The 144,179-nt window shown below is 37.6% G+C and overlaps 1 protein-coding gene and 1 long non-coding RNA gene across 3 annotated transcripts; one reads left to right on the top strand and one right to left on the bottom strand.

Annotated features, from left to right (window-relative positions):
- Nucleotides 1–24,936: 24,936 nt before the first annotated feature.
- Nucleotides 24,937–98,692, bottom strand: LOC120234394. 2 transcript variants are annotated; one of them, XR_005529072.1, is made up of 3 exons: nucleotides 98,643–98,692; nucleotides 94,546–94,697; nucleotides 24,937–25,118 (listed from the first exon to the last, which is right to left on the bottom strand). It is a non-coding gene; the product is annotated as an uncharacterized LOC120234394 (long non-coding RNA). The 2 variants fall into 2 exon arrangements; XR_005529073.1 differs by lacking the exon at nucleotides 24,937–25,118 and adding an exon at nucleotides 68,698–68,802.
- Nucleotides 98,693–129,339: 30,647 nt separating this feature from the next.
- On the top strand, nucleotides 129,340–138,760 carry BET1 (Bet1 golgi vesicular membrane trafficking protein). The gene is made up of 4 exons (XM_039236225.1): nucleotides 129,340–129,522; nucleotides 133,309–133,433; nucleotides 136,080–136,136; nucleotides 137,614–138,760. The coding sequence occupies exons 1-4, from the start codon at nucleotides 129,504–129,506 to the stop codon at nucleotides 137,767–137,769; spliced, it is 357 nt and encodes a 118-aa protein (XP_039092156.1). The 5' UTR covers nucleotides 129,340–129,503; the 3' UTR covers nucleotides 137,770–138,760.
- The last annotated feature ends 5,419 nt before the right edge of the window (nucleotides 138,761–144,179 follow it).

The following is a 144,179-nucleotide window of genomic DNA, read 5'->3' on the forward strand; positions in this document are numbered from 1 at the left end:
TATACCACTGTTGTTCTGTACTTTCTGAAACGGCACCACATTTAGATAGTGTTTTCCTCACTTTTTGGTGCAACCTCTAGTTCTGCCACCACTTAGGACTGATTTAGTGATGACAAAAAAGTAACAGTACAGAAGACAGACAGAACATGAAGCTTCCCTGAAGAGTGGATATGTGCTGGCAAGCAGTAGCTGAGGATCTATCTGAATACATACGCATGGGCAGAGCTCTATAAAACGTGAGCCGTACAGCCACAGGATAAGCTCTACAAAACAGAGATTTTTGGTGGGTTGATTTCTAGCTCCTAGCACATAGTAGGTGTTTGATAAATATTTGTTGAAGGAATAAATAAGTGATAACAGTATTCAATTTGAACTTAAGAAGTTGACTTGTTTTCGTACTTTGCTCTGATAATATAACACTATGTGAAAATAACATCGCAACATAACATCAAAGTAGAAATTAATCAGTTTAGTTAGCTTCACTTTTAAAGTTTATTTTGTACAAAGAACACTGGGAATAATAATGTATTATAACCCTGTTTTTCTGCATTATCCATGCCTCAAGTGAGCATAGTCATTGAGGCTATGCTACCCGAAACAGACATTAATATTCATGTGGTAGCAGCTACCACAAGAGCAGACACGGTGCCCCAGGGAAATAATTCACTTCCTTCGAATCAGCCTTGCATCCCGGATCCTCATCAGTGAAGAAATGTCCCAGAATAGCTCATTTGTTAATCGCCACTCAAAACCCCTCACACTTTTCCTCTCCCTCTTATTTCCAAGTTTTCTCTTATTTTTGCCAGGGTTGCCATCACTCCAACCTTTAAGTAAGGTAGGTGCTAATGAATGTATTATTACGTTTTTATTCAGCTGAAAATGCTGTCACAAAGTGTGCCTGTAACTTCCTTTTTATAGTAGGTGTTTTTAGAAAGTGGGCTATAATGACAGGTTATTAAGTATATGTTGGCTGGATAATAATCTATGTTGTAAGTGTGTTAGAGGGGGGCTGCTTTGTAGAAGACATCCCCATAGTGAGTTTTGGTAAATTGTTAAATCCACATTTAGAACAGAGAGAATGATCACCACATGCTTTTAAAAGTCTGGACTTCTATGCTTTGGAATTCCCTAAAGCAGGGATAGGTCTATAAAATAAACATACTGTTTTGTGTTTGTTTGTTTCTTTTTAAAGAATAGCATTCCTATGTGTGTCATTTAAACAAGTGTTTAATCTTGTTAAACAATATTCTCAAAAGAAACCCAGATGAATCCTGCATTCCTAATCTGGTTCAGGTGGTTTCTAGGACAAGATCCTCTATTCAGATGCTTCTAGGAGTCAGATGGATAAAATAAATGAATAGAGCAGACCACTTATAATATGATTTGGAGTATTTCAGACTGTGGCAAACCAAACACTGTATGCTCTAGCTCAAGATTTCTTGTCAACTCTTGCCTTATGAAAAAGTTGGTGGCTACTGCCAGATCTTGCTTTTCAAGAAAAACAAAAACCAGAATTTAATGTGAATTTACCTACCGGTAAAGCATTAAACAAAATCACAACATGGCAAAGATACGACCAGGCCATTCACAGAGGAAGAGACCCATGAGGTCAATCAACTTTTGAAAAGATAAATTAAAAAAAAAAAAATTAAAACAACAAGATGCCATTTGGTCCCATCGAATTTAAGGATTGCCAATGAGTCCAGCAAAGGGACTTCTCTTTCACTGCTATTAGCAGTATAAATTGACACAATCAGTTTGAAGAAGATTTGGTGATTCAATAAGATGAAAAACACACATACTATATGACCATCAATTCCACCTCTGGATTAATATGTTAGAGAAAACCACACACATTAGTATATTAAAGACAGTATATGAGGGGCGCCTGGGTGGCTTAGTTAGTTAATCCTCTGACTTTGGCTCAGGTCACGATCTTACAGTTTATGGGTTCCAACCCTGCATTGGGCTCTCTGCTGACTGCTCAGAGCTTGGGGCCTGCTTCAGATTCTGTGTCTTCCTCTCTCTCTGCTCCTCCCTCTCTCATGCTCTCTCAAAATAAATAAACATTAAAAAAATTTTTTAAGAAGACAGTACATGAATATTTGCAGCAACATTGTTAAAAATAGCAAAAACTGCAAATAGCTATAAATGCCTTGCATAAAATGTATAGAAGAATAGGCTACAATACATTCTTACAATGGAATGTGGTACAATATTTTAAAAAATGACCTAAAACTATATGTAACAATATATTTTTTAATTTTTTTATGTTTTTATTTATTTCTGAGAGAGAGAGAGAGACAGCATGAACAGGGGAGGGCCAGAGAGAGAAGGAGACACAGAATCTGAAGCAGGCTCCAGGCTCCGAGCTAACCGTCAGCACCGAGCCCGATGTGGGCTCAGACCCACGAACTGAGAGATCATGACCTGAGCTGAAGTCAGACACCTAACCGACTGAGCCACCCAAGCGCCCCACATGTAACAATATTTTTAAAATATGCTACTGAGCAAACACAAATCAAGAGATGGAGAATGCAATGTATAGGTTGTGCCTAAAAGCTTAAAAATATAAATATAAATATTTATATGTAAATAATATAGATATATAAATAATAAGTAATATATATAGTATGTAGTGAAGGGAAGGAAAAATTCTGCCTCTACCCTCAAGGTCTTCCACCTGGACTAAGATTTAAATTTACGTGAGATACATTAACAGGAGGGAAAAAATCAAAGTTTTGTTATGTGCTCACAGAGCTTCAATAATAAAACTAAGATTTAAAGAGGTGACCAAGGCAGGGAGTTTTTATACTCTATACAAAGAGGCAAGAAATCTGTGAGAAATTGACAGGACAGAGGAAACTTAACATTGGAAGCTTCAGTTAGTAAGGAATGCTAAACAGAATCTGGGCCGAGGGAGTAAATTAGTAAAAAGTAACCAGGTTCATGGGGCACCTGGGTGTCTCAGTCCGTTAAGTGTCTGACTTCGGCTCAGGTCATGATCTTGAGGTTCATGAGTTTGAGCCCCACGTCGGGCTCCCTGCTGACAGCTCAGAGCCTGGAGCTTGCTTCGGATTCTGTGTCTCCCTCTTTCTCTGCCCATCTTCTGCTCATGCTCTTGCTCTCTCTGTCTCAAAAATAAATAAAACATTTTTAAAAAAACCAAAAAGCAAAAAGGTTTATATGAATTTTCACTGTGTATTCTATTTTAAATAAATCTAATGAAATATGGTATTAAAAATGCTTATACAGTGAGCCACCCTGCTCAAATACAGAAGAGCATATCTCAGCTCCTACAATTACCCTGATTATACCTTTTTAGTAACTTTTGCTTATTCTTCTTCAACTCTTGGATCTGTCAGCATTTCTATTCTCCAGAGCTTTGCCCGGAGATATTATCCTCTCTTTGTCTATAGTGGTTTTCTATATACTTCCATTTCTTCTGCAGAACTTAAAAGCCATTCTATATACTGATGACTCTTAGATTTGTATTTCTGGCCAGAACTTCTCCCCCTAAACTCCAGACTCAATTGTTCAACTGTATACTTACTGTATCTACTTGTATGTATGTGAGACATCTCAAATATAACACATCCATTGCCCAACTCCTGGCTCTACAGCCTTCTTTTTGTAGCCTTTCCCATCTTAGTAAAAAGCAACTCCATCCTACCGGTTGCTCAGGTCCCAAACTATGGAGTCCACTTAGAATTCTCTTTCTCTCATACCTCATATCCAATTAGTCAGCAAGTTATACATATGATTCAGCCTTCAAAATACATTCAGAATCTGGTCATTCCCACTGTTACAGTCTGGTCCAAGCCAATATCAACTTTTGACAAGCAGCTCCAATAGCAGCTCTGATTACTTCGATTATTGGACCTCTTCAATCTATTCTCAACACAACAACCTTTTAACAAATTTAAAATCTAGGGATGCTTGGGGAGCTTAGTCAGTTAAGCATCTGACTCTTGATTTCAGCTCAGGTCATGATCTCATGGTTCATGAGGTTGAGTCCTCATCGGTCTCTGTGCTGACCGTGCAAAATTTGCTTGTGATTCTCTCTCTCCCTCTCTCTCTGGCCCTCCCTGCTCATGCTTGCACTCTCTCTCTTCCAAAATAAATAAATAAACTTAAAAAATTAAAATCTATTAAAATGTAGGTTAAGTATGTTACAATTTAGATGTTGGTGAGGATGCGGAAAAAGAGGATCTCTTTTGCACTGCTGGTGGGAATGCAAACTAGTGCAGCCACTCTGGAAAACAGTATGGAGGTTCCTCAAAAAATTAAAAATAGAACTACCCTACAACCCAGCAATCAGACTACTAGATATTTAGCCAAGGGATAAACAGGTGTGCTGTTTTGAAGGGGAACATGCACCCTAGTGTTTATAGCAGTGCTATCGACAATAGCCAAAGTATGGAAAGATACCAAATGTCCACTGATGGATGAATGGATGAAGAAGATGTGAGTCCACATCTCTCTCTCTCTCTCTCTCTATATATATATATATATATATATATACACAATGAAATATTACTCAGCAATCAAAAAGAATGAAATCTTGCCATTTGCAACTACATGGATGGAACTAGAGGGTATTATGCTAAGTGAAGTTAGTCAGTCAGAGAAAGACAAATATCATATAACTTCACTCACATGAGGAATTTAAGATACAAAACAGATGAACATAAGGGAAGGGAATCAAAAGTAACATAAAAACAGAGAGGGGGACAAAACATAAGAGACTCTTAAATATAGAGAACAGATGGATGCTGCAGGAGATGGGATGGGCTAAATGGATAAGGGGCATTAAGTAATCTACTTCTGAAATCATTGCTGCACTATATGCTAACTAACTTGAATGTAAATTAAAAAATACATATTTTTTTAAAAAAGTATGTTACAACTTGACTTAAATTCCCCCAATGGCTTCTCACCTTAAGGAGAGGAAAAGCTGAAGCCTTTCCATGGTCCACAAGGCCCTATGGAGGGAAGAGCTCCTCTCTATATCTTTGCATTCATTTTCTACTTCTTCCTTTCTCTCTGCTATGGTCACTGACCTCACTGCCATTCCTCCCCAAACACAAGGATGGTGCCAGGACCTAGAAGCTTCTACATTCCCTATGCCTTCTATTTTACTTTATATGTCTCCACATTTCACATTGCCATCTGAGGTACTATCTACTTTTCTGTCTTCTTTTTATTGCATGTCTCCTACCCTCTAATTTAAGTTCCACGAAGACAGGAAACTTTGTCTTTTGTTTATTGCTATATCCTCAACACCTACAATACTGTATAGTGCACAGTAAGCACTGAATATTTACTGAATAATTTAATAAGTGGTGATAAAATAGTCATAGGAATAGTGAATGATTGATAGAAATAAAAATTTAAAAAATAATCTAGATAGTGGGGCATTTGGGTGGCTCAGTTGGTTAAGCATCCTACTTCAGCTGAGGTCATGATCTTGTAGTTTGTGGGTTTGAACCCCACATCAGGCTCTGTGCTGACAGACTGGAGCCTGGAGCCTGCTTCAGATTCTGTGTCTCCCTGTTTCTCTCTCTCCCTCTCTCCTGCTTGTGCTCTCTCTCTCTCAAAAATAAATAAATAAATATTTGAAAATAATCTAGATACACTGGAATTATGCAGATTAAATTTTCATGGATATTGTAAAGACCTGGATAAAAAAGATTGATTGTATAGGATAGAGAGGTATTTGTTCCCATATAAAGCAAACCTGCATAATTTAATTGGTCAGATATTCAATATCTGTTAACTTGGATGACATACATTTAGAGTAGGGTATAAGACAAAGTTAATTTATGACACCTATACACAGGTCATATTTTTATTTTGGGTGGAGAATAATAATTTCATACTTGAATATCTTCTAATCTCACCATGGATCTAATTTATACTGAAATAAAGTACCAATTTAATTGTCTTTGTAAAAATAACTGTCCTTAATTTCCTAAGAGCATTTTTTGGTAACTATCTCCCATGTCTCTCCTTTTGAAGTTTTAGCAGTATACTTCCATTTTACTGATATATTGATTGATATACATTATTGACACATTGATATATATATTGATATATTGATTTTAATTGCAAATATAATAGATCTAGAGAAAAGTGCATAAATACAGAGTTAACAAGTGACTAAAAATTAGCCCTGGTGTGTATCCCTAATATCCTTTTCCTTTCCTGTGTCTACTCCTAGTCTTCCAGGCCAATAAGTCTTTTTTTCATTTATATTAGTGTGTGTTACCTTTCTTCATCAGGATTTCCTCAAAATTGATCCCTGCTAGGGAAAGAGATACATGCACTTCTAAGGAGGGATCAAAGTTTCTCTTTCTTTCCCTCAAAGCCTCTCTCCAAGGCCTTGAACACTGAAAGAGATCAATAAATGTGTTTTGAATGCAGGGACGAATGGAGTTATATTAATAGATAGTAAGGACACAGGGATGCATGACCCCCTCTACATCCTCAAAATAATGAAGTGGAATCATTGCAAGTGTTCAAATAGATATGACAGATTGTATGATGATCAACCTTCCCTTCCCATTTTTTAATGCTTAATTTAAGAATGGAGCATTTGATAATATTTTATGAAGATGTAATCATTAAAATGAACAAGTTAATGAGGCAGAGAAAGTATGAGACAAGAACAAGACTTCCACAGAACATCTTTGCATCAACAGCCAGGCCATGATGGGAAATGTTCCTGCACCTCAAGAGACCAGGAATGCAATCAAGTGCCAAACCTTAAATGGCTGCAGTCTAATGTGATAATTAAGAGAACAACATAGGCTACTTCTTTTTTCTTCTTCCTTTTCCGAGTTGCCCATTCTGATTTGTAATATCACTCATCTCTGTAGAAAGGGGAAACAAGCAGCCAGTCCCCAGCCATGCCACAAGAACGATATCCTCATCTCTACCAAGTATAACAGCTTTCTAAGCTAATGTTGTATTACTGCTGTAGATGCAGAGAAGGAGCAAGCAGTCCAAAAGTGCTCATTGTCTTGCTGCATAAAGTTAATATTGGAATTTGGTGGATTTTATCCCAAAGGAGAAGGAATACCAAAAAAAATTGGGGTATATGTCCAGTTCTAAATTCCTGACATCTGTAAAGTATTCTCTTTTGAGGACTTCATGCTCAAGAAAGCAACGTCTATGCACATTTTTTGAATGAATACTGTTGGCAATCATAAAAAAAAAAATAGTTCCTTGGTTGAAGATCTCAGATTATTAGAAGATGGGAGAAAATATAGTTATATCTTGATTTCCACTAAGCAGAGAGACCTAGTCACCAAATGAAAAAGATTTATAGTTACTTTTAATGCCTGGGATTCTGAATGAAGCTTTAAGGAAAGTTAAAAGATACTATAATGTATAAAACGTAGGACAGGCCACAACTATTTGAAATCAAGTCAATAAAAATACAAGAATTTGTTGTTATGCAACAAAACCCCTAACAACCGACTTGTGACTCAGAATTTCATCATGAAATTCAGAAGACCAGACAAACCTTCCATTCTCATTTGATTTTGAATTATTTGTCCTTCTCTTCACATGGCTCCTTTTACTTTCTAAAGGCCTCTAGCCCCCCCCAAAAAAATACTAAATGAATTTAGAAAATTATTAATCTCTTAAATTTATTATTCATTTCTAAGTGACAATGAAACAGAAACCAAGAGGACACCAAATTGAGAATATAAAAGAGACATAGTTCAAAAAGGAGGATGTTGATTAAAAGAAAAATAAATTTAGATCTGATTGTAAATTATAGAGCAATCCAAATTTTCACTGATGTGAGTTCCAAGATATCATTTATTATTTATCTTATGAGAAGCACTGGGTATCAGATATTGTGCTATGAGCTGAAGATACCAGCTCATCTTTAAGCACATCAGATTGTGTGTCAGAGCTCAGAACTTGGGATAAGCGTTAGTGGTTGTATGTTAGATACTGACATGTAACAAATTACCCTGGAACTTAGTGGCTTAAAACAATTATCACTCCCTCCTTCCATAAGAGTTATCAGGATGGCTGGGTGGTTCTGCTAATTAGTGGTACTCAATTATGTCAGCTTTAAGTTAGCAAAGTGAGTTTGCTGATTTGGGGTAGACCCTCTATGGAACCTTGGATGGGACAACTTGAGTTCAGTTGACTATGCTCCATGTGGTCTCTCTCATCTTGCAGTAGACTAGTCTGTTCTTGTTCTTATCATGAAGGCAGGGGAGCAACAGAAAAGGCCAAAGTGTCTATGACCTCTTGGGACTAGGCTCAGAGCTGGCATTCTACACATTTACTTCTTCCACATTTTATTGGCAGTCAGTTCAAGTCAGAGGGTAGAGAACTAAACTCCACATTTGAAGGGAGGAACTGTAAAACCACATTGAAAAGAATGTGCCCAGAAGAAAGTGGAAAACTGGAGCCACACAATGGTTTTGTTTGGGGACAGGAAGAAATACAAAGGAAGTAGAATTTGGCTTCAAACCAAATCAACCAAGACAATACAGTTTGCCAAGTGAGAAAGGTACAGGATACAGAACACATAGACATTTTGGCCACTATTCAGGGAACAGTGTCTTCAGTATCATGAACAGAAGCCTTAACTCAGATATCACCAGCCTAGATAATCAGCAGCCAATGGTAAGGTACTTTAGAAGGTAGGTAAGTAGTGTTAAATCCTAGTGTTAAGCTCTACTTTTAGAGTTACCTATGACCAGCATGGAACTGGGCTTACTGATAGAGAGTGGAGGTGGCAGTTCTCAATAAACTGTGGTGGTGGTGGTTGTTGTTGTTTTTCACTTAAGTTTTGGCTTACTTGGAGGATCATGGATACCTAGAGTTGATCTCTTCTAGAAAACTCAGTAATTGCAAAACCATATTTTTACTGAACTCCAATCTTTTTCCCTTCTGACAAAATCCCTCTGGTTTCCTCCACTACATATACGATACAATGATTTGTTGTTGTATTCTCAGCATAGGTGCATCTGGCTGAGAGCAAATATTCAATAGAAAAAACAAATGAGAGCCAGACTTAGCCATTCTCCTCTGATTACATTATGACTCAGGAGGACACCCACCAGTAGTTTTATTCATTATTGGATATTAAAATCAAAGGCCTTTAATATGTAGCAACAGAGTTGTCCAAATTGAAGCCCATCTGTGCATCCTTGTAGAAGTTTTCATAGCATAATACACAGCCAATTTTAATAAACCTATTACTTTTTTCTTTCCCCAAAGGACTGACTAAACTTCAGCATTATCTTGATGCCTCATGGAGCATCACCAGCTCTTTTCTCAATTTAGATCTTTTCAAACCAGGTTGGGCTGACCATGGAGGATGTAGTCATCAATTGTAAGAGCCATCTGTTGCTCTACTGCAGCCCAGAGTGTCTGTCCCCACAACACAGTTCCTTTTTCTCCCTCTTGCTTGCCTCAACTGTAAGCTCCATCAGCCTTCATATTTTTCTGATCAAAACCTCAGTAAAATCCTAGTAACTGTGGTCTCAGAGATGCTGCCTTTTGAATTAATCTCTCCTCTTATAATAAATATTAGTGAAAGGAAGTTCAGAAATGGGAAACATAATCTGAGTGGACTCCCCGTGTGTGGTTCAGATTCTTAAAGGAAATTTCGGGGCAGCAAAATTCTATTGCTATACCTGCACTTTGGTTTCCTTGTAATTGTAAGATTTAGAGAGCTGTTAAATTCCTTCGTCTACCCACTTACCAATTTTCTTTCAGTATCATGACCCATATCAAACATGAGAATATTCTCTCTGACATTCTTTCAAGTTTGAAGGGAGGAAGCAAGAGGTCATATTAGAAAATGGGTTCCAGAAGAGTCAGGTGGGAGACTGAGAAATTATTAAAACCTGTCTCAGCCTTGTTTTCTTTGTACTCAAATAAAGTTTAAAATTGTATCTTTTTAAAAAATATTATGATTTTTAAAAAATTTTTGATGTTTATTCATTTTTGAGAGACAGAGAGTGAGTAGGGGAAGGACAGAGAGAGAAAGAAAGAGAGAGAGAGAGTGAGTGAGAGAGACAGAATCTGAAGTAGGCTCCAGGATCTGAGCTGTCAGCACAGAGCATGAAGCAAGGCTTGAACTCATGGACCACAAGATCATGACCAGAGTTGAAGTCAGATGCTTAACCAACTAAACCACCCAGATACCCCAAACTGTATCGGTTTCATATAATTGTTAATGAGAATTAAATGAGATGAGACATATCACATTTTCACATTAAGCATTCACTATAGCTGAGGAATTATTATTAATACTAGTAGGATAGAGAAACAACTCAATCTTCAACTGTCTTGAAAACAAACAGAATGTGACACTAGCTAGAAGCAACACTTACTATAGCTTTTACCTTAGTCAAATACAAGTACTTTTTGGGTCCTGGGAGCTGAGAGTTAAAAAGACCCTGAGGTTTGGTCTTCTCCACCCCCTTGCAAGATACTCATTAATATTTCTCAGGCAGCTAAGCACTTGTCTATGAAAAAGAATCCCAGCATTCTGGAGAAGAGCACTTTTTTCTGGAAACTTCTGAAATGCTAGTGTTCATAGCTGCCAGCCTCCTGCTTGGTAGCAAGTCCCAGTACTGCTGAGAGCTCCATTTGCCACAGTCAGTAGGCTCCCAGGACCAAGGCTCGGATACCTCTGCAAGTAGATGGCTAAGAATCAACAGGGAAGCCAAAGAGAACTCAGAGGAAAGAGAGTACTGAACAGCCTTTTTTCCATCACTATAATACTTTTCATTTGACAATTTTTAGAAATGTTTTAAAAGTATACTTTGTAGGCAAGCAAAATGCTGTCCTTAGAGAAGATTGAGAACACTGTAGGGAAGCTGCAAAAGGTGCATTAGTTTAATAAAGGGTTTAACATGAAAAGAAATACTTTGTTATTTACTATCCCAATGGCTCTACACAAAATAAAACTTATGATGTAAAATTAATGTAATATATAAAGTTATATCTTTCTTAGTTTATATTTTTCACTACAATACATAACATGTATAAAGTGCAATATAATCCTTATCACTTAGGTTAGCACTCTGGTATTTAAAGCCTGTCTGGGCTATCCTGCTTAGCAGTCAGAGGAATCTGGGTTCAAATCCAACTTCCACCTTTTATTAGGTATGTGACACTGCAGAGGCAATTTAGCTTTCTCTTAATTCCAGCTTTTATATATATACAAAATATATAAAATATATATATATATTGTATATATATAATGTGTGTGTATATATATATATCTGTAAAAATAAGGACATCGATAGTTCTACTTCTTAGAGTTATTTTGAGGATTAACTCAGAAATGACATACAATAATCTAACACCAAGCAGTTACTCAATTAATGAATATTACTATATTGACTGATATTTAGATTCTGGTCATTCATTAGAATATAAATCCCATGAGGATAGAGACTTTGTTTCATTTGCTGATACAGCAGCATTTAGAACACATTAGAAGTTCAAAAAATAGGGGCGCCTGGGTGGCTTAGTCGGTTAAGCATCTTCGCTTAGGTCATGATCTCGCGGTTCGTGGGTTCGGGCCCCGCATCGGGCTCTGTGCTGACTGCCAGCTCAGAGCCTGGAGCCTGTTTCAGTCTGTGACCCCCCTCTGACCCTCCCCTGCTCACGCTGTCTCTATCTCTCCTAAAAAAAAAAAAAAAAAAAGAAGAAGTTCAAAAAATAATGAGAAAAAGTTATGGGAAAGAGAGAGCACAATCCCAGTGGCAAGAACTCCATATGTGAACAAGTCCTGAAACAGAAAGGAAGAGTGAGAAAATGGAAAGAAAACTGAAGGAGAGTTTTGACTTGAATAGGATAGGCATGGAGTTGGGGTCTCTCAAGGGTTTCTCGTCAAGGAAATGGTATGTTAAAATTCAGGCCTTGTAATAACTTAAGAAAAACTGAGCTTTACAGCAGGTTTGTAGTGAGGACTGGATCCTATTCTGTATCAGCTGAAGAGATGCAAAGCCTCCATGTACAGTTATATATTAGTGTCAACTCAGAGCTAGTTTCCAGTTCACATCATATGTTATTTGTATCTTTTATCTCTTTTTCCTTTTCTCCCTCACTCTTTCTCCCTGGTTTTCCTTTGCCTTTCTTATCGATCCAGTGCATATAAATTATCAGCCCTTATCCTCCTGTGGGGATGGTGATCCATTTTGTCTAGTTGACTCCCTTTAGCAAATGGTAATGTCAGAAACCTCGGGATTTGAGGGAAACTGGTACACTCTCTTGCTATGTGGAAATTTTAATGTAATGAGTCAGTAGGAAAAGAAAACTTGCTATAATGTAATTCTTCTTTCTTCCTCCTAAGATCTTTGGAAGATCTTCAAACAGAAGACAGTTTGAAATAGAATATGGACATCCCAACAATGCAAAACTCATTCTCTAAGAGGAATTGCATACATTCTCCAATAATTTTTAAAAGATATTTGTACACATCCATCTCAACTCATTCTTGCGATGCTAAATTGGCACCATTTATTTTTAATCAGAGAAAGACAGAGAGAGAAATTAGCATTAATGTAGAATTTTTATGAACACAAAAGCTTAAATTCTGTGGGCTTGCAGCCATATATTATTCAAAGTTAGCAATAATTCTACAAGAAAATCACACATCTGTCCCATTTAGAGAGGGTTTGGATGGACTGAACCTAAATCCAAGCCTATTCAATGGAAGTGAGCTGAATCTTCAAGTTAACTGGGCTTTCCTGGCTCCATGAAAATCTCTTAAAGCCAGTTCTTCAGGATACCATCACATCCTTATTCAGATTCATTCATATGAATATTCACACTCATTCTTCACTCTAGTCTGGAACCTGAGGGGAAAGAGAGCCAAGAAAACCTGGGCCTTTCCCTCTGATTATAACACAAGTGTAACATACATTCAGTGATTAGAAAGGATATACATGAGAATTACCAGACTCAAAAGGGTGAAACAGTCATACAGAGAGCTTTATAGGCCAAGCAGTAGGAGGTGTGTCAGGGCTTGATGGCAGCTATGAGGGAGGAGACAAAGAGAAAGCGGCAGCACAACCACAGTAGCAAGAATTCAAAGAGGAAACAAGCCACGACAAACAGGAAGGGAGTACAGTGGACACTAACACTTGAGTAGAACAGGTATGAGGTTGGGATCTCTTCTGGGTTTTTCATCAAGGCAATAATATGTTAAAAAGCATTCTTTATTCAACAAATAGGAATTGAGCACCACTCTGGACAAGTTATTTTGCCTGGTGCTATGAGGGAAAGATGAGTTAGTTAAACTCTTCGATCTAGAAAAGCTTAGAATATATCAGAGCCTGTTTAAAAAGTCTTTTTTTTTTTTTTTTTTTTTACAAACAAGTATTTGAATGGATATGTATTTTAAATTACCACTTCAGCAAGGTTTGGGAGAAAGTTTTATTATTTATTACTAAATTAAATGTAAAGCCTCTTAAAGCCTTCATTAAAAAGTCTTCACTTTTGGTTCAAATCCACTTAAAAGTCAATTGCAGCATTGATTGGCACAAATATATCTGTGGTTCAGAAAAATGTCTCCAAAGACTGGCATTTAATTCTGTCTGTTCTTAGAGTTCGTGATATGAATTCTGTGGGTATACATAATTTCTGGATTTAGATCCTCTTAACCTGATAGCTTTTTTTTTTTTTTTTTTTAAGGGAGTTCAAGATGCTCATTCGCATTCTGGCTATGACCTGCCAGGATCTCTTACCCAAAGCAGATACTAACATCTGTTGTTTTCACTTGGGATGTCTCACATTGCACGAGTCATATCACTTGTCAAGACTGGACAAGTGACTCACTGTGTTTATGTTTCTCCTAGCTTCCGAAGTTATGTTGCTGATACTGAAATGTCAGTTCCTTGACCTTTGGATTCACAGAGGAGCCTCCGAGGATATCCTCAGCATTTGAAAGCAAGTCGTGAGAATTTGGTACTGGAAAGAAATATTACTTGCAGTTTAACAGTCTTTGGGGTTAGTGCAGTACTGTTTTAAAGCAGCACTCTGGGTTCTTGGAGGTTCTTGAGAAAATTTAGAGTGCAACGTAGGTTAATATAATTATTCTTTAGAATTCCTGGATTTTCAGGGATGAGAGGTTTGAAAATAAGTTATTTTCTTTGGAATTACATATTTTTGGACTCTTCGTACACATACTTGGGAAAGTGCCCTCAGAAGTATTCTTTAATGTTATGAAGAAGACCGTTTTCTCAGAAATACCTAGGACTCTGGACAGCATTATTCTAGTAACATCTTGATGAATAGGAAAACATTTTTACATCCCACAAACTTGAACTAATTAAAATGAACACGGGTAAAAGGCAAATGCAATTTTAAATAGTGATTAGCAAAATTTATTTTCCAGGGTGAAAAATGAATATGGTCAAGGAAATGAGGCTTATCAGGTCTTTCCACTTGCCTCACAATCTTCTATGAATTAATAATCACTGACATTTTTATGAAACAATGTCATTCTCAGTGCAAGTCTCTGCTTTCTGCATTATGTCTACCTTTATAAAGGCTTACCTCAAAGTGAGAGGAATTTAAAAAGAGCCTTCACAGTACTCTTCATACAATTACTAGGGATGCAGCAAAGGAAAATGAAGGCCCAACTTATTTTGCCCAATTCTGGCAATTGACATAAGAGTAATATGAGTACATTGAGGAGAGAATATAAATGCCACATAATTACAGAGAATCCAAACTAGATGAATTATCAGGGGACGGTCTGAATTGGATAAACAGGCTCTGTGACAGTCATTACCTTAAAAAAAAAAAATCTTATTAGATTAAGGTATCACAATAGGGCCATAAACTAAGGCCCAATTAAAAAAAAAAAACATGAAAATACAACAGTGTAAAACTTATTTGTTCATTAGTATAAAAGCAATTTGAATCAAAAGTATATCTATGCTATATTTCTTTTTCTAAGAAGTGAGAAACTTGCATTTGAAGTTTGAAACTTTGGACAATCAAGAGGAACATTTCTTTGGTTAAAAATTCTTTATTACAATGAATGATATATTCAACATCACCTTCCGACTCTTTCTAAATTAGTTTAATCTACATAGAGAGCCTTTTAGGACCTAAGTGATAAAGCAAACTCCTGAGATTAAAACATAGACATTTCCAGGCAGAGAGGGACAAATATCATATGTTTGCGCGTATAGGAGGATTGGGGGGAACTTAACTGAGGAACGAGGGGGGAGAAGAAGGGGGGAAATGGTGGGGGAAAGGGAGAGAGGCAAACCATGAGAGACTCTTGAATGCTGACAAAAACTGAGGACTGATGGATGTGGGGGGGGAGGGGCATGGAGGAGGACACTTGTGGGGATGAGCACTGGATGTTATGTGGAAACTAATTTGACAATAAACTATGTGTAAAAAACAAAAAAATTTGAAACATAAAAAAAAAAAAACCATAGACATTTCCTCCAATGACTTCACTGCTCCATATATACATAAGAGAAGTTCCATCTAGTACCCTTGTTTCCAAACAGAGAAACTTAAATGGTGATCCATTTAAATATATCAAAGCAATTAAAGCAACTGTCTGTCAATATATTAGGGGTAGTAGTGATATACATAATATAATGTTTTAATTAAAAACAACTATGCAATTAAGAGTAAATGCAATTTCTATCAAAATACCAGTGGCTTTTTTTTACGGAAATGGAAAAAATAATCCAAACATTCGTATGGAACCACAAAGCAATCTTGAGGAAAAAGAAGAAAGCTGGAGGCATTGCACTTCCTGATTTCAAAATATACTACAAAGCTATAGTAATCAAAATTGTATGGTACCAGCCTAAAAACAAACATATAAACCAGTGGAAAAGAACAGAGTGGCCAGAAATAAATCCAGGCATCTGCACTCAACTGATCTTTGACAAAACTGCCAAGAACACACAATAGGGAAAGGATAGTTTCCTTAATAAATGATGTTGGAAAACTGGATAGTCATATACAGGAGAATGACATTGGACTTTTATTTCACACCACACACAAAAATAAATTCAACATGTATTAAAGACATATGTAAGACTTGAAGCCATTAAACTCTGAAAAGAAAACATAAGGAAAAGCATCTTGTTATTGGTCTTGGCAATGATCTTTAAGATGTGGCACCAAAAGCATGGGCAACTAAACCAAAACAGACAAGTGGGACTGTATCAAACTAAAAAGCTTTTGCATAGCAATGGAAACAATCAACTAGTGAAAAGGCAACCCAGAGAATGATAATAGCTACTGGCAAACCATATATCTGATAAGAGGTTAATATCCAAAATATATAACTCAAACATCTCAATAGCAAAAAACAAAACAACAAAACAAAACAAAAAACCCAACTTGATTAAAAAAATGGGCTGAGGACATGAATAGACATTTCTCAAATAAAGACATACAAATGGCCAATAGGTATATGAAAAGGTGTTCAACATCACTAATCACCAAGGAAATTCATATCAAAACCATAATAGATATTACCTCATACCTGTTACAATCACAATTATCAAAAAGACAAAAGATGATAAATGTTAATAAGGATGTGGAGAAAAGGAAACCTCTGTACACTACTGCTGGGAATTCAAATTAGTACAGCCTTACAGAAAACAGTGTGGAGCTTTCTCAAAAAGTTAAAAGAGGACTACCATACAATCTAGCAATCCCACTTCTGAGTACATATCTAAAATAAATGAAATCAGAATCTTGAAGAGATATCTTATGCCCATATTCATTGCAGCATTGCTGACAATAGCCTAGATGTGGAAAAAACCCAAGTGTTCATTGACAGATGAATGGATAAAGAAAATGTGATACACACACACACACACACACACACACACACACACAGAAATATTATTCAGCCTTAAAAAAATTAAATCTTGTCATATGCAACAACATCGATGAATATTGAGAACATTATGCTAAGTGAAAAAATAGACACAGAAAGACAAATACTGCATGATCTCAGTTATATGTGGAATCTAAAAAAGTCAAACTTGTATAAACTTTCACTATTTTCAGATTTCATGATACTGTGTATAGAAAACCTTAAAGACTCCACCAAAAAAACTACCAGAATGATAAATAAATTCAGTAAGGTCATAGGATACAATATCAATATACAGAAATATGTTGCATTTTTATACACTAATAATGAAGCAGCAGAATATTATAAAGACAATTCCATTTACAATTTCACCAAAAATAATAAAACAACTAGAAATAAACTTAACCAAGGAGATGAAAGATCTGTAGTTGGAAAACTATAAAACACTGATGGAAGAAATTGAAGACTATACAAACAAATGGAAAGATATTCCTTGCTCATGGACTGGAAGAACAAATATTGTTAAAATGTCCATACTACCCAAAGCAATCCATAGATTTAATGCAATCCCTATTAAACTACTAATAGCCTTGGGACACCTGGGTGATTCAGTTGGTGAAGCGTCCAATTCTTGACTTTGGCTCAAGTCATGATCTTATAGTTCATGAGTTCAAGCCCCACCTCAGGCTCCAAGCTTACACTGCAGAGCCTGTTTGGAATTCTTCTCTCTCACTCTTTCTCTCTCTCTCTGCCCCTCCACTACTCCCTCCTTCTCTCTCTCTCTCTCTCTCAAAATAAATTTAGAAACTTAAGAAAAAAGTATTCTCAGTAAGTGGTAATTCTAATGAAAGGGATCTACAATTTTATATTTGTTGTAAGTAGTTTGAAATATTTGAACAACTTTTAGAATAGCTATAACATCCTGAGCAAATATCCAAACAAAACCTATACTTATTTTCCTAATCATTTTAATGAGAAGAAAAACGATCTTTAAAATTTTCGACAGCTGTAGTAATTATGAAGGTTTAACATCGTCACTTTGAAGGATAGGTTGAGTACAATAAAGAACTAGTCATTTGAGGGAAAAAAAAACTAGTCATTTTGTAGGAGGAGATGAAGAAACAAAGGACTGAAGGTTTCTATTAAATTCCCAGGGAAAACCCTGGAACTCTAGATCAATCACCAGATGGACCTGATCCTCAGGTTCTACCTCCTTCTCTTCCTAGTAATCTTTGAAAAAACATGACTTAAGGGAAGAATATTGTAGCCAGCTCCAGGATCATTCTGGAACATAACCAATATTAATTCCATATCTGAATGGCAACTAGGAGGGAATATAGGTAACTGCATTAGAACTTTAGAGGGGTATAAAGTGGAGCAAACTGTCTTCTCTTCCCTTTTGATCTCTTATTTCTTCAGAAAAGATGTTAAATGCAGTCACTGAACTTTGAATTTTCTAACTTTGGTTACAAACTATTTCTTTATTTGTTCATTGTGATTATAATTGAAAGAGTAATGTAGGGTCGTATGTCAGATCAAAAACCAACTTCTCTGTCCCCTGTGGAGATTCATTGTCATGAGAGAGAGATATGGGGGAAAAACAGAAAATAAGCTCTTAGCCGCCTAAGGGTAGAAAGCCTTTGCCCTTAATTCAGTTATCAAAGCCCTGGCAGCATGTTAAGGTAATTGGCCCAATCTAAAGCATATAATCTATTTTTCTTTATCTCCCAACTGTTTCCCACTACTATTTGGTTCTCATGGTAAGGTTTTCTGAGAAATAAAGCAATTATATTAATGTTGTCAATCACTGCTGTCAGGCTGATCAATAAAATACAATGTTAACCTTACTAATTAATTGCTAGCAATCACCTAACGAACTTGAAGAAACTATTAGTTGCACAAAACTGAATAAGGAAATGCTCTAAGTGATGTTTATAATGTCTATCTGAAAACAAAAGCTTTCAGTTCCTCTCTAAAATAGAATCTTTCAGCGCTAAGTGGAAAACAGTAGCCTCTTCTATTTGGTTTCAGACAGGAATATATGTTTTTATTGCAATCATCATTCAAGGCTGCTGACAGTAAATTAAGCTGGAATGTTCACTACAGATGTGCTGTTTGTGTAGAAGTTATTTGAATCATTTTAACCTGACAGAGTTGAGCAAGGGCACCCCCTTCTTAGACCTTCATCATGAATGCATAGTCATTTGGGTCATAATGAGTTTCTAGTTCAACAACAGCTGAATGGGCTTCTTTGCTTGAGATTTTGGGAGACAAAGGAATCAATTAAATATTCCTCAAAAATTTTGGTGAATTATATTGAGATTAGAAATTTAATTTTGTTCTATGTGCAGGTTTAAAATGTCATGAGGGGCGCCTGGGTGGCTTAGTCGGTTAAGCGTCCGACTTTCGCTTAGGTCATGATCTCGCGGTTCGTGGGCTCGAGCCCCGCGTCGGGCTCTGTGCTGACTGCCAGCTCAGAGCCTGGAGCCTGTTTCAGTCTGTGTCTCCCTCTCTCTCTGACCCTCCCCTGCTCACGCTGTCTCTCTCTCTCTCCTAGAAATAAATAAAACATTAAAATTTTTTTTTTAAATGTCATGAGCTTTTTACTCAGGTGAGGCACTACTCAGGAAGGCAACTTTGGTTTCTTGACTGAAATAGTCAGTCAGTAAAGCTATTTATGTTAGGAGCTCATTTTTCTGGAACTGTGGGAAATTTGAAATTTACACGGTATCTCTAACATTGTGGTTTTTTTTCAATTACAAAAATAATCATGGGAGGAGGGAGTTTAAGATGCAGATTCCCAGGCTGACCCCTAGAGAGTCTAGTCCAGTAGGTCAGGTGTTAGGAATAAAAATCTGCATTTGACTGTGCTCCATGCTCTGAGAATCATGACGATAAACTTGAATCCAGAGCCCAGGCCCTTCCAGACACTGAGCTGTCTGAACCTTATTAAATCCTAAACTCCAAGGTCTGAGCTCCTCTGAACACCGGGCTCCAAGAGGCTGAGGATTGAGGATGACACAGGAGTTAGCACTCTTTCCAGAGTTTTGGGGCTCATTAGGGAAACGGTAGTGGTGGTAGGAGTTACAACCATATAAACATGGAGGACTCCCAAGTTAGTGCTAAGGTGATGACGGCCTGAACAGCAGGCCTCCGGCATTGGTAGATTTAACATTCATAGTTTCAGCAATTTGCAAATGATTTCGCAGGTACCTCACGTATTCATCCGTAACTCTGTGAAGACAGGAAATGGAATCTGTATTCTAGAAACCAGTCTCTTAGATAGGAGGTGGGTAAACCCTCCAACCAACATCTACATCTCCACACTTTTGTGCTGTTTTCTATTCTCACAAAGTAAGTGTTCTAAAGTTAAGGGGCACCTGGGTGGCTCAGTCGGTTAAGTGTCTGACTTTGCCTCAGGTCATGATCTCGCGGTTTGTGGGATCAAGCCCAGGTCGGGCTCTGTGCTGACAGCCAGCTCAGAGCCTGGAGCCTGTTTCGGATTCTGTGTCTCCCTCTCTCTCTGGCCCTCCCCTGTTCATGCTGTCTCTCTCTCTCAGAAATAAATTTTAAAAAATAAAGTTAAAAAAACTGTCTTTCAGTATCTACAATAGGGTGGGAGGGGCTTATTTTATTTTCTTGTATTTTCACTTAATAGTTCTGAAAATAAAACCAAGTCTTTGTACAACGATGCTGTATAATAATCTGGGACTTTATGAAAGTCTCAGGATCTGGTCCTTGGGCACTGCAAGTATTCTTAAGCTGTATTTACTATTTCTGTTTTTATCTCAAAGTAATGTCACAAAAGTGACAAAGTGCTGCTGAGTTTTAATCCTCCTGAGAGGGAATTGAAATTAAAATGTAATGTTAAATCAGGGAAAAGATAAATTTCTCAAATACCTTTTAAAAATGCTCAGTGTGATGACAGTAGATATTATTAACTGTCAGTGGTAGAAGAACAAAGTTTGAATAATTTTATTTTATTTTTTTCTCCACAAATTAAAACCAAAGTATCCCACTGGTTCTTTTCTCAAATTAAAAATTATGAGACTTTGAGTAGGCATTAGGGAGTAGGCAGAAGACAGTAATGCTGGCAAGTAAACTGCATTTATATGCCAACGATGAAGGATGCCTCTGGCTTTTTCATCCTTACACCAAAGAAAATTGTGTGGCCTAGTCTAGTTTTAGCTCAGGATTCATTTAATAAATATTTTTGATTGCCTACTATGTGCAAGACACTGAATGAACTACCAAACTGAAACATTTATTTCCTCAAGGAGTTTATGGTAGGAAAGAGAAGCAAAGATATAATGTATTATAACCCAGGGCAGAAGGCCGGGGTGGAATTAAAAATGCAAAAACGAAGCAAAACAAAAACCAGCAGGACACAGCCAAGAGTCGATCCGAACAGACATCCTCCCAGTCGCACAGAGGCCAGCAGTTAACAAGGGCTCTACCTACTCGTGTTTGCCAGCTGAACGTTTGTGCCAATAGAAGGTGACAGAGGCCATAGGAGAGGGGCACACTGTGAATTCAAAAAAGAAAAGTCCCTCTGATGAGGGGATCAGGAAGAAATATTGGGGGCCCTGAAGAATGGATGCGATTTGAATGAAAATTAAATGCATGAATTCAGAACAGTTCAGCAAATGTTCCAGGACCAGATGAGTGTTTCAGTTCAGTTTCCTGAATCAGGGGACACTGCCGCTATGCTGTGAGGTAGAAAGCTCAGTGAAGGACAGGGAGAAATCCTGGGAAGCTGAAGACAAAGCCAGCCCCTGGGGACAGGGGGAGTTGTTTGGACCAGAGGAAGGGTGCAGAGCATGACAGTCTGCACCCGGTCTTGTCTCTGTAAGCTTTTGGGTGACCAGAGAGAGAGAAAACCTAGAAGGAAGATTGAACTATAGGGTTTCTGAGCCTCTAGGTATGAACAGACCAAAAAATCACCATATTAAAAAAAGGAAAAAAAAATCCGAAATGACTTTACCTAAATGAGGCAAGCTGGAGCTCAGATCAGAGATCTGACAATTATAGCAATAAAGAAAATCAGATATTCCGCACACTGAATTGTGATGCCAAACTTCATACCTATCATGCATCTAAAGAATTTATCTCTTAGTAAAAAGTAGCAATTATTAGTAGCTAGCAAACCTGTAAAATCTTCAAGATATCTAAATTAAACCTTCTGATTGCCAGTTAAATTCTTTTTTCTTTATCTGTTTCCACTACAAATAGAAAACAGATCCTGTTCTATCCCCTGTGTCTTTGCTTATTTTTCTTATTCAGGGCAATTCTTCTCTTCCTCCTCCAGTTGCTTATTTGTCAAAACTTAATCCATTTCAGCTTTTCTACACTGGATGATCTTCAAACTTAACTCTATAAGAAAAGCTAAACATATGCCAAGGCAACGTTGAGGAAAAAATGAAGATGGCATTTCAGAGGATATTAGCTGTACTCTCCCAAACATAATGATTCCACTCCCATTTACTAAAAAAGAAAAACAAATTTCAGACATCATGGCTGACTCTCAGTTTTTACACCTCCGAGTCAATCCTGACCCACTTTGTATTTATTAAGTTTCCATATGATCTTTTTATGGCTTCTATGATGTAATATTTTATGTCTTCTAGTCTGAATTGGTACTTACTTGAAACACCAGCCTAAATGTCTGCTTCCACTTTGAATGGGTCACTGTGCATTCCAGGCCTCTGAGTCCTTGGTAAATGAGTAGGTGTTACTTCTGCAAGTCTTGCAATTTGGGAAAGTTGTGTGAAAATGCGACTCAAATATTCCCATCATAAGGAATGACTTTATTTTTAGTTTCTTCTGACAGATATGAAGCAAGTTAATCACCCTCATGTGGTTTCTAGCTAGTAGTTTCCAACTAAGAGCGAGGAGAGACCTCCTTCCTTTAGTTTGGGAATAGGGAGTATCTGTCAGATTGGATCAGTTGGTACTTTGATGTGAGATCACTTTTGAAGCAAACTTCCTAAGAAGGGAACAGGCCATGTTCTCAGTCTTGGAAGCATTTGGAATATAGTGTTGATGCAGCAAACTACGAGACTAAATTCTTTCCCTTTTGGATACTCTGAGGAACCCAGGGACGTACACATTTGGCCTTGGAAACACTGAATGCAAGGAAAAGAATAGGCAGCATTGCAATTCACTTCTTTGTGAGCACCTTAATGATCCAACTGCGGTTTTGAGCCTTACAGTCCTATCTGATGACATCACAGTAGATGACTGCTGTTACTTATCATTTCAGCAAGAAAAACACTCTCTGTTTGTGGTCTCTCATACTTTGTGGCTCATTTTTCTATTTTGAAGATAAAAGGATTGGTTCCTGCAAACGAAAATGTCCCCTGATCCCTGCTAATCAGAAATTCTGCAGGTGGTTACATGGCTGAATGTACTATTAACTGTTGTTGGGGATACTTTGTTAATAAAAAAAAAGAAACTTGGGGGAAAGATAAGAAAACAGGAGGTGACCAACATTTAATAGGTTATGGTCATCACCTTCATAGCTTTTATTTATTTCTTTAAATTCCCCTGTTAATTTCCGGTGCGAGCTTATTCTTCATTTTGCTATCTATTATTAAAAACACCACAACACACGCCTGGTGCTTAAGAAGTGCCCTGGATACTGTGGGCAGTGAATTAGAATATGAATCCATCCAGAGGCCTGGTGTGAGAACTAGAATAAATATCCTTTTGAAAAAGGTACTTGACTATGCTTTGCAAAAGCATAGCTTTTGTTGCCTTTTCAATTTTCTTCAGTTCTTTGAGGATGTAAAATTTACTTCTAATTTGGCCACTTCCTTTCAAATCCTCTGTATCCAGGTAGCATATGTACCTGGAAAATTTCCAAAATATGGCTGGATGTATATCTAGACTGTCCATTCTTAAGGATTTCTTAGAGGAACTCAAACATAGATTTTTAAAAAGAGAATGATTTTGAAGTATTTAAATTATCAGGTTCAACAATGTTTAACTTATTTATTCATCCAGTACGATTTTATAAATAATATGTATTCTTTATTTTGTCTTATAAGGGTAGCAAATAATTGCTTAAGAGAATTTGGAAAAGAAACAAGAAATTATTTTGTATATGGTCTCATATTCAGAGATAAACACTGTAAATATTGTAGTATATTTTTTTCTCAATTTGGGAATATACTTATATCTTGCTTTTTCACATGCCAATATATTTGGAGTGTTTCTTCCATGTTACTATTTTTAAAGATATTTTTTCATGACTCAGTACCATTCCATCAAACAAAAGTGTCTAATTCCTTTAAACTTTGTTCTTGTTCATTTAGCTAGTTTTCATTTTTTGCTATTATAATCATATTATGACTAATTTTTATGCATAAATGTTTTTGTTTATATGTAATTATTTCTTTAGAAATCAGAATTAGAAAATTCTTGAGGGCTAAATTATTGAGTTAAAAAATATTGACGTTTTAAAACAACGTAAATCGGGGCGCCTGGGTGGCTTAGTCGGTTAAGCGTCCGACTTTCGCTTAGGTCATGATCTCGCGGTTCGTGGGTTCGAGCCCCGCGTCGGGCTCTGTGCTGACTGCCAGCTCAGAGCCTGGAGCCTGTTTCAGTCTGTCACTCCCTCTCTCTCTGACCCTCCCCTGCTCACGCTGTCTCTCTCTCTCTCTCCTAGAAATGAATAAAACATTTAAAAAATAAATAAATAAATAAAACAATGTAAATCGTCAAATTACCCTTCATAATTTTCCCTGCCAATTTACAGTCTAGTAAACAGTGACTAAAAGTACACTTTGTTTTTAAACCAAAATATGTTTCTAATTGAGGAAGGTTTTGCTGTAAAGAAAAGGTGTTAATAATTTTAGATGCGATGCTAGGTGAATCTGAGATGATAAAATAGAGAGCCATGCAGGGTCTATTTCCAGTCCCTGCCCCTCGATATTTCTCCTCATGTAGGCTGAACAGCAGATTATTGTTCCCTGCAACACCAGCAAAGGTTTTGTTTTGCTCTGTTTTTGTTGTGGTGGTGGTTGGTTAGTTGTTATTTTATATGCCAGCGGGAGAATAATTCCTAATACTCTTGGAAGATTTCTCTTATTATCAGTGTCTCAGAACAAAAAAGTGTCGTAGAACCTCTGACAGCTATGATTTCTGAAGGACAGTGGAACAGCATACAAGTGTTCGAGACTTCTCTTCCAAAGGGCTCATTTTTATCAGGCTCCACTTAATTGTTTCCAGGTGCTTTCAAAGACCTCCAAACCTATGAAAAGATCAAAACAAAAGTCCCAATGGCAGATTACAAGAAACTCTGCCTTATGCTTTCATCTATTGTTACACCCTGTCAAGCTTTCATTAAGTTTCTGCCAGAAGAAGCCTCACACAATTTTCACACATCTACCTCCTGTTCCGGCCTTGACCATGACACGTTCCTCGCTAGAACGTCCTTTCTCAAACCAAAACTTCTGTAACTCCAGAACTCTGCTTAAAACTTTTTTTCTTTATGAATATTCCAAATGTGCTATGCTCATTTTAGTCTCTCCTTTAGGGTCTTTTGTTACAAAATTCTTTATGTTTAAAAATCACAGGGGGCACAAAATCGATTGGATTAAATTCTCACAAAATTGACTGCAAAACCCCTATTTTTGTTTTATTTTGCTGTTTTTTTTCTTCTGCCTTAATTCCCCATAGTCAATTCTATTCCTTGCTTTCTCTTTGGTACACAGTCTTATTTATTTAACACATGTCCTTTAACAGATATATGTGTACCTTTAAAATATACAGTGTTGGGGTACTTGGGTGGCTCAGTCAGTTAGGCGTCCAACTCTTGATCTCAGCTCAGGTCACGATCTCGCAGTTTATGAGTTTGAGCCCCACTCTGGGCTCTGTGCTGATGGAGCGATGCCTGCCTGGGATTCACTCTCTCTCTCTCTCTCTCTCTCTCTGTCCCTCTCCCACTCTTTCTCCCAAAATAAATAAATAAAGTTTTAAAATAAAATATATAGTGTTATTATGTGGATGGAGGTTACATAACTGATATTATACCACTTTCATACTATTTATTGCTTTTTAAAGTCAACATTAAGGTACTGAGATCGGTCCACGCTGCTATATTTAAATCTAATTAATTACTTCTGACTGTTGTATTATATTCCTTTGAAGGTGCATGACATATTTTACTTATTCACTCCTTCTTCAGTGAGGGTTTCCTAAGACGCTCACCTTTACTATCTTAAACAGTGTTGCAAAGTTTTTTGTTTTTTTATACTTATTTCCTTGTAGACATGTGGAGGGAGTTTCTCTGAAATATACATCAAGAAACAGGGCAGCTAAGTCATAAGGCACTGTGGTAAATGGAATTTTTGGCCCATAGGCCCGAATTCTTTTCTCCTCCCTGTATCCACACTCACTTTCTTACAACTTAACAGTTCCTCCCACCTAAAGTGGAATGCACCTAGTACTATATGCTTGCCTTGGTCAGGAGACTGTGGGCAGAAGTGACAATGTGCTAGTTCTAGTTCAAACCTAGGCATGAAGACTCCTTAAAAGCTTCCACTTGCCCTTTTGTGCCTCTACTATGGCCATGATGAAAACAAGCCCCAGCTAGCCTGATGGTCCAAGAAAGATGAAAGAAATTTGGGGAAGAACTCAGCTCAACCCATATTGAGAACCGAGACTAGAGAATCCTCAGCTTCAGACAGCCCGCCCGGTAATTTGACTCACTAGCAGACTCACAAGAACCCAGTGGAGATCAGCAGAGCCGCTCCAGCAGACACTCCATCACATAAAGAATAAATGTCTGTTGTTGAAGGTCCCCAGGTTTTGAAGTGGATTACAATGTAGCAATGGTTGATTGATGGAGATTAGTATATCTGGATTGCTTTCCAGAATGTTTGTGCCAGTTTATTCTTCCAACCTCAGGTAAGGATCCTTGCTTCCCCATATATCCTTGTCTAAAGCATTGGCTGTATTTTCAAACTCTCCAGGTTTGATGGTCATGGAAGAGTAAGTCATGACATTTTAAATTTCTATTAAGAGCTAGGAAATTTCTTCATACACACACACACACACACACACATTTATATATACACACACATATATACACACACACATACACACACTTTAACTACCTGCATTTTCCCTTCTTTAATGTACCTATTTATGTCTTTTATCTCTTTATCTCTATTGGATTGACTGTCTTTTACTAGAAGATTTGCAGAAATCTCTCACATATTTTAAAAATGAAATCTTGTAAGTTTTAGACATTGAGAATATCTTCTGTTAGCCTGTCACTTCACTTGTCTGCTAACTTTAACCAGGATGTCCCTATAACATTTAATTAACATTAATGTAATACAACTTATCAATTCTCAACCTCCATATGCTTCTGGGTGTTTTTTTTTCAAATCTTCTTCCAAAGCACTGACTCTCTAAGCCAAGACCTCAAAGGCTTTATTCTACTAGCTGTTACCTACATTTTCTTCTTTTAGCTTTCACTTTTCACACTTAATGTATATAGTTTACTTTTAAATATATTGTCTAGCTTTTTCTTGGTACCTATACAGTTTCTCGAAAAGTCATGACATTAAGACAATATGATTGATTTTTTTTTCTTAAATAGTTTATTGTCAAGTTGGTTTCCATATAACACCCAGTGCTCATCCCAACAAGTGCCCTCCCTTATGCCCATAACCCCCTTCCCCTCTCTCCCACAATATGATTGATTTTTTAAACCAATATACTAGATGTAAACCAAAAATCCAAAATATTCATCCTCAAGACTATCACCTTTGGGATGCCCTGGTGTCTATAAACGCTCAGAACACCTTGGGGGCTGTTCCTTTGGAATATCCTTTACTGGTTATGGGACATCTTTCAGATTAGGCATAATGGTGGTAAATGTTTTTCAAACATCTGTAAATCATTCAAGATGAAGTGGCTGATCAAGATCAAGAATACCATTTTTAATTAGAAAAATAAGGCAACTGATTTGCCCATAGAGTTAATAGGGTTTTCTTGTTTGTTTGTTTGTTTTTTACTTCCTCTCAATTTCTTGCTATAGAAGCAGTGTATCACTGTTGAAAAACAGGGAGTTGCAAGTCAGAATGACTATTTCAAATACTAGCTCCAAGAGCCTGGATTAACTCTATAGATCTCAATTTCTGCATTGGTTAAATTGAGATGATAAAAAAAAAAACAATGGTGAATACTAACTTACAAACAGAGTTATTTTTGACATGATATGAGTTAATAGGGCCTGGAATAAGCATTTAATAAGGGGCTGCTGGCATTATCGTGATCCTCATTACTTATATCATCCCATATAACCAAAGAGTCTCAAGTCTGTGTAAGAAGGCCACTGCCTGAGTCCCACTTGTTTAATTATTTTGTTTTTTAAGACTGTTACTACCGGTCAGACCCACCTTTCCTTACAACACAATGTAGTGTGCCTGCAGAAATGGCATTTTCTACATACTTTTCTTCTGTTCCACCTTGTATTTTAATTCTTTCATCATATACCCATCAATCAGAAAACAAAATTACTTGGAGACAGTATAATAAGTCCACACATTTTTATTCCATATACTTTTGAGGCAAACACGTAATTACTTCTCTGTCTCTCAGACTTAAGGGTTTATCCTCAGCTCACTGCCCACAGCAATCCCACAAGCAGGTGAACACAGTAAATATTTCTGTGACACTCAATAACCACTGGGTTCGATTAGTATGTAATTAAAATGTGCAACAGATGCAGAAGAATCCTATTTAAAAAATTTTTTTCAGACCATAAAGGAATAAATTATAGCTTATATCTAATATATAGTTCACACACCCTGGAATGCCACTAGGTAGCATTTTTTAACCTTTAACAAAAAGAAGACATTTCCTCAATTTGAGAATATTGTGTCAGAATTAATGACTTGAATAGACATTTTATATTACCAAATTATAGGCAATAATAATTACTCTGTAAGTTTCTCGCTATCAGAGATAGAATCCTTTTGCAAATTTTCTGCAACTGATCAACTTTTGAAACTTATCAATTGCCTGCACTTTAATTATCGGCAGGGACAATTCAGAGCTAAGAGAATTATGAATATTAAGTCTGGGAAAACAACCTGATGCTACAGGGAGAGGAGATCTCAAAAGATACTTTTTTTCCCCTATGGAAAATTTCTCTAACTTTTATAGATTAAAAATAGAAGAGAGGAGAAGACAGGAGAGCAGAGAGAAAACAGCTTGACAAAACTAAGATTTCCTAACACATTTGGTTGGAAGTGGCATTATAATCTGAGGTAGCACTGTCTAAGTCACTCGTTCCAATGTTAAACTATTGAACTATGACTGCTGGCCTTCTTATTCCCTTCAGTTCTGTGCTGTGGTAGCCCTCTTGTAGACAAAGGTGATCAAGACAGACCTAGACTCTGGTTAGATTTCTGGAGGGGGTGGTAGAACAGTCTGAGGTGAGGGAGAGGTTGGAAGGAAGTTAACAACTTAGAAAGTAAAGGTACACTTGGAGCATTTTTAGGTCCCCAGGTAGGGGAACAGGGCTGAAGGGCAGCAAAGATATATGGATGATAAGAAGGTCGGAGCAGAAGATAAGGGCCTCCGGCTTATTACAATCATCATTCTACATAGTAAACATTAAAGATAACCATTTACCAACAGAGAAGAAAACTAATATTAAAGTTACAGACACTGAGTTCATTTTTATTGGATGCTAGAAATAAGGCAGCAGGTTCAGAACGTAGTAACTTGTCAACAGGATCTGGTCCCAGCAGTTTTGGGGAGTACTGGCAGTGATAAATGATTCAGGAGTAATGCCATCAAAGTAAATAGCTTCCATTTCCATCACTGACTTTATACATACTCAGGTGGCTCTGTTAAAGAGAATTAAATGCCCAGCACCATATGGGAAGAATTATCATGAGTTCTCTTTGTGACAGATAGTAAGATAATGCATTTTAACGTGCAGTTTACGTTCAAAACAGTAAAGGTTGGGGTCATGAAAATTTTCTTTTAGATATCTGCACTGATGTCCTGATTTTAGAGTATGATGTCATATCATCAAGTAAATTAAAAATAGCCACTACCAAACAATACCTCACACTACCTCCTTCCTAATGCACACATTGGCTTTATCTCTTCCTGTTGATTACATCTGTCCCAGAAATAAGCACTAACATTTATGATGCTGTTTATTTGTTGCAAATCACTCAGCTCCTTAATAAAACTCATCCATATTCAAGTCAGCCTATGAGTCACACTGCATTGCCAGCCAGAATATTAATATTTCAAGATATAATCCAATATAGATCAGAAGGCGCTATGAGGACAATTCACCAATTTACACTGTTTCCTATTAATTCCATACAGGTTCGTCCTACTAAGCAAATGATGCCTTATGATGCTTTCTTCATGGATGAGAAACTGCTAAAACCAATTGATCATAAGCATTCGAGTCTCATGAGCTGTATGTAAAAATCTTGGTAATTCTTTAATATGAACCAAAACACCAGTTTTTTAGGCATATGGTTAGTATACTTAACATTTAAGGTAGAACTATAAGTCCTGAGACTTTTCAAGGACATTTATCTTAGTAGAAAAAAGCAGGAAAGAAAGAAGGAAAAGAAGAGTGAAGAAGGAAAGAAGGCAGCAGGGCAAGATGGAAGGGAGGACAGAGTTGAGCCATCTTCTCCCTTCTTTTCTCACCAGCCAGAGGTGGGGTTCACATTAACATCCAGGGTCAAAAGGAGCCTGGGGTATGGATACGATTGCTATGACACAGTTAAATGTGACAACTTACCCCTCCCCTCCTTTCGGCCTGCCTACAAAATTCACAGCACAGGACTCAGAGTGATGTCTGCAGTGTGCTATTCCTAAGATTGGTCTTCTCTGCTCATCTATATAAGCTTATGACCTGAAGTTCAGCTTCAGTATCTGCAATATGATTACTCTTTCATTGTTTTCTTATAGTCACAGTTACATATGGGCACCTGTGCTGCATTTCCCTCCCCCTTGGTCCCTTCGTGTCTTCCCTGTTTCCTCAAATATTAATTGAATTATCTATTGTACTTCAGGAAAATCTCTGTCCTCTGAGAACATACAGTCTATGAGGGACAGAAATGTGGGAACAAATAATTACAGGATGATGCAGTAGTAAAGTGAGCTATAATGACTGATAGGCTGAATGCATTTTTGGTCTCCACAAACTTTAGACTATTTACGAGGCTGCTGTAAGGTCACAGTTCAAACATTTTAGGAACAGCTATTAGTGATGAGATACTGATCCATACAGAATTAAAATAATGAAATTATGTTGCTACCACAACTCTTTCCTATATTCACAATCTTCAATTGTGACTACAACTAGTTCATAGTAAGATAAATCAGGGTAAAACTACCTTGAAAAACATACATCTTTCTCACTAATGTACCTTGAAAACTAAAGATGAAATTGTCTTGGAAGTGAAATTAGAATCTTTGAGGGCTAGAACTGTTTATCAATATTTTAGTGCCTGTTATAACATTCATGGTATTAGTGAATCAGATATATGCCAAATCTCTCTGATTTATCAGGGAAAAAAAGATCATTAGGAACTGCAACTTTGAAGCTTCCAAGGCCTGTGTCCAAATCTAAACAGGAAAAAAGAAAATGAGAGAACAGTGTTTCAGAACAGTTTGTAATGGGAAATCTGTACAAAAGTATTTACATAACCAAGAGAAGCCTCTAGAGAAAGGAAGAATTTGCAGGTAAATTAATGCAATGGATTCACAGAAAAAAGGCAGAATTCTGGAAGGCCCAGAGGTGCACTTTACAATGAATAATTCCATCAGAATTATGTGTGCAAATTAGATCAATTAAAGTGGAAGATGCTCAGTCACATACTGGTCTAAGAGTTAAATGTTATGGGAATACAACTAAAACCAATTCCAACCGAAATTGTGCGGCACATCCCAGGTGGAAAACAAAACAATCCCAGAAGGAAAGAGAGTAAGTCAACGGATTATTTATTTTCTTTTTGTTTTTTAAAGGTTGACACTTTTTTTTAAGATCTCACGCATATTTGGCCTGATTATTTGTACAATATATACTCCCCTTGAACAACAATAACAAAAACACACAAGCAAAAGGCACAAACCTTTTCTCGTGAACTCAAAAAGGCCAACCAAAAGTTAGTCCAAAGCGATGATGCTAGTTTTATCAAAATTTAGAGAATATCATTTAATCTACTTTGTTAGAATTTTAAGTACTCACTTAAATATTTGCTGTTAATAAAAGAATTACAAGAGATAAATGGGGAAGCTAAACATGTTTTTTCAAGAGAAAGCAAATGTGTGAAATCCAGTGCACAGAATAGACAAAATGAGTTAATCTGTTATCACTGCACAGCTAACTGTTTAGTACTGCTGCAGCACCTATGGCAGCAAGGTGATTCTTCTAGTCTCAAGCGAGACTCACTAATTAGTCTTTGGTCAGTCAGCTGCAGGTTCGGTGCCCAGCTCTGCTCACCTATGTGGGGCTCTTTTGCAAAATCAAGCATCAGTTGGCTAGAAACTGAAGTGCCTCAGCTCTTCTCCACATGGTCCCTCACGGTAGGCCAGCCCGGGCTTGTTCTGAATGGTGGAAGCCAGGTTTTGAGAACGTGGAAACACGTGAGATCTCTAGAAAATGTAGGTTTGGAGTTGGTAAACTGTTACTTCCCCTACATTCTATTGTCCAATCAAGTCAGCCAGTCATCTCATATTCAAGGGGTAGTGAAACAGACTCTACCTCTTAGGGAGAGGAGTTTCAAATTTACATCATAAAGCGTATGGATGTAGGGAGACCAGTATTTGGACCATCAGTGCAATCAATCTCTCTTGTAAGAGATAACTAAGTAGCCTTCGGGAAACAAGACGTTATTGTAGACCAATTACTTCAAACTAGCAACATCATCACCCTTGCCCTATAAAATAGTAGAAGCTGGGGAAAAAAGAAGAGGAAAGTTTGCACTGAATCACAGAACAACCTGCTATTCACGACTCTGTCCTTAATACTAGTGATAATCACCAGTTTTGGGGTGTTTCTGGCTTTATATCATATGCCTAGCACTCTAAGAAGTAACACTACATAACAATCATTGTTACATACTGAGTACTAATCTTACTTAACCTTTAAAATGACCCTATGACGTACAACTTATTTAGGGGAAAGAAAAGAAGAATTTGTCCAAAAGAAACATCATTAGTAAGTGACAAGATTTAAATATAAAGCTCAAACATGTGCTTTTTTTCCCTTTTTTAAAAATAAGCTTTAATTACATAGGTACATAGCGTACTTCCTTTTTACTTGCTTCTCTGGAAGATAGTATTAGCTTTTATACCTACATTAACCATTTATATTTTCTCTTCTATAAATTGTTCTTTTCTTTTGCTAGTTTGTATTGCACTGCATGTCTTTTTCTTGATTTGTAGAAATCATTTGTACATGCTTGATGAAAACCCTTCATCATTACATTGCAAATATTTTCTCATTAATGTCCTCATCTTTCTATTCTATTAGTGATGCATTTCATCAATGAAAGCCCTAACATTTTATACAGCTAATCTTACCAATTTTTGGTATATTGACACAAGATCTTCCCTGTTTTGAGGATATAAACATGATCATTTATACATTCTTCTATTATTTTCATTGTGTTGGCCTTTATTTTTAGTTATTTAATTCATCCATAGTTTAGTATTTCAACTGCCATAAGAACATAATTATTTGTTTAAATGATTACACAAATGCCTGAAAAGTACATATTGAATAATCTGTCTTTTCTCCATTGACACAAAACGCTGCATCTACCATGGCCTAATTTCCTGTCTATGCATGGACTATCTCTGTTTAATTTCTACTTAATCTATTTAAATTCACTGATGTATTTGTCTTTCTTTAGACAGTTCCACAGTTTTAATTACTGTACTTTATAATATATATTAATATCACATAGGGAAAATCCATCTTTTAGTTTTAAATATTGTCTTGGCTACCAATATGCATTAACTCTTGCACATGAATTTTAGAATTAAATTTTCATCCACTGTGAAAAACTGTACTGGGATTTTATTTGGGATTAACTGAATTTATAAATTAGTATGGTAAGAATCTATGGTCAGAAATATTAAGCTAATGCATCTATAAATATATATTTCCATACACTACAGCATTTTTTAGGTCCTTCAGTATCATTTCATATTTTCCCATGGATTTAAAAAAACTTAACTGGTTATGTTCCTCGCTATTTTGTTGTTTTTGTGCCTGTGAAGAATGGCATCTTTTTTTCTTGTTACACTTTATAATGGGTTATGCAAGTCTCTACAGAAGCTATCAATTTTTGTACATAAATGTCTTATAATTTGCTATAATTTGCTAACATTAGTCATATGTGATTCTAGTGTTTTACATGAATCATAAAATATATTTAGTAGCTTTTCATCTTTTCTTATTCTCTGAAACAGTTTGTATAAATTCCACATACCTTAAAAGTGGTAGATATTACCCCTAAAGGAATTAGGACTTAGTACCTTTTGAGGGTCAGGGCTCAATCTTATCACTCAGAGATCAAAAGTTGCATGCTTTACCAACTGAACCAGGCAGGAACCCCTAATTTCTATTTTAATATATTCAATGAATGAGGTATTCTAATCAAGTATTCTACTTATATTGTGCCAGTTTTATAATTTAAATTTTCTTAGTAAATTATGCATTTCATTGCATGCTTGTTGGTATAATATTACACATATAACTTTTACCTTTTAAACTACTTTTGTGTAGTTATATCTAAAAATATTACTATTATTCTAGTAGTTATTCTTAACTATTAAATTTAAAGAATTTAATTGGTGCTTTTTAATAATCAACATTGACGTTTCACCAGCCCTCATGCTGTTTTTCTGAAAAGGAGACTAAACATGCTTTTTAAAAAATTTTTTATTAAAAAATTTTTTTGTTTATTTATTTTTGAGGGGGGGAAAAAGAGAGCACATACAAGCCAGGGAGAGGCTGAGAGAGATGTATACACAGAATCTGAAGCAGGCTCCATGCTCTGAGCTGTCAGCACAGAGCCCAATGAAGGGCTTGAACTCACAAGCCATGAGATCCAGACCTGAGCCAAAGTCGGACACTCAACCAACGGAGCCACCCAGCACCCATTAACATGCTTTTATTTCCTTCTTATTTCCCTCATCTCTCCCTCCTACATCACATACTGATAGTCTTTGGATTTTTTTCCCAAATAGTAACTGAATTTATATTTAGACTTCATGTATAATATACATCTCAGCTATTTAAAATTACCCATGGAATAAGAAAAAAATGGTTACAAGTATTAAAGGTAGTCATCTCAGGGACTGGCAAGAGTACTGATTAACTCTCCTTTTTATATTTTTATACCATAAAAAACAAACATCAATATTCAATTGTTCTTCATAAATTATAGTGGCTCATATCTTTTCTCTATCCACATGAGAGAACCAAATTACATTGGATGGGACAGAGAATTCACTTATTAAATATACTGTTAGATACACTGATTAAGACCCTACACTTATTTAAAATTAAAAGTAAGTTCTATTAGTCTTTACATACCATTGCTTACTACATCTACTTCTCCTGGAGGAGTAGTATATTCTCTAGTAAATCTTTTAGAAAGAGACTTTCTTAACTTTGCATTTCTTGGTATGTATAATAAACTCTGTGACTTTCATCACTCTGTCAACTGAATAATCCTTTAGCTGGATGAAGTTCTAGGTTCCAAGTGACTTTCCATCAGCACTCTGAAAACAACTCACAGATGCTCAAAAAGGAAAGTACACTAATTCATGTATACACCTGATCTGAGATGACATAATAATTATTACTTTTATTATGATAACTTGAATTTATAAAGCAGTTACTTGGAGACATTATAATAAATACATTATTTGGATTTTACTCTTTATGATTACATGAAGTAGGATCTATTAGTCACCCTATTTTACAGGTGAAAAAAACTAAAACTTAGAGAAGTAAGGAAATATCAAAACTCACATAGAGATTAAATAGTAGAGTTGAGAAACACAGAAAGGTAGTTGGACTAGTTGACTTCAAAACTTCTACTCCACGGATGCCTGGCTGGTTCAGTCGGTTAAGGGTCCAACTCTTGATTTTGGCTCAGGTCATAATCTCAATGGTTTGTGGGATCAAGCCCCACACTGGGTTCTGCACTGAAACCACAGAACCTGCTTGGGATTCTCTCTCTCCCTCTCTTTCTGCCCCTCCCCTGCTCACTCCCTCTCTCTCAAAATAAATAAATAAACCTAAGAATTATTTTAAAAACACCTCTAGGGGCACCTGTAGGGGTGGCTCAGTCAGTTAAGTGTCCAACTTTAGCTCAGGTCATGGTTTCACAGTTCGTGAGTTCGAGTTCCACATTGGGCTCAGTGCTGACAGCTAAGAGCCTGGAGCCTGCTTTGGATTCTGTGTCTCCCTCTCTCTCTATTCCTCTCCCTCTCACACTCTGTTTCTTTCTCTCTCTCTCCCTCTCTCTCTCTCAAAAAATAAACATTAAGCATTTAAAAAATAAATAAAAAATAAGAAACACCTCTACTCCTAGTCATTAAAAGAAACTATCTATCTGTAGTTCAATGTCATACATTCCAAACAAGGCTATATCTTATGGTAGAATTGAGTAACATTATAGGTGTATGCATGCTGTATCCACAGTATGTGCCTGCTGTCTTTTTAAGATTTTATCTAATATGAAATGGTGGCTGAAGTACTGGCACTGACCCTCTCGCTGAACATGAAATTATAGATGGAAATCAGACAAATCTTGTTGGTCAATCTCCATTATCCTTTCAGTTGACTATTTGTATAAAGGTAATAAGGCATTCTCAAAGATAGTTTAAATTCCTCTAAGTAAGGGTAGATTTACTCTCTGGAATGGCAGACCATATGATTCAAAGTATCTGTACAGAATTTTAATTTCCCACAGGGAGGGCACAACTTGAAAGGCCTGGTAAGTAATACATTCCTTTATGCCCTCAACAAAACCAACTCTAAGACACTGGAAAGAATTCCTAGTCTAAGATCTCATATCAGGCATTTCTTAATGTTGTGAACTTCTTAAGCTAATTCCTCTAGGATTACTTTAGGATTACCTTAGGATTTCTGTTGACACTAAATGACCTTAGAATTTCTGTAATCACCAATACCTCAAAACATCCTTGTTAATGTCAAACAATTTGGCTATCAACTTCCTGAGAAATCCCTGTAATCTTTACCCATCACATGCCATTTTTGGAACAACTATTTTCTTCTGTTGTGGCCACCTATGAGCATTACTGCATTAACTTTCATATTTGATATGTCTGCCCCTGGGCCTGGACCTGACTATGTTACAGCCTTTATGTTTCACATTTGTAATAAAGTTTATATTATGTGAAATGATATGAAATTAACATAATGGTTCTTTGGTTTCATTCAAAAATATTTTAAATACATTGTCTTTCTTGGTAACCTTTCTTCTTTCAAAGGTTAAACTCACATCCTTGAATCTGTAAGTGGAACACCAACATCATTCGTATTGGTTATATATTGTTATGTAACAAATTTCCCCAATACTTAGTGGCTTAAAACAACAAACAGTAACATGACACTGATGAAGGAACTTGATGACACAAATAAATGGAAAGATGTACCATGAGCATAGATCAGAAGAATTAATATTGTTTGTTAAAATATTCATACTACTCAAGACAATCTACAGACTCAATGCAATCCCTATCAAAATACAAATAATATTTTTCACAGAACTAGAACAACCAACCCTAAAATGTGTATGGAACCAAAAAAGACCCTGAATAGCCAAACCAATCTTGAGAAAGAACAAAGCAGAGGGTATCACAACCTCATATTTCAAACTATGCTACAAAGCTATAATAATCAAAACAGTATGGTACTGGCACAAAAAGAGAGCCCAGAAATAAGCCCACACTTACATGGTCAATTAATCTATCACAAAGGAAACAAGAATATATAATGGGAAAAAGATAGTCTCTTCAGTAAATGGTGCTGGGAAAACTGGACAGCTACATGCAAAAGAATGAAACTGAACCACTTTCTTATACCATACATAAATATAAACTCAAAATTGATTAAAGACCTAAATGTAAATCCCAAAAGCATATAAATCCTTAGGAAAAAAACATAGACAGCAATCTCTTGGTCACTGGCTTTAGCAATGTTTTTCTGGATCTGTATTCCTAGGCAAGGAAAACAAAAGCAAAAATAAACAATTTGATCTACATGAAACTAATAAGCTCTGTACAGTGAAGAAAGCCATCAGCCAAAAGAAAAGGCAACCTACTGAATAGGAGAAAATATTTGCAAATGATGTAGCCTATGAGAGGTTATTATACAAAATCTACAAAGAATTCACACAACTTAGAGCCAAAAAAAAATCCCAAATAACCCAATTAAAAGATGGGCAGAGGACCTGAATAGACATTTTTCCAAAGATGACATACAAATGGCCAATAGAAAAATGAAAAGAGCTCAACATAACCAATAATCAGGAAAATGAAAATCAAAACCACAATGAGATGTCACATCACACCAGTTAGAAAATATCAAAAAGTAACAAAAGACAAGAAATAACAACTGTTGGTGAGGGTGTGGAAAAAAGGGACCCCTCATGCACTGTGGGTGGGAGAATGCAAATTGATGCAGCCACTATGGAAAACAGTATGGAAGTTCCTCAAAAAAATAAAAATAAAAATACCATATGACCCAATGATTCCATCTCTGGGTATTCACCCAAAGAAAACAAAAACACTGATTCAAAAATATATATGTGCCCCATGTTTACTGCAGCATTATTTACAACAGCCAAGATAGGAGACAACCAAAGTGTCCATCAATAGATGAACAGATACATGGAGATGAACAGAAGATGGAGTATATACACACAATGCAGTATTACTCAACCATAATAATAAATGCAATCTTGCAATTTGTGACAACATGGATGGACCTAGAGAATATTACACTAAGTGAAAAAGTCATACAGAAAAAACAAATACTCTATGATTTCACTTAGATGTGGGATCTAAAAAACAGAACTAATAAACAAATAAAAACAGAAATAGACTCATAAATACAGAGAACAAACTGACGGTTGCCAGAGGCCAGGGGGATGGAGAGGAATTGGTAAAAAACGCTGAGACATAAACTTCCAGTTGGAAAATAAATAAGTTACAAGAGTGAAAAGTAAAGCATAAGGAATATAGTCAATAATATTGTATTAACTTTGTATGGTGACACACAGTAACTATACTTGTGATGAGATTTTCATAATGTATGTAATTGCCTAATCACTGTCATATACCTGAAATTAATATAATATTGTAAGTCAACTATACTTTAATGAAAAGTTTGTAATGAATAAAATTACTATATGCAAGAAAACTCAACAACAACAAACATTTATTCTCAGTTTCTCTGGGTCAGGAATTCAAGCACAGCTTCGCTGGATGCCTGTGGCTCAGAGTCTCTAATAAGGCTGCAATCAAGCGGTCAACCTGGATTGCAGTCATCTCAAAGCTTGACTGAGAGATGAGCCACTTTCAAGCTCACTCATGTGGCTACTGGCAGTCCTCAAGTCCTCACTGACTTTTGGCCAGGTACATCAGTTCCTTGCCACTTAGACCTCTCCACAGGGCACCTCACAACATGGAGCTGCCTTCCATTGGGACAAATGAAGGAGGAGAGGGTACTTGAGACAGAAGCCAAATCTTTTTGTAACCTAGTCTCAGTAATCACTTCTGCTACATTCTATTCATCAGAAGTGAGTCCAGCTCTCATTCAAGGAGAAAGGATAATAAATGACTGTGAACATTAGAAGGCAGGGATCATTAAAGACTGTTTTAGAGACTAGTTACTACTTCATTTCTCCACAGCGTATGCTGAAGTTGAAGTATGCAAACTGACTTGTAAATATGTTGGAGTGTTTTCTATGAAGTGGTTGTGACAGCCAATCCATTTGTCAGAGGGACATAACTCTCTAGGCCAGGATATAATTATAAACTCTTCAATGTTTATGAAGAGTATCAATACTAAAACTAGAGTAACTGCTATCTATCATATAAATATCTATATATCAGCTTTACCTATACATATGTAGATATCTATTTTGCTTAAAGTTTACAGTTGTTTTGTGTTCTTACTCTATGCCAGGCACTTTACCAATTCACAGAAGTCATTGCAAAGTGGGCATCATTATTCCCATTTTACCAAAGAGGAAATTCAAAGAGTTTATAGGAAATACTCAGGATCACATAGCTAGAAAGCTAGACTATTGGGGTTTAAATATAAATCAAAAGCCTGTCCTATATCTAGTCCTACCAGTATCCAGAAATTCGGTTTTGAATAGACTTTCATCTAGCTTCTGTCAAAAATGAATTTAGGGCAAATTATAATATAATAATAGACTATGGTGACAAATGTAATCCCTGGTCAATAAACAGAATCAACTTGGAGGCTTTCAAATATACAGAGCCATGTGAGTCCTAATCCAAGATCTACTGAATCAGAATTTGGGGAATAACATCAATACATATATGCTTTATATTTTATATTTTGAAACATTTCTTGGATAATTCTCATGGCACAGTTTTGGGAAGTGCTAGTTTAAGGTTTACATTAATGATTCATTCCACTAACGTAATATTTCTAAAAATATGTCCTATTGAGCTGATGCCCACTAAATAATAATCTTTCAACAAGAAGTCCTAGAATTGTATCTTAAACAAGCTCCCTGGGTGAACCCCGTATTCACTAATATTTGAAAACCATCACTATATGCCTACTAAGCTCTACCTTTAAAATATCTTACTTTGGCTCTCTAGTATTCTCATAACTGACAGACTAATCTTGAGTTCTTTGTGGAGGATCCAAAAACAATAACCAAAAAGCCAAAAAACAGATATATAGAGAACACTACAGCATTCTTGGGGAGATTATTATTTTCTATCAATATTCTATTGATTGTGACTTGAGAGCCACGTAGCCAAAAGACAGCTTTAATGTTTATTTATATTAATTATACCTGATTTCTGGTTGAATTACAGTTCCTTTTTCTACATCATGGTTTCTCAATCTTGCCACTACTGACATTTTAGGGCAGAGAATTCCTTTGTTCAGGAAGGAAGAGTAGTTGTCCTGTGCACTGCAGGACATTTAGCAGCATCCCTGGTCTCTCTCTACTAAAGCACTAAGTAGTGCTTTCCTACTAAGTACCAGCAGCAGTCCACCTGCCTGGCTCCTCCCCACTCCAACTGTGACAACCAAAACTGTCTTCAGACTGTGCCAAATGCCCCCTGCAAGACAAACTGCCCCCTGAACTACATGATTGCTTATCTCTTCTGACTACCTTCATAGTTAATAGTCTCACATAAGTATGTTAGTTATGAACCACTTTAGCTGTTTGTGGAAGTAAGAGTTGTGAATATAAACATATGTGAAGCAAAGAAGATTACCACTTTAGTATAAATCCATAATATATTAATATTCAGAAACAGATTGAGTCTTCATATAATTATCAATAGATTCCAAAATAGTTTAACAGATCCTTCACTTCAATATGCCCTTTTTGAGATCTGTGACATGACCTGCTATCCTGAGCTTGCTGTTTCCCTGACAATTTGGCTAGCAATATCAACAATTCTTCAAAAACATAGCATAGTTCTTTAGTGCATGATACTGTCTGTGGGTACCACACGAGCTGACAAATTATACAGAGATGGGCAAGTGAAGGGGAGATGAACAGACCCACAGAGTTAACATTCGCCCTTCATTATATTTGTCTCTTTATCCACTATTTAGTAAAATGTCACAAGGAATTTTGTCATAGCTCTGTGTTTAATGTTGGAGCCAGATAAGTACTGGTCCAGAAGAGTAAGTATTTATTTGTAGTATTTGATACCTGGTTAATCTTAGATTTCTGAGCTAGTTCTCATTAAAATCACTAGCATTTCTATTTACACTTTTTCCTGCCTGTTGACATTTTGTAAATAAATATTTAGACACCAAGTGGCTGTATCTACAGGCCTTCAAGTATGGGCATAAAAAATGAAAAATATCATCATCTAGCTGTTTCCTAATTTTGCATGTTTTGTTCTGTGTTAAGAATGCTAAAGCCAAATAAAACAAAAAAGTAACAGAAAGCTCCATTTTTCTATATATTCACATAAAAAAGGCATGAGAAACTTAAGAGTAATTTAAGGACATCTCATGCTTATACAAATTAGAAAATATGTATTTTATTAAAAGTCATTTTTTTAAAATTTCTACCAGAGATGCGCTGTTACACGTAGGATTCTGGTATTCATTATAGCAATACTGCTTTACATAATTAGAAGGCCACTGAAAATAAAAGTAGTTTACTTTCATTCAATTAACACTAATTGAGTGTATATATTATGCAGATGTTGTACCAGGTGCTGGGAAAGACTAAGATGAATAATCATGGTTCCTGCCCTTGGGGAGCTCACAGTTCATGGGGGAAAGAGATAGTTACGTGACTAATGGTAGTACAGAGTGATTAAAGACACATACTGTGTCATGCAAACACAGAACACAGACTGGGGGGGGGGGCAGCATACAGTTCTGGAGTGTAGCTAAAGGTCACAGTGCACAGTGGAGGATGTAAGAGAAGATGGGCTATCATGGCGGTGTGCAGACTTCGCTCCAAGGAGAAAAGTAAAGTAAAAGTATTTTCCTTCCAGGGGCACCTGGGTGGCTCAGTTGGTTAAACTCCCAACTCTTGATTTCTCCTTATGATCTCACCGTTCGTGAGATCAAGCCCCACATCAGGCTCTGGAGACAGCACAGAGTCTGCTTGGGATTCTCTCTCTCCCTCTCTCTCTGCCCCTCCCCTGCTCACTCTCTCTCTCTCTGTCTCAAAATAAACAAATAAAAATAAATATGTTTTTTAAAAAGTATTTTCCTTCTAGGTACATTCTGGAATTATAACAAAAGCTAGGTTAGCACTTTTTTGCTGCTTTTTATTAAAACAAAATAAATCAGGTTGTTGTTTTTCTTTTAATTTTTTTAAATGTTTATGTTAGAGAGAGAAAGAGAGAGTGTGTGTGAGTGAAGGAGGGTCAGAGAGAGAGGGACACACAGAATCCGAAGCAGGCTCCTGGCTCTGAGCTGTCAGCACAGAGCCCAACAGGAGCTTGAACTCACGGACCATGAGATCATGACCTGAGCTGAAGTCAGACACTTAACCAACTGAGCCACCGAGATGCCCCATGTTTTTTTTTTTAACTCAAGTCTAGCCAATGGTATGTTTATCAATAAAATATTCCAGGTCAAAAATAATTTCTCTAGTTATTTAGTACTTTTGGTTTCAAATGCAAACTCTTTTCTTCTACTGTAACTATACAACTTTCACTAGTGTTACACAAAAACAAAATCTTGAAGTGGTAAAATATGTGGGAAAATAATGCATCATAAACTTCAATTTGGATATATTCTCTTTTATGGAAGATCATGTCAATCACAGACTCAGTGCTCCATGTTTTAACAAAGGGAATCCAACTCCTGTCATTTCCCCCTCTCCCCCACTGGAATGGTGGCTAAGGGTTTCAGTCCATCTTTAGATAAGTATATTGAATATAATAAAACCCAAGCTAAGCCTATTGGGGTGCTCAGGATATATCTAAATGCATCAAGTCAAAGGCAGCAGAAGCAGCACCAGCCTTTGCTTCCCAGCTAGTTGTTCCTTTATTCACATGTCTGGCCTCCAGGTCTAAGATGTTCTGAGTCTCCTGATCTTTCTCCCCTTTCTCTTTGGCAAACCTTATTTTCAGAGAAGGATCTGATATTTACATCTTGGTATGAATTTAAGTCACTGCATTACTTCTCCCTGCATTACTTATGTATATCATAAATTTTAGATATTTGTTAGTGGGAAAAGAAGATTCACTGGAATGAACTGTGTTCATCCTGCCCTGTCTCAGTGTTCAGTACAATGTGGAAAATAAGAGATACTTAGTATATACTTTCTGGCTGATCGCTGAATTGCTCATCAGATATTCAAATGTTTGAAGCCTAGGAAAGCAAAGCATATAATTTTGTATCTTCAAATAATGTAGGTGATGGAAGAGTATATGAAACACCTTATACTTTAGACTCTGCACTCTACAGATTATAGGACATGCCAGCAAATAAAGAACCTAGGACAGCTTAGGGCAGCACACCTGGAGACAGAGCTCAGATCTCCTGACCAAAAATCCATTTTCCCCTCTGCAACATGTTATTTTCTGCTGAGCAGGCAACACAGTCTTCAGACTGAAAGAGTGCAAAAAACTGAAGCAGAGTTTATACTACATGCATTGTTGCTGTGCATTTTGATTCCATTATAGTCTCTAGTTATACCTTACCATACATAACACCAGGCCAGCCTTAGCCATTGAGACACTCAACAGCATTGTTATTAGTTAGTAATTTAAACTTTGAACTTTGTTTTCAGAGACACTAGTCATCCTAAATATCATGTTCTGCATTTCATCATACATGCCTCTTTGTATGGATAGTTGAGTGTATATGATGTTCCATCTTCATGGAGATCTTTAAGCCCCGTATTTTTCATCAGTTCTTTTCAATGTATGTTTTCTTTACATTTGTAAACCAAATAGTCCCTGGCCTTCCCAGCCTGTAACTACAAAATAAAATTACATTTCTTTAATAGACATGTAATAATGACTTAGAATTCTACTCACTTGCAGGGAATTCAGTCTCTTACTTTGGGATGTTTATGTGCTTAGACATTCAGTCTGTCTTCTTGAGTCTCATCAGCCTTCTAAACCCTACTCTGCCCAGTGAGTTGTTACGTGCTCCATGCAGGTCACCTCTTGATAGTCTGAGATTGCAATGTCTATCAAGCCATTATCCCTTCTCCATGCATTCTCTATGGGGGTGATATTGTGTCCACAGGGATGAAAATTGGTTTTTAGGGGGTGAAAATGTCTTACTCATCTTGCTTTTTTAATGTATAAAGCAAAGATATGCATAGAGTACATAAACAGATATACAGTCTATTTCTGGTATTAAAATTTCATGGAAAGGGAGGCAATTAGGGAGGAAAATGCCTAACAAGCCTCCTTAGGGAGTTGATAATGAAAACAAAAACAAGGTTGAGAAACATTGCTCTAACCCTTCATTCCAAGTATGGGAACAGTTTCTGCCCTTAACTTTTGACAGCCTAGCTGAGACCAACCTTCAGGTGTTTACAAGATTTACTAAACATTTAGAAGGTTATAAAAGATGAACATCTTGGGAAAGTGTTAAATACAGTCCCACTCAGAACACCTCCTCCCTTAGGACACCTTACAAATGTGCCTTTCTGCCTACTTCCTGGTCAGCTTTCTTCTTATCAATGTTACTACCATCTGTTCAGGAGTTCTGGGAATGTCTGTGATTTAGATTTCACATTTCTCCTCTCCAATTTCATTCATTTGTCCTGGAGCTGCCACTTTCTAGGGTGACTGACCATGGGAATTCCCACTCCCTCTGGGTTGCTCAGTACTCATAATGTGGCCCTGCTCTGTGGTCTCCAGAAGGCAAATCCTACTGGAGTATCCTAGTCTGATGCAGTACAGTTTTCAAGTCTGTGATATCTGGCCTTATATTACTCAAAGGTTGTCAGAAACAATTTAATCTAAACTGAGATTAATCAAACCCAACCCAATACCCTTTCAGGTTCCCTTTAGGCTGATAGGAAATAATACTGCTAATTCTTCCCACTCACCTCAGTGATCATGGTGCCTAACCTCTAGCACACACATTTAAAAAACAGTGACAAGATTCTTTAACTATTTTGCCAAAACGCAACAGTCAGGTAATCTTGGAAACACTGCTGTTAATTTGTCTTTCCTTTAACTGCTGCCACATGAGTGGCCCAGCAGGGCTGTCAGCTGTTGGGTATTTATATGGTTTTACATTAATTCAGATCAAAGTGTGCACTGATGGTAAATTAAAAGCTTCCAGTAGGTTAATCAACTTTTCCCTGTTTGCTTAGAACTTTCTTTAACTTAGTACTGAAAGTCCTGAGTCCTAGGAAACCATTCAATCTTGGGCAAACTAATTTCCAGCTTAGGTTCAGTGACTAGCTGGAGAACATTCTAGTGAAGGTGACATAACAGCACCTCGTATTACCATGATGTTTTTTGTAGTGAAGTATTGAGTTTGTTTCCCTGATGCTACATTCTCCTTTACCCTGTTTCTCACTGTAAAAAGAAAATCTATATAGTAACATTTTCCCCATATATAACAAGCTAAACATTTTATCTTATAATCAATATGTGAGCACACACATCTTTTAGAAACTGGACATTTAGATGGTCATTCTGTAACAAGCTTCTAATAGGAGATGCTATTATTTTTGACAGCTGGAAGTGGTGAATCATCCTATTTGGTAATCACAGTTTGCTGGTTGTCAAGAAAAAACATTTTAAATATTGCATGATACTGCTTAGCCCTCTGCTCCTCCTCGTCAATGCCACTGCTGTGTCTCCTGAGAGACCCAATATGTTAGGGCATGTCCATTGAAAATTGAAGCTGTATAATCTATTACAATGCAAAATAGAAATCAGCTTCACGCTGTGGGTAGCATTGAAACAGGCTTGTTACATTTACAAAGATTGTTCTGATAAGAGCATCCCAGTTGACCAACGTATGGGTACTGATGAGGCTATGTGTCTCTCATTTAATTTATAGTTGGAGCTTCCACCTTTGAGGTTTAACTAGCTTTTCAATGGTACATTTTGCACCTGTTCAGTGTTACTAATCCCAGAGACTATTTTCCTCTTTATCCTGTGGAATTATCTAGAGAGGCCAATTAAGAAAAAAAGAAAAGAAAGAAAGAAAGAAAAAAGCAATTCAGGGAAATAGAAATGTTCCGTATCCCAGAGGTTACAAGATGGAGCACAGGAGGGAAAATGAATTCTTTGAATGTACTACAGTAAGTTGTCACATACTGGAGGAAGGTTTAATGAGATTTTTTAAATCTCTATTAATTCCTAATGTATATAATTTTGATATTTGTGAAGTTCCTATTATATAGGTTAATGATTACAGAAAACTCTTCCTTTCTTTCCTCCTTCTCCAAAAAGAACAGAGTTCAATGTCGCATAACTTCCATGTCAGCTAGAGGGAAGGAGAAGATGCTCTCATTTCTACTTCACAGATGGAGAGACCATAGCACAAAGACATGGTGACATCTCCAGCAATCTCATAACTTGCCAGCATGCCTGAAATATGACCAAGCTGGAGCTCTTACATCCCTGTGAGATATCTGGCAAGAAAATGGTCTCATTTATTCTGTATTTAGTTTTGTTCTGAAAAGCATAGTTTATTGAGTTTTCAAAAGACTTATTTTCTGGTAGCGTTTTTTTCTTTAGGAGAATGCTTAAACACAGACAGAAAGGAAACCAAAGGACCAGGTATTAAAAGTGCTGTGCAACCTAAATAGGGAACAGACTGGATTTAAATGTTTCAACTGGAATAAGTGTGATGTTACTACACTTCAGTTTCAATTAGAGCAGTTTTTCCTCTTGCTCTGTCAGAACTGTGATCTTTTATATTCAGATTGTTTTGAAGTACTTAAAAGTAGTCACCACATCTATGTCCTGATTTAATTGTAATATTAAGTTTTGCTGCTGTGGAATTAGATATGATCAATTAAGGAAGATTTTATGTAATTTTTCTATCTATATTAGAAAGATTTCATAGTGCTCTAGTTGCTTAATATGACTGCTCACATTCCATTAAGATAAAATTACAGTAGATTATCTTAATATTTAATTATTAGCAAGAGACTTGGCCATATAACAGAGTTCTGACCAAATATATATGTTGAACTGTGTGATTCAACTCCATTCAGTTGAATGGAGTTCACATCTCACAGCAGAACTGTAGCTGTATTATTTCAATAATCCAATCCCAATGCAGTTTCCCCCTCTTCATAAATTAATAAACTCTGCATTCAGAATTTCAGACTAACAGAGAATTAAGAAACTTAAACAAGTTTTAAAGACATCCAAACTTCTTGAAGTTTTTATATATACCGATTATTTTTAAAGAATAGTCATTGCATCTCTTCCCCATCCCCCAGCCCACATCTCAATTGCTTCTTTTAGCAAAAAGAAACTGCAAGAGAGATAAAGAAATAAAAAAGAATTAACTTTTATAGTTAAATAAAATTCATTGTGAGAATTTTATATTTTCCTTAAGACTTCATGAAAACATCTTAGTATATTGGATAGCATGGATAGGTGATTATTGATTCATATTTCAAGTGACTTCATTATTTAAATTCTGCCTATTCCAAAAGAATTTCAGTTGGCTCTCCAAATGCACACAATACAAAAAGATGATAAATAAATTAGAAAACTGGGGAGATAGGAAAATGAGGAACATTAATAAAATCTCTAAATAAATGGCCAGAAAATGTGATTCAGTGATGGTACTATTAGCTCTTTAATCTCTACACCAGTGCTTCTTAATTCTGTTTGTACATTTAGCTACTGGGAAGCTTCTAAAAAATACCAATGTCTGTTGGGGTACCTGAATGGCTCAGTCGGTTAAGCGTCCAACTCTTGATTTCAGCCTACGTCATGATCTTACCATTCGTTAAGATCAAGTGCCACATCAGGCTCTATGCTGATGGTGAGAAACCTGCTTGGGATTCCCTCTCTCCTTCTCTCTTTGCCCCTCCCCTGCTCTGGTCTCTCTCAAAATAAATAAAATAAACATTTTTTAAAAACCCACCAATGTCTGCATTCCACTTCAGATTAGTTATGTCAGAATTTGAGAGCTGGGTCCAGGCACTGCTATCTTCAAAAAATTATGTAGATTATTCTAACATGCAACCAGGATGGAGAATCATTGTCTTATACCAAAAACATAAAAAACAAACCCAAACGAACAAATAGACTACCCTGGTTCTCTCCTTTTTAATATAAAGTTACCAGGCTTCCATTGCAACCCATTCTGTCACTACATTATTACTTTGTTTAATTTAAACTGATTCAACTTCTTTTCAGTACAAATTTGTCAAGACTTTGCTTTCAAGGTACTTACAACCTTATGGAGGCAGAAACAAAAACTAAGCAGTCCAAGATACAGAAGGCTTAAAGGCTCAATACTGGTGTAAATACAGAGCAGCAGGGGAGAGAAGGGATTCATTATAACTGAAGAGAAGGGTATGAAAATCACAAAGGACTGCAGGGAGGAGGCAGCAGGCATTTGTTTCAGTGCTTGAGAGCTAAGAAACAGCAGTTAGAGACTAGATGAAAGCAAATGCACTTGCATCAGAAGCACAGAAGTGTTCCTGTGTGCTGGGAGTCATGGGTAGGAGAGCAGACCCACAGGCACAAGCATAAGAGGTGGCTAAATAATTACATTCACAAGTAGTTCTCATGCTACACTTCATGGACGATAGTTTTTTCAAGGCTGGATACAGCAGGAAGAAACTTCCCATTTGACTACCCTGTACCTGATGGTGGCTTGTGAATGTGGCAGGATAATTAATTGAAATATTATTTTGTCTTTCCATCCCTAAGATTTCCCGTGACCCTTTTTTGAAGTAAGTTACCAAGCTTTGTGGTTCCTTATAGTCCTTCCAGTCAGAATTTGAGTAGAATAAAATGCAGAAAACACCCAATGCAGTCTATATTTGAAAAGCCTTCATCAATCGATATTTTTCTAGAACTCCAGAAGATGAGAGAAGTGGAGAGGGCTCTGGGCTCTGGGCAGAGGGCTCTGAGACAGAGCTGTTACTCTAAGCGAGTGGGCATCTCAGGCAGGGGACCCGGACTCAGGGTTTCCAGCATTAGCTAAGATTCTCGTACCTACTTGAGTAGGGTACAGTGAGTCAGGGGACACTGAAGGACTGTAGCAGGCAAAAACCATGAGAAATCAGTAGCAACCAGGATATACTGGACATCAGCAGCCCACTCCCATTTCTAACTACCGCATAAACCTTTGAGAGCCTGCCAAATCAAGGGATGGGAAAACAAAACAAAACAAAAAGAACATAAAATAACTGTAATAAAGTTCTCTACTGCCCTGAAGGATGACAAGGAAAATGTCAAGTTTGTGGAGCTAAATCTGCACATGCTACGGATATGTGGATACTTGGGCTCAAGAGAGTGGCAGAGCATTTGAATTAGCTAGGTTCCAAGCTTTAGTTACTGGAAGAGCTTCTAGAATATAACTAACATTTATTATATGCTAATTAACTGCAAGGGATTTGCTTACATTACCTCATTTCCTCTTCAGAGCAATCATATAAAATAAGAACTAGCTTTATTTCCATTTTACAGATGAGATCAAGACCAGTCAGCCTGGGGGCGCCTGGGTGGCTCAGTCGGTTGAGCATCTGACTTTGGCTCAGGTCATGATCTCACGGTTCATGCAGCACCGCATCAGGCTCTCTGCTGTCAGCACAGAGCCTGCTTTGGATCCTGTGTCCCCCTCTCCATGCCCCTTCCCCACTGGCTGGTGTACACATGCTCTCTCTCTCAAAAAATGAATAAACATTAAAAAAAAATTAAAGACCAGTCAACTTGGTAAGGTAACTCAACAAGAATATAGGGAAACTGGATTCAGCCTTAGGCTGACATCACAAAAATTTTTCCTTATTTCTTTAACTTAATTCCTATATCTCCTCCACAAATGCATTATTCTATGCTGCTATTAGTACAAATATATGTGCTCATAATAATAAACCAAAGGATAGGAAAGCTGCCTGTGGAGGACTTCTTTTCATTCCCTCCTTGACAATTTGGAAAACTCTGATATAAAAGGCTGAACAAGTATACTGCCCTCACTCTGAGAGATAACCAGAAGAGAAGAATTTCCAGTATCACCCAGTCTGCTCTTACAGTGTATCTCAGCATATTTTCTTTCCTTTTCCTATGACTGCAAATTTTTCTCTGCTATGATGGCTTGTCATTTACATTCATTGTGCTCTGATAAAGGGCTGTCATAGCTTTAAAGTAGGTAATTCCACCAAAGTAACCTTCAGAAAAAAATCCAAAATCCTATGCTTATAGATCTCTGTCTCACTACTCCTTATCTCACAATGAATATTTGATAAGGAAATTCTTCCACCATATATTCACTGGGAAGGAAAAATGGATTGCATTTCCATATGCGAGGCAGTATTTTTGATGAACTTTGAGATATTCTGGTACTTTATGCACCTGTCATTTTGTTCAGTCATAGTAGTTTTGTTTCCTGACAACTTGTTCACTTGTTTGAAGAGGCCAGTGAGAAGCTGACTAAATAGGGAAAGAAATTCCTAAATGGTAGTTGTGTTGAGGAGGTAGTTGTTGCATCCTCATAAACCTGCTTCACAGTGGAGATCTCAGGAGTAAAGGGCCCTAAAACCTTTATTGGTGCCCAAAAACTGAGTTTCTTTATCTCAGTAAGGTACATTTTAGAAAATCCTATAAGGGACAGAGACTGGGTAGGTATGGTCATCTAGAAAATTCAGAGATAGATGTGTGTGTGTGTGTGTGTGTGTGTGTGTGTGTGTGTGTGTGTATGTGTGTGTGTGTGTATGAAAGAAAATAGATGCCTCAAAGTATGATTACAGAAACATTAGTAGCTTCAGCTCTCCATTCTAGGTAGTGAGACTTGGGACAAATTTTATATTTTAGTATATGCTATTATTCTTCAAGATTCACATTTTCCTAGAATGAACGTTTTTAAATTATAATAATTTATAAACAAAATGATTAAGAGACACAGAAATAACACCGCAGAACATCTGAAAAGAAAGGTAAAAGTATATAATGAGAGTTTGAGAACATCATTAGGTACCAATTAAAATAGGAAGGGTTCCATCAACAATAGGCAATGCCTCTGAGAGTCTTGGAACAGGGAAGGGTAGTAAATAGATTGGTGTTCAGTCATGGAAGAAAGTGCTGGATGAGTCAGTGCCAGGGCAAAGACGACTGAGTTCCTCAGGAAGCTGGAAATAACTGAACCCACAGCTTCTGAATCCCTGTAATCTAGGATCACCCTCCTCAGGGGAATAATATACCCTTACAGGGACTAAATGAGGTTAGCCTTCATGGCTCTGCCAGGCACAAGAGCGAGCATGGAGAGAGGTCAGGTTTCTTGCTATTCCCTGTCTCTCCACTCCTAAACCCAGAAATTATTTTAAAATACACTGATTATCTTTATCAGTTTGTGTTTTTCCTGATTTGAAAGAAGAGAATCTTGGAGGCCAATGTGTAATCAGGGTCAGAGAGTTACTGACGGTGAGCACTGCTCTCTGAGGTAACCTCAGGGATCTGCTGACAAGCTAGTATGGCTCTGCTCTTTATTCCCATTGGCCATTTCCACTTTCTCTGGTTAAGAAGCAGTACTGGGGCATCTGGGTGGCTCAGTGGGTTAAGTGTGTGACTTCGGCTCAGGTCATTACCTCACGGTTCATGGGTTCGAGCCCCACATCAGGCTCTGTGCTGATGGCTAGCTCAGAGCCTGGAGCCTGCTTCAGATTCTGTATCCCCCTCTCTCTCTGACCCTCCCTTGCTCATGCTGTGTCTCAGTCTCTCTCAGAAATATATAAAACATTAAAAAAAAGGTTAAAAAAAAAAAAAGAAGCAGTACAATGGCAGCTTCTGACAGACAGCTTGGTTGTTTTGTTTTAAGGAGCTTCATTTTCCAAGGATGAATTATGAAGCCTTTTTTCCCTCTCTCTTTTTTTTTTTTTTTTGTTGTTGTTTTAAAATAGGGCTGTCTCATCTGAAAATGTGTTAATTAAGTTATCATGTATTGCCTGTTTCTAGTCCTACACATTTGATATGGGCAAATTACTCTTTAGAAATCAGCTTCCAATACGTGGAGTAGCAGCTGGAGTGATTCTACTAAGAGAAGGTCTGGAAGGGTTGGGCATGAGGGGTAGGCTTGGCAAGAGGAAGAGGAAAGGAACAGTCTGACCAAACTCAAAGGCAGGCATTATCCCTGCCTTTAACTTGGTTAAGTCCCCTTTCCTTTCTGTATGCCTCCTAATCAGACTTGATGTTACCTGCCCACTGACCTATTTCCCAAGACACTCCCAGCTGACCCCTTTATTAAATTTCCGCTGGCTGGACATTGGCTTTCCTTAGCCAAAAGCCAGACAGAAAAATACTACCTCTATCTTAATAGGCTGGAATGTGACACTTTAGGAATGGAAGTGACATTCATAGGTCCTATGCACAGTCAGTTGGATATTCTACTCAATTAAATTACAGTAGGCATCTACTGTGTTCAATGGCCCTGGGATAGTTTAGAAAGAGATGCAAGAATTGAAGCATAGTTTCTCCCCTTGGGTCCTTTAGGATCTATCCTGGGGACAAAGCAACTGTTTTCAAGAACAACAGTAAGCACAGCAAGAGAAATGTTTTATGAAAAAAAGGATAATCAGAGAATTCCCCTCACTGATCCCCACCCCCAGCACCCACCCAGTGTGCTCCTAACAAGGTAAGGTGTGACTTCATGCTCTCTGCATCCCAGTACCTCCTGCAGGTCTGGCACATAGTATTTGCTAAGTGATTATTTAGAAAATGGAATATGCAATGGTGTGAAACTGAAAGGGCTTCCTAGTCAGGTGAAGTGCTGCTGGAGAGAGAGATGAGGGTTGGAAGAACATTCTAGTCCAAAGAAAAGAATATGAGCAACAGCTCACAGACATATGGTCCCTGCCCAACTTCCTGTGCTCATTGACTTCCACTTTATGCAGCAATTTTGAGGAGGGATTTCCACACAGGTAGCTGAAAACAAGACTTACCTGGTGAAAATAGCTTAGATGATCTCCTAACTCTAACAGTTGCTCAGGAAGCCTTGTCTGGCTGCTTCCCTCCCTTACTCCTATTCTTTCATATCTAATCTTTCCACTTCTCCTTTGGGTCCTGTGTCCCTTTGCCCTCGGTTTGGTCTCTCCACACCATCCTTACGTAGGCTTAGGGGATAAGGCACAGGTGCATTACCAGGTCACCAAGCTAATCTAAGCTTTCCCACACAACAAAGTGCTTTAGAGTTGGTCTTCTGTATGGCTCTCCTAACTCCCTCCAGTATTCATCTATTTTCTGTGACTGGCATCAGAGAAGCTCTGAGAGTTGATATGGACGCAGCATGACAGAAGTGTGAGTCACAAATGCTCATTTTCCACTTCTTTATTTTACCTTCTGAGTCATAGTGCCTCTGAAAAATTAAACACCTCCTTTCCCCACCACCTGAACTCCTGAAAATTTGCAACAAGTCCATATGCATCTCCAACTGTCTACTCTTCAATGGCCTCAAATGGAACTTTTCACAATGCTTTGGCTCCCCATTGGATTGAGGATCCAGTGGGTGGGTGTCCTTGGTGTTACAATAAAAGGCTAGTAGAAAGTCTTTTTTTGTTTGTTTGTTTGTTTGTTTTCTTCCCATTTTCATTGTATTATTCAGTTTTGGCTGCCCTTCCTTTCCTCATATCTCTGTAATATTTCTTTCCAGACATTTTTTTCAAATGACTTGACAAAAGCCCTGTTATCTTCTAAGAACCTAGTAATATTACTCTGGCTGCTTTAGAAAAAAAAACATGTCTTTTTCCATGTCATTAAGAAGCATCTGAAATCTCTCCGAAAATACATGAAAGGAATATACAGAGGGCCACCCGGAATCTGAAGGTCCCATTAAAATTAAGGCCCGTTAGCATTTTTCATAACATCAAAGAGTCATCAGTGCATGTAAAAAACGTACTATTTTGTTTTGGTTATGGGTGGGGTAGGACTTACATGCAAATTTACTTGCTTCTGAGTTTATCATAGGAATCAAAGGAAAGAAATAAGAGAGAAAAGAAACGAAAAGACAGCTCTGATTCTTTTCATCTCAGGTTATTTCTGAAATGACAGAATGATGATCCCACAAAATTCTCAAGAGCTCTCTGCCTGTTGCTACAGTTCCACTGCTCTCAAGGGGTGAGTGACCTGCCTAGGAAAGGATCCCTTTTTGTCTTCCTGGCTACTAAGCTGAGGCAGATGTAGCCACAAGGTGTCACTATTGCTAAAATAGATCTCCACCCACGCACTCAATTGTGATTATGTATATAAACATGGCTTTCATTTTGTTTTTATGTAGGGTCTTTGGGAAAGGCACATTTTGATTGGCAATATTAGTTGTCTCCTTCAAACTGTGACCTGAGTGAGCTCCAGATTTCTAATCTGGAAATTGGATAGAAGAAAACAATGCCTGTTTTTTAGAACAGTTGTTTGCTTTAGAGAACCTTGGTATAGCTGAGTTTCACATTCAGCATTGAGTAAGCACTCAACAAAAGTTAGCCCCCTTAACTTAAAAGTGATGAATGAAGCTAAGAGGTAGAAGTAGGGGAGACGGTACGAACTTTAAAGTTTCTTTTCCCTTCCTTCCTTTTCTTTTCTCTCCTTTTCTTTTCTTTTTTCCTTTCTTTTGATTTTAGAGTTACAAGAATGTCATTTAGTACAGAGTTCTAGTTATTGTAAATAGTTATTTACATCTTAAAAAGCTTTGGGAAATGTTTTCAGAAAAGCTAAATAGTATAGCTTCCTCTGACAGTGTCACAATATATTATAATGTATAAATATTAAAGTCCTCTTAAAGTCACTAAGGAGTTTTGTCATAAAGAAACCTCTCTAATTGACCTATTTTGTTGAATCCAGTTTCCCAAGTTTCTTTGAGCCAAGAACATACTTTTTATTATCTATATTGGGAAACTTTAGTCTGGCTTAACTTTGTTGTACAGATATGAGAACAGAAACCGATAAAGTTAACTTTTGCTTCACAAAATACATCTTGGAAGTGGCAGAGTTGGTCTAGAACTGCTGCTATGTTAGATTGGATTTTTACCAATTCACAAGAAAAAGTGATGGTCATCTCTTTCTAATCCTGTGTTTAGCAACGTCAGGTTGAAAGCCTGAAATAAGCCACAGTAGGAATATTTATACCACAGAAATTGGCAATCACTACAAGTCATTTTTCCCCAGATAGCAGTTTTTACCAGTATACCACTATTAGAACCCAGGCATTCAGATGCCAAACCCAAGATAAAGGAAGAGTGTTTGATAATTGGCCAGTTATCTCTTCCAACCTAACACTGATTTCTGGGACGGCTTTAGGGGCCAGAACAAGTTCAGTGACTCCATCTACCCCACCACTGGTCCAAAATGGCTTATTTTATAGATCCATGGGATGCAGCCTATGGGGATTTGGTGACTCCCAGGTGCTGTCTAGCTGCTCTAAAAAGTCCTTCTCACTAATATGTAAAGATAACAATAATGAGGACACCGATAGCCATCACTAGAGTACTTGCTCTGTGCCATGTAACACATGAGATACTTCTCATACCCAATTCTAGACTCACAGAGGAAAAAACTGAAACGCAACCAAGTTTATCAATATGCTCATAGTCACACAACCAATACCTGCCCACCAGGCTTTAATAGCATGATTTTCCTTCAAGCTACTTCAGGCTTCCTCTAGTATATGGAAAGAGGAGCAGAAATGACCTGCCTGACAGGGTCACTTCTGAACAAGAAAATATACCAGAACCAAGGGACAAACAGTCTTTTGAACAGGGTTCTGCCCATTCCGTCTAAAACTGACACTTCCCTCAGTCATGAGGGTAGACCCAGAGTTGTTCGATGCCTGGTGGGGGAGATATTACATGAATACACTGGGAGACACAGAACAATTGCTGCCGTTGACTGAGGCTTCAGGGCAGAGGAAAATATGGAAAGAACTAGGAGATTAAAGTAGTTTTTACAAATAACAGCTTGGGTATTAAACTAGGATGACAAGTCACTTCATGCTTTTCGAAAGTGGCTTCAAATCATTCATCAATTGTTTCAGGCACAACAACATCAGCATCACCAAAGGCTCTGAAATTTGAAGCGAAACTCTGGTAGGAAAGCAGAGAGTACAACACCATGTGAGCCCTGGCGTGGGCTCTGTGCTGTGCCATTACTGGGTTTTGAGAGATGCGATAAGGGCCCAGTGCCCAGGCTCCACTAGCAGTGGGTCCTGCATTGCAGTTAAGAATGGCTAAGAATCCCTGGGAGTGATGAAAAGGACCTGGTCACTCCAGCTACATAATGACTTGCTTAATCCCACTTCTTTATTTGGGGGACGAAGCACTGGAGCTGTGGAGTCGCTTTTGCATTCAGGTTTGGATATTCAATTTGTGCTCTCTATGGTCTACTGGTTGACTTCACACAGATTTATCATCTTAGAGGGTTTATATATTTTGTTGATAAATTTGAATTTGACACTGCAAAATTTAAACTTGAAATCATTTCCTATACCACTATTTATGCTTCAAATCAGATAAGTGCCACTTCTCAGCAACGGATTAGAGTTCAGTCACTCATGGTCAAGCTTCCAAAATCAAGCCCTCATTATTTGAGCATGGATGAATTGTCTCTCTTTTTAAGCACGTGGTATGCCATTTTTATATACTAGGTTGCCTGTATCTAAAGATTCCTGTGCTGGATATCTAGCATGTGGTGGTGGAAAGGCCAGTAATGTAAGCTATCATGACCACAACTCCCTTACAAAGCAGTCTGAGAGGAGCTTCAGGGCCATTACTTCTACAGGCAGCCATGTTCTGTGCCAACATGGTCCTGTGTTATTCTTCCACACTCTACCCAGGCCCCATGCTCATGCTGGCATCTAAACAAAAACAACTTGTCTCAGACTGGTTTGTGTGGCATGGACTAGTGGAGGCAGTGGGGAGCACTACAGTGTGGACAGAGCTTGATGCAAAAAATACCTGAGAAGGGAAGACCATTGAGTGTGGCTACAGGATCCTTCCAGCATGGCAGCCACAGGGGCTTGCAGCCCTGCACTAGACTGTTCTCATGGGGGACAGGCCTCCCACCCAAGACAGCTGATTCTGAGTTTAACTCATGCACTCAATAACAGTAATCTGCAGACATTCCTGACTCTGGAGTTAAAGCAATTTAAGAAATGTAGAGTCTGATAGGATCAGAAGTTTACATTAAAATAAAAAGTAAAATATGAAGTAGAATAGCAAGACCTACTCTTCATTGGTGCTATTAAATGGGATTGACGATCAAACTTTCACTGCCTACCATTTTATTTTAGACCCTATAAAGCACAACAAATTCAAAAGTTAATTATAAAAAGGGAGGGCAACTACATCACAGTCTTTGTGTGCTTATCTTCATCCACCACAGCAGCTGATTAGCAGAGCTTTATCAGAGGATGTTAGAATGCAGACACATCAACAAAGCTCATTTATTAATTCTGTGAACAAAATTAGATCATCAGAGCTTGTTCCTAAATTTTTGTATCAAAGCTGAATATTAATAAGTAAATAGACAATTTAAAACAAAGCAATGCATACACTACTGAAAACTCTCCTCTGCTCACTTCTCCCCCCAAGCAGAATCTGTCTTTGAACCTATAAAGTTGGCTCTATTTGCCTACGTCAACTACACACACGGGATCTTCTGTATCATCTTGGTTATGGGAAGGGGATGCTTGCCAGTGAGACAATCGGTCACAGTCTGACTCCTTTGTGGTCTCTCATTTTTCTCCTTACCACTCCCCTACATTATGCCTTGTCTCAAATAAATATAATTTGTTTTTATGCCTCTGTGTGTCCAGCCATGCCATCATTTCCAACTAGAATATCCTTTCCTTTTCATTTTACCTTTCAAGTCATACCCATCTTTCAGAACCCGGATACAAATCATTTAACCTGGCCCTGAGAATAGGATATGATCTTGTCCATCTGTGGTCATTTGAAAAGGTTATTTTCAGAGTTTATGTGATAAGAATCATATGTAAAGCATATTAAAACTATAGATTTCTAGACTTTATTCCCAATGATTGACTAAGCAGATCTGGAATGGGGTTCCATAACCTCCATTAAGAAAATACCAAACAATTCTGATGTGCCAAGTTTGTGGACCATTTCTGCTACAGACTGAATGTTTGTGTCCCCCCCCACCCCCACAGTAATATGTTGAAACCTAATCTCCAATGTGACAGTATTAGGAGGTGGGGCCTCTGGTAAGTGACTATTAGGTCATGGAAGTGGAAAAAAGAGACTCCAACAAAACACCATTTTTGAGACAATTCTTTTTTTATTCTCATTATAAAAATAAAAGCCTCGTGAGGCGCCTGGGTGGCTCAGTGAGTTAAGCGTCCGACTTCGGCTCAGGTCATGATCTCACGGTTCGTGGGTTCAGGCCCCACGTTGGGCTCTGTGCTGATGGCTAGCTCAGAGCCTGGAGCCTGTTTCGGATTCTGTGTCTCTTTCTCTCTCTGACCCTCCCCTGCTCACTCTGTCTCTCTCTCTCTCTCAAAAAATAAATAAAACATTAAAAAATTAAAACACATATATACATATATATATATATATACACACACATATACATACATATATATATATATATATATACACACATATACATATAAGCCTTGGTCCCTATCTTTAGGATCAGAAAAAAAAATTGTTAGTCTTTGGGGCATTGCTCTCATTCATTGCTCATGGTTGACACTTGATATTAGCTCACTTACCAATACATTCAGAAGGGGCTGAGGAATCTAAATATATGGTTGGATTGTTTGACAAACAACTATTGTCTCAGTTCCTCTGCCGATGAAAAAAATTAAGGTTTTTCATTAAGCATACATCTAGCTAAACGTAGTGAACTAGTGCTTCGCAAAGAAGCCTGGGCCCTATTTTACTTAATTTGCTTTGTATTAAAATTATTCAATTAAACCTGGGAAGAAAAATAAGGTGTTCCTCGAATGTTCATATGAAAGCCATTTTTCTAAATGAGTTCCTGTACGAATATACATAGCATTTTATCAAAAATTAATAGTCTCAACCTGAAAAATATCATAGCACTATATATTAATTATCCAAAGCAGTGGCTTTATTTATGACCTCTTTGACACAGTCTTCACCTCAGTAGTCTCAACTCCGGAAGCCGTGAAGAAAATAGAAAAGGAACTGAATGTAGGTTTTCAACTGGAACTGTGTTTAATTACTTCTGTTCTACACTATTTATGCTGTATGGTCAGTAACATGCTAATGAGTTTCAATTAAGTTACCTTCACAAAACTAAGTAACCTTTACAAAATTCGGTCGAGAAACAGAAACTGGGTCATACAAAGTGGGATGCTAAATAAATACTGTCTTGTTATCAGTGAATATATATGCTTAACCCCTTTAATTTTCCATTATCTGTGATTCAGAATCACTGATGTGTGTTACAGGGCTAAGGTCATGATTACAAGTGGCTGAGAAGGAAGGAAGAGAATTAATAGGCTAAACAACTGTAACTCTAATATGTTCTATGAAACCTGAAAGGTATGCTTTGGACTGTTGCATCCTGAGCCTTGTCAGCAAAATGCTAAGGTGGGAAGGTGACTGGCCTGAGAGAAAGGGCTGGAATTAGAACAGCATTTGTCAGCATGTTCTTCACAGAACACTAATCCTTTAAAAATAAGAGAGGAAAGAAAGTATTCCATGGTCAAAGAATTTAGGACGCATTATATACTCTATCTCCCCATCCCACCTTGGAGATTTATACAACTTAAAGTTTCTGAAATTCCTACAATTGAGGAAAGGCCAAAAAAGTATTTAAAGTTTTTAATTGATATTTCTTGATATTTTCATGAACTAAACCCTTATTTTGAGCAGCATCCATGGAACCTGGGAACCTGAATTTTGGGACGATTCCTTCCATCCCAGAACTGATAAGAGTAGCTCACTGTCCCCTATTTGTACAAACCATGTGGTTTATAGTGAAACCTGCTCTATTTCTGGGGATCTGGGATTTAGGCATGTGCTAGGCAGAGGGTGCCTATAATACCAGCCCCCAGTAAATAACCTGGACACTGACATTTAATGAGTTTCTCTGGTTGGTAACATTTCACATGTACTGTGGCAGTGCATTCTTAGGGAAATTAGGTGTGTCCATGTGATTCACTGGGCAAGGAAGCTTGTGCTTGGTTTTCCCTCTGCGGATTATGCTTGGTAGCTTTTCACTCTAACAAGTCATAACTGTTAGTACTAATATCTGCTGAGTCCTGTGAGTTTTCCTAGCAAATTACTGAAACTCGGGGCAGTGTTGGGGACCCCAAATACATTTGGTGTGCAAGAAAGAGATGTCTCTGCCCTTTGAGAATTTACCATCTAACGATGTAGATGATAAACCAGTATTTAGAAAAATGATCACTTATACACTTACAATTAAGATATGTATATGTTTTGTTTTGTTTTTTTAAGGAAAAGTCTGGGTTTCTATGAGACAAGTAACAGCAAACTGAATCTGGACTGGGGAAATCAGCAAAGGCTGTACTGAAGAAGTGAGAATTAGGTTGAGTCCTGAAGGATGGGTAGAAGTTACTCAAGACAAAAGGAAGGGGATGAGCAATTTGGACAAAGGGAACAACTGTGAAGGCTCTGAGACTTATTGAAGATGATATACCTAGTAAGCAACAGACACTGCCATTCTGTTGCTGTCTATGTCAGAAGAAAGTCCAGTTATGCTGAGGAAACATATAGGCTGAGATTCATTCCAAAGTCAAAAAATCTGGCTTCTTTTATATATATATTATTAGCCAGCAATTGCACCCCACATTATATAGTCAACAGAAATGATGTACATATATACACTGTGTATACAATAATGTTCACAGCAACCAAAACTATAAACAACACAAATGTTTTCCATAGAATCTGGATAAAATTATTTATATAATGGAATATTACACAGCAGCGAATTTAAAAAAAGAATCATTGGTACATGCAACAAGATGGGTGAATCTCAAAAACAATGATAAGCTAAAGAAATCAGACATAAAAAAGGACACTTATACCAACTTATGAGACTGAGACTGAAGCACTACCTACTGCACTAATGAGGTACTTTGGGTGGCTCAGTCAGTTAAGCATTCAACTTTGGCCCAGGTCATGATCTCACTGTTTGTGGGTTCGAGCCCCGTGTCATGCTCTGTGCTGACAGCTCAGAGCCTGGAACTTACTTCAGACTCTATAATCTCCCTTTTTCTCTGCTCCTCTCCTCCTCACACTCTGTCTCTGTCTCAAAAGTAAACATTAAAAAATTTTTTTAAATCACATTCATTTCAATTGATTCTCAATTATTCACTGCCTAATCATCTAGCGCATGAGTTTCCTAGACTTCATCTCTTCTCTTCCAAGCTGTTTACCCTTAGCAAAAGATATGGAAATAAAAGAAAAATACAATTATTTTTTTAATGTGACACTGATAGTGATAGAAAAAAAAATGGAATATGCCTTTAAAATTTACATAGTATAGTTTTTAAATTGTCAAAGTATTGCCATTGTGTATACTAACTTCAGTCTCTAATAAAAGATTTATTAATAATAACTTATTTTGATTACTAAAAATAATCCACTTATTAGCTATATATCATGTTATAAAATAGGCATTGTATACATATATATTAATATATATGCCTATATATGTAAAATATATTTTTGTAATATATAAATATTTATAAAATTAAAACATTACATGTAGAATCATCTTATTGAATCCTTATGTCAAACTAATTGAGTAGGTTTTGTTAAAATACTTTGTCAATAAGAAAATTGGTTCGCGGGGCACCTGGGTGGCTTAGTCGGTTGAGCGTCCGACTTTCGTTTAGGTCATGATCTTGCGGTTCGTGGGTTCGAGCCCCGAGTCGGGCTCTGTGCTGACTGCCAGCTCAGAGCCTGAAGCCTATTTCGGAGTCTGTGTCTCCCTCTCTCTCTGACCCTCCCCTGCTCACGCTGTCTCTCTCTCTCTCTCCTAGAAATAAATAAAAATATTAAAAAAAAGAAAATTGGTTCGGGGTGCCTGGGTGGCTCAGTCAGCTGAGCATTCCACTTCGGCTCAGGTCATGATCTCACAGTTCATGGGTTCAAGCCCCACATTGGGTTCTGTGCTGATAACTCAGAGCCTGGAGCCTGTTTCGGATTCTATATCTCCATCACTCTCTGCCCCTCCCCCACTCATGCTCTGTCTCTGTCTCAAAAATAAATAAACTATATTAAAAATTTTTTAAAAAAGAAAAGAAAATTTGGTTTAGTGAGGTTACACCATTTGTGAAATGTAGCTGAAATAAGTTTGGTTCCTGAGACTTTTGGCCTCCAAGGACCCTGCTCCTTATCTACACTATCGCCTCCTGTTGGTGGTGTCTTTACAGCACAGGTTTTTTCATCCATGCCTCCTAAATGGATATGCTATGGCGCTGACCACTGCAATGGCTCTTTCATTAAATAAACACCAATGCCACATTGTCTTTCTTTTATACATGACAAAGTCTACATTATAAAGAGAACATATGGGGCACCTGGGTGGCTCAGTCGGTTAAGCATCCGACTTCGACTCAGGTCATGATCTCATTGTTCATGAGTTCGAGCACCACACTGGGCTCTGTGCTAACAGACTGCTCAGAGCCTGGAGCCTGTTTTGGATTCTGTATCTCCATCTCTCTCTGCCCCTTCCCTGCTCATACTCTGTCTCTTTCACAAAAATAAATAAACATTTAAAATTTTTAAAAAAGAGAACATATGTAATCTACTTATTTGATTATTCCCTACCTCTCACCATTTGCCCCATACAAAATGCCTGATAGAAAACTATTTTTCTGTGTGGTGAAATCGCAGCTTCAAAGCATTTAAAATTTACAACATTAAAAAGATATATATAAAAGACCTCTCATGATTCAATCTTTTTTCACAGAAGTCTCAGTGTTCCAGGGACCCGTCAAGCCCCCCATTTCAGAACAGATCTGTTTCCCAGCCCTAGACCCCAGACCTTTGTCCAGGATTGTTGAAGATTTTTGTCTAAGACTTCCCTGAGCTAAGAAATGAAATGTGACCTTTGTCACTCAGAAAAGAATATAGATGAGGTAGAGGAACAGAGGTAATAAAGGTACTGGGATACAGGTTGAAAGCTCAGGAAGACTTGGGAAGAATAGAACATGTTATAGGACAGGTTGGAGTGGGTAAACAAACACATCACAGTGCTTGGATTTAGATAAGAAAACAATCATGGGACCTTTCCAGTTCTGCCTAAGAGAAGGAGGGCATTGGCTGATGGGAACCACATACAAGATGATTAACAAAGAGAAGACACAATCCGCTTACTGTTTCTGTATTATAGACCCAGCCAGCATATATGGGGCTTCTCTCTCATCCATTTTAAGTAAAAGAAGTTGACGCAAAAGACCATTAATAAATGTGGTAACTACCCCCAAGTTAGAACTTAACACCTTAAGCCTTCACAGAGATGTAAGCTTGCCTTTTGAGGCAAGGGTGAGGGCTTGCAGGGCCAGGTGGGAATAGGGGCCAAAAGGTAGTGCACAAGGGAAGGAAATGGGGAAAATCACTGCATATAAGAATACTCTCAATAAGTAGGCTGGTCACAACTTGTCTACCAACGAGCTTATGAACTCTGTGTATCTGACTTTATGTCTCTTTTCCTCTCCATCTGCTATCACTTCCCTGGAGCCTTTTGTCTCATCTGTAAAAGAAAGGCATAGAAATGGATAATCTCCAAGGTCCTTGGCAGCTCTGACAGCCTATGACTAATCCTTACGTGTGAATGCAGTGCTTCATAGTGTATGTAATACCACATTGCCTATGGGGAGAAAACCAGGCTGCAGTGTAGAATTATGAATTTGACCTTTGAAATTTAAACTGTTTTGATTATATTTTTACTGTTTTCCTAAGGGAGCCGTTCATGTTGCTTTAGTACTTGGAAACTAAACATAGTTCTTAAAGCGAATTGGTGAAAATGACGATTATCCATCATTCAGCACTGAGGTCTGTCTCAAGGGCTGGTTAGAGGGCATGTGGCTATCTGAGGCAGAGGAAATGAAGCAGGAGAGGAAGTTTATTATGCCAAATGCAGTGCCCACTAGAAATCCAAGAAAGCCCAGCCTCTTGAGCTCAATGGCATTTTGAACCACTTGGTGTTTGAAATAATTCACTCTTGCCTAAAGGTATAAAAAAAATCTTTCCAATTTTCCTCTTGAAATATCTCCAGCTGTCCCAGACATTTTAAAAAATAGCAGTATTTGGATGTATTGTATTTTAAAAAGAGTCAGTGAGATTCAGCTTACATTTGCCTTAAGGCTTTGTGACTTCACGTTTGCAGTCAATTTGAAAAACAGTTTGAGATACGTGTTAAACTTTGAACACAGTGAGATTTACCCATCTCCCTTTTTGAGACTACGAAATAATCCTGTATATTTTGATAAAGAGCCAATAAATTGGCCCCTAGGAAAGAAGCAAACCATATCCATATTTCTAAATGCTTCCGGCAAGAGAGCTTGCTCTATTTTGGACACATAAATTGAACCCAGCAATAGCTCCAAAATCCATCTTTTGTACAAACATAAGAAAATTCTTAGTTCAGAATGGCCTAAAGGAAAATGCTGAATACTATATGAATCTTGTGAGATCTACTTAGAGCATGGCAACTACCATATTTTGCCTAATATGTGACATTTGCATCAAGAACCCTATGGATTACAGATATGAACAGAGCTATTTTGTTTATTACATCAGAAAACTATCCATTTTAATGACATAGCATATTATTAGGGAAGACAAGAGCCTGACTAACATTTTTGGGATCTCTCAAACTATATCAGAAGAAACTTGGATAATGGTTCTCAGACTTCAGTATATATATAAATCGCCTAAGAGTATATTAAGTTCCCAGAAACCACCTTCAAAGGTTCTGATCCAGTGAATTGAATTTTGGGATTTTCAGCAAGAAAAGCACCCCACGTGATTTTGCCAAAGGTGCTTGGGAACAACATCTTGAAAAACATGAATCTACTAGACCTGATTGAGGAGGCACTGACCAACTATAGTTCCACTCCCTATAACATTTTGGCCATTGAGAAGATCACAGTCATAACTCTTGGCGAAATGAGTTTTGTGGCATATTTTAGTACTGACATGCTTTTCAGGCTTCCTACTTTCAGTAGGAAGTTCTCTCATCCAATGGAAAATAATTGAAATGTAGATCCAGTTGAGTTTACTTTTTCTCTGTTCACTGAATGAAAGACAGACATCAGCAGCCAGAGAATTGTTTGGGAACTTTTGAAATGATTCAAATAATGCTTGGATGGCTTGATTTGAACTTTGGCTTCTCATTTAGGCATGCTGAGAATTCTAAAAAGGCATCTTGCCTAGCTAGGCTGCCAAGCAACTGACCACGAGATATGAAAAGAATTTTAGAGCGATATTTTGAAAAATATAATGTGTATAATAAATTTATTTATGTTAAGTTTATTTTATTTATTTTGAGAGAGCATGCACACCTATGTGAGTGGGGGAAGGGCGGGGGCGGGGGGAGAGGTATCCCAACCAGAGACCAGACTAGAGGCTTAATCCCACGAACCCTGAGGATCATGACCTGAGCTGAAATCAAAAGGAGTAAGTTGCTCAGCTGACTGAGCCACCCAGGAACTCCTACAATAAATTTATTGATTCCATTTAGTCACTTTTTATTGACAAAGTAGCTCTCATTTGAATACTTTAATAAAATATTCATCGATGGATCATTTAAAGTACTATATACTGTTTTTATTTTTAGCTGATTTTTTTAATGTTTTTTATTTATTTCTGAGAGAGAGAGAGAGAGAGAGAGAGAGAGAGAGAGACAGCATGAGCAGGGGAGGGTCAGAGAGAGAGGGAGACACAGAATCCGAAACAGGCTCCAGGCTCTAAGCCAGCTGTCAGCACTGAGCCCAATGCGGGGCTCGAACCCACAAACCGTGAGATCATGACCTGAGCCGAAGTCAGACACTTAACCGACTGAGCCACCCAGGCGCCCCTTAGCTGTTTTTTTATTAATCAAACTTCTTCTCTCCTCTTCAAAGATTTTCTTCCCTAAAACATCTATAAATGCCACAAAATTTAAGCATATGATCACATATTCCTTTGCCATCTCTATATGAAATAAGACAACACATTGAAAACACTTTGAAAATGTAAAATATTGTCTTGATATAAAATTACCATGACTCCATTAGGAGGACTAAATTATTTTCCCTCTGCTATGGTATAGGTTACTAGGAAATAAGTTTTTTTTCCTACTTTCTTTGTAGCTCTCATGTTTCCCAGCACAGGCTGGAGAAAACAGTAGGCACTTGTTGACTTGACAACATTTCATCACCAATTTTAAGTCCAGACTTATTCTTTAAAGTCCTCTCTCATTGCAATCTTATAAAATCAATTCCTACAATTATCATCTATAAACACAGATGAAAATGACTATAAGAAAACTAGGTGCTCTTACATTAGAGTGGCATCTGGACTCTCTTCCTTTTTTTCCCTCCATGACAGAAATTATATTTAACCTTGGGACCTTTTTTATTATAAGCCTGAATACAGCTCCAAAATCCTGCTTAATGCGAACTCCAGGATTCCCTGTCACTCAGTCAGGGTTCCCTACCAATCTGTCAAGACTCAGGGTGACACCTTTACCATCTTTCTCCTAGGTTCTAATTCCAGGTTATAGGTCCATCTGGACTTCTGGGAAAGAAACTAGTTATGTCATTGTAAAACTTGGGCTTCTGGTGTTGACACTGCCATAGACAAGCTGTATGACCCTAGGCAAGTAACTCAATATATCAGAACCTCTGTTTTCTCATCTGCGATGTAAGTTATTTGAACCAGATGCTCTCAAGGTACACAATGCCAGTTGTGAGATTTTGTGATTCACTGAATGGAAGCCAGGCAATCACAGTCTGGTCAGGCTCTCGGCACTCACAAGAATCCAATAAAATATGCTTCCTTCTCATTCTTCTACCAGAAAAAGAACATTTATGTTTGACATATCTGCTAGACATTTCCATGAGCCTATGTTTGCAAATTCTTGATGGTTCTTTAATTTTATAGTTCTCTGAGAAGAGCTGTCACCCTGGTTATAACTGAGGTAACTGAGCCTTGGCTGCATGGAGTATTTGGAATGGTTTATGGCATAACTCAATTTTACCACGACCATTTTCTGGGTTCCACAAGAATGGCTGTTTGAGACAATAAATGCATCTATTTCTTAACCCTACTGCTAAGAGCCATACTCTAGCTCTAAAGCAAGAACTTTATACCACATTTGATTTTTCAGGTTTTGAACAGTGATGCTCTACGTATGAATCAGAAGATTCCCAAGAGTAATCCAATCAGCCAAGGATACTGTGGTTGGCAAAACCCCAGAGAGTTAGATGCCCTGCTCTAGCCTTGCGCTCCAGGATGAGCACATTGTGTACATCTAGAATCAAAAGGCTCCCATTCTTGCTGGTGGCTTTATGACCAGCCCAAACAGAACTACCAGTAACTGTGAGGTAAGGGTTGTATGCATTAGGGGACAGAAACACTGTGTCAACTGTAGAGCAAAAGAATGGTAGTCTCTGTGAGAAAAAGAAAACCACTGGATAAACATGGCTAAAAATTGTTTGTGTCATAAAGACACAACTTAAACAGTCACATGGAAATAAATGAGAATATTCAGAACTGTTTTGTAACTTCTTGACTAAAATGCAATGGGTATCACATAGTGTTTGACATCCATGACTAGTGCTCCCACAGCCACTCAGGAAGTCAGGCTTATCTATAGGAGACTTGTTGAGTGTGCATGCTTTCTTTCTGTTTCCCTTTCTCTTTATGTCTCCATTCTTTCTCTCTCTCCTCCTCCCTCGCCACCCCCAAGCACACACCTTTATGACAAGGGGAGAGTTTTGATCACAATGTTACTTCTAAGGACCTGAGACAGTCCAGCTGTTTTCTCTAGCTTTCCAAACTGTTTCTTTTACTGGGATATTTCCAATCCTAAAGTAAAAAGAAAAGCTATGAATCATTATGAGGTTAACAAACACAGTCACTGTGACAAAGCTATTTTTCCCTATGTACAGGTTTTAATAAGTCATTCTTTCAACGCTCTTTGTGGATAGAAAGCCAATTTAATTTGTATTTTACTGGATATTCATGTAATCATATATTAACTAGGTGTGAACTGTATACAAATCTTATCAAGCAACTCAGAGACCTCACAATATACCTGGAATTTGTGTGGCATCTAAATTCACAAAGTGTCTGCCTAAGTGTGACAGAGTGTTAAGGAGTATTACTTTTGCAGAAATCTAACTCTATAAGAAAAATAGAGGGGAAAATATGAGGACAGGCAGGAAACTTATTAAATGTGTTTATCACTATACTTCTAGTTTTGAGGTTGAACAAAGAATAGGACTTGTTTTCCAAAGGAAGCAATTAATGTTGCATTGACCAGTCGATACACAAATGGCTATCTTTTTGTTTTCTCACACTTGCTGCCAAATACATCTGCTACATTCTACATTTTCCCAGGAAAATAGGGTTTTAAGATCCTGTCTCCTTGCTTCTATGTGATATGTGGTTTGTCATGGCAAGAAGAGGTTATCATAATCAGTAGAAAATAGATTTATAAATGTCTGTGAAAGTTTTTTGTTCCTTTGGTTCAAGTCAGAATGAGCCAAAATCTTCTTCTGTGATATCCACAAGATGTACATCTGAAAAGTCACTAGTACCTGGAATAATGCCTAGGTCATGGCAAGCTCTTGGTCAGTATTCATTCTTGAATGGAAACTAAACATTTGCAAATAGAAAGCAATAAATTATTTTTTAATGTTTTATTTATTTCTGAGAGAGAGAGAGAGACAGACAGTATGAGCAGGGGAGGGTCAGAGGAAGAGGGAGATACAGAATCTGAAACAGGCTCCAGGCTCTGAGCTAGTTGTCAGCACAGAGCCCGATACAGGGCTCAAACCCACGAAACCATGAGATAATAACCTGAGCTGAAGTTGGATGCTTAACCGACTGAGCCACCCAGGTGACCCGTAGAAAGCAATAGATTCTTGACATTATCCTGAAAATTTCTGCATTATCATGAAAGCCAAAAGGGGCACAGCCAGAAGAGGTATTCGACTCACTGTTCACAATCTGGGGCACCTGGGTGGCTCAGTTGGTTGAGCGTCTCTTTTCAGGTCATGATCATGGTTCATGGGATCAAGCCCCACATCAGGCTCTCGGATGACAGTATGGAGCCTGCTTGGGATTCTCTCTCAACCCCTCTCTCTATCCCTCACTCTCTCATGCACGTGCACACACTCTCTCTCTCCCTCTAAATAAATAAATAAACATTAGAAAGAATTTTTTAAAAATCACCATTCACAATCAGAAAGGGCCACCAGAAAGATCTGGAGACCTCCTGCTGTGCCAGTCTGACCTTTCCCTTGCTGGAGATGAAGGAGGGACTTGAGAAGTCTGTGACTGACTGACACCTGAGCAATGCGAGTTACTCAGAGCAGAAAGCCTGAAAGGTGTTCTAGACATGGTAGGTTTATGATAGGGTGCTGACTTTGGAGCTGTTCTCTAAGGGATGTGCTGATGCTTGCCTATGAGTGCTCAATAACAGCAGCCAATGCTGATGAGAATAAATGATCATAGCACTCAGCTTTGGAAAAGAGACTAGGGTGACCTAACAGACATGCAGGTGTCTGAGCAGTTAGACTAATTCAGTCACAACTGCTGCCACATTTGATTTGGAAAGGGAGCCAAGAAAATTATGGGCAAGCTAGAACCTGAATGTAAATGTTGATCTAGTCTACTCATTTATAAGAGGATCATCACACAGCTGAAGACTATTTCTCTATTATAACTAAGCCACATGGATAACAACATCTAACACGGATTTTCCTGTTTACAAACAGATGGCATCCCTACAACACAGCAAGTTCAATATTATTTTACATTTAACCTATTAGGACACAGATGCTCTCTCTGATAAGCCTTGTGGTCATGCAGTTAACCAAGGCTTCTCATCAATCTTTTGTTTTTTTAATGTTTATTTTGAGAGAGAAAGAGAGTGAGTGAGTAAGAGAAAGTGATCATGAATGGAGAAAGGACAGACAGAGAGGGAGAGAGAGAGACTCCCAAGCAGGCTCTGAGCTGTCAGCACAGAGCCTGACCAGGGGCTCAAACTCACATGACTGTGAGATCATGACCTGAACTGAAATCAAGAGTCAAACGTTTAACTGACTGAGCCACCCAGGCGCCCCAAGGCTTCTAGTCATTTTAACATGCTTTTTTGCAATACACTAAAGCTGACTTTTCAGAAATCACATACAACCTTTCTTTTGCCTTGATTTTATAGCTTGTCATGTTCCAGAGTAAAAATAGCAGGGGCTCCTGGGTGGCTTCAGTTGGTTAAACATCCAACTTCAGCTCAGGTCATGATCATGGTTTGGGGGTTCAAGCCCTGCATCAATCTCTGTGCTGACAGCTCAGAACCTAGAAGCCTGCTTTAGATTCTGTCTCCCTCTCTCTCTGCCCCTCCTCTATTCATGCTCTATTTTTCTCTCTCTCTCAAAAATAAACATTTAAAATTTTTAAACAGTAGTACCTTACCATTTGTAATTCTTGAGATTCTCTTGAAAGAATATTGAAACTAAATTACAATTTGAGGGAAATCTGGTTCTCATTGGACTAGAGAAGAAAAGAATATGATCATATCTTTACCTTTTAAGAAAAGATTAAATACCATTTACATAGGAAAGGAATTTATATAGGAAAAGTTGCATGCCACATTTGACATCTAACAAGGAATTAAAAAGTTTAAACAGCACTAAGTTTTTACAGTATGAGTTGAGTTGCTGTGAATGAAGATGAGTTTACTATATAGATGCTCTCTTTGGGAGCAGCAGAACTTGTTTGTTTCACAAAAAAAAGTCAGTAGAAAGTGGGCGAATACAGCAATAGGGACCAATGCAGTCAATAAAGGCTTGGGTCTCAGTCCTTCCCACTACCTCCTCTGCCACATCAGCGAGCTCTGTTCCATCCTGGGCCAGAGGTCACCTATGAGGCTGGAGCCCAGTCATTCTCTTAGGAAACCAGTCTCAGAAGTAGTCTCATCTCTCGTCTCACAGTGGCTCTCAGTCCAATGGCCTTGATCAATACTAAGTCTTATTCCTGAATGGCCTGTTTGCCGAACTCCATGCTTCATGCATGACAATTGGTGGTGTCCTCCGGTCCTATTGCAAAGCTGCCTTGTATGCCTACATATCAACTGGAATCAGAAAGCCAGACAAGACAGAGACACACTGATGAGTCCACCTCTAGCCCAGGAGTTTTTACACAGCATGAAAGGGCACATTTATATTTACTTTCCTGCCACAGGGCTTCTGGCTGTCATCCCTGGCTGTTTTTTTCTGTACACAGGATGAGGGGATGCCTTTTTTAGTTGGTAAAGTCTGTAATTGAAAAGTTGTCATAGAGAATGGATCCATCTGACAGTGAATCAATGGTGATTATGAAAGCACCCAGCCATCTTATCTGCCCATGTGGTTGGGAATAAGAACACGGATTCCTTGAATACAGCAGTCATGGTCAGCAGATTACTGCTGACTGTAAAAATAGACATAAATAACAACAAAGTTTTAACATGTAAAACACAAATCTCTTGATTCTTCCTCATCATTTTTTATTCAGTTCCAAAGTAATTTTGATTACTTCAGAGCACTGACCAAGATAGATGGCCAAACACTTAGGGAAAAAAAATCATAATTGACAGGCCATGAGAAAAATGGTAAGATACTTTTGAGAGATGTAGCAAAAAAATCTAGTAAAAAGTCCCTGAAAGATCCAAGTAAAGTAATTATGTGCTTTACACATAACTAATAGGACAAAAGCAAGAAGAAATTTTGTGTCATAGTCTCTGACTGAAGAATGGACACCCAGATATCCACCTGTGGTAGGCTGAATAATGGCACCTCACAGATATCCACACCCTAAAACCTGGAACCCGAGAATGTTATCTTATTGGCAAAAAAGGCTCTGAAGATGTGGGTAAGTGAAAGATCTTGAAATGGGGAGAAGATAATCCTGCATTACCTAGGTAGGTCCTAAGGGCATTCACATATCTCCTAATAATACGGAGGCAGAGAAGAGGAGAAAGCAATATTACCCAGAGAAATCGACTGGGGTGATTTAGCCACAAGCCAAGGAATAGCGCAGCTATGAAAAGCTGGAAGTGGCAGGTACCCTATTCTCCCTGATAGTCAGTAGTGGGCACTGCCAATATCTTGATTTTAGCCCAGCAATACTGATTTCAAATTTGTGGTCCCTAGAACTATGAGAGAATAAGTTTCTATTTTTTAAGCCACCAAGTTTGTGATAATTTGTTGTAGTAACCACAGGAAACTAATACACTACCCATGAATCAGACAAAATATGTATTAACCACTACATGCCCAGTAGACATTTATTTCAGGTTAATGATGCCCTTCAAAAAAAGCTACAAGACACCACTTAAGAATTTTCAGAATGGCTTTCTATCTTCAGTTCTCTGTTCCTTCTAGATCTTATTTTAAAAATGTAAAGTATTGGGGCAACTGGGTGGCTAGGTCAGTTAAGTATCCAACTTCAGCTCAGGTCATGATACACGGTTCCTGAGTTTGAGCCCTGCATTGGCTGACAATGTGGAGCCTGCTTGGGATTCTCTTTCTCTCTCTGCCCTTCCCCTGTGCCTCTATGTTTGCTTGCTCTCTCTCTCGCTATCTCTCAGAAATAAATAAATGTTAAAATAATTTTAATGAAAAGTATTAACTTCATTTAGCAGATGAGGCCACTGACATGGAAGGTTTCATCATCATCATAGCAGAGAGAGTAAGAGTTATGGATACTGTCTGTAGAAAGGTCAAGTTAGACAATGATAAGCAAATGCCACCATTGTGAGTAACAATAAAGTATCTCCAACATGCTGTACCACGGATTAGGAGAGCTGATCTCTAATGTTGACTTCCAATGATTATCTTTGTCTTCTTGAGTGAAGACTTAGTTCTTCTAAGCCTCAGTTTCCTTGCCATAAAATTAGTCAATTAGATATACTCAGCAATTCCTTGGAGCTCTAATATTTTATGGCTTTATCCAGCCAAGAATTAACATTGGAATTAATATTTGTAAGAAGCTCACTGTTATAGACAGTTAGAGTTTGTGTTTCCCTACATGAGTATCAATATATCACCAACTTTACCACATACACCTGGAATTTCAGCCACAGCAGCAGGGTGTGTGTGTGTGTGTGTGTGTGTGTGTGAGAGAGAGAGAGAGAGAGAGAGAGAGAGAAGAAATATTCCTCTATTTAAAAACCTCTGGATGAAATTATATAACACTTTAGAGTAAATGAACTTATCAATCTTCTTTATAGTTCTTACTCAGTTACTGTCTTAGACACATTACACTATGACTATTAGTTTATATATCTGTCTCTACCATTAAACAAGAGAAGTTCCTAAGAGAAGGAACGAGATTTTATGCATCACTGAATCCTCATGTCCTGGCACTTATGTGCCTGGCACAAAATAGGTGCTCAATAATATTTGGTAGATAGATGCATAGCTAGCTAGCTGGCCTTTCCTCCATATAGGATATCAGAAGAGACATGTGCAGTAGTCGAATAAGACAGAAGGTCCTGGCAAATAAAACAAACAAAACCAACATTATCTACATCTCCTACCTGTTGTGGACAGTACAGTCCACAAATCATCTATCCCAGGCTTTTTCTCATAGCTTGATGCTTTTACCATGTTTTCTTTTGGGAGAAAATTGGGTGTGTTTTATCAGAGGTTTGGTTTCTTTTTAAAATATTCTTTATCTCTCTAAAGCACCATTAAATTGTTAATTAAAATAAAAGAGACTTAATTTGTAACTGGAACTTGAAGTGGTAATTAGAAACAAATGCTGTATTGCATTTGAATGTTTACCTTATTATTAGTATGCCTATTGATTTGTTTTAAATTACTCTGCTCAGTTGAATTTCAGTAGATAAATTTTAGGTATTTTCCCATTGAAAAATGACAGTGAAGAAAATTGCCAAGAGACATTAGGTAAAGAAATGAGTATTTCGGCTACTTTTCATGATTCTTCCTGCTATTGTTTTAAAGAATTAATCCAACTAGTGAGGAAGAAAACACGGTGAGTTTTATATCACTCTATATGCAAAAATTAGTCTTATAACCACAATGTTATCAAGAGGAGGACTGAGTTTGACCTGTGACAGTTTATTCTCTAACACCCATGGATTAAAAAAAAATTAGAGGGTCCTCAATTTATAGCATCTTTAGAAGAAGGCATTAATACTAAATGAACAATAACAATAACCCACTTAGTTAGGAGATCCTGTTTTTCTTTGAATCCCTTCTATTACTGCAGACCAAAATTTAAGACATTTTATTTCTTTTTAGACTGACCTGGGGGCTGCCATCAAGAGACACAGGATACTCTTCTACATCCTGCTCAAGCAACTCATTCAAATCACAACTATAGCTTATAGTACAAGATTTTTTTTTATTACACATGAATATGTCATCTATGAAATATATACCCAAGTAAATGAGTTACAAATAAGTTAGTTGCATAATTTAGTTGGATATACTTTAACTAATAACTCAGCATTCTTTTCTTCTAAGCCAATTTTATGTCTTTTAAGTCTGGTCCCTGGGAAAGTTGGGTCCTTGCTAATTAATCTGGGGTACAAACAGATCAAATCTAAACTACTCTTCCCTTTTAGCCACTGGATCCCACTTTCCTTATTAGTAGATGTCTATAAACATTATCCAGATCTTCCTCTATGTCTCTAGTCCCAATGCCCCTCTTCTTTCCAAATAATCATCATCACTTCTCTGCTCTTCACTCTGCAACTGCTTTCTAAATCTCTCTTATTATCTGCTTCTTAGGAAATGACATCTCTCTCTGGCTCCACCAAACCCTTGTCATGGGGCCGGGGTTTCTTAAACATCAACCACCTTTAGCAAAATATGAAGAGCGCTGCATCCAGAAGAGCACACAGAGTTGCGTGTGGCTCTTGAGTTATTTTATCCAAGTCACCGTTTTTCAGTGATGTCTCAGAAGAATTGAGAAATCCTGAGCAAAGTTTCCTGGGGGAATTCAGACCTCTTGAGAAGGTTTATCATAATCAGTTACAATCACAGGATAATTTATGACATTACCATTCATTCATTCACCCCCTCCCCATTCACCCCAGACTTCAAAACAAATGTTCTATCTCTCAAGTCTTAGTTTCAGGGGATGGAAATTATTGTAATTTTTATTGTAATGTTGTAATGCTGAGTAGGATACTTTTTTTCCCCTGGAATGGACTTCAGGGAAGAGATAGAAGAATATAGTGACATTGCTTTGGGAATTTAGAATTCTTCAAGATTCCTCATTTGCTTTCTTAATAACCTACTATTCTGCGATGTCATTAGCCTCTTACCTGGACTGTAAAGGAGATAAATAGCCATATCTATGTTATCCTGACTTTAATCTTAGGGAATGACTCACAAGAACTCTGGACCCAGGTCACTCACCAGTTCATATCAATTTTGATCCTGGGATATTAGAACAAGACTAAAGGAAATGTCCCTTATTCCATAAAACAAGACAAAAATGGAATGAAGAAGAGTGAATTATGGTGGAGAATATGCTGTTGGAAAGAAACAGGCCAAAAGAGGCAGGATGGATGGATCTCTGACCTTTACAATGGGATCTACATTGGGTCCAAAAAGGGTGGGATTTCTTTTCCTTTAGGAAAAATCAACGAGTAAACCAAATCTCTTGGTCTCCCCAAAATGACACATTCAATAGTATGTCATCCTAATTTAGCCCATTTCTTTTATATCCAGGGTGAAACTGTAGTATTTTTAGATCACTAACCTGATACCATGAATATCTTTTTTAAAAATGATCTCATTTAGGAAGAAGCAGCCAAAATGTTAAAGACAAAAAAACTCTTTCTCTTGGGCATCAGTTTCCTTGAGAACAAAATAAATCCAGGACCCTGGCACTGATGTGGCTGTGGAGTTATTCAGGGGGTTGGGGGAGGAGGCCAGAGGATCACACAGGAAATGAAGAGAATAACTATGATTCCACCTGTTTGCAGGGTCAGTTCCTCCTCTGTAGTTAGTTATGGGGGAAGCAGGGAATAAAATCTGAAATCAGTGCCTGGGACCTTGTTACTAGAGAGTGGTATCTGACTAGACACCATTCTTTTATATGCTGCACATCCACCTTCACTAGAAAGACTGAAAAATATTTATGTCCTTTCTCTTTAGTACATGCCAGATTTGCCAAAAGAAATGCCTGAATGCTATCAACTTCCAAAAGGCTAAACAAAAGAAAAGACAAAAAGCTTTGGCCAATAACAGCTTCCAAAAGACAGGCTTGAAGTAGCACTGCTTTCCTTTCCTCACTGAAAAATACAAACGTACAAATGTGTATACCTGATTCCTAGATACTCTAACTTCTGAACACCCAAACTATATACAGTCTGTTGGGGCATAGCCAAGGATAGTTATCATTTTCTGAATTATTGGGTTATATATATATTTGTGTGTGTATTTTAGAACTCAGCCAAAGTGGCCCTTTTAGATTAAGAAAGTTTAACCAAGTTGCCTATTATGTAGTTAGTAAGGACTGGGTCAGGATTTGAATGCAGTTCTGTCAGACTGGCAAAGCCAGTAAAATTTTCACCTCTCCACCTTGAGGCAAAAGCTATGATTCACATCCCCAGCACTTTGTTATAGTCTGAAAGGGTTTGAAGTATTTAGAAGTGGCAGAAGTGCCTCATTTCCGATTGCATTTGTGAGCTTTCTTCTCACTCACAGATTGTGAAACCCTTACAGTCGCCATTACTGACACTCATTTGCAACATACGGGTTCATGGGCTTTCACAGGCCTGAGCTCTGTGGGCATTTGTTGAATGGTAAGTGGAAATTCATCATGGGGACTCTTAGAAAGTAAGCATGGAAAATATCAGGAAGGAAAATGCTAACCTTTGGAAAAATTTGGCAATTTACAGAACATAAGTGAAGGTGCTTTCTTGTGAACTCCATGAAGTTTTTAATATCTTTAAGAAGGTCTTAAAGTTTTTAATACCTTTATTCAACAAATATGTAGCCCTTACTGTGTGATGATACTGTTAGTGCTTTACAATTATTAACCCTTTCAATTCTTATGAGAACTTGTGATAGATATATTATTTTCTCTGTTTTGCAGATAAGGGAGTTGAATGATATTTGCCTGAAGTCACCAATCTAATTAATGGCAAATCTGGGATTCAAACCCACGCATTCCTGCTCCAGAATCCATGCTGTTGGGCCTTCTGTTTTGCTGCTTCTAGGAGATAGCTGATGTAAACAGCTGATGTAGACAGCTGATGTAGACAGCTGATATAGATGTAAACAAAGATGCAGTAACATACCTGAGTATTTTGAACCTGAATGTGTTTTCCCCTTTAACCTTTAGCTTTGTATTAGCTACCATGTAAAAATATCCTTAAATCATTAAAGTTAGAAGGTTGGCATTTAATATATTGCCATTTAAAAAGAATTGACACTATTTTCAATTAGTGAGGATACTCAAAAAGACTGTGACCTCCCTGTGTATTTGTTAGAATCAACCCTGTCTCACTGTGTGCCCCAGGGAACGAGACAAAGTCCACGCTTGGGACATGGTGAGACATTAGATTGAATGAATAAATGCCCCACCTTATCCTTCTGCCCCACTGTGGGGACTTGGCTCAAGTGCTGGGGTATGACAACTTCATCTTGCCTCCAAGGGCCCCAGAAATTTGTAGTCTCCCTGTAGAAATTCCATTCCCTGTTCTGTTGAGCCTTTTCAATTTCAACCCTGCTTCATTGTGCCTTTTCCTTCTTATGTCTTTTCCCAGTTTCATCATGCCATGCCACGTCCCCTACTTTCTTTTACTTTTTTTGTTGTTGTTGTTCCCTACTTTCTAATCATTTATTTAACATATATCTTCTTTAACTTACATTTTTTGGAGCAACTTCTACGAGCAAGCACTCCATTTACAGTTTCATTTTAACCCTCACAGACTTCTGAAAAACTCCTCTGTCACTAGAACTTAGGTCATGTTCAAACAATTGTGTCAGCCAAATGTTTCATGAACCTCTGCAGAAGCCTGCATTCATTTCCTAAGGCTGCTGTAACAACTCAGTGGCTTAAAACAACACAAATTTATTCTCTTACAGTTGGAGAGGCCAGAAGTCTGAAGTCAGTTTCACTAGGTTAAAATCAGGGTATAGGCAAGGGCAGTTTCCTTTCAGAGGCTCTGAGGGAAAATCCCTTCCCTTGGCTTTTCTCTCTTCAAGTGGTTACTTGCAGCCCTTGGCTTGTGGCTTCTTCCTTGCATTCTTCCAGCTTCCTGCTTCCATCAGAGTATCTCCTACACCCTCTTCTAGTCAAATCTCCCTCTGCTTCTCTCGTGTAAGGACACTTGTGATTATGCTTTAGGCCCATCTGGATAATCCAAGATAACTTCTTTATCTCAATATCTTAAATTGCACCTGAAAACTTCCTTTGACCATAGAAAGCATCATTTCCAGATTCCAAGATACAGACATCTTTGGGGCTATTATTAGACCTATTACAGATGCACAAATAAACTTATTTATAATTTCTAACAGTCAAATATCCATTTTTATGCTTAGTGGCCCAACCAAACCCACAAAATATCAACTGATTTTAAATCTACACATTCAAAGGATAAGGAAGTCAATTATGTGTGTCCTCTTTTTAGTAAAACAAGCCCATCTGGTTGCAATTAAGCACCATCATAGCTGAATTATTCAAAGAGACTTTTCTTTCTTAAGTACTATTCCAAAGAAAATTTTAAAATGATAGTTTGACCACAATTCTCCATTTTCAGCCAGTATTTTGTAACCACCTGAGTCATTATGAAATTTTAAAATTTCCTTCTGGAAAAAAAAAAGCATCCTGACCTTTTGTTTATTCCTTAGAAAGTATGGAGGTTTTAAACATGTCTATAAATTCTTACTCCTCCCAGGAAGAGGCAAATATTTCCTTCCTTTCCCTCTCGTTATACCTGGGTGGACCTTTGTGACTATATCCACAAACAGAACACGGCAAAAGTGACACTGAGAGAGTTTGGAGCCTAGATTCAAAACAGCCAGGGAGTTTCTGCCAATTTTTCCTGGGACAAACACTTTTCAAGCCCTGAGCCTCCATTTTAAAAGTGTAACTAATGCAGGGAGCTGGGGTGGCTCAGTCAATTAAGTGCCCGACTTTGGCTCAGGTTCTGATCTCACAGCTTGGGAGTTTAAGCCCCACATGGGGCTCTGTGCTGACAGCTCAGAGCCTGGAGCCTGCTTCAGATTCTGTGTCTCCCTCTCTCTCTCTGCCCCTTCCCCTCTTGCGCTGGGTCTCTCTCTCTCTCTTTCTCTCTCTCTCTCTCTCTCTCTCAAAAATAAACATTTTTTTAAAAATTTAAAAAAAAAAAGTAAAAGTGTAACTAAGCTGCCACCACCATTCTTGAGTGATCACGTAGCTCACACCCAGGCAGAAAGAGATGCCTGAGGAGCTACAGCGTTCCAGGCCAGCGACAAGTCCCCCCTTCCCACCACCCCCCCCAGCCCCTCCCTCCCTGAATCTTTATCTTCCAGATGAGGCCTCAGACATTCTGCACCAGGAGTCAACAAACTAGGACCTGCCCGCCAAATTCAGCCTACTACCTACCTATTTTCTTAAGTAAAGTCTTGTTGGAACACTCTCTTTATTTTAAGTATTGTCTGTGGCTATTTTCATGTTGTAATGACTGTTACATAGTTGCAACAGTAACCACTGGGTTTGCAAAGCCTAGAATATTTGTTATTTGGCCTTTCACAGAAAACTTTTGCCAATCCCTGTTGTAAAGTATAGACCAATTCAAATTTCCAACCCACAAAATATTGGAGCACAACAAATGCTTGTTTTATACCAGTTGGAGTAATTGATTATGTAGCATGAGGTAACCGGTACAGATTTATGGTGATAAGCCCTAAAACACTTCTTGAAGTCCTTTTGTTTTTAAATTATACATAATCTCATTTAATATTACTGATTATTTTAAAGTCCCTTTTAACTTATATCTCCTTTAGCTATCACCTTGTTACCTTGCTTGCACCTTTGAAGGGTGCATCTGCCATTCAGCTTGGCTCAATACAACCAGGGTTTTTGATTTTGTTTTTGTTTTTTGTTTTATCCTCACCACTTTTCCACAATGGCTATAATCAAGGTCATAAAGAAATCCTGCCACAGTGTATGGGCTCAGCTTGCTCAACCTCTCAGGATTTTTGATTTGTTTTGTTTTTTTAAATCTGGGTGGGCCACGGTTTCCTTTCTTCCCTAAGTCTCAAAGATCCCTTCCACACCCACGCAGTGTTTTCCCTAACATGACTCTCGGCGTATTTTGCCTATCTCCCTTTGACTCTTGTTTCACTCCAGGGCTTGCTCCTCATTCCTCATCCTTTCTTTATCTACTTTCATTATCTGTTCTTTCCCGGGGTGATTTCATCCAGTCCTGTGGCTGCAGATTTGAATATCCAAATGTCTACCTAAATTTTCAATGGGGTCTCTAATAAGCATAAAGCTTAACATATCCCAAATATAACTATTATGCTTTGTTATAAAATCTGCCTCTCTTGGAGCACCTGGGTGGCTCAGTCGGTGAAACGTCTGACTTTGGCTCAGGTCATGATCTCAAGGTTCGTGGGTTCCAGTCCCACATCAGGCTCTGTGCTGACAGCTGGCTCAGAACCTGGAGCCTGTTTTGCATTCTGTTTCCCTCTCTCTTTGACCCTCCCCTTCTCATGCTGTCTCTCTCTCTCTCTCAGAAATAAATAAAATGTTAAAAATAATTTTTTTTAATCTGCCTCTCTCAAATTCATCAACATATTAAATAGCATCACCATCAATTCAACTGCTTACATCAAAACTGTAGTCATCCTTGATTTCTCTCTCTTATACACTTCACATTTAATCCATCAGTAAGTCCGATACTATTTTAAAAATATATCCCAATTCTTACCATATCATCTTTAAGCCACCATCATTTCCCACCTTCAGCTAGTACTGAATTTGTATTATTTCCTTATGCATGCATAATGTATCTTCATCACTAGCTCCTTGGGAGCCTAGGAAAGTGTTTGGAACACAAGAGAGCCTTAATATGTGTTTTTTGACAAGCTGACTAAACTACAAAGGAATTCTGTGAAAAGAAAAAAGATAAAAGTACACTGATTCAGGATAATGTCCAAAGAGATATTATTAACTCTGGAAGTAGCACACAGTAAGATTTTGAGGCACTGGTTATGATGTTCCACTTCTTGAATTAAATGGTGGTTATTATAGTAGTTCATTTAAAATTACTACTTAAACTTACAAATGTATCTTACAGCCTTTTGTATGTATCATCTTTTTATAAAATGCTGCATTACAGGAGCAGGCAAACAAGACTCTGGGTCAAATGTAGCTTACAGCATGTTTCTGTACAGCCATTCAACTAAGAATAATTTTTACAGTTTTAAAAGGCTGCCAAGAAGAAGAGGTGACAGAGATAGTATGTTGCCTACAAAGCCAAAAATATTTACTATCTGGTCTTTTATAGAAAATCCTACATTAGAATATAGGAGTAAAAGTGGATGTTTTATTGTATTAAAAACTATTTCAAAAATCCCATATTTTAAGATGAGGATTTAATGAACAAGGTGATAAATAAGCAAGTGGCCTAAAGCTCTACAGACCTGATAAAGACAATTCATAAAAAATCCATAAATAATACAAGTGCTTCTAATTGACACAACCAGGGTCAATTAAATTTAATGCCACAGGATATTAAGGAGAGACATAATTGTTGAATATTAAGGATTTGAAAGAAGAAACATCTATGACTCAGTGTTCATTTAATATAAAATTTATGGCATACATTTTAGAATAGAGTAATTTTCCATTTCCTAAGGGGTTTACATATTTTTAACTTTTTCTTTAGCTTGTAGATTCACTTTCATATCCTAAGCTTAAATTCCTATTCCATCTTTCCAAATTGAAGACCAATTAAAATATTAAGCATTAAAAATATTAAATTGATTATATGAGAGAGAAACTGTTAGGTAAAATATTAATGGAAGGGAGATTAAAATGTTTGGGGCTGTATTAAATATTTACTAGCTATAGCCTTTAATAAATTAACAGCATTGCCAAAGTTTTTATTGCTGCTGCTATCAGAAGTGAACACGAAAATAGCCATTGCATCGGGTATGAATAAATTAACCTTTCAAATGAACATTATTCCATTTAATGAGTTTTATCTTGCCATCTTGGATATTTACATTAAATATTAACTTTTAGATAATCCAGTGTGCATAGCATGGTGGCTTATGAGTTTGGACAAGTTGAGGATTAAAGGTATATTTTTAAGATGGTTTTGGCTGTTATTCTAAGCCAATGGCATCTTTTCTTTCAGGTTAAACAAACATGCTATATAAGCAAATGCAGTAAAATAGATTTATGTGCTTTTTGTACAGTAACCTACACTTCTTTTTGCATCCATTCCTTTATGTGTGGTAAGAGCAGGCTATTTTGATGGGGGATTGGGGGGGGTGAGGTAGTCCCCCTCTCCACCAGAAACTGTTTGCCACAGCATGGGTGGAACCATCAAGCAAGGCTCCCTGCCCTCACCTAACAATAGGTGAGTAAATGACCTGAGCTAGACAAGGTGGGTGGACCTTTATCTCTCAAGCTGAATGACTCACAGAAGAAGCTGGTGCTCAGGAGAGAGTCAGTCTGCTCATCAGGATGACTGAGCTCTCCTGCTTTTTGCTCCCTCCTGGCCTGGTCAACAGCCTTCTTTAATTCTGTGAGCTAGTCTATACCCTGCTAATCAATTTCATCTTTGCCCTTTCTAATACACACATCTGACTTTGTTGTAGGTTAACCAGCATCATTTTCTTTCGTTTGCTATACCCATCTGAACTGATTCATTTAGATTCACATGACATGGAACTAAATAAAGTCTGAGAAGTCAGTGTTATGAACTGCATTTAAAAGATAAAAGCGGACAAAAATTGGCAGCAATGATTTCACTGTATTCTAACATATATAGTATATTACATTTTTTTCACTATATTCATACATATATATGAATTCATTCATTCATTCATTCATTCATTCTCTCCAGGTTTGTCTCATCTAAGCTGCAAATATTTTTATACCATGAATATCCTATGTTGGTAGCAAGAGATATCCAAATGTTTTCATCTGTATAGATGTTAACTCAGCATTCCAACATGATTTATTTGGCTAGAGAAAAGTCCTCTCCAGCCCTCTGATATTTATTTGAACTGTGTGAATTCTCTTAGCTAATATTGACTCAGGCAACCACCACTGAAGAAAGAGAAAATACTAAGCAAATACACTTATTCTATCATATCAAGTGTAAACCATGTGGTTTGATAATAGTACCTTCTCCTAATATTCAGTATATGAAAATATCTTTTTCCTAATTTTCCACAGGGCTTTTTCTTTTTAAACTCTAAAATTTGGGGGTCATAGAGGGGGGCTAAATGGTTTGAGAAAAGGATCATCTTTAAAAAATAATAATAGCTTCTATTTAGAATGCTTATTACTCACATCATCTAAATCAGCCCTCACAACAAGCCAAAGAGAAGGCATTATCTCGGTTACTTGATGAAAAAACTGAGGTTCAAAGAGGAAAAATTGACTTGCCTGAGGTCACTCTTGTTTATGAAGGGACAGAACTGAAATTTGAGCCGAGGTATATCTGTCAGCAAATCCCATGCTTTTACCCACTACACTATTTAATTTCTATAACACATTTTACACTCTGTTCATCAGTCCATAAAAGAGTATCTACAGGGTGCAAGAAAAAAATTGGATACAATTTTTCACACAAAACAACTTTTTAAAACCAACTCAGATAAGAGACTTGGGTATGTTGTATTTGAAAAAAGTAAGATGATGGCTTTGTCTTACAAACACATATATATGTGTGTGTGTGTATATATATGTGTGTCTGTACATGTATATATATGTGTATATGTATTCCAATCTCTGCTTTCTTGCCCTGTTCAGAACCTAGAACTCCCAAGTTCTACTAAAGAGTCAAGTTCAGAGTTCCCATTAACAGTAAAAAAAGCATTAAAAAGTGCCATAATTTTATCTAGTGCTGTAACAAACTCTGACAATTGTCTGATTAACATATGTAGAAAATATGAATCTTACTCCACACTTGGGTGTGCAAGTAATATTATGTAACTTTTGTTTATTCCACAACTCCGCAAGCTGGCAGTAAATACAGTCAGACTCTTAGGGCCACCTCTCCCCAATGTTATAAGAGTGGCTGATTGTATCACAGGTGGGGGTCAAGTCTACAAAGCCTGAAGGTATCAGGGAGTCATCTTAGGTTTTCAGTCCACAAGGGTTAGCACTGAGAAATCCACTGTATGAGACAGGAGGCTCATTTGACAATTCTTCCATTTTATAGCAGGCTTAGGGCCTGGCATCACTGCTGAGTCTGGAAACCTTTGTTCAAGAGCCTAGTCCCCATAGGAATACCATGTAGGCATGCCTTTTGAGGTTCTGTCAACACTCCTAAGAGATTTTAAGAGTCTGAGAACAAGCTCCCACAACTTTTGGGACCACAGTTTCCATTCCCTTCCCATTCTAAAGGAATTTTTTTATGTAGGTACTCTCAAAACACTCGCTACCAACACCTAGCAGTATAGCATCAGAGCATAGCTCTCAAAGAAAAATAGGAAAGGAGTTGTCTTTTTTATAGAAGATTTTTTTAATGTTTATTTATTTTTGAGAGAGGGGTGTGGGGTAAAGAGAGAGCTTTACCACACTGACAGCTGACAGCCTGATGCAGGACTCAAACTCACAAATCTCAAGATCACAATGTGAGTGAAAGTTGGACACTCAACCGACTGAGCCACCCAGACCCCCCGGAAAGGAGTTGTCTTTAGATACAGCCCCTTCTTTCTAAATTCCAAAAGCCTCAACATTTATTGGTTTAATGAAAGAAAAAAAAAAATGACTATGGCCTCTAAACCAGTTGTTTCTGTATGCTATTTAGTCCTATACCAGCCTGACAAGATTTTATAACTTTATAAACTCTGTGCTGACTGCTCATTCATATGACTGGCTATTTATCCTACCCAGTGTATCTAAAACATTATTGGTCTTTATAATAAAAACATCCTGACTCTTTAGTGTAATTTATTGAGTACCTGCTATGGACAGACAACATACTAGGAGCTTTCTATAGCCTCTCTTGTTTACTTTCTCAAAGTACCCTATGAGGTACTTCCAATTTAAATACTTGATGTAGCTTGCCCAAGATCATACAACTCTTAGTTGGAGGGAAAGAGATCAATTTCAGCTCCAGCTAGGTCTTCTCTCCCCAGTACCTAACAGAAATTCGGCTTCTTCCCTACCACCCACTGCCTCTTGCCCTGCCTTTCTGAGGGCAACCAACCAATGGAACTCACATTTGAATCAGTTATCCAAAGTGCAGCATCAATCCAGCCAAAGCACCTACTACGTGCCCCATAAAAATGACTAATTAGTAATATTTTGGAGAAAACCTCTCCTTGGTGGTGTGTACTTTCTGGACCTGCCCAGTGTAATGAGTCAGAATTGCATACTGGAAAAATAAAGAGTATCATCTCCTAGAACCAACTTTAGAAACCCAATGGACTTGGGGTGCCTGGGTGGCTCAGTCAGTAAAGCGACTGATTTCAGCTCAGGTCATGATCTCACAGTTCATGAGTTCAAGCCCTGCATTGGGCTCTCTGCTGACAGCTCAGAGGCTGGAGCCTGCTTCAGATTCTGTGTTTCCGTCTCTTTCTGTCCCTCCCCTGCATCTGCTCTCTCTCTCAAAAATAAATAAGCAGTAAAAATTTTTTTAAAAAAGAGAGAAACCCAATGGACTCTTCTTTTGAAGTGTGAAGAGTGAGGCACTCTATATACATTCAGATAATACAACCTAGTTAACTTGCTGGCCCAAGGGTCCAGACCAAAGCGGCTTGAATTTTAAAACAACTATTGGAGAAGGCTAAAAAAAAAATGTGAATATAATCAATCCATATTAATAGTAGTCTTTATTTAGCATTTATGAGCATCAGGCCCTATGCTAAGCATTCCAAATATTATCAGTTAATGCTCTCCAAAACTCTAGGAAGTTTTCTATTCCCCAGTTACAGTTCTAACTTACAGTTCTTTATAAGACAGCAGTCATATTACCATCTCTATTACAGCATTACTGTGAGGATTCAATGAGTTAGTACATCTCAAATGCTCAGTACATAATAAGACATGCAATAAGTGTTAGTTATTATTATTTCCTTCCTTATACAAATGAGAAAACTATGGCTTGGCTACACTGAAAAAGTTGCCTGAGATAGCATGGTAAGAGTGAGAGCAGGATTTGAGCCTCTCTGATTCTGGGAGCCATGTCTTGAGCCCCAGCACACTCCAGCTTTACTTTACTTTCTTTCAAAAGCTAGGGAACAAAGCCTCTGGATTCACCCCTCTACTCCCCAAAAGTGTACTTGGTCCTCTTGGACTTGATTACCTTTGCCTACTTAAAAATTTAGAAAGATCATTTATCTGAGAAAGTGTGAAGTTTATTATCAAGAGTGTTAACAGGGATCAAGATAAACTTTTCTGTGAAAGCCACTGACACTTTCATTAAGCACTGACCTGCCCACTGAAAAGTTCTTTGATGGATATCTCCGGTGTGGCTCCGACAGAAGCCACCCAACTGCCTGCTACTGTAATGTAATCAGGTGACCTTTGTCTGTGACAATCCCCAGGCTGGTGAATGTTAAAACACAAACAAAAGGAAATGACTTTTTGATTGACATGGCTGTTTTGTGGATTGGCCCCACTGATAAGATCAGTCAAAACAAATCAGTTTATGCACCAACACATACTTAGAAAGATTGTATTTGGAAATTTCATGGCAGACGTGATCTCTTCTGCTTTTGCTTTTAAAGTCCTTGGTGTCATCTATCTTACGATAAGGGAAAATGTTAAGAAGAGAGTTGACTATATAGTTCTCAATTTTTAATTACAGAAGATCACACTGGGAGTCTGCTAAAAAGCAGCTTCCTGGGCCTCAGGAGCAGAAATCTGATTCAAAAGATTTAGAATCAAGCCAAGACTATACATACATGTGTGTGTGTATAATCAAGCCAATATATCATATATAAATATATACAGATATATGGAATCTATATATTAATTATATATGGAATCAAGCCAAAATGATCTATATTATAGAAACAAACAACTTTTAAGTATTTTTTATTTTTTAAAAATAGTGTCAGAGGTGTCCCTGGGCCTTTGAGAAATCAGGAGATGAAAAACCATGGTTGACATATGCTTTTACATTAATAAAAATGAATACTTAGAACATGCATTTCATGTAGACTTTTTTGAAGTGAATGACTATGATATACATAGTCTTAGGTAGAATGTATATCCTGAGGGGCAAGCACAGGAGTTTTTATTTTATATTCCCAATGCCTGGTATGTGGGGTGCTAAATACTGCTAAATGAATGAAGTAATAGTAGGGTCTTGCCTCATTTTGGTGTCTTTAGTGTGATTTGCATTCAGTAAGTAATCATTAATACAAAGATTCCATATTTATACAATTAGCATAAATGGAGATATCATAGAACATATTAACCTTTAAACAGTCCCCAAATTACAAACGCCCAGCTTGGAAACACCCTTATATGAACCACCTGGGTGGAAGACAGCCCATCACCACTGCTTAGAGATGGTTTCTCTATTACCACCATTTAGTTCCACCTCCCTCCCACACTGCAGCTACCCTCAGATAACAGTGAGCCCTAGAACAAAAGCTAATCCTCTGATCCCAAATTCTCCCCCATATATTTCCAGAGAGTCTCCTGCGGTCCTCCAACTTGGCCCCTAACCTCCAGCCCTGTTTCAACCAGAACTCCTGGGAGCCCCTGGCTGGCTCCCTCCTGCACCCTCTTGTCCTACTCCATGTGGGATTACTTAAGTTAGCACTGCAGAATAGCCTTCCAGTTTAACACTGTTTTTACTCAGCTTTGCTGTATTGAGAAAACAGAAGCAACTGAAGATTCTCTCCAGGCCTGATTCTCCAGGCAGGAGTCATATATGGGACAAACATTGTGTTCTCAGAGTAGACCCTTTCCCAGACTTCATGACAGCATCATGACAAGAAACAGATGTGAAGAAATGAACTCTTGAGATGCAAACTTGAATGTAAGTCTGTAATAAAACATGATGATCTCCCATTCTTCCTCCTTTTTAACTTATGCCTGAATGATTTCACATAATTTTAGGGGGCAGGAGGAGAGAGGAGATGCTACCATCTAGTCAGGTATGTACAAGTTTCTCACTACTCCCTCTCTAATTTGTGGCAACTCTTGAGGGAAATATTAGTGTAATATGAGAAAACTTTTTAAATATGAGAAAAATAAATCTCAGAGCATTTAGACAACTTCCCCAAAATGACACTTTAGTGAGAGGCTAAGGTAAATTTGAATCCCAGCCTGACAGGACAGCATGTACTCTACATTTTCATACATTTCCTTCCTAGAATAAACACTGATGACTGTGGGATGTCGAAGATAGATGCCAAAGAAGCTCCCTTTCTTAAGTCTTAAGTTCCTAAGTTTATGTCTATTTCGCATTTTCACAATATGTCTGTGTGAGACTGAAGTGTAAATGAAATCATTATTTCCTCTAAATTCCTAACACTCCAAGAAGACTCCTTGGTTTTATTGCCTCTAGCAAATTAGGAGTGTGTGTCACTCAAGGATGAAGCCTGCCTGTAGGGATGCTGCTTTAGCCTTGCTACCCTAAGTTATTCCACTTCAGCAAATCAACATACATCCCTCACTTTGGTAGACATGCTTAACATCCAATTCAAGAGGCCAATGCATCCAGTTATATTTGGATGTGCTTTGTCTACTATTACTCTCAATTGTTGTCTACTAAGTTGCTCCTTGACTCAAAGTTCAATGGAATAAGTTCTTAGAGACTGAAATTAAGAAAACAGTTGTTTTATTAGATAATGAGAAGTATACACTACAATGCTTCCATCCACCCATCAGCTCTAGACTTCCTAAAGTCAAAGGTGGAAAGGAGAAGCAGAAAAGATTAGCTTATGAAATGCTTGGTAAGATATAATACCACAACAGAGAAAGTAAATGTCTCCATTTGCTTGTAAGTTGTCAGTTCTCAGTAGAACATTATTTTTAAATAAAAGGCATTTTTTTTCTGCAATGAATATAAGGATGCAGATATCTTTTGGTGTTAGTGTTTTCACTTCCTTCAGATAAATACACAGAAGTGGAGTCGCTGGATCATTTGGTAGTTTTATTTTTTGAGGAACTTCCATACTGTTTTCCATAAGGGCCACAGCAATTTACACTCCCACCAGCAGTGTGCTAGGGTTCCCTTTTCTCCATATCCTCACCAACAATTGTTATTTCCATTTGTTATAGCCATTCTAACAGGTATGAGGGAATATTTCACTGTGGTTTTGGTTTATATTTCCCTGATGATTAATGATGCTGAGTACATTGTCATGTACCTGTTGGCCATCTGTATGTCATCTTTGAAAAAATATTCAGATCTTCTGTTTTAAATGATATATATACATATATATATATTTAATATTGAGTTAAAGAAGTTGAAAGATATATATTTTTATAAAATATGTTTTAAAAATGCTTGGCCTTTTGTATAACACTCATTGCTTGGGCTCCATCTCCCAGCATTTGTGTGCACCCCCGTCCCTAATTTAAGGATTATGACTATGACTGAACCTTGGCTCTAGTCCTATCACTACAAACAGCATATTTGGTAAGTGTTCTCCAGGCTTTACAGTTATTTAAAATGGGAGGATAAGTTGAATACCAGCTAGTCATTGTGGCTGAAACCATAAATTTGTTTTTTGATTTTGGATCAACACAAGTAAAAACTTGAGTAACTTTTAAATTTTCATTTATTGGTAGACTTTTGACAAAGAAAAACCTCAGGAGTAACTTTATAAACATCTCATTGATTCTTCTGAGGACATATCAGTTTAATATCTTATTAGAAAACTATCATTGACTTCAATCACCACATTGAATGATTATTATAAAATAAAGACTAATACAAGTACACGGGTGGCTCAGTTGGTTAAGCATCCAACTGTCGATTTCGGTTCATGTCATGATTCCACAGTCAAGGGATTGAGCTCCACGCTCAACATGGAATCTGCTTGGGATTCTCTCTCTCCCTTCCTCTCTGCCCCTCCCCCACTTGCACTTATTCTCATGCTCTCTCTTTCAAAAATTAATAAACATTTTAAAAAAGACTAATAGACCAAAATAAGCCTAAGTGATAATTATTCCTAAAGGCTTCCATATAATTCGGTTTTTAAAAATTCAGAGTCTACTTGAATGCTGAGAACAAACTGAGGACTGATGGGTGTGTGGGGGGAGGGAGGAGATGGGCATGGAGGAGGAGGGCCCTTGTGGGGATGAGCACTGGGTGTTATATGGAAACCAACCTGACAATAAACTATTTGTAAAAAAAAAAAAAAAAAAAAAAAAAAATTCAGAGTCTATTGTCCTATATAAATAATGTTGAGCTTGGCAAGTTTATTGTACCAAAAGTTAATTTATATTTAATAGACCACTGTTAGGAGATATTATAAAGATATCTTTGAAACACTGATGTCCAGTGTGCCAACCAGAAGTTAAAAACTTCCAAAAAAACACTGGGGCTTCCATGGGGCACTGGGGTGGCTCAGCTGGCTAAATGTCTGACTCTTGATTTTTACTCAGGTCATGATCTCCAGGTTCATGAGTTCAAGCCCCACATCAGGCAGAGCCTGCTTGAGATTCTCTCTTTCCTTCTCTCTCTGGCTCTCCCCCATTTGCACTTTCCCTCCCTCTCTGTCTCTTTTAAAATAAATAAATAAACTTAAAATTTTTCTATTCACTACCCTCCAATTAGATTCCATTTGGGGGAGAGAATCCTCCCACTGACTAATTCATATACCTTCTTATCCACCCAATAACAGAGAAATTATCCTCTTCACCTTGGTGATTTGTAGAGAAATCCTCCCTTGTATATCTTGCTTACTTCCTAAAACAATCTTAGGCATCTTGAAATAAAGTCACAAATGCAAGATAATCATTTAAATATGGATCAAAGAAGAAGTACTTTTAAGAAACATCACCAATAGGATATATATGTAAAGAAATACAAACATCCTTTTAGCAAATGACCCTGACTTGTACTGTTGAAGCATTTAGATGAGAAAATTGCTTAGAAATATAGTAACAGATAGCACTTCCATTATACTGATATTGACTCGACCTTAGATGTTTCAAGAGCCATAAGCTTCAGCCCCTATATATTTCTTAATTTTAAATTCTCCCCAGTTGGGTGTGTGCTTGTGATCTGAAAGAATCTATTACTTTCCTATCCCTTTTGGGAAGCTTTTTGTGTGTGTGTCTATATCTATGCAAATATCACATCTATATGGATGGGTAGGTCACATGGAGTGGGGCAAAAGATGATAGCTATTACAATGTATTTTCCTTGTGGTGTCCCAGCCTTGGAGTACCTAAACTGGGGTTGTAAATACTATGTGGACACATGTTACATTAGCATGTCCAGTGCAGAGCCAATACCTATAATCAGAGTTCTATGATCTCATTGATAACCAAGACAGAAAACCAATTTTCTGTTTCAATATGAATCCCAAATTGTCATTTTGAGGGTCACATCAAAATAGCTTATAGGCTATATACAAAATATATTCAAAACAATATTTTTTAATCTTCTTTTTACAGTTTTTTTTTAACATTTTCCCCAAAGCATGTATCTATCTATAAGGCAGCCCCAGCTAGGACCCTGTAAGTAAAATGAGTGACGACTTGCTAGAAGAGGGGAAATTTCTGAGACATTTCCCAAAAGTGGAAGTGAGTTCTCTATCTTGGCCAGAAAGAGTTCTGGTTCTCAATGTTTTCTACAGGGAAAACAATCATAATAGGACACTTGGGTTGAATATTTTAGATGGTAAAGACTAAGCAAGTATGTGAACCACCAATCAGTGTGTGCACAACCTTGACCACTCATTCAAAGAAAAAAGCTTGGTTTTTTCACCTCAAATGAGGTCTCTGAGGTCCCTTCCAGCCGTAACTTCTCACATTCAAAACTTGAATCTATGTACTCAATATACATATTCTTAGGTGAATTCATGTTTCAGGTATTATGTGAAAGATTAAGAACAATGGCTTGGTGGGGCACCTGGGTGGCTCAGTTGGTTAAGTGTACAACTTCAGCTCAGGTCATGATCTCACGGTTGGTGGGTTCGAGCCCTGCGTCAGGCTCTGTGCTGACAGCTCAGAGCCTGGAGCCTGCTTCAGATTCTGTGTCTCCTTCTCTCTCTTACCCTCCCCTGCATCTGCTCTCTCTCTCTCTCTTTCTCTCTCTCTCTCTTTCTCTCTCTCAGAAATAAATAAAAAACATTAAAAAAAAAAAAAAAGAACAATGGCTTGGTTTTTTTGGCGTAAATATGTAAAGTTATCTCATTTCATACTTGGCCAAATAAGTCTCATCTCTCCACTCAAACACGTATGTGCATGTATGTACACACACTCAGACATATATGCACATGTATACAATAATATCTGCATCAGTAATAATCATGACTAGATTATAACACACGAATATTAAGGTATTCCAATGTATAAGCAGCTTAATTATAAACATGACTAAGGAGAAAATCAGTACACAATAGCACAATGAGCTAAAATTATTGGGGGGTTTTGATGACTCACAAAGAAATAACTAATTAAAAATAAAAGTTGGCTGCGGATATGTTTCTTAAAATCTGATGAGATATATACTTAGGATTTATGTACTCTCCTATTATCTATTTCAGTATAAAGTTTAAACATTCTGTAAATGCTGGAAATCAGGCTCCATCTTAATTACACCAATCATTAATAAGACTTCTGTTCATAGGCCATTGAAATATCAACTGCATCACAAAAATATTATTTAAAGAACCCATAACATTCATATTTGGATAGTTGTGAGAAGGCTATAGATAATGCAGTAAAGCAATGAAATCACTCACTTTCTACTGGTAATTAGGTTTCATATGCAAAATAATGCTGAGAAGCTTAGGGTGTCTCTGTGGAAACATGAACATAAAGAAGTTGCAAAGACTTCCACAAAAAAATCCTCATCATAGATCCTATTACAGTTACTGCCACACTTTATCTTAACTAAAATGATTGTGTTTGGTGCTAACTCAAGCAAGAAAAAATTTAAAGTTTAAAACACTTTGGGCTGGACCCCTAGCAAATTAAAAAGCGTTTCTGTTGGGGGTTTCTCTTTTAAAGGAGGCTTGGAGAAGGGGAAGGACCCATAAGTAATGTCTCAAGCCCTGCTTCTAGGCTCTGCAGGTCATTCCACCAGAAGTAATGACTCATATTATTATCTGTAGAGAACATGGACAGTGGAAAATCATGCCCACATACTTTTGAGTCAAGTGGAGGGGCGGTAGAATATACAAATCGGAAGTTCCTGTAAGTACACGCTACTTAAAACTGCAGATATAGGATACATTCAGTGTGGGTCTAACATACCCATTTCTCAGGTTCCTTTGGCCACTGAGGTCCAGATCAGTTTGGGGACTTGAGGTCATCTCTGCAGCCATCAGCAGGGGTGCTATTATCCCAACTAGTGAAAGGAATCTTCATCCTCTCTAAGTGTAGAGAAGCAGCTGCTTTGGATAGTCCTGCAAATGGCTATAGGAAACAAGAAGTGAGACCAATGGGCTTGATGTCCTGAAAGTGAGTTAATACCACACAGGCTTGAAGTCTAAAGTGTCTCTTCCTGGCTAGTGAAAGGTCCAGGGAGATGTTCTTTGGTGGCTCTTTTATTTTCTGTATGTGCATGCAGGAAGTATAATATGCATGCTAGGGATTCTTGTAAGTAGAATGAGTTTGCAGATGTTGTGACAATATAACAACTTTTATTGTGCTTTCCCTAATCGTGAGGGGCAGTTATCTATTATTATGCATAACATACAGATAAGAAAACTGAGGGTAAGTAAAATTAAGTGACTCACCAAATACCACAAGCCACCAAAAAAAGAAACCAATTTAAACAATGATGAATTTGCATCGTACAGGGTTTCATATACATAGCACAATGGTCTTTCAAGTTAGAAATTAGAGGACCTTCAATGCAGAGCCAAAGAACTGAAACTTTATCTTGAAAGCAATGGGAATGCACTTTGACAAGGAAAGCGACTTGGCCGTGTTTAATGGAGATTCGTTCTATAGTAAAGAACAAGATTGGCAGGGAGAAACTACAATCTATATAAACAACAATAACAACAAACTGGCAAGTAATGCTGTTTGAGCAGTTACTATGTTTCAAAATCTCCACTATGGACATTACTTGTAGAGCCTCCATGTAAGCTAAAAGAGAAGTAATATTATTAGCTCCAGCATATGAATAAAAATATCATTGGCAGAGAAAGGCTTTGTAAGATTACCTGTAACTAAGTAACAAAACCTGGATTCAAAGCCATATCTACAGCTTTCTAGTGGTCATGTTCTAATCTCCATGGTGTATTCCTGGGAAGCAGAAATGAAGCTGACACTGAGTAGCAACCACTCTAAGTCAAGGCACCATGATCATCTGCCTTGACTCCTCCAAGAACTTACTGCTACTGTTTCTGTTTTTACCTGCTATGTCAGCTAGGTATGGCTGCATAACAAACAATCCCACCTTTTGGCTGCTTAAAATGGTAAATATCATCTCAGTTTCTGAGAATCAGGAGGCCGGGAGCCATTAAACTGGCTTGTTCTGACTTTGAGTTGTCAGGATGTTGTCAGGGGCTATAATCATCTGAAAGCTTGCATGGGGCTGGAGGATGTGCTCCCAATTTGGCCCACTCACACAACTCTTGGCAGAAAGTGCTCGGTTTCTTACCAGAAGGTCTTAGTTCCCCACAATATGGCAGCTGGTTTCCTCCAGAGCAAGTGATTAAAGCAGGGGTAGTAAAGGTCACATTGTCTTTTTTGACCTAGTCTTAGAAGTTTTATATCATCACATCTATCATATCCTATTTAAAAGGAGTATGTCAGTAAGACCTTCCCATATCCAAGGGAAAAAAAATTAAGCTCCATTTCCTGAAGCAAGACATAACAAAGACTTTGTAAACATATTTTAAAACCACCACTTTCCTCTTTAATAGATTCTATATACGCAGTCATTATCTTTTGCAAACATCTCTTTTTACATCTCTATTTACATCTCTATTTTTATTAAACTTTCAATGGTATCTCAACAATTTGAAGATAAAACCCAATATCACAAAAGTCACTTGATGTGGCCAGTGCTCACCACCCCCAAATGTCATCTCCCATTTCTCCCTAACTTTCTGTCCTCTGGCCACACTCTCTTGCTTTCAGTTCCTCCACTATGCCAAATTCCTCTTGGCTCAGGACCTTTGCTTATGCTGTTCCTGTAGCCCAGATGATCTTCCTCTTGCTCTCGTTTATTCATCATTCCATTCTGGGTCCAAAGTATACTTCATCAGGACAGCTTTCCTGACTCATTAGCCTTCATCAATTCCCCAGCTACAAGTTCTTGTTATAGCCTGAACCCTTCATCTCTGGGGCTAACCAGTTTATGACTACGTATTCATCTAATTATATTGATTATAGTTATAGGGTCCATTATGTTTAATATTGAATCCTAGTACATGATAAAGCATTTGGCTGGTGTTAGTACACAGTAAACGTATCTGTACTGAATAGGTTACTAGGAAAGTAAGATGAATTCATAGAACAGATAGAACTGACCCTTTAATAACATGGGCTTGAACTGCACTGGTCCACTTACATGCAGATTTCTTTCAATAAATACAATACAGTGCTATAAATATATTTTCTCTTCTTATGATTTTCTTAGTAACATTTCCTTTTCTCTAGCTTTATTGTAAGAATATAGTATATAACACATATACAAAATATGTGTTAATTGACTATAATCAGTAAGGCTTCAAGTTCAACAGTAGGCTAGGAGTAGTTAAGTTATACACAAATTTTCTACTGCATAAGGGTCAGTGCCCCAACCCCCGCATTGCTCAGGGGTAAGAGGTAAGCCAGGGGTGCCTGGGTGGCTCAGTTGGTTAAGTTTCCAACTTCAGCTCATGTCATGATCTCCCCGTTCATGGGTTCGAGCCCCACATGGGGTTCTGTGCTGATAGTTCATAGCCTGGGGCCTGTTTCAGATTCTGTGTCTCCCTTTCTGTCTACCCATCCCCTGCTTGTGCTTTCTCTCTCTCTCTCTCTCTCTCTCTCTCAAACATAAATAAACTTTAGGGACGCATGGGTTGCTCAGTCGTGATCTCAGGTTTGTGAGTTCGAGCCCCACATCTGGTTCTGTGCTGACAGCTGGGAGCCTGGAGCCTGCTTCCGATTCTGTGTCTCCCTCTCTCTCTACCCCTCCCCTGCTCATGGTCTGTCTCTCTCTCTCTTAAAAAAAAAAAATAATAAATAAGCATTAAAAAATTTTTAAAAAGAGGTAAGCCAATATATCTCTAATGTTAAACAAAGACAAAAAGAAAAACATACCATACATGGGCATAAAATGGGACACACCAATGATTGGGACACCAGGAGGGGAAGCACAATTAGATGAAGACGAGAAAGGGATACATGTAATCAGAAATCCTGCTGAGTCTCCGATCTGTCTAAAATATACTAAAGAGATAAAATCCTAATCTTAAACTGCACTAAACTGGAATAGACTTGGCTCTGAAATTTTAAAATATATCTGCTCATCAAGGTAGCTCTGAGCCCTAAAAACTTTTAGTCTGATGTTTTGTCTCATCATCAGCCTGCAACTCCGTCACTCACACACTAATATTAAAAGATGCACATATGGCAGTCTCTGGGCCGTCACCCACGGGAAAGAGCACCACCTAAAACGTATTACTTTCACAGTCTCATTTTCTTTGTTAGCACTCCAAGAATGAGGCTCCTGGATTAGAAGTGTTCTAGGTTTGAGGCTGTCTTCTGGACAGGAAGTAGTACTATTGTCAAACCCTTTGCACTCATGGCAGCTAAGAGAGTCCATTCACAGTGCAGCGTAAGAGAGAAACGGGAATAGTTTGTGGGAAAAGGAGTTCAGGCCCAGCAGCACAGCTCCGAGCCTAGAGAGGACAAACAAAGCTGCTAGAATAAAAGCAAGTTGTGTTTCTCTTGCTTGAGCCCTTAAAACCTCTTCTGTTGTGTCCAGGCCTGAAAGCTTCCAGTGATCTGACTGAGCCTCTCTAACGGGGTGCTTGCCGTTCATCTTAGGTCTCATTAAAAAAATAAGCTCATCAGCACTATAGCCTCAGGGGTCCACAAGTAACATGTTCATAGAAAAGCAGTCTTCGTGTTTACTAGTATTACAGAAAGCCCACTACACAAAACCTCAGAAATTTACACTGGCCTCAGCAAGCCGCGGTTCCAAGTGCAAACACTTGTCACAGGCGTAAGTCATTGCTAGTGATGGGCCCAAGGGCCCTAAGAAGGCTGACCTTTCACTCACCCCAGGTTATTTGAATCAGGGAACCTTTAAGGGGACACCGTTTGGAAAAGTCACAGGCACTCACGTGGGTTGAAGCTGCAGGAAAGACAGTCCCTCCAAACTAAAAAATTGTGAAACACCTACTTACTGTAAGAGACAGGATGTGGACACGTGCAAGGGTGTAGGGGTACGCTGTCGCTGTCGCAAGTGCAGGGAGAGGTTACGTCTACACTGTTGCACTGTTGCGAGTGCAGGTAGGTGGGCGTAGGCTGTCGCACATGGCGGGGGAGGGGGAGGGGGAGTACATCTGCTCTCTCGCACGTGCAGGGGGCGGTACCCTAAACTGTTGCACGTGCAAGGGGTGGAGGTACGCTGTCCCACATGGCGGGGGAGTACACCTGCGCCGTAGCACGTGCGTGGGCTGTACGCCTGCGCCTGCGCCGTCACCAAGTGCAGGGGGGCGGTACCCTACGCTGTTGCGCGTGCAGAGGGTGGAGGGAACGCCATTGTGGACGCAGAACGTGCAGGGGGTGGGTACGCCGTCAGGCAAGCGGGGATAGTCTCATAGTAGCAGCAATAATTTATAAGGAGAGTTTATTTTTTTTCTTTTTTTTTTAACAATTATTAATTTTTGAGAGTGAGACAGTTTGAGTGGGGCCAACTCACAGACCGGGAGAGCATGACCTGAGCCGGAGTCCGATGCTTCACCGACTGAGCCACCCAGGCGCACCTATGAGGTAAGTTTCTTGTTTGGTAGGTTAATTTCTGTGTACCGCAATGACTTCAGGACTTGCCCCAGGTCATACAGGTAAGGGGTGGAGTCAAAAAAATTTTAATGCAAAACCAGCACTTAATAATCTCCGAGCCTCCCCTTTTGCTACACAAGTGTATATTGCCTCTTAACATAAATACAGTTTTTAAGAAAAGTCGCTTTGAGAGTCTCATCCCAAACTAGGCAGGTGGAGTACTGCAAAGACGGCAGAGGGCCAGCTGACCTGGGTTAGAGTTCAGTGTCTGCTGTTGTGTCATGCTGAGTTACCAGCTGGGCCAGTCTCTTCATTGGGGATTAGGTTGGCTGCCCTGCTGGAGGATAACTTTGAACACAAGTTATGCATCAAGCAACCAATATGTCAAGAACCAAGAAGAAATAATGTTCCACAAGGGTAGGCACAGCAGGAAGAAAATCAAATTAATTTCAGTTGCTGCCAGAGGAAAAAAAGACATTTTAGCGATTGATACCAAATACTGACTGTTAGGAGACTGAGCACAAGAGCAAGTGACTTCAAGTTAAACCTGACCAGATTGATTAATAGAAACCGCCAAGTAATTGCCTGTAATAACAGCTGCCTGAAAGGCACTGGAATGTTTGTAAGGAAGTCTCAATTCCACCCAGCCCAACATTTAATAGAACCTGAAAACAAAGAATAGTGTTTGTGACTATATTAAATATATAATTACTATTTTTAATTACTTGGCATAAAGGTGGTTAATTTACATATGCTTCTTAGTTTTTTCCCTCCTCCTCACACAATAGCTACGTAATAAATGTTGAAGGATGAAATGTAAGTAAGCAAAGAGGGCAACAGGTTCATCTATTCTGTTTTGTAAGGCAAACTGAAGCCCTTTTCACTAAGACAGGAAACGTTTTTACCAGTAAAGTATAAAAGAAGACATAAATCAGTGTCTATTAACCTAACATTCACCAAAAATTTGGTAAGGTAGAAACCTCTTCTGCAAATATTTCTCTCTAAATTGAGTTTGAATTTTCACAGTTTCTGTGTGAATCAAGTGAAATAATTTTTGAATTAGTCATTACCGTAAATCATCTCCCTGTAATTAAAATGATTGGCACAGAGTTACCTATATCATAAGTCAAAATGAACTCTTCCTTCATATTCAATATGCTAGCTATATGTTAGGAGACCATCTATAAATATCTGACCTGAATCTCATTTTGAGACAGTAAGATCCTGAAGGCAGTTAGTATGGAACAAAGTGGCAAGTTCTGATTAGCGTAGGTGTTATTTTAAGGAGTCTAAATCCATTTAAGCTTGCTCCAAATGTGGGTTTGCCTTAGGAGAGACTCAGAACATATTGTGATTTTAAAGCAAGTTGGCAAACTATGGCCTAAGGGCCAGATGCAGCCCCCTTCACCTGTTTTTATAATGTTTTATTGGATCACAATGACATTCATTTGTTTACAAAGTATTTATGTCTGCTTTCAAGCTACAAGAGTGGAATTGAGTTGTTTGACACTTGTTCAATGCTGAACGTGTGTACTATCCGGTGCTTTACAAAAAAAGTTTGTCCACTCCTGCTCTAAACTATGCCCAATTCTTCAAATATTATCACATTAAACCAAATCAAATAAAAAATGTTTATTAAGGCCCTATTATGCGTAAACTGGCATCCTCACCTCTCACTGAGTAATCCCAGTCAGAATCTTTCTCAGGAACATCCATTAACAGGGTTAGAAATAATGTGGTTGGGACACCTGGGTGGCTAAGTCAGTTGAGCATCTGACTTTGGCTCAGGTCGTAATCTCATAGTTCGTGGGTTCGAGCCCTGCATCAGGCTCTGTGTTGACAGCTAGCTCAAAGCCTGGAGCCTGCTTCGGATTCTGTGTCTCTCTCGCTCTCTCGCTCGCTCTCTCTCAGAAATAAATAAAACATTAAAAAATTAAAAAAAAAAAAAAGAAATAATGTAGTTGGCTACTTGCATAGTCCAGAAGAGTTCCAGGGTTATGGCCAATGCCAGTCTTTTTCAAGCAGCATATATGGACTCCTGACCCTCTCCCATGGCTCTCTTCTCGGTGTTTTGGGTAACATAGGACGTATGAGGCCCAGATCGTGCTATGACACAGCTGACCTTCTGCCGGGATAAAATATAGACTAGTTCTATAAGAAACTAATGTCTGAAAGATTTAAATTTTACAGTGAGCCTTGACAACCTGTTCAGACTTTCAAGTCTCTTAGGCTTAAAAAGAAAAACAAAAGCTATTAATTTTTCTGGCTTGGCAGCGATTCTTTGTTTACAGTTATACGAAGGCATTCCTACTTAAATCCTTTTAATACTGTGTTATTAATAAAAATATAAAGAAACATATAAACAATTATTATATGTGACATCAAGAGAGCATACAAATGTGTTTGTATCAATCTATCAGAAAAAGTCCCAGAAGTGAGATGCGAAGATGACAGAAAACCTTGGCACATTGAGATCAATAGAGTGATCACTGGGCACATTTCTTCCCTAGTGCACTGCACACGTCAGTATATGAAGCCCTAGAATCATTGCTTTTTGGATGATACTATTATTACGAGGAAATTGGTTACAACTAAGCAGGACATGACCACTACTTCATTTGATGTGTGTCAATGTGCTATGACCACATTTCTCAATAATATGTTGATTGCACATTTATGAGAAGATAAGGCTTCTTGTTAGTTTTCTCAGAGAAGAGAAACAGACATTTAAAACTTGGCAAGTTTTCTGGCAGTAAGTATTCTACAAGGGTTCATGACATTTCCATGAAGCTGTCTATAACACATCACCTTCAACCTCTTTGACACTATCTACACCAAAACATCCCAAAGGCAGTCAGAGGTGAAGGCTCTGGAGTCTAATTAACCTGGAAGTGTCAAGTTTTCAAATTCACTCCAGCCTGAAGATTCTAGGAAATTTCATATGTTCATTAATTCAACAAATATTTATCAAGTTTAAGGCAAAGTTAAGGATATAAAAATGAGCAAGAATAGGTTCTTGCCTTCAAGCACCTCAAAATATATCTGTGTCATAAGAGAGTGTTAGTTTGAGGCGTAAGTGGGCTGGAAAATCCCTAACAAAAATTATTCGAGCTTTTCTGTAGTAAATCAAATCTAGCCTATCAGAAAATTGTTTCCTAAGTAAAAAGGATTTTGCTAGAAGGAAAGAGATTATATGCTGTTTTGAAATGGTTGTATTTTTTTAACCTACCTTCCTGTTACACTCAAGTTTTAAAATTTCACACAATAAGTTTCTTACTGATTTAAAGCAGTTCATCATGTATAAGAATTTAACACTTTAAAAAAATGAAGCTACTAATAACCTTCGATAATCATGAAAGATCAAAGCTTTTAAAAATAGTAATGTTGTGTCTATTGTGTTATTTAAAGACAGAAAGGGAAAAGCAAACAAAAGCTCCTACATGCAATTGGATGCTGGAACAGAAAAAGGTTATTATTACTAGGGAAATCTGAATAAAGTCCGTAGTTTAATTAATTGTATTGTAGCAATGTCAGTTTCTTAGGTGTGATGAATGTACCAAAATTAAATAAATTGTTAACGTTAGGAAACTGGGTGATGTTGCATATGGGAACTCTATTTTTGCATCTCCTCTGTAAAACTAAAATTATTTAAAACAACTATTAAAGAATAATGCATATCTCAAATTATTGTTCAAAGCTATTTTGCTTTCCTCATATCTTGGTATAGACGTGAGAGAATTCAGACAGGAGCATTTGAAATTGTCCGGATAGGAAAAAGTAAGTCCTGATAATACCATATCTAAATAAGAGCACAGAAATAAAGGTTTCCAGTGGCTCTTTCAAATGTGAAATGTACCTCTTTGCTATGAGATTTAGAGGCAAAAGTATATAACTATGAAAGTAGAGCCAGAAGGATCCTTAGGTTTATTCCAGTTCTTCTCAGTTTATCCATCAATAGCTCCCTTAAGGACAGAGTGTTAATGTGCACTACAGAGGGTATGGAGGTTTGCCAGCAGTGACACAATTACAAATAGAAACTATCTTCACAGTGTCAGGTTTAACTTCAAAACTTCTCGCAGTACATTATGTTTCATATTATTTATTTCTGTGATTGTGTTTCCAAAGTTCTCATAAAATTGATGCTCAAAACAAAAACTTCTCGTGTTTGAGTAGGGTATGACTTAATCTTTCACACAACACTATGAAATTTGGTAAGGGGTGGGAACAGGGAGAAAGGGTGGGCTGTAATTTGAAAATGACAGAGATCTTGGCCTAATAAACATCTTGAGCAAACTGCATCAACTCTGTCAACTGAATTAAGATCAGCCACCACTGCTGGAGGGGGTGGGAAGGGGAGTAGGAAGTGAGCACTCTCACTTTCTGGCCTCACTCAGGGAAGCTTTCAGCCCAGAAAGTTTCTGGGGAACTTTCCCATTTTTATGTTCCCTGTCTTTGTTTTGTCATCCTCTGTCTTTTCCCCATATGCGGATGGGAAGAACTTTTTCTATATATCAAATTCAGTCAATTTAGCAATCCAGGAGGCTGACATACATTTTTAAATGCCTCTTCTTTCAGTTTGTTACACTGATAAGACCACTGCAGTGGAGTCTAAAATACTGCATGAGAATACTCGCCCTCCAGAGGCCACTTCTGTACAGCGTACGGGGTGAAATGATTCCATCAGCCCACTGCAGGCAGTAAATATCAGAGTGCAGCTCTGATTTGAGAAATTCCACCCCAAAACTTATTTATATAATTAAAGACAGGCCGCTTTGAATTTTTAGATAATCCCACAATTTATGGATTGGATTAGCTTAATGGTTTGACCTGACATTTATTACTCAGATACCCTTTCTGTAATGATTTCAAGCTCAAGATTTGCCTGTTTTCTGTTTAATTCCAAACTGTGGCCAAGATTATTATGGTAAAAACTGTTCTACCTTATATTTTATCAATTAATTAGAACTGAAATACAGTGCACACTGATATATTGTAATTAGTCTGATGAGCTAAAAATCATTAAATTGCATATTTGTTCTAAATATTCTAACAGGAAATCTAACATCCTGTGTTTCTGGTATGGTTAATTTGTAACCACAGCTCCAGAAAGCATGTTGTTTCTTTTCTTATTAGGAAAGAAAAAGAAAATCAGCCTGTCTTGGGGGAGAAAAATATTAAGAACTTTAGCCAGCGTTAACTAGTTTCTGAGTAACACTAGGAATGACATCAGTTCTGATCCTCAGATCCTGAGCTTCCAAGAAACTATACATAGACACATTCAGTAGGGATTTGTTAATAAAAGTCATGTAAAGGTGTTGGTAATGTAGCACAATGACATTTAAAAATTGTCATTTATCGGGGCACCTGGGTGGCTCAGTCAGTTAAGCATCCAACTTCAGCTCAGGTCGTGATCTTTTGGTTCATGGGTTCAAGCCCCGCGTAAGGCTCTGTGCTGACAGCAGAGAGCCTGGAGTCTGCTTTGGATTCTGTGTCTCCCTTTCTCCCTGTACCTCCCCTGCTTGTGCGCTCACTCTCTCTTGCTCTCTCTCTCTCTCAGAAATAAATATTAAAAAATTTTTAATTATCATTTATCTCCTGTTTTATGACAAGGTGAGTGTGTTTCCTCTATTTTCCACTGATGTTCTTTTGGGTTTATTTCTAAATGTCTTTTAGAAATTGGAAAGTGTATTTGCCAGGCTTATAATTTACTCATTTTATGGGTTATAAATTTAAACCAGAATTGTCTTTTCTGCATTATATTATTCTAATCCTAGCACATAGTTGAAAGGAAATTGCTAGATTTACCCATCCCCAATGTTCATGGAATATTAATGTATTGGATTTTCTCCTCTGTGTTTCTCTTGAGTTCTTAGAAGAAGCATTGTGAATTTAAATCAGAGCACATCATATATAAGGTATAACAAATTTTCAGGATTTTATGCTATTTGGTAGAGTTTATTCTTTTGAATGATTTAATATTTCAAAATTCTACATTTAGAAGGCATAAACTCAAAACAAAAATGTCTTACTGTACTTTTTAATGGTCACCCCATAGAAGGCAATAATGTACTTACTGGAATCTTAAGGTGGGAAAAAATATATCCCAGTAACAGAAAATTGAAGCCAAGCCATTTTAGAGATCATCCAAATATCATAGTCTAGATATCCCTTTTCCTGTCTGCCACCCAAATATCCCTAGTTGTATTGGGATTCTCCAGAAAACACAGAACATTATACATATGTACGAATAGAGAAAGAAAGAGGTTGATTGATAATGAGGAAATGGGTCATATGATTATGGAGTCTGAGAAGTATGAAGATCTGTAGTTGGCAAGCTAGAGACTCAGGAAATCCAGTGAATTGGAGCTGAAAGCATGAGAGTGGATGTCTCAGGCCAAAGAGAGTCAAGCAGAAAGAATGAATTCTCCCTTATTTTGCTGTTTGTTCTAAAACCTTCAGCAGATTGGATGGGACCCACCCTCATTGGGGAAAATCTTCCCTCAGTCTAGGGATTCAGATGTTAATCTCATCCAGAAATACCCTCCCAGACAGACCCAGAATAATGTTTAACCAAATATCTGGGTACCTCATGGCTCAGTAAAGTTGACATATGTGATTAACCACCAAACCAATCAAATCATGGTAGGATGCTGGTCATCAGATAGCTTATAAGCTTTCTTGGTATTTAGCTTCAGAAAGAGTTCTAATGGGAGATAACTTATATGTCAAACTGTAGCATCTGTAATTTCTATTGTGTAGCATACTTCTTGCCTCCCATCCTCTGGTTCCTTGGATGAAATTTCCTTCATTCTATATGCTTCTGATGGAATATCAGTTATGCTTCAGAAATGGTCAATCCACTATTACATTTCCCAGTGAGAGTTGTGTAGGATTGATATGCAGCTATAGAGAAGACTATTGCTTTCTTACTAGTGGTTGTCAAACTAGGATGGTGTGAACTTGTGGTTGCAGGTGGCTATTATACCTGCCCATGTGAAGGAGGCAGTCTGTAACAAAAAGTAAAGTGACCATCATGCACAGAGAAGAAGAGACAAACAGAAATATGAATGGAAGGTAAGAGAGACTGTTAAGGAGAAGGTGTAAAACTCTAGATCCTGTTGTATCTGAAGCCATTGTTCTGAAACTTTTTGGTTAAGTGAGCTAATATATTTTTTTTGTTATTGTTTCAGTTCATTTGGTTGTAACCAAGAGAGCCTTGACTAATGCTAACTGTGCTCGTATGTTAAATATATAGAGAGAGATATAGATGTAGGTAGGTAGGTAGATGGATGGAACATATGGAAGAGTGTCTGTTATATGGATAGATTGTCCTTGTTGACCAAAGTTACAGTTTTCATGGGAGTTACTTAGAGCCTTGGACAGGACTAGGATTCTTGACCTTCCAGGTGAACAAGTCCTGGAGAATAGTGGTATGACAGTGTTCTAGATGGATGACCCTCCTGAGAGTAACTCAATGAGATCGTAGGAAAATTAACTCTGTAATGAACACTGCCACAGTTACAGTCATTTAAAAGCCATAAGTCAATGGAATACTACATTCAAACTACAAGAGGGATAATCCAGGATCACTCCATACCAAGTAGCAGCTCTAGTACACAAAATACAAACTAGATTTCCAGTAAAGCCCACTCCTACAACAAGTGAAAGAACAACAAAGATCCTCCACAAAGTGTAATGAAAGCCAAAATGCTTTTGCATTTTCAGGAGCAAACATACCCTAGGGCTCTGTTAAGATCCTGTATGAACTTATACCTCTGTCAATCTCTGAGAAATCAGCCAGCCTCTGATTTCACAGATACATACTCCGTGAGGGCTGAGGCTGCATATTTAGCAAGCAAAACTTTGATAGGGCTGGTTTTGGGTTTGTTTTTGTTGTTAATTAAGAAAGAAAATAGAGAGTCCAAAAGGCGTAGAATGGCATCTGGGGCCCAGGGATACGTTATTGCCTCCTGCCCCTACACCACATAACCTTGCATTATAGCATGGCCTTCCATTATAGCACACCTTTCTCAGTGCCCTAATATGACATTACACAATACAGTGCCCTGCAGATGAGGGATGGATTGGTCTAAACTTGTCAGAAATTTACTAGAACAATAAACCAGAAAGAAATATGTGTGTAACACGGGGGACAGGAGGATCATATTCTGACATAGTGATATTCTAGCAGTATAAAAACTTTAAAATATTATCAAGGTAGAAATTTAAAGTAGAGAAAAATGAGCCTCATCTCATGAAGTGACCAACGCGTTATTCTAGTTTGTGCCCTCTCTCACCCCTTTCAGGCCTCTGCCCAGAGATAGATGTGTAACGACACTAAGGATATCGAAGCTTTTCCATCCTTTAGCCAATCATAGTCATTATAATACATTGACATAAAAAACACATCATTAACGGTTAGATTATGGCCCAAAATTATTTTTTTCTGTGACTCATTTTCTTAGATTTTCTAGATCCACAGTATAACTAATCAAAACACTGTGTTTCTCAGCTGTATCTTTTAAGCAGTACTAGCAAAATGAGCAACAGTAATGACACCCTCTTTATATGTTCATTACAGCCCAATCTCCTGTGTACAGATAGATGCCACATTGAACAACCACCTAATCCCAGCCACTCCATACACAGGGCAGAGCTATACCATTCACCCATTCCATTGATACCCCCAGTGAAATTACAGGTCCCTACCTACGTGTATCCTCTAGCAGAGTAGTACTTCAAAAAAATTTTTTTAATGTTTGTTTATTTTTGAGAGAAAGAGAATGTGTGTGGTGAGTGGGGGAGGGACATAGAGGGAGACACAGAATGTGAAGCAGGCTGTCAGCACAGAGCCCAGTGTGGGGCTCGAACACACAAACCACGAGATCATGACTTGAGGCAAAGTGGACACTTAACCGACTGAGCCACCCAAGTGCACCTTCCAGACTAGGACTTCAAAGAAATGCTTCTTTAGAGATTCACTACAAGTGATTTAAGGAGAGGTTTCTTCTGAAAACAATAAGGTTTGGCTCTAAAAGACTTTGTTTTCCTTTTTGTAAACTTTCTCAGCATTTTCATGTGGAAATAATCCATACAGATTTAATATTCTCAGCATTTATTCATGCTTTGTGGATTTCCTCCCAACTCCCACACACATCTCCCACATCCTGCTTCTCTTGAAACATAGAAAAGTCTAAGCCTGCTTAGTATGGAGCGTAATGGAATAATTGTTTCACAGTTCCCATGAACTGCTTTCAAGTGCATCCTCCAGACTTTTCTCTTCAACTCTGTAGTACTTTGTGGTCTGCTGTGGTCCAGGCAGACCCTGAGATTCTTCTTATCCTCTTTCTCACAAGGTACCCAGCCCCTGACCCCCACCGTGTAGGGTTCCTCTTCCTCTTTTTTAATGCATTCCAACTGTTCCTTACTCTATAGGTTCTGATCATATACCAGCTAATCATGTTCAGTTGAATTCTATCTAATTCTCTCTAGAGTGGAAATAATGAACATGATCTCTCTTTTATCAAAGAAGATAAATTATTTTTGCATTTACATCAAAAGTCTTAAATCAATAGCTACTTCAGAAATCCAACAGGATAGAAGCCAAAGGCTAAGCAAAACAAAACAAAGAAAAACTGTCAAAAATAGCAATGTGAATATGAAAGGGTTGACCCTCTCCTAGTCAAACAGCTCATCTTTCTCTCTATTTTCACTATCTATTTGAATCTAATTTGTTTTCCCTCAGAAGGTGGTAGAGCTTCTCACACTCAGTGGGATTTACTTTTAAGGTATTAAAGTAAATATTATCAACATTATAAATCCTGCTCTGTGGTTTATGACCATTATTTAACTTAATATTCATTACTACCTAAGTAGACCCCAGAAAAATATCCATGTATTCAACAAAATACGTATTGAAAACTGACATGCCAGAGAAAGGATGGCAATAGCCAACACTCTGGCATACTCCTTGGAAAATGGATTACAGGGTGCAAGGAGAATAGTTAAAAAGTTGGCACAGTGTAGGTGTGAAGTGACTGTGGCATGGACTAGAGTGGTATTGGTTCAGGTGGTCTGTGGTTCAGGAAGGGAGGAGAGGCATATTTTAACAATATTTAGGATGTAAAATCAATATATTGATGGACTGGATTGGGAGTCTGGGCAGTATATAATTTCCAAAGTGTGAGGTGTCAAGGAACTCCTAAGGTTTCTGGATGTGTTAATTGAATGGATGAAGGTGCTGTTAATGAGATTTGAAAACAGTGGGGGAGAACATTTAGAGGAAGTAGATCCATCACTTTGGCTTTAGACAGGTTGAGTTTGAGGTATGCCTGAATTATTCCAAAGGACATATGGGATAGGCAATTAGATGAACAGGTCTGGAAGTCTGAGGAGTAGTCTGTGCTGGAAATGCAAACATGGCAGTTGTCAATGAATGGCTGTTAACAGCATGAAAATAAGTGTGGTCATCTGGTGTGAAGCTGAAGAATGAACAGAGTCCCTCAGCAACTGCTTCCAGAAGGAGGGACAATCAAAAGAGACAAAAGATGTGACCATAGAGCTAGAAGCATCCAGGGAGATTGCAGTAAAACAGATAATAAAACATACTATAAATGTAAAGAAAAGATGAAGATGTGGCTAACAATCCTGAGAAGTCACATAAGACCTTTTCATATTTATGGGCATGGACTTAAAAGCTGGGTTTTGGTGACAAGTTTTAGAAGACTAGAAAAGACAGATGAAGAGTGGAGTGGCAGAAGCAACAATGTGCCAGGCAGCTTCCAAGTGCTTTACGGGCACAGCCTTATCTACTCCTCTGTTAGAGTAACTCTTACAGATGAGGAACCTCAAGTTCAGAGAAGTAAAGCAGTATGAGCTGTGCAAGCTCCAGCAGTTCTGGGAGGCAGCAGAACAAGAGCTCAATACCCAGTATCCATGATACCTGATTGAATTTTGTCATTGAGGCTTTTTTAAAAAATAAAGATGAAATACTTCTTTTAAAAAGTGAAAGTAGAATAAATTTGCAAGTCTCTTGAAATATTCAGAACAGAAGAGTAAAGCACCATAATGTTTATTTTAAGGCGTTCTGTTTCATTTTATCAATACAAGAACAGATTTGAAAAGGGTTATTGTAAGAGCACCTATCCCCTGCTCTGTCCTTACCTTATGTCTACCCTGTAGAGTAATCACTTTGAACTTTTTCAGCTGTGTAGCTGCTCTTGGTTATGCTGTACTTATTTTTCTATTTTTTTAATGTTTGTTTATTTTTGAGAAAGACAAAGACAGCGTGAGTAGGGGAAGTGCAGAGAGAGAGGGAGATACAGAACAGGAAACAGGCTCCAGGTCTGAGCTATCAGCACAGAGCCTACAGTGGGGCTCAAACTCATGGACTGGGGCTCATGGACTGCAAGATCATGACCTGAGCTGAAGTTGGATGCTTAACCAACTGAACCACTGAGGTGCTCCTTATTTTTTTCTATTTCTAAATAATGTGTTATGCTACTATTTGAGTTAATAATTTTTTGATATTAACTGTGCACGTCCTGTGAGAGTAGAAATAGCCCAATTACACATGCCCCTTCCCCCTTCTCTTCTTAGCAAATACAATTATATCATGATTTTAGTTATAGAAAATTATGTTACACATTAATGTAACTTTGTAAATATTGTTCATTAAAGATAGGTGTTGTATCCTGTGTAGATTTTCTTTTGAGTTAATAATTGCTTCATTTTAACTTGCATGCTTTTTAAAAACCTATTCTTTTTTTTTTAATTTCCATAAGCCACATAAAATTGATTTAATTATGTCATCATTACACCTCATACCTAGGACACACAGTACACTAGTCATTAGTTCTTCCTGGTTTTATTTATTCTGCGAACATTAAAAAATTTTTATATGTTTTATATTGTCCTAGCAATTAAATGACAAGCTCTGGGGCACATGGGTGGCAGTCATTTGAGCATCTGGCTCTTGATTTTTGTTTGGCCCAGTTCACGATCTCAAAGTCATGAGATCTAGTCCCCCATAGGGCTAGCGCTGGACATGGACCCTACGTAAGATTCTCTTTCTCTCCCTTTGCCCCTCTCCCCCACACATTCGTTCTCTTTCTCTCTCTCTCTCTCTCTCTCTCTCTCAAATAAGCAAACAAATAAATGGCAAGCTCTTTGAGGGTGGGAATGCCATTGACCTTATCTGTTCTTCCATTATGATTTGTGTCATAGTTAAAAGGAGGATCTCAAAGTCTCAGGCACATAACCGTGTAAACCTATTCTTGATTTTCCACCTTAATTACCTTCCTGGAGTAATTATAAGCCAATCACTAGTTGTTCCAAAATGCTCACATTTGTGTCCTCACATTTTTGTGCGTAGTTATGTTTTTATTCTCCCTCTGTCTACTCTCTCTCTTCTGGATTCCCCTGAAAGGGCACTTTTCTCTTATGCTCTTGTCCTACTCTCCTTCCAATGAAATTCAGTTTTAGAGGATGGAAAGCAACCTGATGCCTGTCCCAGGACACTTCTAGTGTTAGATCCCCATAACTGAGAAATGGAAGGACTTGTCCCGGCAGAAGGAAGGTGAACAGAGGACAGGGGGTTGCTATCCGCACTCTGAAATCAGTGAACAGGCCACCATGTGTAACTGCAGGTGTTGGAATGTTGCCTCCTCAGTCTCCCAGGCACGTTGATTTGAGACAGTAACTTAACTTTCCATGAGGACTCTCCCTCCACAGACTGGTTCCATGGTTGTTCTTAGTTACAGAAACATCTAAGTGAAGGCTGATTTCAAAACAGTCTACAAACTATACATTATTAATTTTGCATTAAAGCAAATCATTCCTTAAAGTGTAATTTATGTTTAGTAAGTTGTTTTTCCTAGTTGTTAAAGCACATTTCTAAATATTTTATAAGCAATTGGTGTCACTATGTCAGAAATATAATAACATCAGGGAATTTTACATTTATTCCTGGGAAAGTAATTATGCAATAGGTTATAGAGCAAAACAAACTGGTTTACAGTCACCATTCATTTATTTTTGCAAGGACTATTGCTGTTTTAGAAAAATAAGGCAATACTAAATATATACAGTTATGAACTAGATACTCTTAAATATATTAATTGGCTTGTTCCACTTAATTGGTACTTGCTGTAATATAGTCCTAAGCTGAATTTTATAAAGGACTGTATTATCTCACTCTAAAGACAGTGACAGCCTCTGGTTAAGGATGGCACATAGACCACAGAGCATTAAGTCATGAAGACCCTGTATGTTTCTAGATCTCTGCTGGTCAAATTCCACAGGCCTACCCATTGGCTAAGTCATTAGACCCAAAGTAAGGTGTCAGCTCCAGCAGCATCAGAATAATTTAAGCACATGTTAGAACTGTGAATTCTTGGGCTGTACCCCACATCTACTAAGTCAAGAAATTCTGTGAGTGGGGCCTAAAGCAATCTTGCCTACGGCAGTAGTTCTCAAACGTTAGTGTTCCTCCAAATCCCCTGGACACCTATTGTTGGGGTCAACTCTAACCTAGCAGTTCCCAAGTGATGCTGACGCTGCTGGTCAGGGGATTGCATTTGGACAAACTACTGACCTAGGAAAATAAATAATATATCAAGTATGTTAAGGGTTACTAAATGGATTGTGATTGTCTTTGTTCTATGATTTTGTTTAGGGAATGTATCTGATTTCCTCTCCTGGATGCACATGTATGCAGGGAAGGGAAGGGGAGAGTCAATCCCTGAACACACACACTTTGACACCTCTGTGGTAGGCACGAGAAAGACATCCATACCCCTGGAGTTTACATACCAGCAGTGGAAAAAATAAATTGTAAAACAAATTATGGTTATGGTTGTTTTACATGTTTTAAAATGCAAAAAGGAGTAGGTGCTATGCTATCAAAGTGTTTAAGAGGGGAACCTGACTATCTGGGGATATCAGGTTTTCAGCTTGCACTCTGAAGGAAAATGTATTAGTTGTCTGTTGCTACTATAACGAATTATGCAAACGTAGTGGCTTAAATAACACAAATGTTTTATCTTACTCTTGTAGGATAGAATGGATCTCACTGAATAAAATCAAAACCTCAGCAGGGCTCTTCTCTTTCCTGGAGGTTCTGAGGATCTGTTTTCTTGTCCTTTCCAGCTTCTAGAGGCTGTTCTCATCTTTTCCTATCATTGCCAGCAACACTTTACATCTCTGTGCCTCTCTTCAATGCCTCATTGTCCTCTAACCAACTTTCTACTTCCTCCTCCCTCTTCCATTTGTAAGGACCCTTCTGATTACACTGGGCCCACCTGAATAATACAGACTAAGTAAGGTCAGCTGATTAGCAACTGTAATTCTATCAGCAACTTAGCTTCCCTGTAGCGTATGCAGATTCACAGGTTCTGGAGATTAGGACACTGACAGTTTTGATGATTGCATTCTGCTTACAATAGATGATATGAATTTATCAGAGTTCGAAGAAGGGAAAAACACTCTGAACGCATATTATCCCATCAATAACAAATGTCGAGACCCAGGGAATAATAAGGCACATGACATTTAAAAAGGTGAATGGGGTGACTAAGAGGTTTAGTGTGTTGGCTCAGTTTCTCAGCTCATGATCTCACAGTTGGAGAGTTTGAGCCCCGTGTTGCAGGGCTGACAGTGCAGAGCCTACTTGGGATTCTCTCTTTCCCTCTCTCTCTGCCCCTCCATCCCCCCTCAAAATGAATAAATACACTTAAAAAATAATACTAAATACATAAATAAAAAGGTGAACGAACTCCAGGGTGACCTGAATAAGAAAGTGAGGGGGGAATATGGTAAAAGAGGAAGGTGATTCAGAGGTAGGATCTCCAGAGAAATTTGCAAACGACTCAATTAAGGTTATAATTTTGGCAAAAGACATGAACTAAATAAAAAAGAAGTCACTGGAAATGTGCTGGACTCTTATTAAAGCAAATATGCCCCCAAACCTTTATCCAAGTAATGTGCAGAGATAATACAACCCTCAGTTTTAAAGTGCATATTTTGAGGAAAAAAAAGTGAATATTTTGCTTTGTAATAATGATAAATGTATTTCTGGGAATGCTTAAAGTTATATTTAAGTTTCCTAGATTTTTGCCAGAAATGTCAATAAAAAGAAAGGTCACTGTTCTTGAAAGCTATATGATAGACGAAAAGCTTCTAGTCGGAGAAGGAAAGGTTTCCATATTATCTTTCTTACCCAGGCAAACCAGTTTTTATATATTTGATGTGATAATTCATAAAGGATAACTTATCAGCAAACATTACTTGGAAATTGCAATTCAGAAATATTTTCTTTCTGGTATCTAAAATGTCCTGAGAAACACTCAGGAAGATCATTAGTACATAAGATAATTACTCTGTTTTGCCCATGGGAAGACCCCCAAAGGGACTACTGCTCTGAGTCTAAATGCAGTTCTCTGGGAGCGCCTTGGTGGTTCAGTGGGTTAAGATGGTTAAGCATCTGACTTTGGCTCACTCAGGTCATGATTTCACAGTTTGTGAGTTGGATCTCTGCATCAGGCTCTGTGCTGACAGTTTAGAGGCTGGAGCCTGTTTCGGATTCTGTGTATCCCTCCCTCTTCTCTCTGCCCCTCCCTCACTTGAGCTCGCTCTCTCTCTCTCTCTTTCTCTCAAAAATGAAATATTAAAAAAATGCAACCCTCTGTGCTGGAGTAGGGGCTCTTAGGCGGAGCCTGAAACTCCTGACATTACTTGTAAAGTTATCCACATAGTTATTCCCATTTTTAGAGGGAAAAGGAGATTGTGACTTTAACCAAAGGGTTATCTTACTTTACAAAGAGTAAGTTTTTTAGAGCAATGATACTACACAGGTGGATATATATCATTGTATATTTGTTCAACCCATAGACTGTATACCACCAAGACTGAATTCTATTGTAAGGTTATAGACTTTGGTGATAGAGATGTGTCAGTGTAGGTTCAAAGAGGTATAAACATGAAAGCAGCAATACCATCACAACTGATAATCACTATTCACGTTTTGGTAAATATCTTTCCAGACTGTTTTCTGTCTCTCTCTAAACACACACAGGTGCAGAAACATGGACACGTACACACACAATACAAGTACATATAAATTAAATGTATGCCCATACATTTGAAGAAATAATTTTCATAAAAGGAATGAGATTTGAAATATGTCATAAATATAATTTTGTTATACTAGCACTATTTACAAAATAGTTATTTCACTGAAATTATTTTTCTTTTGGTAGTTTTGTTTGTTTTTAATGTTTATTTATTTATTTATTTTGGAGGGGGGAAAGCAGAGAGAGAGAGAGGGAAAGGAAGAATCCCAAGCAGGCTCCACACTCAGAACAGAGCCCAAGGTGGGGCTTGATAGAGATCAAGATCATGACATGAGCCCAAATCAAGAGACAGATGCCTAACCGAATGAGCCATCCAGGTGCCTCTCTTTTGGTAGTTTTTTGTAATGATGAACATTATGGTGTTACATGCTTTTACACTCACTGTCTTCTTGGGAAAGGTGTTGGTGTTATTTCTGCTTTGAAGTATCTAATCATTCAAACTTTGATACATATTGACAAATAGTTATACAGGTTTTATTGATTTACATTTTTAGCAACAGTACATTTCTCTAATCAGTCAGCACTAGACCCTTGGAATTCAAAAAAATTATTTTGGCTAAGCTCACAGGCTCTATGCCTTACGCTGTTGTTACATGATATTAACATCAGTGGTTACTTTGAACACTGGTAATTAATTTGAACATTATTACCACTTTAATACTTTCTGTACAGAATTGCCTTTACCCTATTATCTATTGAAATATTTCTTTATCTTTTGAATTTTAAAACTTATGCCATATTATAATAATTCATGTATATATTTTGGCAATATACATTTTCAGTTTCTAGTTTTTTAACCCAGAAGTGAGCATGTTTTACTTTCACTCGTATTTCATTGGCTACACATAGCGGCAAGTGGAATGGGGAAATTTAGTCCCTGGCTAGGCTATTACTTGCATCTACAACTACATACTATAAGAAAGGATGAGCAAGACTTAGGGGATAGGTACACTTTATGATATAACTAATTTGAGCTGTTTTGGCAAGCAGAGGTTGTGTTTTTTTGTTTGTTTTTGTTTTTTAGTTTTATGAAGTTAAATCAACCTTTCTTTTTTGTTGCAAATTATTTTCTGTTTCCCTGAGAAATGGAGCATGGAGACTGAGCAGAAATGTGTGGCCTAGAACTTAGGATAGTCTTTTCATTGGGATGCGGAAACAGAAATTGGAGTTCAGAGCTTCTAAGACAACTAGGTCTTAAAAGGACCAAGATCCTAGAAAAAAGGGACCTGCAGAGAAGTAAACCCAATTCAGTGTATATATTCTTCCCTCAATGCATTTGCTGGCCCTAACCAGTGCAAATGTGGTGAGAGGCTCTGAGAAACCATGCAGAAAGCAGCTTCTAAAGGGCTAAACCTTGAGGCGCCTGGTGGCTGAGTTGGTTAAGCCTCCGACTGCAGCTCACCTCATGAACTCATGGTTCATGACTTCCATAAATTCAAGCCCACTGTTGGACTCTGTGCTTGGAGCCTGCTTCAGATTCTGTGTCTCCCTCCCTCTCTCTCTCTGCCATGCCCCTGTTTGCTCGCTCTCTCTCTCAAAAATAAACAGATATTTAAAAAAAAATTAAAGGGCTAATCCTTTAAGCAGAAAACACAAGGATTAGGAAAACAGAATTTTGAATTCACCAGAGAAAAATGGCCAAGGCCCAGAAAGAATGAGAGCCTGAAGGGGCTATGCTGTAGGACTAAGGGCAGATAAAATATAGAATAGTTCAACTGGATATAACTACCTACCAGAATAAAATTGAATCTCTTGAAAAAAATCCTATCCGGCAATTCCACTTAAAATTGTATTTGTTATGACTAGAGTGATAAACTAGTTACAGGAAACCCAGAATGATTCAACATTTTCCCTCTCTTCCTTTCATCTTTGGGTTTTACATGGAACACTGAAAGAATACTGGCTAACTGCCTTAGGGTCGTCAGGTTGCTTTGAATTAATCAATTTTTTTTTTTTTCGGAGAATATGATTTGCTTGTACTGCCATGAGGTAAGCAGCCTCTGCTGAATGTCAGAAAAATATTTTTTTCATTCTTTTGTTTTATCTTTTGTGGGCCATAGAAATCCCATAATCTGGAGTAGGTGGTTGGTTCATGTTCGACTTGACTTCGGTTACAAATTGGAGTTTTTATAACTGAAGAACTTATTATTGCCATTTAAACACAAATTGTAGAACAAGCAATTGGTTTATGTGTTTAATATGAAAACATAGTCTCATTCCTTTATTTTAATGTGACTGTATAACCAGGGGCAAAACTTCATTCTACTGTCAACTATATATGCTCCATACTTGCTCTCTTCATTAACAGTGAATGTGCTCGTTTTTCTGTTCTTAAATCACATTTTTAATGGGGGGGAAAAACCCTTATTTTTGTTACTTTGTGCAAATACCTCCCATTTAAATTTTTTAGCAAGAATCTAAAGAAAAAAAACAATAAAAACTAAACATTTTATGCTTCTAACAAATAAGAGAATTGGCCTGTGTTGAAGGTGTTTTGGGGGGTAAATAATTTCTAATTATATCTTAGTGAATATACTTTATTTCTCAAGCAAAATGGGTTTTTAAGAAATTTAATGTGAGATTCTAGAAATGGAGGGTAAAGCAAAAAGAGCATAAGCCTTATCTATGATTATATTGCCATCCCATTGTATTTTAGCTTGTGTTCACATAATTAAACTGCATTTGTATGTGTAAGTGGGTATGCAGAAAGTAAGGGTCTAATTTAAAATTTACGTCCATTAGTGACATCAAAACAAGTGCTTGGGTCTGAAATAGAATCCCATCTCCCCCAGCACGTGCAGGCACGCATGCATACACACAGTGTCAACTGCAGCTTAAAATAGCTGGGAATTTATATAAACATAAAAAATGTTTTATAAAAGTGGACTAAATCCTAGGGGTATGAGGGGAGAAAATTACTTCTGTTCTATATTTTTGCCTTAAGGATATTGAAGGAAGGGAAAATTCTTTCCTACCTTTCAAGGTCTTCTAGCTGGACCAAGAATTTCATTTATGTGAGATAGATAAACAGAAGAAAAAAAATCAAAGTTTTATTACATGTGCATAGAGACCCAATTATGAAATTGAGACCTAAAGAAGTGACCAAGTCAGACAGTTTCATGCTTTTATAGGCATGAAATCTGTGAGATAATAAATCTGTGAGTTGATAGGACATAGAAAACTCAACTTTGGGAGCTTCACTTAGTAAGGAATGCTAAACAGAATTTGGGTTGGGACAGTAAATTAGTAAAAAATAAATAAATAAATAACCAGGGTTGGGGCTCCTGGGTGACTCAGTTGGTTTAAGCATCAACTTTGGCTCAGGTCATGATCTCAAGGCTCCTGGTTCGAGCCCTGCATCGAACTCTGTGCTGACAGCTCAGAGTCTGGAGCCTGCTTCAGATTCTGTGTCTCCCTCTTCCTCTGCCACTCCCCCACTCACGCTCTGTCTGTCTCTCTCTAAAATAAACATCAGAAAAAATAATATAATTGCAAATATTTTTTTTTAAGTAACCAAAGTTCTTCATATAGCCTTCTTGGAGTTAAATTTCCTATCTCTGGTAATAAAGTATGTGTCTTTACTTCCTGGTACTGAGAGGGTGTCTTTCACAGGAGAGATTTATTTTCTGCTTTTAGGGGAACAGAGGAGCATCTGAGTGTCCTTCTTGCACAGGATGTCTCTTATGTAACTTTTATTTAAAATAATTAATATACTAAAGTGGCACATTTTGGTACTGCCAGTCTGTGGTCCCTACAGAATTCATGAAAGAGGTTTTTATTTTGTAGCTAATTTGAAACATTTCATAATTAGTTCCAAAAAGAAATGTTAGATTCCCCATAAAGAAGAGAAAATAAATGCATTTTAAGCTCTGGATTTCTGTTATATTTGGATTTTAAAAGTTGAGGTCTAGTTTACTCATTTCCCTCTGTTTTCTTTATCATAGAACCCGTTCAGAATCTTGTGATGGATCACTTCCAGAATAGTTTCATTTTACCTGTAGAAATTTCAGTTTTATGGGTACTGTACTTTTCATATGTGTAATAGATATGCTCTGCCTTTATACTAACTTGTTCTATTTTAATTTTTACTGAGACTCTCGTCTGTTTGCTTAAATCTTTGATGCTTCAGGCCCATGTATATTTAAAAACAGAACTCATTTTGTGTTTTAAAAGCATTGAACAAAACTGAAAATGCAGCATACTATATACTGAGATGGAAAATGCTGAAATTGCTTTTTTGTTTATTTGGGGTTTTTTTTTACCAATTTTTCAAATTTTAGCATTACATATACTCTACATTCCAATTAAGAGTTAGTAGAGATGCTAAGAAACAAGAACAATAACTTAAACCAAGGAGATAAAAAATAATATAAACAGACCCACAGGTGATTCAGATGTTAAACCCATATATTAAGAACCTGTAATGAATATTTTCAAGAAAATAGGTGAAAAATCATTATAACCCAATGGCTTCACCCAATAATTCTTCCAAATATGTAAGGAATTAGGCTGGAATAACCTTGATTCTAAAACCTGAAAAATTACAAAATGAAAAACTACAGGCAAAATTCTCTCATGAGGAAAAATACATAAATCTTTAACAAATATGTTCACATCAAATATGTAAGAAAAGAATTCCAAATCATGGCCAAATTGAGCTTACTCGGAGAATGTAGAATTGGTTTAACATTGGAAAACCAGTTTAATTGACTACATTTAAAGATTTTAAAAGCTGATCAGCTCAGTAGGTTCAGAAAAAGAATATGATAATCTACAACCACTAATGATTTTTAAAAATTATCTTGGCAAACTAGGAATATAAACTTATTTAACCTGACAATTTATGAGAAGTAGCTAAGAAAATATTTTACTTAATGTTATGCTGAAAGTTTTCACCTTGAATTTGGGAATAAGTTCACCACTGTTCAACATTTGATTGGAAGTCCAAGCCAGTATAATAATGAAAAAACTAGAAGAGATAATAGACCAGGGACAAAGAAATAAAACAGTGTACTTTTTATAGACAATTGGCTTGAATCAGTGCATTATCTATAATAATTTAGTTCTGTTTCATTTTCATATACCAGCAACAAAAATTATTTTTTTATTTTTTAAGTTTTTTTTTGAGAGAGAGTACAAGTGGGGAGAGGCAGAGAGAGAGGGAGAGAAAGAATCCCAAGCAGGCTGTGGGCTGCTAGTACAGAGCCCAGTGTAGGGCTTGTACCCACAAAACCTCAGGATCATGACCTGAGCCAAAACTAAGAGTTAGATGCTTAACCTCCTGAGCTACCCAGTCACCCCAGAAATTAAATTCTTAAGAAAGATACCATTTATAACAACACCAAAAATATCAATATATAGGGATAGTCTTAGCAGAAATTATGTAAGATTTCTACATGGAAGACTATAGAACATTAATATGAGAAACTGAAGAGACCTAATGTAAACATAAAGATATCATTGCTCTCCTGATGTAATGCAGTCCAGTCAAAATACCAAGAGAATTTTTTAAGGCAAAACTGATACGTTGTTTCTAAAAATTCTATGAAATGACAAAGGGGGCTGGGGCACATGGGTGGCTCAGTCAGTGTAAGTGTCCAACTTCAGCTCAAGTCATGATCTCATGGTCCATGAGTTCGAGCCCCACATCAGGCTCTGTGCCAACAGCTCAGAGCCTAGAGGATGCTTCAGAATCTGTGTCTCCCTCTCTCTCTGCCCCTCTCTGGCTCTCTCTCTCTCTCTCTTTCTATCAAAAATAATAAACATTAAAAAAACTTTTTTATTGCAAAGGTAGCATAATAAAGACTTTCTTGAAGAATAAGAACATGGAAAGAAGACTTGTTCTACTGAAGACTTGTTCTACTGAATACTGAGTCTTGTAAAGCTGTTGGTAATGGAAGGATGCAGAATAGAAATTTTCAAAAATTGTAAGAATACACCAGTGGAATAAAAGTTTCTAAAACTAAAAGGCCATAAGGAAGTGTCTGGGTGGCTTAGTTGGTTAAGTGTCAGACTAGGTTTCTGCTCAGGTCATGATCTCACAGCAGTTGGTGGGATCCAACCTTGCATCCAGCTCTACACTGACAGTGCAGATCCTGCCTGAGATTCTCTCTCTTTCCCTCTATTTCCGTTCCTCCCCTGCTGGCATGCTTTCTCAGTCTCTCTCAAAATAAATAAATACACTTTTAAAAAGTTTAAAAAAATAAAAAGCCATAGGTACAGAGGTGTTTAGTTTATGAGGAAGGATTGGAGGACAGAAAGAAAAAAAAAAAACAGTATTTTCAACAGTAATGAAAATGATAGAATTGGGTATCCATACAGAAGAAAAATGCAACTTGATTCCTATCTCATACAAGCAATTACAGGTAAAGTACAGATATAAATGTTAATGATACACATCTAATAAGAGTGCTAGAAATATTCAGAGGTATACTGCATTGTCCCTCAAAGGTGTGAATAATAAAGGTCTTACATGGCCACCATCTTTGGGCTGTCCCCAGATTAATTTTAGGAAGCTAAAACATAACAATTCGTTCATACCCCAATAAATCATGGAGAATTCATTAAAGCCATTAAATAGTGATGAGAAAAGTTTAGAACTCTAGTGTGTTTGAGGGGGAGTGGACCAAAAAGCAAGCAAGTTTAGAAACTCCAGCAAGCTTTACGATGTTTGAAACATACGGTAACATTGTTAGTTTTGGAATGGAAAGAAAGAGGCAAATCAAAAAGATATTTTAATAGGGCTTAGCAGCTGGATTGATATGGGGACAAAGTGAGAAAAAGTCTAAACGACCCAGAGGGTTTGAGACTTATCCTTTTCTTAAGGGTAGAAAACCAGGAAGATGGGGTGCCTCGGTGTTTTAGTTAAGAATCCAACTCTTGGTTTCAGCGCAAGTCATGATCTCACAGTGAGTCAGAGCCTCACGTGGGGCTCTGCGCTGCCTGTAAGAAGTCTGTTTGGGATTCTTTCTCTGCTTTTCTCTCAGCCCACCCCTGCTCAAAATAAATAAATAAATGTAAAAAAAAAAAAATCAAGAAGGCAATCTGGTTTGGGAGAGAAAATTATTGAGTTTGAGATGACAGGCATATGCAAACGAAAATGCCCAAAGTTAGTTATTAGCAGTAGAGAAAGGGGCAAGGACTAGGGTGATAGAGCAGGATATTCAGCAGTGTCTGCAGACACATGACACATGGCTACTCACTGTCTGTCCCAATTCTCTCACATCTGTTCCTTGAGTTACAATTGTGGTATCATCTGCGTTCACAGATCACTAGTCTAGTTTTGGAACGGAGGGGAAGGGACAAGTGCATTGATATTAACAGAGATGGACAACTTCTGATACCTTTGAGTAACTTTTTTTTTTTAAATGTTTTATTTCTGAAAGAGAGAGAGAGAGAGACAGCATGAACAGGGGAAAGTCAGAGAGAGGGGGAGACACAGAATCTGAAACAGACTCCAGGCTCTGAGCCATCAGCACAGAACCCGATGTGGGGCTCAAACCCAGGAACCGCGAGACCATGACCTGAGCTGAAGTCGGACGCTCAACCGATTGAGCCACCCAGGTGCCCCTTTGAGTAACTCTTAAGTTACACGGAACATTAATAAAACTTTAAACTAGCTTTGTCTTGAGACATTCTAAAGAGATGTTTCAGTAGATCCTGGCAAGCCCCTCCATTATTTCGCTAAGCATTAGAATCTGTCAGGCACCTTTCATCAATTAAACCTCCCCAGTAGAATATTAGTAGGGGGTGATGCCACATCTCAGGATCAAGCCACTTAACTTCTTCAGGTGGGTTTAGGGAAGACATCAGTCATCTGGTATGGACTCTTCTTTTCCTATTCTCTCTAGTATAGGGATCAGGCAATATATAAATATTCATGGCCGTGCATGATGGTTGTCATTGGCCACCATTCCACTAATGGATGGCACCTGGATGTGCAAAAAAAAAGTTATTCTTTAATGGAATAAAGTTCTCAATGATCCAAATTTCAGAGGAGAGCATAAGCATGAATATTTATGTAACACATTACCATTTTAAAACATTTTTTTCTTCTTTCAAAGCTTTCTAATTGAGCTATAAAAATTCATTCTAGCCTAGAATTAGGTATCCATGCTGAGTGCCCAGAAGTGCCATATGAACACTTTAGTCAAGTTCCAGGGGCTGGGGCTGAGGTGGCAAGTTTTCTCTCCCCTGCTCCTATTGTTAGGGAACCTGTTCTGGATCCCCTGGCAGAAGAACCAAGTGGTACTCTGTGATCTTGGAAGGCAGGTTTATTTTACACCATTGGGCTCAGAGGAGATCACTCTCCAGAGATGTGAGCCCCTAGCATAGGCAGATGGAACAATTTATAGTCTCTTACTTCACATTCCACATTAGTAGTAATTTGGCGCACATGGCAACTGGGGTGGGCAGAAGAACCTGGAAGGGGAGTCTTCAGTTGGGGACTGGCATTTCCCTATCAGTCCTGTTGGCCATCTTACAACAGATGTTTCCCTATCACTATGAAATCAATTTTCTAATTCTTTCTGTAAGAATTCTTATTTCCACATAATTCTTTGCTAATAGTCACTGATCAAACTACCTTTTGACCGTGGGGCTGTATTTAAAAGAACTTTGGGAAATGGGGGAAGCACTGTAGGAATAGAAGAAATGAAGTCAAATTCATAATGTTTCCCATTTAGCAATAAGCGGCTTTTATGGGCAGGTAAACAGTGAAGCAAAGATGATGTTTACTTTATAACAGCAAAGAGTATTGTAGGGGACAAAGGCAGACCACCCCAAGATGGGCCACTTTATCAAAATTATTTTGAACTATTAGCCATCAAAACCCAGCAGACTTAGGAAAAGCTCTTTACCTCCCCATTCTACTGCCTAAATTTACATTGAAAAGGAGAGCCTATACCAGGAAGAGAGCTATTAACAGAGATGCCTTTTTACCAAAGAAACTTATCTGCATAATAGGGCAACCCTTGTTTTCTAAACTTCTCTGACCTTCCTGCTAATGGTCTTCTTCCCTTTTGTGTCTCAAGACCCCTACCCCTCTCCTTAGCTCAGAAGTCATATGAGCCTCTTGTTGCTGGTCTTTGGAATTTCATGTCTCTGTGGATTCCTTCTATGTACAAAATAAAATTAGATTTTCTCCTGTTAATCTCTCTCATGTAAATGTAATTCTTAGTCCAGCTAGAAGAACTTTGGATAGAAGAAAATTTCTTCCTCCCCAATAGTACAGATTTTGACTCCATTTTAATGCCGGAAATGATCTTCTTATAGAAAAGAGAGGAAAAAAACTTGCTATAGAAGAATTTGAAAGTAATGAATTGCTTTATTTCATTATAATGTGGGGATTGGATTTGATTTCAGAGTCCCTGTCAATAACAAATGGGTTCTAAGCAGATAATGAGGGAATCCAGATTGTCTCTCTGTAGGCAGTCTGTATAGAAGCCACAATTTGAGACTTAACCTCCACTTCAGGGAGTGTTAGAGAATTCAGTGTGTTTCAGATAAGATCAAGTCTTTATCTTGCCTCTGTAGAGAAGATGTTCTTCTAACCCCAATAAAGAAAATATAGTAAAATAAATAGAAGTGAAGGTATATGGCCAAATTCACCCGGGTTAGGAATACAATTATTGCCCTTACTAACAAACTGTAACTTACATGGCTAGTTTATGATTATGGTAAAGGCTCTAATGATGGGAGTGAGCATAAAACCTTTTCTAAGCTATTCCATGAGATCTGTTTATTGCTTAGAACAGAAACTAAGAACTTTTATGCAAATGTTCAAACTGCACACATGCTTTAATGCACTAATAAATAAAATTTTCCCCTACTAGTAAACAAAAACCATTTCCTATAGACTATTCTCTGCCCAAACTTCTGGAAACCCTATCACTCAGCATCAACTGATTGTACTAATCAGGAATGGGCACCTTAGTCATTTTTGACCTATCCAATTTTCTCTTCCAGGAAACTGGGTTTGGGAAACTTCCTGAGAGATTACTACAGGGTCAAACTGAAGGGTCAGCGAGACAGGGAGCTAAAGCTTTCATGTTGGGATAATTATGTAAATCTAATTTTCAGAAAGAAGATTAGATAAGAAATGTGGAGAAAGAGGTACCACACAGACCCAGAGGAACAAAATTGGCTCCCTGCACCACCTCATGCTCATTTAAACGTAACATGCTTTCTAACTTCTAACACAAAAATGCTCTTGTTTCTATCTAGTGTCTTTCATTCAGTATTATATATGTGCAATTCATCTGTGCTGTTGTATATTGTGTAAGGTTTTCCATTCTCATTCCATTACTTGCTAATGTATGCATTCACTACAGTTTATCCATTCTGTGGTTGGGCAAGTACACTGTTTCCAGTTTGTAGATTTTGTGCCTAGTGCAACTTTGACCATTTGTTGTTGTACATATGTTCACTTAATGTTAGTATATGCTTAGAAACAGAAGTGGTGATTCACAGGAATATGAGTAGGTATTTCAACCTTAGTAGATATTGTCAAACCATTATCCAAGGTGGTTATACCAATTTACACATCCATCAGTAGCATGAGAGAGTTCTGGTTGTTCCACATCTACACCTCTGTCAACACTTGGTACTGTATGTGTGTATATATAGCCATTTTGAAGGATGTATAATGTGATCTCACTATGGTTTTTATTTCCATATTTCTGATAGGAAATGATGTTGAGCAACATTTCAAACATGTATTGGCCATTTGGCTATCCTCTTCTGTGAAGAGGTTTTTTAACCCTCCCCCCCCCCTTTTTTTTTTAATTGAGTTGCCTGTCTTTTCCTTTTTAATTTGCAGGAGTTCTTTATGTTCCATTAGTGACTTGTCTTTACACTTTACTAATGATGTTCTTTGATGGATAGGAATTCTTATTTTTAATGTAGTGAAATTTATCAAATTTTCCCTTTTTGGTTAATTCTTTTTTGTGTCCTGTTTAGGAAATTCTTTCTATCCCAAAGATACATATATTTCCCTTAAGATTTTATTTCACCTTTCATTTTAGGCCTATAATCCATCTCAAACTGATTTTGGATAAGAAAGAGGTAATTCTTTTTATCATATGAATATAAATTGAATGAGTACCATGTATTAAAAAAGTGACCTTTACTCCATTGTACTATAATGTCACCTTTGCATAAGTCAAGTGACAATATATAACATACAAAGTTGAGATCTGTTGATATAGAAGTACTATAAAGCAAATCAAGAAATCAGGAGTCAGTTGCAGGAAAAAAAATACTGAAAACACAAATTTTAAAGGAAACACTAGACTTGATTGTCCTAGAATGTGGGTGTCAAACAAGTGCCTGTATTTGGATTTTTAGGTCACAAGCTCAATGCAAACCAGTTTTGCCTGCCTTGAGTTAAATTCTTGCTACGTTTCATTCTTTAAAAGCTATATTTTACTCTCAGACTTCCTGCCATGTAAGGGAAGTCGTTTATAAAAGGACAAGTACATAGATAATTTAAATGGTCTGTTTACGTAAACTTAACATTAGATTTTTAAAAATTACATTTATATGAGAAAGCCTTCTTTAAGATGATTTTTTTCTGACATATTTCGTTTATAGAACATATAAACGATGTTATATATAAACATATAAACGATGTGGTTTGGTTTTTTTGTTTTGTTTTTTTCTTGTTTTTTACAAAAGAAGGGACTGTCACAGCTTATAAATTAAAAAGGGAAGCCTGGCCATCGTTTCTCTTATTGATCCTTCAGTATTATTTGAACTACTTGTACCTGATGCTACCTTCATTTAATTCCATAGCTTTTAAGAATGGTGGTTTATTTTATTTTTATGAAAACTGTATTTCTCTCAAGACACTTTGGATTAAGTTTATTTCTCAGCCTAATTACTTTTATTAAAAACTGTTTTTGTGTGTATTTTACAAACGTAACCTTAAGAAAGAGACTTATCTGCCACTACTACAGTCAGTGTTCATATTGGGAAACAATGAGGGACCACTATGATCAGATTTTGCATTCTCAGAAATCTCTACAATGGAGATAATTCCACTATCATACAGCAACAAACAACAAAACCGCAAACACCTGGTGGTTTTTTAAGCACCTGCTGTGTATCACATTTAAAAAAAAACAAAAACAAAAAAACCTGTTGCTGGGAGCCACACCGGCCTCTCTGGATGGCAGTCACAGCAAGGAAATGGCAATGTTTGCACAGATACTGCCATGAGAAATGAAAACTAGAATCTCCTTATGCTACTACTGGCTCATGCTGGAAATGAGCCTGCTGGTATTGACCAGGCCTCACAATATTCCATATCAGACGCATATTCTAAACACAGATACCTCATAAGGAAAAGCATATTCCTGCCTTTACAAAAGAGATTTTAGATGAAAGCTCTGTGGATGATTGTCAAAAGGCTCTTCCTCTGGGCCTTGAAGATCCAAGACTTCGATAATAAAGGAGGTTAAGAACACAAGAGTTACAATTGATCCTGGCCCAGAGACAAGGAGCCTAATTTAAAGTTAAGGTACAGATAAGGGCAGAACATAGTAACTACATATATCTTTGCTAATTGGTGAAGCATGGCAGTCCCTTCCTCAAGGCCTACATTCCACAAACACCCTCCCTTACACTGGCAGCTGGGATGAGGATAGATAAGAGTAGCTAACACATAAACCCAGATGCAAAGACTGACACATTTATGGCCCCCATGGTGCTTGCACATTCAGCATCAAGGAAAGGCTTGCTCAAGCAACTTAGGAAGAAGCCTAATAATACATTCTTCCTCTTATGATTAAAAATTGTCTAGAGGCCTACCCATGCAAAATAAGGTAAGTTTGTTAGTATCTTAATCTGGGGGACTGACGTCAAGAATATGGGGAGATTCTGCAAGAATACTTTTGTAAAGCCTGTTTCTGTACATCTTCTGGTGATCAAAGCATCTTATTACAAATAATTAGCCCCTGTAAAAATTCTGTCTTCTGATGGTCTGTTATTGTTGAACCTTAAAATAAAGACACCAAAACCAACAGGACAGAGATGCCTGCCTGGTGATCAGAAAGAATCTCAGGGCTCTCTCTCGCTCTCTCACGCGCGCTCTCTCTCGCTCTCGCTCTCTCGCTCTCTTGCTCNACCGTCCATCCTTCAGGGACCTCTGGACCTGCCAGAGCCTGCCTCTGGCAACCTGTTACTTCATTTAATCTTCACGATAATCTTGTGAGATAAAATGAAATTCTAGGGCTAACCCGGATTCCAGTACTACCCTACCCTTGCCAACAGGCTCTTAAACACATTAGCTTATTACCATGTGTAAAATATTATCTCAATATCCTTTGTGTACGTTAGAAAGGTCTAAGTGGAGAGAATTTACCGGTCCTTTGGTTCTCAACAACTAATAGCCAAAGTTCTTACAACCAATCCAGTAACAAGCAACTAACTTATTAGTGCCTCCGGAAGCCAGATTCCTTTTATTGAGCACTTTATTCAGAGCAAGAGCCCTATTCCAAGTGACCTGATTTTTCTAACTACTGTGTGACCCAGCACAAATTTGTTACCCTCTTCCTTTCCTTCTGTGGGTCTCCTATTACTTACGTATGAGATCATTATCTTGAATAAAGTTTTCCTGGACTTTCCCTGAACTGACTCTAGAGGTCAGAGGAAGTAAGAGGAGGGATCACGAAAGATGAGTCAACCATCCTCTCAAGGCCCGAGAAGGGCAGATCTACGAGGTTCAACTCGGTAGGCAGCAAGCTGAGAGTTAGTTAGGTCCACAAAGCCGCTAGCCCAGCTGCTGAGCGACATGTCTTGAAAACCTGGGTCAGAGCCAGCACAGGGCTCGCTCCTCTTCCGGAAGCCACGCCCACTCCTGGAGCCGGGTTCTCGCACGCTCCGGTCTCACGGCTTGCGTCGGCGGTGAACTACATTTCCCAGAATGCCATTCAAGCGCCTCGCAGGGCAGTGATAAGTGCCTGGGTGACGCCATCAGCCGGCGCGATGTTTAGAGTCCACTGATGTCGTGGCGCTTTGGGGAAAGAAGTTCGTGTTTCTTCGGGCCCTGGTTCTGAAGACGCCGTCTGGGGGACCCCTGACCCCTTTCTACCCACCCCTCCTTCTACTTTTTTTCTTCCCTACTCTGGTAGGATGAGGCGTGCAGGCCTGGGTAAGAAGAGGGCAGAGGTTCGAAGTACGGGGGCACTAAAACTGGCCGTGGTCGGCGCGGGGATGTGGAAGGAAATCGGACCGGTTTTCTGTCCCTGGAATCTGGGCCAGAAAGGAGGATGTATCGGAAGGGTCTTTGGAGGCGGTGCCAAGTGGAAACACACCCTTTGTCCCATATCCAAAGGGCTTTCTTTAGTTTGGTTCAGTCCTAAGTTTGGATGGTAGGTTTATGGAGGAGTGGGGGTGGGGTATGTACAGGTGCCAACTCAATAGTTAAGCGTTTTTTTTAGTGTTACTGACTGTCAGTGATTATGAGAACTGCTGAGTTTCTCGAAGTCTGGCTTCGGTTTCTCGTACTCGTCCTGGATGTTAGTTTTTTTCAGAAGCAAAATTTGAAGAATCTATGTTGCGTGAGAAGCACACTAATAACAATCATATTGAACTGGTAATAGCTACAAAGGTAAACGTACATGGCGTTACTGTTAAGACTGTAGTGTGTAACACGGGGCAAAGGCCATTTCACCCAGAACATTTCTTATGAGTCTTGTTCCAGTGTGAAAACTGAGGAAACAGGTTCACCAAGCACAAGGACTTTTAAGAGGGTCATTTTAACGGCACAGCTAATAAAACCGCATTTTCTGGTGTTTGAAGCTCTCTAGTAAGAGACAATTAAAAAATACCCTGCTAAATCGGGGCACAGTATACCTGAGAAAGTATATGGCATATTTGAAAGAAAGGAATGTTGCTTTTTTCATTTGTTACAATAAAATGGAAAAAGGAAAAAAAAAGTTTTTCAGAAGTGTCAGGTATTTAAAGTTACTGAGATTTGCCAGTAACTTTAGACATGTACGTTGATAAAAAATCGTACTATTAATGAAGGTTTTGAAAAATGCAGCTTTTATGAATACTTGGATCATAGTAAGTTGGCTGAGTAAATTGTAGAGAAAAAATAACCAATTTTTAACAGTTTAGTTTTATATGCTTAAATATTTTTTCATCATTATGAATGACAACATTGATTGGAACTTGAGTAAGCTCTGAGTGTACAGTTAATTGTGGCCCTGTTTGCACTCCTAGAGCTTTCAGTCCAGATGGTGAGTTAGAACATGTACAAAGATAAATCACGGTACAAGGTGATAACTATACATCCAAATACCGAATAACTTCTACAGCTAATGTCTCAGGGATTTCAGAGATAGAGCACTGCATACTTTGTGGAGACATGAGAACTTGCACTAGAGCTTGAATAATAGAGGGGGAGACAGGAAAGTTTCATTTGGAAATCAGACTTCCCTAGCCCTACTCCTACCCCCCCCCAAAAAAGTTGTAGGACTAGAATTATGAATAGTGTGTTTAAGGATTATCATTAAGGGAGTTTGATTGAAAAAGGAGACAGGGAACCAGAACACATTGAAGATACCTTTTGAGTGCCAGGCCAAGGAGTTTGGATCTTACCAATAGGCCCTTTGGGCCCTTTGAATGTTTCTGTGCCACAGTGTGCCATAATTTAAATTGCAGGATAGGGACTTGAGAAGTTGTGGTTCTCAGCCATGACTGTACATTATAATCACCTGGAGGGCTTTTAAGGCATTGATACCTGGACCACAGCCCAGACTGATTACATTAGAATCTCTAAGATAGAGCCTTTTTTTTTTTTTTTTTTGAAGCTCCCTTGTAGTTGAGTAGAAAGATGTTTACTTAAGTGTCTATTGCTATCATTTACATTGGTGTGATGTGCTTTTTTTTTTTTTTTTTTTTTAATTTCTGGTTTGTTTTTTGTTTGTTTTAGTGTCAGTGTGTATTGACCTGGAATTTTAAACTTGGGATAAATAATGAAGCTGATAGTTACTCATGAGGCACACTTCACATGAATCTCTAAATGACTTAGCTCAGTTATTGATAGAAACTACCCAGAAGAATTAGCATTTATCTAAATGGACAAAGGCTAAGGATGATCTTTGGCATTCACTAGCTTTCCTACAACTTTTCTTACTATATTTGGAGAGTTTTATGGATAGTGTGTCAGCAATTGAGGGAAATTTTGGGAAATGCAAATCTTTCTACCGTGGAACACACTTGTTTAACATTTTGTTGTGGTTTTTGTGGTGGTGGAAATTGTATAAGTGCTGCATATAAAGTACTCATTAGGTACAGGGGATATAGAAGTATGAGACACTGTCTCTGCCCTCAAAGAAGTTTGATTCCATTCTTGAGAAAGGCATACTCATTCAGAGTTCAATAACCGTGAATTCAGATTCTATTTAATTCATTTACAAGTATTTATTGAGTGTGCCTTTGTGTGGGTGTGTGTACACATTGTGGGGGATATACAGCCATGAGTGAAACAAACTTAGTTTTTGCCCTTGTAGAAGCATCTAAAGTGTGATATTACTGTCATGTACAGTAAGAGCTGTAAGAATTCTGAGGGAGTTTTGCCTTTTAGAGAAAGTGAGGTTTGTGCTGTGTCTTGAAAGAGCTTCCTATTTACACCTCAACCATCCTTCAATTACCAGTGCTGACTGCTCTTTCCTACCCTTACATCTTTTACTGTCCCTGTTGCCCCGTCTACTCCTTGAGTTTATAGAGACCTAGTCCCTGTATCATCCCTTTCCCTCATTTCTCCATTGTAACTGCTTCAATTCCTGTCCAGGATAGTCCCCATATTCTGTAACTTAAAGCTCTCTTTTGGCAAGCAGTCTCAGCCTCTTGGGGCTCTGTTCTGCATCCCCAGTGCTGTAAACCTCTTGATCAAATTCTTGATCAATCCAACGATCCACGGTCTCACGGGCTAACTCAGGCTGATGAGCCCTTCTTCAGAAAAATCACACATTCGGGAGGATTGAAACCACCACAGTGTGTTACCTCAGCCAGGAGTATTTTATCACCGTAGGATCCGTGTAGTCCTAGTCACTTTACCTCATTATTCTCTTTACTGCTTTTTCCAAATGATACCCTTCCTTAAAGACAACCTTATCTCTTCCGTTACTGAGAAAACTGGTATTTACTGAGAAAACTGGTATCAACTGTTTTTAAAAACCTGGTTAAACAAGACACTTAACTATGCTTTCTTCTCTCAATCCTTTAGCATATTTACATATAGATTCTCTCTCCAGGTTTACTCCACCTGTTTGATTGCCAGGTGAATATAAAATACTTTATTAGACAGTAGCTGGGACTGTGTATTCTCAGTGCAGTTCCATAGAAGATAAGCTCCAAAAAGTAGTACCTAGAAAGAACAATGGATTAGACATATGGGAGTTTCTGAGATATTTGTTGAATGAATTCCCCTCTTAACTCTCAGGTAATGTTCTCCATAAGTTCTCTCTTCTATTTAAAGCGAGAGATGCCAACAAAGGACCCTCCCTCTGCCATGAGCTCCTTCCTGCTACCTTTATCCTCTCATTCCTTTCCCTTCATAGCCAAGCTTCTTCAATGGACAGTTGAGATTATTACTTTTAGATCCTTTTTTAAAATTTGTAGTTCAGGGAATATATCCTGAATATCCTTGTTTATCAGTGCCTATTTTAGTGGCTTGTGGGCAGTTAATAAGCAGTCAATAAGTAAGTATGAAAACAGATGGAATATTCTTTGCTTAAAAGAGGGCACTAGAAAAGAATTGTTCTGTACTCCATTTCGTTATTTATTCTTAAAATTCCTTTAAAGCATGAATATTATAGACATACGTGGTCTGCAACGCCCTCCAGGGGTCTTTTTTGGTTCTTTGCTATCAAGCCTTCAAAAGTGGCTTGCTTTTGCTACAACTATACTGTGACTCTGATCCTTGCAGGTGAAGGAGTACCTCCAGGCAACTATGGGAACTATGGCTATGCTAACAGTGGGTATAGTGCCTGTGAAGAAGAAAACGAGAGACTCACTGAAAGTCTGAGAAGCAAAGTAACTGCTATAAAATCTGTAAGTATGTAACAGATATGGTATACTTTCCAATTTGTGTATTTATGTACACATAGGTACTTAATAAAGTATTTATTGGCATCATACAAGAAATTCAGTTACCCAAGTTGTGTATAGTTCAGTGAGGTCAAAGTACAGTCAAAATTTAAACATGATTTGAATAGATTAGAAAATGTGGCCAAATCAAAACATACAGTATATTTATTTTTTTAACTTCAGCTGTTTTGGGGGTTGGTGGTGGTAAATCTGCAGTTCTATATGTTGTCTGTAGTAATGTCTCAGAGCAGTCCATCTTCTAACCCCAAGCAGCTCTTCTGACTTTTTTTCTTCTACTATACTAAGCTGCACCTCTCAGTGTTTATATCTTTGTACATCATGTTAGTCACTGAGTTTTGTGCTTCTTTCTTTCTGTTTCTATTTCTACTTCTCTATTTCTAATACTATCCCCTGGTTTTCTTAGGCAAAATATGGAGAGAGCTTCAGAGCTTCGTAACGTATTTCTTCCTCATTTTTTTTGCATGTTCTTCCACCTTTTCAGAGTGTTTTTAAAATTGCATCCTTTGCTCCCAGAAGTCTTCAGTGCCTTTCCATGATGTAAGAATAAAATTCACACTCGATAGCTTGGTTAAATTTGCCCTTCAAAGATTGTCCACAGCCTAGCAGACCTTATCTCCTGTACTTCCGGAATGTGTATATGTTTTCTGCTAGACAAATTCGAGTATTCTCTAGTCCTGTGCATGCTGTCGCGTGCACGCACATATCTTTGATCATAGTCTCCCTTTACTGTGGAGAGTCCTTTCCCTCCATACATTGGCCAAAGCCTTTAATAGTAAAGGCTCCACTTCACTCCACTCCTTCCTTTCTGTAAGCTTTACCTGATTACCATATCAAAAGTAACTCTTTTCCTTGTGAACACAAGACATTTTGCACCATATCTATACATGTATTGCATAGGGATCTGCATTTGAATTATTTGTATGTAAAAGAAATATACCAGAATGTAGGGTTTTCTCTTGTTCTTATTTTTATCTTTAACACAGTACCTAAGTATAATTCCTTCTCGGTGGTATTGAGTTTAACATGTATTAAGTAAAAGAATTACAAAAATATGATTTTAACAGTGTATATGATTGATTCTATATTACAGTAAATATGCTATACACTTATAGAGCCTTCAGTAGAAGCTCATGTTGACAAAATTTAATTGGTATTTCTATTTATTTATTTATTTACAAATAGTTTATTGTCAAATTGGTTTCCATATAGTATTTCATTAGTCTTTGGAAAATACAATTGTGTTCAGCCTGGAGACTAATAACATTCTGAAGAGTATTGTTTTCAGTCATATTAGATCAAAAGGAGTTGATCTATGAACTAAGTAATACTGTATAATGCTAATAGTTTAGAAAATCAACACTGATAGGGAATTAAGAATTTTTTTTTTTAACTGACATTGATTATTTAGCTCCTTGTTGGAAGAAAGCTTTCCCCTCCCCTGGAAATTTCTTTATTTGTCATGAATGACAGTTGTAGAAAGTAGTAACTGATTTGGGCTATTTTGCTTTACCTTGCTTTATCATCTCTGGATTGTTAAATTTGGAGAAAAAGTTCATGTTCTGATCTATAGAATTTTAGTGTGATTTTCTGTCAGTATCACCCCATATACTTTCCACACAAGAGAAGTTGAGAACAATATTGCAGTGGGTTACCAAGATTTTCATTATTGCTTGTAATTTATGCAAATATTTTGGAAATGAAGCCTTTGATGAATTTGTCATATAAAGTATTAAATAGGTTTTGGCATGAATAGCAGCCGTAATCACTTAAATCGAATTTTTTTTTTTTTTTATGCTCAGCCTCTGTATAGCTCAGGATGAAGATAACAATAATTTGTCCATCTTTTTCCCATTTATTGTCATACTTTGAAGAAAAATACCTTTAGAATCTAAATAGGGCACCCCGTGGCTGAGTCAGTTAAGCCTCCTATTCTTGATTTTGGCTCAATCATGATGTCATGGTTCATGAGACTGAGCCCTGCATTGGGCTCTGTGCTGACAGTGCAGAACCCACTTGGGATATTCTCTCTCTCTCAATCTCTCTGCCCCCTTCCCCTCCCCCACTGTGCCCCCCCCCAAAATAAATATTTTTTAAAAATCTAACTAGTTTAGGCAATATTCAAAGTAATGTCCCATTTCATTAAAAAATATCAAATAATGTAGATTTGAATTGATAACATAGGTACTTCTACCTATACACCTATATACCTTATATACATTATCTTTTAAAATGTAAAGAAGAAAATACATAAATAAATGCTGTTGTATTAATAATATAAAGAGAGGAAGAAAAAAGCATGCAAGGATAAGAGAACCAGAGAGAAGTATGTACCAAAATTAAAAGATGGAATTGAGTATTAAGATGAAATCAAAATGAAGACCAGGGAGACAATATCCAGAGTTGGGAAAGAGTAGAAATTCGAATTTTATTTTCATTTAGTGTCAGTGGAAAAATTATTAGAAGAAACTATAGTAGTTTATAGTTTTAACAGTTTTGAGAAAATGTGTATGCTTAGAATGGCATTTTACTTTATAACACTTAAAATGCCTTTATGTGAGTAATAATGCATGTGTGTGTTTTTTTTAATAGCTTTCCATTGAAATAGGCCATGAGGTTAAACATCAAAATAAATTATTAGCTGAAATGGTAAGTGGTTGTGATTTTAAATTTAAGAAATTTGATCTAATATTCTCAAATTTAGTCTGTTAATCAGGAATAATATTTTAACTTTTATCCATTTTGCAATTAATCTAGAGATCATAAATTCTGGATTCTGGTCTATTTGTGTCTCATTGCTTTGAAATGACTGATAGGTTTATTCATTCTTGAAATTTTCATCTTACCTAGCACACTGTAGTAGGAGGAAGAGGTGGAAGCCATTCTATCTTTAATCTTGTGTTTAGAAACACTGTTTAAAGACAGGACAAATGACTATTTTGAGTGTTGTCGGAGATCTCAATGCATACTGACTACCAAGTAATCATAAAGCGCTTCATATCCATCCAACTGAAAGTCTTTCACATAATGTGAGCCTATTTCTGTTTGGTCTCCTAAGGATTACTTCTGAAAAAAATCAGTAAGATTTGAACATAGTAACCTCCCAGAGCCTTTTATCTCTGATCTAAACAAGCTCAGCAACATACACCTTGTTTCCATGTTTCCATTCTTTAATGTTTATTTCGGATGTCGAACTTCTCTAGACCTTCCCTAGTTTCTCCACTTGCTTTTAAAATTGTATTATTCAAAAATGAATATGGCATTGACAGTGATGTTCTTATGGAGGTTGTGGATTCAAATCACCTGGGGAACTTTCTGAAAAATACTTACGCTAGTTCTCAATCTAAATAGAATTTCAGAGGGAAGGACTTATATATACATATTTTGGAAAAAGAAAGTGTCCCAAGTGATTGTGATATATAACCCTGGTGAAAAACTATAGATCTAAAGTGTTTGAACTACATGGAGCCTAGCTGGGCAAATGCTGTCATTATGCTGGGGCCTTTACATCTTAAGATATTGAGATTTCTGTGAAAGTGCAGTATTTCTAATCCACACCCAGTCCTCTCATCTTAAGGACTTTTCCAACTATATTTTAATATGGTAGTTTTCACCATCCGTATTTGGAGTCTTAACTGCATTTTACTACCTTTACATGATATTCTCTTTTCAAAGTTAGCTGTCTGAATAAAAGAATCATAAAAGTACTTTTAACTGCTAACCATTTTAAATTTTAGATGAATTATCGTACTCAATTACTAAAAGCAACCAACCATTTGCCCTTCTAGAGCAATGCCCCAAAAAACTGAGAATCAAACTACTTGCCTTTATTATTAGTTTTTTAATTCATATGATTGGGAAAAGACCTAAATAGTTTGGGATTTTTGAATTACTCTGATGCTGCAAGAAATGTTTATTGGATAATGAAAGAGCTTTTTATTCATTGAGAGAATTACTCTATTTTGCACAGAGTAATCAGGCTTGATTACCCAAGTTATAAACAGGTTCCTGAATTTATTAAACATGAAAAATATCATTAAAAATGTATTCTAATAACTGTATATTCAGTTACTTAAATTTGTTAATGTACAGTATTAGAATCTGTTTTGTTTTCCTTTTCTCATAGGATTCACAGTTTGATTCTACGACTGGATTTCTAGGTAAAACTATGGGAAGATTGAAGATTTTATCTAGAGGGAGCCAAACCAAGCTGCTGTGCTATATGATGCTGTTTTCATTGTTTGTCTTTTTTGTCATTTATTGGATTATTAAACTGAGGTGATGCAAGTAAGTGTGAGTTTAGAATTTGTTCCGACTTAACTATTTGGAGTACCACTTTGGTAAAAACTCAGCATCAAAACATTCCTAATTTTCAAATATTATGACTTTTTCCATTGATGATTACTGAATTGTGCTTGTTTTATAAATCACATTAGGTAATACAGTACTCTTTAAATACTGTTTCTTAATGATTCATTTTTTTGCCCCTATTTTCAGGGGTATTGAGATGGCCTGAAGTCAGTCCCTAACAATTTTTTTTCCTGTTGTTTGCCATCAGATTAAATAGTTGTATAATACTCAGTTGTTAGCATAAATGTAGGTTTATGTTCATATGAAAAAACATGAATAACAGAATAACAGAATGCCTGGAGAGCCTGATGCTAAGCTCTTGAGGTAGTGAACAGGTTTGTGATGGGACGCTGTATGTATTTCCCCAGGTTGTCATCAACCCTGATAATGCACTCCCCTTTCCTCCTTCATTTGGTTAAAATTGTAGGATGATTTCCTTTCACTTAAGGTTTGCCTCAAAATTTTTGATGCTGTGACTTCTCTATCTATCTCCTCTGCCCAAGGACCTCATCTTTTACTAAAGCTTGTTATTTTGGCACATTTCTTGTAGGGCCCACAGCAAATGTATACCAGACTAGTTGTTTTATGTTAACTTTATACATTCCATTGACTTGGCTTATAATAATTTTATGATTTTAGCTGCTTAGGTAGGCTGTTTGGTTATCATTTGTGACAGAATAATGTGAAGCTAAAGTATTTGCTAAGCTCTGAATGGAAATAAAATGGTCTCTGCTCTATTATTGTTCAAAATAGATGTTGAAAGTCCTCAGGCATTGAACTTGGGGTTAAGAGTATTGTTGCTTTAATCCAGTATATTTGTTTGTGGAAAGGAAAAGATAGAAAGATTCTTAAATACTCTGTATTGCTATCTGTGGGATTTGCCCACTTATGGGCTCTAAAAATAAAATTTCTAATGAAACGCATTAATTGTCTTTGTTGCCTTTTTTGTTCAAGTCTCTCTCCTTTTTTTTTTTTTTTTACATAGAATCTGAGACATGGTCCTAAAAACAGACCCCAAACAAAATCGGGAGAAGTTAATATTATTTCAGAACTTGCTTCAAACAAGTGACATAAATCATGACTGCAGTTTCATAAATCTCTTAAGTTCTTTGTATTTTTAGTTGTAAGTCTATGATCTTTGATTTTGCTGAGTGTGCAATCCTTTTTGCTCATCCCTAATTACCTATCAGTTCAGGTCCTGTCTTTGGCACTGTTTGTCATCATTTGGGCCTCTACTTGACAGGCAGAAACACCAGAACTGAGAGGGATTAAGTGACTTCTCATATAAAAGGCCTGTGGTCTTGTGATTGATGTAAGGGACTCTGGTTTGAATTAGATGGCCTGAGTTCAGATCTCCATTCCTTAACTTGCTCAGTCCCTTTTTGGGACTATTTCTTCATTAAATCACCTATTTCCTAGGATTGTTGAGAGGTAGATAATTTATTGAAAATACATAACACATAATAAATATTAGTTCTCCCTATTGTTGAAAGACCCATCAGAAGAGGGACTTACTTCGCAAGACAGCATGTTGGTTTCAGGCTTTGAGATGATGCTGTGACTTCCAAGTGGACGTGCCTATCAATTAGAGATTGAGTCAGTTTTTAGGAATTATTTAACTGTGTGCTCTGTGTCAACTATGTGACATCAGAGCTCAGGGAATTATTGACAAAAATCATTGTCAATAATTGCAAAAAGGAAACAGAAGGTCAAAGAAAAGTGACTGGAAGATGGAAACAGAAGAGAATCATCAATGGAAGTAAATGAGGTATCAGCAAAGCCTTAGGAAAACCAGTGACAGCAAGATGGATTTCAAGATTAAGGTTTGGCTGTTATAGGACAGCCTCTGTAAAGTATGAAAACACTATTTAAGTGTTAGATATTATCAAGGAGGTAAGGACTTAGAAAATGGGGCTTGGGGTGATGTAAAAGTGATTCTTTCTCATCACTGCATTGTCTAACATTTCTTATTTTACAATTCTTTCTAAAAACTGCCTAAAACAGGTCCCTAACCAGTATTTCTTATTACTCTTATTATTACATTTCTCATCATGCCATGGCTGAGATTCCTGGCAGGCAGGGGACTTCTCTGGAAGGGCTTGTCCCTGCCCCATCAGAGATTCTTCTGGCAGCACCATTTCTTCCTTCGGTTTGGGGACCCTTAGCAAAAAGTACTCCGAGAAATAAAATTGAGGGAAGACCTCAAATACGGAAAATCCTATAATCCTTTATAATCTTTCACAAGCCCGTTGCTAACTCTACAGTACTTTATTGCTATAGGTGTCTGGGAAGTTGACTAACAATTCAACAGGTAAAATATTCACGTTATAGTTTTTATTCGGACAATATAAGACTTGCAGATATTTGGGTGGTGGGTGACACACTATAAATTCTATATTTTAAATAGTGGAGAAAATTCAGGGAGCAATTTATAAAAATCCAAATGTCCCTATTTTCTGCAAAGTAGTCATTTCACTACGAGTTGGCCTTTGTAAGTATGTGGACACATTTGCACATAATAGAAAGTATTACTTACCTGAACCATCCCCAATAGGTAACAGTGTAGGTCTCTACAATGAGGAGAGAGAAAATTGCACATATTACTGATAGGATTTAAGTTTGCATGCAAATTAATTCTTGGATACTACTTGAACAGAGAATAGTTGTTAAACCTAAAACAAATATGCACCATCTTAAACATCAGAATTCTGGAGCAGAAAACCCCAGCACCTGCATCCACAGAAAGCCTGTTCTATAAAATAAACTAGTTGTCCTATTTTTTCAATGCTCTTAAATTTCAAATTATATGTATTGAATTTGCTTCCTTGTAGAGAAAGTGGAAAAAGCGCTTGCTAATTTGGGTTCATTCAGTTAGTAAATAACTTCATCAGGCTATACTGATGAATAACCTTTGACTAAATATTTACTGGGAAGCAGAATAGCACCATAGCTAAGACTGAGAGCTATAAGGTCACACTGGCTGAGCATAAATTCTGGTTCCCAGTCACATGAGTTTGGGTGGATGACCTCTCTACCTCAGGTACTCCATTTGTAAAACAGGAATAAAAATTGTATACAGGTAGTGGTAACACACAGCATTATTGTGCTAATGAAGTGAAATTACTTGTAAAGAAATTAGAATGGGTTCCTGGGACTCCGTGGAAGATGTTGCCTCTGTGGTTGGGACACAAGAATCTAATCGGTCATACCCACATGTTGCTGAAAAAATTTTGACTGCTTTCTTCCCGCTGCCTGGCCTCCCCCACTACCCCACCCCAACCCCACCACCATCCTGCTCCAGAAGGAAGCAGCTCTCTCTCCCCTTCTAGCAAGGGGTCACCACTTTCTAGAAGTTAGTTCAATTAGGTTTTTTGGCAGCCTCAGCAATCTGATGGAATTTTTTAAAAACAGGATTTTTGAGTATATCTATCTGATTTGCATTACTAGTCTGAAGAGAGAAACTTAGAAAGTTGTCTACCTGTAGAGGTTTGATAAACAGTTGGTAAACCTTTTATTTCCTTTTACTTTATCTACAGTTATATTTTTTAATTCTATTTTGAAACGTATTGACTTAACTGTATGAGGTACTGGGCGCACATGATTTTCTTTTTCATTTACAAAGTACCAACCAGTTATTCTCATGGTAAATACTCGATAACATTTTCTTCTTCTTACATATTGTTATAGGGTCTTTTTCTGGGGTATTTTGTTCTATCCAATTTTCTATCCTTGTACCAGTAACACACTATTTTAATTATTGGACTTTCATAGTGTTTTCATAGCTAATAGATACCTATTCATTCTTTCTGATGAACTTCATTATACTTTGATAATATTTTAATAAAGCATAGTGGATTTTGATGAGAACCATGTTAATCTTTTATAGTATCCTCTGAAGAAAAAGTCTAAAATGTTTCCCTAATAGGAAGGTTGGATTGTGACTGCAAGCAAATTTCTCATTTCATTTCATTATATGTTAATATTTAATGGTATAGCCCCAGAAACCAGCTTTCTGGGGTTGCGGAATGTAGGAGGGTGGTTTATAGTAATTTTTTAAAATTTCTTTGGTGTAAATATTCCCACCAGACTTGATTTCAAGCTACCAATGTGACATCACTGAATACAGTTGTGAAAATATATGCACAATTGGCTCTCATGAGCTGGTACAAGCTAGCTCTACCATACCACTGACTATATTGATGACAAATATTCTTTTAAAAGATGTAGAAGTTACTTATTTTTTAGATGAGGATCTATCACTTACATTTTAGTAGAAAAAATATGCAGCATAAAGTTAAATTGATAAATTATCTTGAGAATACTATTTTTCAAAGACAAAGACTCTTTGAAGATCATTTGTGCATTTTGCATGTAAACCTTTTCTCAATCTGCATGAGTAAACTCATGCTACATTTATTGACCTTCCATCTTTTGATAGTTCAAGTTCTGTATATGAATCAAATATAGTCAAATGATTACTGTCATTTTCCAAGTTTTCCCTCCAGTTGGATGTTCAAACAGAGTGGAAGGGTCTCTCTGTATATTTAGAAAATAATTGGCTTCTAAAGTTTATCTTAGCTGAGGAGTTCAACTCACTGGGTCTCACCTTTTTAGAAGAGTCTTTTTTTTTCATAAGCCTTTGAAGGACTAACATATAAACTGAAGAGACTTGCAAAATGCCACGACCAGGTCTTAAAATAATCTCTCCTTACTCTTCAAAATGAACAGAAAGATAGAAAAACACAGTATGTTTTAATAAAAACATTATCCACAAACTACATGTGAGATTCTAAAATTCACATGAGCTTAATCATTTTTAACTTTAATAGCAACAAATATAACCATATTATCCACTGTAATTATAAGTATTCTATGAAGTTTCTATGATGTTTATAAAGAAAAACATTTAATGTTTTCTTTCTACTAATTAAGTCAATTTTGCTAACTTCAACAAGGGTCTAACATTATATAATTGTGTGAAAAATTGTTCCTACTATGCTTTTTTGAAGATCCACAATCCTGGTGTGATTCACATTAAAACAGACAGCTGAATCAGACTTTCTTAGTACCTATAGCTTCTCTCATGACTACAGTGCATTTGGAAATGAGCAAACACCCCATAACTGGAAAAGAAAAAAAAGGTCCAGATAAAGCAGATTTTAGTAAACGGTGAAAAACTTTGTTAGATCATCAACTTATATTTTAAAAGAATATTTATAATTATTCCTTTCTCCTCAAACTTATTATTGAATAGTCCTAAAAATGGATAACTTAAGCTTTCTGCATTATTTAATAATCCATTGGCTTTAAACATATATTCTTTACTTTCAAGGAAACTGGAGCATAATTGTTATGTGAGATAACCTGTATGCAGAAAAGTCATTGGAATAAAATGCTTTAGTCTACTTATAGACAGATTTAATGTTTAGCATTTTTAACGTCTCCTTTTATAGTATTATAATTTCACATTTATGTGTATATGTGCTTAACCGATTATTTAAACATTATGTAAAAAAATTAAAGGTAGGTTGGGTTTCTTTTGTTTGTGCATGCGTGCATGTGCACACACACGCGCACACACACACACACACACACACACACACACTGGTTTTCCATGGAGAATAAATATGTTCTGGTGATTTTTGTTAAAGATGTCTATACTATCAGATTAAAATTCCTTCAATGACTAATGGATTATCTTCTAGGTTATTGCTTAAAGGACAAGAAAATTTCTGCGGTCGCTTGGGTGACTCAGTCATGATCTCATGGTTAATGGGTTTGAGCCCTGCATCAAGCTCAGAGCCTGGAGCCTGCTTCAGATTTCTCTCTCTCTCTCTCTCAAATAAATAAACATTAAAGATTATTTTAAAGAAAGAAAATTTCTGAATGGTGTCTGCTAGTCTACTCCCTTAGATTCTCTTTACTTTGGATTTACTTCTCACGACTAAATAATTTAAATTTAATTTTAAGCTATTTCTCAAATAGTTTCTAGAATTCATAGAGAGAGCTATTTAAGTGGGATCAATGGGGATAGAGAACATTCTTCTTATCCTTCTTCTTATGGATTACACACTGTTTCATCTTCAAAACTGCCACAAAATTACCTTTGTTGAAGGCTCAGCAGAAACAGCACAGAGGGCATGGCATATTTACTACTCTAGCAGAAGACTAGAAAAGCACAAAAATTTTCTTTGCAATCCCAACCAGGGTCACACAGAGCAAGTGGCAATGCCAGACTTCTTACTGTGAATTTCTCTCCAGGTGAGATAAGACAAATTGCTTAACACAAAATTGTTTAATGCAAAGTTTAATTCATCTGCTCTCTCGTACATGCAGTATATC

Source organism: Hyaena hyaena, unplaced genomic scaffold (assembly GCF_003009895.1).
Source record: "Hyaena hyaena isolate Hyena2069 unplaced genomic scaffold, ASM300989v1 scaffold_109, whole genome shotgun sequence".
NCBI classification, from domain to species: domain Eukaryota; kingdom Metazoa; phylum Chordata; class Mammalia; order Carnivora; family Hyaenidae; genus Hyaena; species Hyaena hyaena.

Excerpts from the sequence above, each read along its gene's own strand:
- BET1 (XM_039236225.1), top strand. Across the intron at positions 133,434-136,079 it reads AAGTAACTGCTATAAAATCT|CTTTCCATTGAAATAGGCCA; the intron begins GTAAGTATGTAA and ends TTTTTTTAATAG. Across the intron at positions 136,137-137,613 it reads ATAAATTATTAGCTGAAATG|GATTCACAGTTTGATTCTAC; the intron begins GTAAGTGGTTGT and ends CTTTTCTCATAG.